Source organism: Melospiza georgiana, chromosome 8 (genome assembly GCF_028018845.1).
Source record: "Melospiza georgiana isolate bMelGeo1 chromosome 8, bMelGeo1.pri, whole genome shotgun sequence".
NCBI classification, from domain to species: domain Eukaryota; kingdom Metazoa; phylum Chordata; class Aves; order Passeriformes; family Passerellidae; genus Melospiza; species Melospiza georgiana.
In genome coordinates, this window is record NC_080437.1 from 20,590,306 (window position 1) to 20,734,484 (window position 144,179).

Sequence of the window (144,179 nt, forward strand, 5' to 3'; positions counted from 1 at the left end):
TGATATTGTCAAACACAACAGCTTGATAAGGCCTAAAACAGACAAGAGGAAGCATTTGACTATGTCTACAGAATAAATTGAGAACTTTTGAGAGGTCTTCAAGAAGCTCTTGAAGGCCACCTAGTTTAAGATGTGTTTATAATGAACACTCTATTACTTATTAAGTACTGAAACAGCCCCCAGAACACTGTGGCCAGCAGGAAAACCATTTGAATTAGGAGAGATGTTAACTAGGAAACCCAACAGCACCACAGACTACAAGAAGCCCCTAGAAGGCCAAGGGAAAGATCCTACTTCCTACATTTGCATTGCACATCTGGGAAATGTGAATCATTACGTCAACATTTAGAAAAATCCAGAAATAGCAGAAAGGAAGGAAACTTTGCATTAAAAAAAGGTGAAAGACAGGAGACTGCTTCCATCTTGAACAAATGCAGAGAAAAATGTCAGCACTGTCCTGCTGAGGACTGAGGATGAGGAGCTGAATTCCCAACTCCAAAAATACTTCCAGGTCCTGTTCAGAAAGGGGGATGCAGGAATTTTGTGGTTGCTTGCTAAAATATCTTCTCTGTTTTGATACTCAAAACCTGCCTCTAAGACCTTCTGCAATAGCTGGGCAACAGCTTTCATTTTTTAAATATCTAAAGAAAACGTTTTCTTCTATTTGTTTTCTAGCAGGCACTTTGCTGCTGACATTGCAACTGAGAACTGAAATTTCTTTTACCATATGTTCATCTGCACTCTCACCTATTGCTTCAAACGAATTTGAGAAAAGATTCAATCATCATTAGGTACACAGTTACCCCAGAAGAAATGGAGTATAAATGGTATATGTAGGCAAGTACACTGGCAGTCTGTGAACAAAAGCTGAGGAATCCCTGAAATTTGGTCAAATCTCTTGCCAAGATATGGCAATAATTTTGATGGTATCCCAGTCACTCACAGATTGCACAAGAAACTTGCAGGGCTAGAAAGAAAAAGGTGGCAAATGGGTTCTCTATAATTTACCCACCAGTAGGTTAAAAGAACAAATATATACATTATAAATAAATATCCACAGATGGTCTAGGGCTTCCCACGTTTATTATTTCTGGACAATTATGACAACCCTCTGGTAGCAACTAATGTATTTACCATTCTAAAAGCATTCAAGGACAGTATTTCCCAGAATCTGAATAGATGCTACTGACAATGAGAACAGTTAAAGAAAATAATGTTTAATGGTAAAAGGAGCCCAGATTATTTCCCATGTCTTGTTTTTACTTTAGTTTTTAATCCTATCCACTTAAATAGCATTACCCAGCTAGCAATTTGATACAGAATGTAAGCCTGATTCCTGGTGCATATAAGCATGGATGCACATCCCTTACACAGACTAGACATACAACACACATTAAAAATACAGTTGCTTCATTTTTCTCTTATTTGCACAATGCTCTGAGACAGCATTCACACCAAAGTCCATGAAATCATGTTACTATAAAATATCAAAAAAAGGAAAAAGACCAACACTTTTTCAGTGCAAACTGGTAATGTTATCTAAAAGCAAACATGAAAGACTCATCATTTAGTGCTTTCTCACTTCATTATCTCATCAAAAAAAACAACAAATACTGATAAATATGACACATAAACCAAATCAGAATAAAAAATGCTGTTCCTTTTTTTAAAGTCAAGTAAAAGCAGCAAGAATATCTTGGTTTGTGGATAACTTGTAGATATCCAACACTGAACTGCAGCTGAGAAACAACTATTCAGTAGCATTTGCATTGCATGCAAAGTAACCAGTAGAGCTTTACTAACTAAATTCATCCCAACTCACAATATATATTGTTGCCTGCCCTCAAGCCAGTTCTACAATTCCCAGCTGCTGCAGGCTCTGGGGAAGAAATCTGCCACAAATTGCTGGCTAATCTTACAAATGAATAGCTCATCTCGGTGCTGAATAGATTACCTGCTGCCCCAGGGGCCTGCACAGTTTGAACTGCTGCAGAGACCCAAGAGATGGATTTTGATCTTACAGCCTAAGGAAAGACAAGTGCTTCCTGGCTATACCTGAGTTCTGTGGGCTCCTCTCTACTGCCACAGTGTGCCAGACAAGTGTCATCTGAGCAGCACCCACCCTCCTGTGCTGAAAAATGCTTCTTCAAAAACAGGGGGATGGAGGACCTGAACACCAAAGATTTCATAGTTAAAAGATCACAGCTTTCCCTGCATGCAGCTATATCCAGCATCCTCCAAGCTGCAGAGGGACAAGGAGCCAATCCAGGAAAAGTCTCCACCAGGGTGTCTTCCCCCAGAGCAGCTGGCTCACTGCCCCACCGGGAACAGCTCTCCCACTTCCCAGCAAGTGCAGAATGCTTCAGAGAGGAAAACAAAACTATCAGTTCAATGAGCTCCACAGGAAGCACCTTCATTTCCAGTGAAGAAAAACAGAGTGATTAGCTTGGACTGCTTCAGTTTTGGTTTTTAAACTGCACCTTTCCAAAAGTCTCCATCCCACAGGCTGGAAGCCACCTCCTGCAGGCAAGCTCAGCTTGCAGTTCTACTGCTCACAGTCACATCAAGGTGTGCCAATTACCACAGGCAACAATACGGCTCATAAAATAGGTCTTTTGCTCTCATAAGGCTGCTGTAAAGAAAACCCTCTTAGGAAAAATTGATAAAATTGAGATTTTTATTTCTTTTAATCTGCTTTTTTAAAATCTACAGGAGACTCTACAAAGATAATCCAGACTGGAGCTGTAGTGACTCACCACAGGACAGAAAAGGTAAGATACTTTTCTTCAATGGCATAAAGTTTCTTGTTTCAGGTTGGAAGGAAAAGGTTATTTTTCTCTGTTGAATAAGGACACTAACAGCATTTAATTTCTCCTTCAAATTCTGTGAGCAGGAACATGTACCATCATCCTCTAAATATGCACTCCTGCTAAATGGGCAATGTGCTGTGTTTTCTTACTGGTTACAATAGGATCACGACAGAGGAAAAAAAGTGTTTAAAGCAGGAACAAAAAGAAGTCCTAAAACATTGCACAAAACTATCAGTGCTTTCCAGACTAAAATAAATGGTAGCAGATTAAGGAAATCTTACATTAAACTGACTTCTTAGTCTCACCATATCAATTTAAGCAGTGCTATTTATCTAATTTCTTCCAACATTTATAATTTAACAGCAGGTCTACACTACATTCAAAAGTATATTGAACAATTTAGGTAAATGTAAAACAGAGTATAGTGCATGCATGTAACAATTATGCTCTCTAGGATTGGAAGCACCCTCTTAGGGGCGATTTAATCTTCCCTTTTAGAGTTTTGGGCATTCACCTATTCCAGCTAAATATAATCTGTTTAATAAAACTCCTACTCTTATGATGTCTAGGTCTATTTTCCAGAAAAGAGAGAATATACTCCAAGAGAGAATAGTATAGGGAATGTATCCTTGAGTTGTACACATGGCTATACATCATGAAAGTGAAATCATCAGGTAAAAGCTCAGTTACAACAGAAACAGAGAATCATATCTTCCCGTACACAGCACGTGCACAACTGCATTAAGATATCTGAGCTACATTTTCCAGGCAACTGCCATAACCACATGTCATCATCCCCCTCTGACCACAGTTTGATAAGCAATTACTTCTTTCAGCAGCCGTGATGCCGGCAGAGGCAGCCCTTACCTCCTGCCCCCTGCCATGTGTTCCTTCCTTTCAAGCCACCTTCTCAGCCCTCGACACAGCAGCCACGCAGTCACACAGATCAGGGTAAAACGTTATGAGTAAAAAAGAAGCAAAGGTGCTTTTGAAGCCAGATGCAGTTCCCCAGGAGCCCCTCACATGGTGGTGCTCGTCCAGCTCAGAGGGTGGCAGGGGGCTGCTGACGCAGGCACGGCTCTCTCAGCACACACACGCCAAATCTCTCCCTCAGGAAGCAATTGTGTTTGCACCAAAGCATTTGAAAAATCTTCCCCCCCTGTGCCCAGCCTGTTGGACCTCGGCCTGGGAACATGGATCCGGAAGGGATCCCTGGGGGTGTCCTCGTCCCCTTCCTCACAGCTGCGGACAAGAACCAGCTCAGCAAATCCCATCAGCAAGGCAGCTGCAGGTGAACGCTGCACAGCTTGAAGCTGAAGTGAATGTGCAAGCTGGGGCAAAAAGAAAGTTCCTGAGTTTCCCCCTGTTTACATATCAGCTCAATCAATTCTGATAAAGCTTTGCAAAATCAAATTACACGCTGTACTATATTGTTTTTCATCATCACTTTCCACCTTCAGGTGAAGGCGAAAGTTAATGATTGAATTTTAAAGGCATTAATGTGGAAACCCCTTAGGGAAGCCCAGAGAAACCTTCCATTAAAATACAGCTTCTGTTACATTGCTGCAAAAAATGGAAAAGTAAACATTAAACACAATGCAACTGAAAAAAATATAAAACAAGAACAAATTATGAGCTACGGAGCACTGAAAACAGAAACACAAAAAGACAGTAACAGCTAATGATTTGAGGTAAGCAATAACATGGCCCTAAATGAGGCATAATAGAATCACTCTGAGGAAAATGCAATCCTGTTGCACTTCATTAAGTTTCATGATATCCTCCAATTTCCCAGCACTAACAGAAACATTTCCTCATTGCCATTGCAGGAGTGGACTGAAAACAACCAACAGACTCAGCTGTCCCAACCAGCTTGTTAACTTAATGAAATCAATTCAGTCAAAATGCTACCACAAAAACCCAAATTCATCCCAAATACCTAATTAACAACTTACCTGTAGAGATATTAAATAGAACAGGTCGATACATGAGCAGCAAATTATCAGAAAGTTCAAAATAAGGATAATACTCACTGTAACTTTTGGCTTCCTTTTTTCATTGAATAGATTCCCTGAATTTAGTCAGCCTGTGAACACACAATTTCCTACATGACCACTTCGCCTGAGTCTATTACTGCACACCTGGTTGTCCTACAAGAGACAAAGAATTCTCCTGGCAATACATTGTGTTAATGCCCCAGAAGTAATATCCAGGCTGTTCAGGATACGGATCGCTGCGATCAGCTACTTCCACAGCTCACTGGCCCTGCGGAAGGCCAGAGGGCAGCCCTGCAGCCTGTGCCTGGGCTTTCGGAGCCCTTTGGGGAGCCGCTCACACACGCACACCCCCACAAGCACAGACACACGAACACACGCACAGACACACAGACACAGAGCCGTGCGCGGGCATCCCGGTGACAGCCGCGCGTCCCCACGCACGGGGCCGGCGGCGGGCGCAGCCCTGCCTCTCACACCTGCCTCCAACATTTGCTCTGCTTATGCAACAGGAATAAAAGATACCTGAGCTTCCTCATGCCATCTCGCAACTTGAAACGCTGTTTATCCTTAAACAGGCTGTTTACCTGACCAGCATCTTACCTAACCAACAGCATATACATATACATATACATATACATATACATATACATATACATATACATATATCTAATCTATATATGTGCATTCCGTCATTAAATACTGGCGTTTACACTCATTTTTATTGAGTTTTCAATGTTTCCGCAGTTCTAAGCCTGCACGACACAGGCAGGGCACGAAAGCGCCTCGGCTGCAGCCGTGCCGCCGGGGAGCCGCGCTGCCCGCCCCGCTGCCACCGCTGTGTCCCCGCTGAGTCCCCGCTGTGTCCCCGCAGTGTGTGTCCCCGCTGTGTCCCCCGGCGGGCCGCAGCCCCAGCCCCTACCTGCAGGCTGCAGCCCCCGCCGCAGGCTGGCCCCGGAGGAGCCCCGGCCGCCGTGCGCTGCCCCCGGGGGCGGTGGCTCGGGGCCCGGGGGCGGTGAGCCCGTCCCGCAGCGCGGCCGTGCCCGCGGGCCCACGCAGGAGGCACCGGGGCGCCTCGGGAAGGGTCGGGTCGGGCTCAGCCCCTCCCCGCGAGGTTTGCCCCTCGCCCACCTGGCCGCTGGCTGCCCCTCCCCGCAGCGGGGCCCTCGCCCGGCTCCGCCGAGCTGTCACCGGAGTCCCTCCTTCGTGGTACCTCCACCAGCTCGAAAAGTGCGTCTCAGCACTGCCACGGGAGCTTCCAGCGCATTAAGAGGGATATTTTTTTTTTCTTCCCATCGAGACAAAGTCAGTACTGGGATTTGGGGATCAGCGCTCTCAGGCTTTTCGTAAGTTATTTTAAACGGTTCCAAAGTCAGGCAACATTCAAGAGAGGAAATAACACCAGAACTTGTGCATATGTATAGTCCTCTCTCACACACACCAGTCCTTCCTGCCCATTAGGAATCATGCTGCTGTTTGGTAGTTTTTAAATTTTCAAACACAGCTCAAAACCCCAGAGCAGGGGAAGGACTCATGCAGATTTGGACCCTAGACTCTTGGAACAAGTTTCAAATTCCAGCAGCCTTCTGTTTATCCAAGAAAGATAAACTAAGTGGCCTGCTGAATACTGCATGTGTTTTTAGGCAAGATCTGGAAAGCAGCAGGCCTTTGCTCAGAAAGGACATTAACATCCTGTGACACTTTCCATGAGTACAAAGATAAAATGGGATCTTTTCTTACCCTTGTTGCCAGACAAGAGCTTCTTGGTCCTTGTCTTTCCCCAGGACCTTTCAGTGCTGCTCTGAAGAGCAAGTGCAAAGCTGCCAGGAGTGTGCAAGCAGAGCCCTGGGAGGGTGGCAGGGAGCTGTTTGCTCTGCTGGTCTTCAGGATAAGTTCAGGCATACATGATGTGGGTAAGCATGGCAGCTTCAGGGCAGATTATTAATTGGAAAAGACTTCCCTTTCTAGGTGACTCTAGAGCTACTTTGTGCACAAGAGAGCCAGGAGAGACTGATCTTTCCCCTCCTTGTGCTCACTGTGGCATGAAGCTGTACACCACGTATGCACATCTTCCCTAGCACCAGTAGACATGCCCCTGTGGCATGTGGCTCACAGAAGTCCAAGAGAGAAGGGGTTAGGTTTACCCCACCATGCATGTGGATGACAAAAACTTGTCCTTTAACAAAAAAAGTGCAGCTCCTCCTTTCTTGTTGAGTTTTTGATTTCCCCCCGCCCCCAGCCCATCTTTTTTATGGTTCTTTAATATTTTGAAAAGATTTTTTTAATCTTACCTATATTAAACTGTGCTTCATGTTGGAAGATTTCCTTTACCAAATACCCTGGTAACATAATTGCAGCAGACTTTATTTGAACTGCTTAACACTGGAAGATAAAATTCTGAACAAGATGCTCTGGGCATTAAGCTGCTGCTCAAGAGGTTGGGGATCTCAGCATTGCAGTGAACTTGCTGCAGGTCAGGTTGGCAGCACCTCTGTGACAGCTCCCATCAGCAGGGGGAACAACAGTGGTTGTCTGTATTGGCTGCTGACATTTTGACATCTGGCTCAACAACAGGTAATGCTTCTCTGTGCTGTGGAAAGGATACTGTCAGAGCACTACACCACACTGTGCATTGGACATGCCAGGGGAACTCGGGCAGAAAAACCACTCACACTCTGCTGACCTGCCCTTGGCGCTACAATAACAACAACATTAAAACACTTCTGTGCTAATTAATTTTTATATAAATTCATTTTAAGCACTGAAGTGTCAGAAGCTAGATGTCACCAAACCAAAATGCATGACTTCATTTGGTTCTTGGATCAAAACTCTGACACTAATAGAAATACCAGGGTTTGGGTTGCACGCATGTTTACACATTCATGACAGGATTCCTTTTGTCACTAATTTTTCTCATGCAAGTTTCAACTGCTGACAGTACACAAATGACCAAGCAACACGAAGCCATGAATAATGGCCTTAATCCTTCCAAAACTGCAATGTTGCTTTCTTTAGAACTGCAATCAAGATAGGAAAGGAGCACATGCCCTCACCTGGAGTGCCTGACCAGCCAAAGAAAACACAACTGGGCAAGGGCTTGTTTTGGTTTGGTTCCTGTGCAAACAAGAATAAATCCCTTACACTCTTTCACACTTTGCCAACCACAAAAATACAGTATAATACTATAGAATTCAACAGGTAAAATAAAAGTTTTTGCAGTTTGGAGAATGGTTAGGTGCCATGGAATAGGGGATGAATGGCCTTCCTACACAATGAATGTTCTTAATTTGAACCTTTTATACAAATACCTGTTGGAAACTGAAAACCTTACTACCCTCCTTCCACTGCCCTCCTCTCCCATCTCCCTGGGAGCCAATCAGCCCTGCCCTAGCAGCCAGCCAGCTGTACAGGGACATGCAGCAGCTCATGTACTCAGAGGAACATCTCCAGATCTGGTCACTAACATCTGGATCTACAACTTTTGGCATTCTATAGTCAAAGGAACCCAGCTTCCCTGGCATCTCTAAAAAATTAAGCCAAGGACTGGGGAAACTGTATGTTTCTATGGTTCTTTCAGCCTCCTCTCTGTGTCTATAGTCCAAATTTTGCCAACTCCAAGGCAAGAAGGTGAAGTACCCACACTTGAAAGCTGTGGCTCCTTCCTGGAGGTGAAAGCAAGCTCTGTTTCTTACTGACAAGATTTTAGCAAAGGATCCAATGACACTGATGCATTCCTAAAAATATGTGGCTGTGTAAGTCATATATGTAGCCTGGGATAGAAAAGGGAGGGTATGTAATGTTTTCCTCACTTTCCATGGACACTGCTAATTCCTGGAACATAAGACCATCATTTGGCATCAGACCAAAAGATGCATTTTAAACCAGGCAGTTTCTAATGACACTCTAAATTAGATGAGGGTATGTCATGCTACCTACAGAGTGCATCATCTTCAGAATATTGGGAAATTTTGGCAGAAGCATCCTCTCTGTCAATACGAAATAAGTATAGGCAGATCAATACTGAATATTAGTTGAACAAGAGGATGATTTATCTCCTTTTACTGATTGCAAACTTCCATATTTCTGCCTTGTTACTCTTTATCCACATGTCATGAAGTCCTTGCTCCAAGCACAAACTGTAAGATTTCTGGACACATTTATATGCACGTATTTTACAAAGATCTGCATTCCAGCTAGCAAGTACAGTAATTTTTCACTGGAAAACAGAGATTCATCACTAAAAATGTCCTAGGGAAACATTATTTAACAAAATTTGGCTGTAGAAATGCAGGAGCTTTAAAAAAACCCTTCTATTTCAAATGACTTGTTTTTGGCAGCCTGCAAGGTTTCCTTGCTAGCAGGCTTAATTTTGGTGGAGAAAGTGAAATGAAATGTAGACATTTGGAAATTTCCCATCAGAAGAAAAACTTAATTAGACATTGGAATTTTTCACAGCATGGGAATAATAAATTTGAATTAGTCTTGGAAGCAGCCTTTGCACAGCTATTCCAGCTTTTCTTACATATTCACCTAACTGTGGACCAGAAGCTTGGGCTACTTCAATCCATACAGGAATCTGACACCAAATATAGGCTGTGATGTCTCCAGTCTGAGGAGACCTAATAATTTCCATCATTCTACAAATTTTCATAGCATTATGGCTTTGTTCTTTTGGGTGGCAAGTATGGCTGGCTGTGCTCTCAGAAGAAATGGTCTTGGCAGCTTGTCCTGCTCATCATCAACAGCCTTGCCTGTAGCAGCCCTCAGGGAAATGCATGAGCGAAAGAAGGGTGAATTGGGGATCAAGGCCTGAAGGTCTTTATCCTGTTCACCAAATCAGCACACAAAACCAAGTAAAAGAAGAGTAAACCACCACCAATTCTTCACACCTCCACAGCACAGAAAATGAGTCCTTTGGCAAGAATTTTCTGCACCTCAGAGAAAACTCTGGCTGGTGTTTGCTGCTGCTGGGGCTTTCAGAGAGATTTCCCACCCAGCCTGGGGTATACTGCGCCTCTGGACAGGTTTTGGCTCCAGCTCACCTGTAAAATACACAGCTTAGCGCCTAGCACTATTTTCAATTCAGTTTTTACTACCTATTTGTTGTATTTGTTGTGTTCACAGGCTGAGGGAGAAGCTTCTGTGGTTTCAACTTTAATACATTACTTCAAATAAAATATTCCCATTGATACCATCTACAGCAAACATTTACAGAGTTAACAAACACAGAAACTATTGTCATTCCACACAGAAAGTTACAAGCATCAAAGATTTCTGTTTTATTTGGAGATGTACCAGATTAGTCCCAGGGGCACTTATGCAACACAGAATCCTGCAGATAATTTTTTTCACCTGTGCTTGGTACAACAATTTTTCCCCCCATTCATTTGCTTTTTTCTCTGTGAGTTATGCATGTACAGACAGAGGCCTAAGCCAGAGCTAACTAAAATAAGCTATCTGCTCTGAGTAGCCCAATATTTTGGTAAATATTACACCATTGATTATCCATGGCCTTGCATTTCAGTATGAGGCACCCCAGCCCTGGCAGCACAGGGCAGCAGCATTCCACACCACCTCACTGCTCTCCTGCCACTGCTGCTGACTTGGGAACTGGTGACACAAACTTCAGCCACAGATTTCTGATTCAAGCCTGAATCATATTTTAGTACAATGTTTTCTTGTTTGTGTTTTAAAACAGTTCTCTGCTGTTCTGCCTATTTTTGTGTGTGTGTGTCCCAAATTCCCCTCTACTGAGTTCCAGTCATACACCACTGCTTTCTAGCACAGCAGGGGAAATGGAATGGTCAGGGACTGAAAGGGAACTGACTCTAAATTACCTTCTCTTCTCCACTGCGTCTGTAAGGCAATAGGCTTGAAAAGCAAGAGCCGGTTCTTACACTTTTGTGAATAAAGATATTTTAATTGTCTAACAATCTCCACACACAGGACAAACTTGTACATTGTCTCACACCCACAGCCAATAGTCTCCAGAGCAGTATCAGGAACAGCTCTTCTGCTCCCAGCCTGATCAGGGGCCTTATAATGCCAGAGTTGGTGTCTTAGAACTTTATATTAACATACATAAAACGAAACTTTAGGCAAATTCCCGTAATACTGGGAACGAGGTGTCACAAAAATCTTATAAAGGCCCTTTTATAATTGCCTTTCAGGTAGGAAAGCTGGAACAGAGATATGGTGCATGGCACTTTCAAAAAATCAAGCTCCAAACTGAGGAGGAAAAGATTAGAAATTGAAAAAAGAAGTCTTCTTGACTAGCTGACCTCTACAATTCGTCCAGTGAATAAAAAGTCAATTAGTCTGCAGGGTTTGGTGCTTTTTCTCCTTAATTTTTTGAAATACAATTTCTTACGTGATGAGAGCAAGCAGTGGAGAGAAATTTAGTTCCTGAATGTTTTCTGCCCTAGGTATAAACGAGCAGGTGTGAAGTGTGTTACAGGTCAGCCTGCAGCCACCACCAGGAAGCAGCTTGAGCTTTCCTTGCACTGCTTTTCTCCCTTCTAAGAGGCAAACCAATGATGCTTGAGGGCTGCTACACTGCACAGGCAAATCTGCTGGAGAGAAGTCTACAAACCTATAATTGAAGAGAACAGAAAATTTATTTTCTAAGCTAAAACAGAAGTGACAAACACTGGGAATTTGGGAGTGTTTTTGGTTTATCTTGTAAATACTTCTGGATTTTTTGTGCACAGCCTTTTGTAGCCAAGTGCAATATGCTGAAAGCTAGCTGGGTAACAGCATGCTCCATGCTTAGGACATAGGAACAGCATGTTTTTGTTTACTTATTCAAATAGCAGTAGGGGTGAGGTTGCTCAAAAAACAAAACGATTCCACTAAAAGGAACTAAATTTTTTTGAAGTACACTCAGCATTTTGTGATTCATTTAGCCAGCCAACTGTGAAAATGCTGAATTAATTTGTTTAGGGGTTTTTCAATTAATATGCATTATTTCACAGGTACTTTTTAAAATATAGAAAGAGTAAGAGCAATTTTCAAAATAAGAGAGTGTTCTCACTGTTCAAATCAATAGCAATAGTAAGGTTTTATCTCCAGGTGAAGCCTATCCAATCTTTTCAGAGAAGCCTCTCACAGCTTCAGTTGCCTTGCCCACATTGCACTAGTGCATTTCACAAAACGTGTGTTCACAGACCACCTTGGCTGTGCTGCCTCCACTGCCTCCTGTGACAGCCAGCCTGTCCGTGGGGCAACGCCAGGGGGAGGACAGAGCAGGGCAGGTACAACAAACACTATCCCAACTCAGTACTACATCTACAGCTTGGTCATGGTTTACTACCTTACATGAAAATATTTCCATCGCAGTCTCCTAACTGATGCAGCTGTTCTAAAACCTTGTAGGAAAGCATTTTGGTCAGCATCCTTCCTATGGGCTTGAGATACTAATTTTTTCATCCTTACTGAAACGCAGGTATTTCCACTTCCACCTAACCTAGCATATGCATTAGAAACTCCTACAAACTGAGACCAGCTGTTTTATTTTTGTGTAATTTGTTAACACATTAATGCAAAACAAATCCCCTGACCAAGTCACAGCACACCAGTGGCCACACCATCTTGTTGCTTGAAGCACTGATTTATCTGGTGACAAAATGCATTATCAAACCAGTGTCTGCCCATGATGAGACTCTCGCTCCAAGCATTGCGCCCTGATGCTTTTAAGGATGCAACAGAAAATGTGCATTCCCTTGCACGGAAAAGTTCATCTCACAAAAGATTTTAAACCCAAAAAAGCATGCCATTTTGGAAAAAAAAATCCTAACATATTATATGAGAAAGTGGTAACATGTTTGGCAGAGACCAGATCTTCATGGATGGGCATAAATGGAAATCTTGATAACTTTGGTAAACTCTACTCTGTACATGCACTGCCAAGGCTGCTTTGGTACGTCAGCATTTGCTAAAGGGCAACTTCTGCTTTGTATTAAATGCCCAGATTCACACAAACTTTTAAGTTTGAAAAGAAATGAATGGGTCACCCACTCAAAAACCTGGAAAATTACAAAGTTGTCAATTTGGAAAGATGCTTCTGAAGGTGGAAGTGAACAGATCATCACAATAAAATAAGCAAAACCACTTAAAACCAGGGAATGATACATTGTTTTAAGTAAAACATGATGCCACTTCCGCTGTTTACCCACCTTCATTCCAGGTACCAAGACACAAAAGAGACCATGGTGTTTTTCATAGCCTGTGTTACATTTAATTCCAAATTCAAAGACACCTTGTGCTTTAAAAACAGAACCCAGTAGAACTCCTCATCCAACTGGAAACAATCATGGATGTTTATTTTGTCATCAATTCAACCCCATATGGTTCTCCCATCTCTAAAGTTCTGCTGTGTCCTGCCAAAAATCACTTGCAAGTATCTTGTGACAGTCTAATGGGAACAGAAGTGCTGATAACAGTGAAACACCAGGACAGCTTTGCTGAGGTTGGAATGAACTGCAAGCACCCCGCTTGTCCTAGAAGTCAGATTCTTGTACTGCCCCCATGTACCCCATGCTAGCCTTCTCTATCCAATCTGATAAAGTAAATACTCTCAGCTGTTTCTTTCTCTTCATCCAGCACTAGGGATTTTCCCCCAATACTTTAGTCAAAAATTTTTACTTTAGAACACAGACCCTTCTTCCTAGGGGATGCAATTAGACTTTTTGTCAAAACCATTTAAAATTGGGCTGTCTTGGTGGTGGTGGGGAGAAAATGAAGAGAGTAGCATGTGGTTTAAGAACAAGCATTCAAGTGCTAAAGAAGAAGAGGCCATGACAATTGTGAGTCTGACTCATTCTGCTCCAACTTACCTGGATAATTACCTTACCATTTTCAGAAACAGAAGCTAGATTTACAAAGCTTGATCTCTTTCAATTTATAGCAAAACAAGTATTTTCAACACATACTAAATCTGCAGACTCACTGATCTCCCTTAGGGAAGTCTGCTTCTTCAACTTCACCGTTTGCAAAACAAAAAAGATCCAATAATCTGGATATTTCTAGGTTCTCAGTAATACTCTTGGATAGTGCTGGAGTTGAACTTTGCTTGCACAAACTTCCAGTTCATACCAGTTGTAGTAGAGGTTTATCTGTATAGTTGAGCAAGAATGTTTTCAGACTCCTTAGATACCTCTGGATGACTGGTGAAGTGGGGCACCTTGGGGAACCCCTTCCAACAAGTGACTGTAGACACCAACTGCACACCAAACACAGGCAGAAAAATTCAAAACAACACCAACGCTCTCAGAAAATGCCCCAAAGTACTCCCCTAAGGCAAAAATATTGTAACAGTGCCAGAAATCAACCACACTGTCATTTATCCAATACTTTAACTACAGAAGGGAGACATGGAGGAGGAAACAAAGAGCTGGGATAAGTGGAGGCAGGCCAAGTCTGAAGGTAAAGAAGCAAGTTACAGCACTAGCAGATTCACATGATAGTACTGATGGGAAAAAAGTAGTCAACTGTAGATTTCAAGGCAACAAAGAAATTGGGTTTTTCTCCCTCAGGAAGGGAAGAATTGAACATACAGTGTCACTTTCCTCTAGTTTTTCCTACTTTGTGATTTTCCACAACTGTCTATTCTAGTTAAGGTCTGCTAATATTTTTCCCAACCAGGAGTACTCATTTATGTAATATACAATTCAGAGTACTTTATCTCATTCTTTTTAATACAGAAATTCACCTGTTAAACACTTTACATTTCAAATCAGCATTTTAAAGGTAAAGTTTTATTTTGTGTTTCTCTTAGAACTATGATCAACTTACCTGACAGTCCCTAGAATCTCAGGGCTAACTTCAGGGCTACCACGATTGTGCTTTTCTTCCTTAACCACACAGCCTCAATTTGTTACATATTTCTCTGAATGGCTTGCTAGGGTTTTTTTCCATGTGTGTGGGTTTTTTTGGTTTTTGGAGGTTTTTTTGGATTTTTTTTTTTTTTTTTTTTTTTTTTTGAGACAGAGAGGATTTCAATCTCAAAAGAACAGCAGGTTTTTCATATTTGTTTACTTAACATTATAGTCTTCCTTCACAATTCCAAATATGAAGAATGCAAGAACACCTAAGTGACATTCCCATGTCAAATTCCCTTCAAAAACAGAAAAAGGAGGGAAGGACAGGATCTTTCTCTGAAACCAGCAGCTACATGGCTGATGTCGTGCTTCCCTCTACTGGTTACTCTAAGAAGAACGGTTACGTCTCAACATTCTGAAGTTTTCCTTAAAAAAACAAAACCGTGTACAAGTGAATCTTTATTTGAAGGCAGAACTTAGCCAATAACCTTAATCAAAGTTTTCTTTTCTTTATTAAAAAAATAGAGGCACTAAGAAGAACCATCTGTACTTATCTCAAGCTCAATATTACAGAAAATATCAACTTCAGTATGTTAATATTATCTCATATTTTTGTTTACAGCCCTTTAAAGTCAATTTCAAGCTGGCAAAAGGCGTCAAAGACTAAAGCCTTGTTATGAAGAGTAAAAACATGTCCAGAACCAAAAGATTATCATGTAAATAAGTAGCCATATATGTCACAAAAAAGTGTTATGTATATCACATCATTGCTTTAAAGAAATGAATTTCACAGATACATTAAAACTGTCAAAACAGTAGTGGTCTTTATTTCCATCACACAAGTTAACACTTCAGTTAATATTACCATCTTTCAACATTTGGGAGATATGTAAGTCAATGACTTAAAGTGAAATACACCCCCTTCCAAAAATATACTGAATTCTATACTGTCCCTCTGATGAGCATTTACTTTATGTGACATCACATACAGTCCTGCAAGACAAAATAATTTATGAATTGTTTTTCAGCCTCTCATTTGTGAGCCCTCAAGGTGTCTAAGGAAACCAAGTTTATACATGCTCTGCAGCAACCTAAGTACATGGATTTCAAAGGGATTTCAATTCAATTTGGGAAAAAAAGATCTAGAGAGGTCCACGAATCCAAAAAGGTAGAAAATACTGTATTGGAATAAACACCCAAATTTTTCATGTCCTGGAGAGGAATTTAACACTAGTTTAAAAGCAGAAAATACTCTACTCAGTATTTTTCTAATTTTAGTAACTGGGCTTTTAATAATGCTGTTATCAGTTGCTTTCAATTAAGAACAAGTTAAAACTTGTAGACTACAGAAAAATAACTGAAGACAATCTCCCTTTACCATCTAATACCAAGTGTGAATAACATCTTTACTACAGAACTCTTCATGTTGATCAGAGGTTTTCATCAGAAACAGATTTTCATTTTAGTGTCAATTCAATAATTAAGATTTTAGTTCACATCTTCTTTAAAATTTTTTATTATAAAGATGAATCAGCCCTGCAAAACCAGTTGGCAGTCTCTTCCTGTTGCAATTCATGACCACTGAAAAATTACAATCTTTAACCCCCTGCTATTACAAAGCTTCCCCACAGTCCTTTGAAGAAATGCATTTAGCCACAGAATGATTTGCAAAATTTTTTTGGGGGTGGGGTTGATAGACAGTGGTTAAAGTATCTCATCTAATGAGGAAAGGAAAGGCAAAAAAGTCAATGACTAGTTTTCACAGTAAAATGCATCAGCTTTGTAGTTTCATTTGAAACCAAGAACAAATCATGAAACGTCATGAAAATAAGATAAAAAAATCTCCTAGAGTGATTACTAAATGAAGTTAAAATTACCACACTAATCAGTAAACCCCAGAAGAAAAGCAGATGCCTCATATCATCGGTCTTACATTAAACAGTATCCATTTTTTAAAATAAATCCATAAAATCTGTATGTTTGGCCACTTTGCACATTTTTCCCCTATAAAATACAGTGTACAGAAAAAAAATCTCGTAATTCCCAGTATGAATTCTGAAGTATAAGGTCAAAACCCAGAAATTAAAGATCAGCTAAAAGGATTTAAAATTATTTACAAATCCAGCAGGTAGAACTACCATAATGGCTTCATTTCCATCCTTGTAGTGGCTTTCACTCTTACCCAGCAGCATCTGCAGTAGGAATCTCTTCAGACAGCTTCATCACTGATCATCTGTCATTTTAAGCATTTCTAGAAGAGCCCCAACAGCTCCGAAATAACCCTTTGAACAAAGGCAAAAGAAAATCAAAACAAATCAAATTCCAAAATAAGACATAACATAAACACAAAGTTTTCAGTTCTGTTAAGGCAACTAAAAGAATGTCAGCCCTGCCAAGTATTTGCTCTATCTAAAATATGATTTAATAAGATCATCCTTAGGTAGAAGAAAGGGCCTGATACTGGGAAGAGTCCTACATAGTTCTCCAAAATTATTAAAAAAAAATATTACGACACCATAATACTGATGCTGTACTGAGGAAGGGCAATTTCCATTATGGACCTGTCCATCTGGTACTCACCTCAAAATTATGCTTACAAAAATGAATTATACTTGAGGTTCTCTTATACCAGCCCACACAAATGAACATTGTTGCTATCAGGGTCAGAAAGCAAATAAGAGAAATGGGCAATGTTTAACAATACATATCACAAGATTAGTGATCAAACCAAGGAGATAACAAGTAGTATTTTCAAATGAATTTGTAAACTAAATAACATTTATGCAGAACTTGGCTTGTGCATTCAATTCAAAGCAATGGCATTTCTCCCCTTTCAAGTTCACCAAAAAAAGAACTACAAGAATTTTGTACTTACAAATGGAAGTTCAACACATTTCCTTACCTCATGTTCCAAAAAGAGAGCTTTTAGCTGTCCCTTGGACCAATAATCCATAGCATATGCTAGCACCTTCATAGAAATCATATTAATTCTGAGAAAGTTGCCAACAAACACCACCTTGTCGATATTCTGTAAAATTGAATTTGAAAAACATATCAGAAAAATTATATTCGGCTACATTATTTGCCTCATTTAATATGTACCTCTGCCTCTAATACCAAGTTAAATGGGAATTTTAGGTTACATTTAAATACTTTAAACTGAAAAGTCAAAAAATAATGCAGTTTGTGACCCCTAAGTAAGAGACATTGCAGGAGCAGGGAGGTGCAGAGTTTTATTCAAAAGAAAGTGAGAAGCTATTATCATAGATGACCAATATTTGTTTAAAATATCGAATAAATGTCACAACCTTCCCAACATGACTCAGATTATGAGCTTTTTGGTGGTGGTGTTTGGTTTTTCTAATTGCATATGGCTGCACTGAAGACATCTTTCTCCCCTTGCATGTTAAATGAAGCAACTTTCCAGAGATCACTATGATTATTAAATCCAGACGGAGAACCTCTGAAGGGTATCTGAGAACGATTACATAGAGATGAGAAGGAGCATCTTTCATAATCTATTATCAGGAGTGTGACTCCATTTTCAAAAAGCAAGTGAAATGGGGACAACATAATAATACTTGATATGTATGGCATTCCTTTGTTTCAAAGCTCATTTGAACTCAGTTTTCACAGGAAATGAAGATTTTTTGAACCATCAGCACTAGGTGGCCAATGAGAAAGCCACAGACCATCTTCACTTGTATGTACACCACTACAGAGAACAGTGGTTCTGTGTGGTGTTTAAACAATGCCCCTATCTTACCAAGCCCAGTTCTGCCTGTTATGCACAAATTTTCACTTGCATTTTGCATTGGAGTAAAAGATGATGTTCACCAGACACTAGAATTGATCTAGAAGATTCAGTGGGAGGCCACATCCTGGAGATAAAAGCTTTTACAGGAGTCCTGAAGAGCCCTAGAAATGCATCTTCAAGAGCCTTCTGTAGAAGTTTGCCAGAAAGGCTGCCAGGGACAGGGACTAGAATTAGCAAGGGTTACCCCTCTGCATTGACCCAGCTTTATAAAGCCCAGCATTGGCTCTGCAGCAATTCCTGTACTGCAGCCACAGCCGTGCCATGCCCAGGACTGTGCCTGTGTCACAGCCCAGGGACATCCCCACTGCAGTGCCTGTGTCACAGCCCAGGGACATCCCCACTGCAGTGCCTGTGTCACAGCCCAGGGCACAGCCTCACTGCAGTGCCTGTGTCACAGCCCCGGGCGCAGCCTCACTGGAGTGGCCAGGGCTGCAGAGCCCATCCCCAGAGAGCAGAGCTCCTTCACTGGTGTGCAGAGCAAGGGCCAGCCCTGACTGCCCTCAAACCAAACACAGCCACACAAACTTTACTGAAACCATTCCCCTGCAGTCATCTTTCTCCTCAGACCCTGCAGCCACATCAGCATGCATTGATACTCAGGAATTTATGAATGAAAAAAAGAACTTCTTAAATTTCAAACTGCTGCTATGGAACATGGCCAAGAGCACCCTGCACCCTTGGCTGAAGCAGTTTTGTCTCTGAAGCAACTTCAGACAAAGGATGGACAAATACACAACGAATTAATTTCCTGTAATGCCATAGCATAAAACTCATTAGAATCTACATTTCAATTTCACATGCATATGATTTTTTCTGAATATAAAAACAAAGCTACTGTTAGCAGAAGCAATACCTAGCACAGAGTATAAAAATTACTGCAAATTTTGAATCTACAAGTACTAGTTGTATCTACTAGAGTAACAGTGTAGACCAACATGCAAATTTCAATTTTGTTTCAAACATTCCTTGAGTTGACAAGGTGAAAACTGTATTAATATAAACTTTCCTAAATTTCTGATCTGAACTAAAAACAAGTTTAGTGTTTTTCAGAAGCTGAAATGCTACTCTTAAGGGAGTCTTGTCAATTTAATTTTAAATTATCCACTGCTGAAACTTTCAAAGCTGAAAGACAGAAATCTTAAACTGCTGAAGAGATGGTAGTGACATGTTTATTTAAGCTAATCAAATTACAGCAACCTGGAAAAGACATGCACTCTTTCACTCTGTGGGGTCTTGTTAAATTGTTCAACTACCCTGCAGCAGAAAGCTGTAGTATAGCATAGCTATAATATAGCTTTAATATAGCATATTCACATTATTTACCAGTATAATTGAATAGGGAAATCTGTATCAATAACACAATTAAAACCTGCACATATTTTTTGCAAGGCAGCTTGTTCAGATGCAAACTTACATGTTCTGCAAGTAAGGAAAGTATAAACCAGGAGATCAGTTTCCTTTATGCAGTTCTGCTGTGCCTAGGACAGGCCATTTCAAAGGGTCTGTGGCCAAATGGTTCCAGACTATGGAATTTTTCTACCCCATTGCCAACTTTGTGCAAGCAAATTTGCTTTGAAGTTTTGCAGACAGAACATTTCATTTATTCCCCAGCCTCATTTTTTTCCTGCACATATGCAAGTCATTTTCAACACAATATTAAAGCTGCAATCATTGGGAAAAACTTATCAGAAGTCATGCTTCAGGGCATAAATTGATTCTGTCAACCTAAAAGTGAGCTTTACCATAACCCTAATCTAATACATACAAGCTCCACAAAAGAATATCATATTCAACTATTTATTTAGTTCTTATTTGAGGATTTGATTCATCAGGCTTGCTGAAAGTAAGAGCCATGTCTCCCAAAGGCAATTTAGGTGCCTAGATTATTTAGCAGAGTGACAGCATTAGGTTTTTTCCCCCAAGAGCAAGCTGTGTGAAGATTAGCTTACTTGAAATGATACTGCATGTTTTTATTTTTAATAGTATGTAAAGCAACTAAATGAAGTTTTCATTCTCTAAAACTACAAAATCATTTACTTCAGGTGTTAGAGAAATTTTGCTTTGACACTGTGAAATGAAGAATATTTAACACATCAATTCACATTCCTCCACCAAATTCTATGGATCACACCAGTTTTTAAGAGGCCTGCCCCCAGAACAAAGATGGTAGGAACTTTTCACAGTGACTCAGAAGCATTAGTTTCATTAGCAGCCTGTCTCCTCCTGTGTGGTTCCCTGCTGCAACTCTCCATGCTTTGATAGCCCTGTACAATGCTGCTTGAACTCCATGCCACAAGGCAACACTGTAAAGAAGCTGAAAGCAAAGAGAACACTCAAAGAGAATCATCCTGACTGAAAGAGTAAAATTGTCAAGAAAGAAAAAGTAAGCCTGTAGCCACTTTTCAGAATGAAGGAAGGTTACCAGTGGCATTTGATAGGGGCATACACTGCAACTTGTGTTGATCAGGTCCTCCAGAGAGGAATATGAGCAAAAAACATAACAATGGCATACAAAATCAAAAGAAAATTAAAAATTAATAGCATAGCAGTGCTGAATAGACTTATATCCCACGATTGAGGGAAAAATGGCAGATGAAGTTTAAATTTAAAGAGTGAAATGACACAACTGAAAGGGGGAAAGATGCTTGATTATGCAGACACAATGATAGGGGCTCCTAATTAGCCACTTTTAAGATGACACCATGGAGGGATTGTTGATTTTTTAGAAATGAGTTCCATGCTCACAAAAATGAAGTATTATGAACTGCTAGCAAAAGAACTCTGAACACAAAATTTATCCATATGCCATCACATAAATTATTGAGCAATGACACTCTGAATATCATATAAAGATCTGATAATTCAACCTTAAAATTACAACCATAAAAAGATTTAAAAGACAAAATGAAGCAATGCATAAAAGAGTGTCTTCTCTTTTATTAGGTAAGGAGACTAAGCATTAGGACCTTTTGTCTTGGAAAGACCAAGAGGGAGAGGAAACAAAGGTTGATTAAAAATCAAATCAAAACCCACACCCACAAAAAGCACTCATGATTAATTATTTACTATTTCTGATAAAGCCATAAGCTAGATGGGACCCAATAAAGTGATTAGATTGCAGTTTGTTGAGTTCCTTGGGTTTGTTTTGATCAATTTTTCTGGCTCTGTGTGTTGTTGGTTAAAAATATAAAAGTGGCAGCAATTTTTTTCTACCAACAGAATGCTGTGCAGCTAAAACATCTACATATTTTAAAAAATTCTATAAATTCATTATCTACTCAGAGCAGATGAAAGGTATTAGTTACCACATAATGGTAAAGGATGAAATCTGCAAATAAAAGCAAGGGTCTGAATGTTTGGATTTGTGGTGGGGTTTGTATTTGGTTTTTTTTAGCTGCTGGAAGCTGTAGTGCATGGATGGAACAATCCATCCCTATTTATCATGCCTAATGAAAAGAACGTAATAAGCATCTGATAGGAGTCTCGGAAGGCAAATGAACTGAATTTTTCCTTTTTCTTACACAATGCAATGGAACTTGCATCTATCCAAACATTTAACACAATACACAATTTCAACCCATCCTGCTATGGAAACAATCCAAGCAAAATAGTATTCAAAATAAATTCTATCTTGCTATAGTAAAACCTGTAAATAGCTACAAAGTAACAGAGTAATAATTAGCATTAAAAACATGGTAATATCTATGCATTACAGCTTGAGAACAAGTGAACACTCCAGGCTGAAACTCAATGCCTTGAAGAGGCATTTACAGACAATTTTTCTCCCCTCTTCTGTAGCTTTGAAGCTTGAACAGCCTTATACTTTACATCAAAGCATGCACATAACGAGCCACAAGAGTTTTAACATGACATTAAATACATGCATATTTACCAAGGCCAGTGACACACCTACTATGTCAGCAATTTGCATTTTTGCATGCTGATAGTCTCACTATGTTGTCTCCAAAGATTTTAAGCTCATGGTAAATAACTTACCTCGTTCAGTGCACACATGCGAGCGATAGAACCGATATTGTTGGTGATGGTGACCAAAGTAGCTCTGGCCAAGTCCTCTTTACTGATGGAATCTCTCTTTTCTTTACTCATCATATGACCAAAGCTGTGTGAGGAAGATCATGCCTTTTAACATGAGATATTCAGGGGTGATAAAAGCCCTTAAAATTTTATCATTTAGCAAGCTTTGCTTGGATTTGATAACCATTCATTTGTGACAGATTTGAAATGTGAGAAGGGATCTCATTAGAAAGGCAGAACAATGAGTAAGGACACTTCTAAAACAACTGTAATTTAAATGGAAGCAAACTATATGAGGCATTACTTACAGCTGTTTAAAAAAAAAAGAGCAAAAAGTAGGTGAGAGATCAAAGGACAAACCCCATGACCCGTGGAGTGACATTTCCACATGGACACGGTGCATAGTCCAGGGATGATGCGCTCAGTGTAGCATGCATAGGAAGTTTCCAAGGGCCTGCTTACAAACAGCCCAGTTAACACACACCTGGAGGCTACAGCAGAGCCCTGAAGGCCAAAGCGCTCGTAGTCCCCTCCGTAGATGTCCTTCACCAGCTTGTCCACATTGGTGCTGTCTCCCTTCGCGGCCATTTCCAGCGCTTCTTCAAACGTCTCGCAGCCAGTGAGCAAACAGCACAGCCCCAGGAACGTTCCTCCTCCAAGGCTGCAAAAGCACAGTCCCTTCAGCCCAGCTCTCACCACAACCCTTCAGAGTGCCACTGACAACATGCTGCACACAGGTGCCAGCTGCATCTCAGAACCCCTCCCTCAAGGAGGGAACACAGACACTCTGCAATGAGTTCCTATTTAACACAAGTGTGGTCTTAGCTGAACTAGCCTTGAGTCTTTAATCCTTGAATAGGAGAATTGTACTAAAGGGTTAGCTAAGAATAAGGTCCAATCCAGTACCTCAGATGCCACTTTGCTATTTGTAGCACTCTAACAAGTTTTCTGCACAAGAATAATTAACCAGCAGAGCACTCAAATGACTGAGGAAAGAATGAACAGTGAACAAAGGTAAATCTATGAGGGCTGGCAGCCAAGACAGACCTTGTTCCCCTAGCCAATGGCAGAAAGCATTCTGGTTGGCACCTTTTCAAAGCAAGCCCAGCATCAGCCCTGAGTGTTCTTTGCCTGAAAGAACTTTGAGCAAGGAGCACTCACTTGAATATTTTGTAAAGGCTCAGTACAATATTTACTGACTACATAAAATTAGCAGGGATTATTTAACTGCATAACATGTTGCTAACCCATTAAAGCTCTACTTTGAACTTTTCAGTCTTACAGACATGAACTTCAACTTAGTAATCTCTGCATCCTTCCTCATTCTTTCTTGGCCACTGACAAAGCTTATTTGCAGCGCCTGCAGTCACAGAGACTGGAGCCACTGAAAACAAGGGGATCAGTGAGACACCACACTTGCACTTCATGAAAAAAGCACAGGAGGTCACAGAGGTCACTGTTTATTCTGTGCTCTTGGATTATTGGGTTTTTCAGAACACAACTCACAGAGCTGTAGTATACTCAGTATTTGAACACAGAAAGCTCTGCACACCAGCCACAGGACAGCACTGATTTCATCACCTATAACAAGTCAACAACACCCTGCAGTCATGTTTTTCCTTCCACAGTGGAAAGGATTAGAAGCATGTCTACCAAAGATACAAAATCTCTGTGCTTGAAAGACCCAGAACTACAAGAAATCCAATGCCTCCCACTGAACTTGTATCCGTCCATCCTGCAGATAGAGAAATGGCTCGTGGCTACCATTGTGGCAAGCATATGCCCTAGGTAAGGCAATAGAAGATATGTAATTACATCATGTGCATTTCACAGGAGAAACTTTGTATCATGCACCAAAAAACAGAATGCAGGGGAGAGAACACTCATTTGGCTGGGACAACTTTATTTTGGCAATTCACAGCAAGAGATAGGAAATAGGTAAGAGCACCAACAAGAGGCTAAGGCAGGTGTAAAGTTGAACAGATCAATGATTTCCCTGACACAGATTCTCTCTCAGATGGTATCCTAGGATATTTTCAGCCTTGCTACTGGTAGACTTTTAAAAGAAATGGGAATACATGCACAATTTGGAGCTGTAGCTACCGATCACATTCTCTAATTCTATCTGTTCAGTTGTGAAGGAAAAAAAAAACAATTAAAAAAACCAAAAGTAAATTTACCTGGATCCTGTAACTCTTTTATAATTGTCCTTAGAATACACAGCTAGGATGCTGACCCCTGAGCCTATGTTAACCAGCAGCATAGGATATGGATTATCAAGGCAGTAAGGCTTTTTCTGGCACTGTTCAGGATCTGTAGGATTTTCAAAATAATAGCACTCTGGTTGGCCATTGAAACCAACAGAATCAACATAAAGGAGGCCCTGGATCAAACAGTCCAATTCATCCAGTTTATAGAGCTGTAGATCAGCCATCTGTAAAAGAATAACAAGAAATTAAGAAACACACATTTCCTAGCATAACACAACACTGAGAAGGACAAAAGGTTCCACTGGAGCACTTTGATCACTTTAATAGTAACACATTATGCTGTTTAAGCAGTACAAAGATCTAAGCATGAAGTCTGAAATAAAAATTCACTATCTGGCTGATGACAGGTACCTCCCAAAACCAAGATGTGCTACACAGTAATGCCATCTAGTTCCTTTGCCTTTGAGACATTCTGGGCTCTGCAAGCAGGAGTATTTCTCCTCCTTCATATTCTGATGCAATAAGTCTTCCCCCTCATTCCCAGCCCAAGAGGAGCTGTGCTCTGCAGCTTTTGAGCAGTATCTGACATATGCCTACACAGCAGCATTCCTCAGGATGCAAAGTGCTTTACCTCATCATCCAACCACATTTCCCAGCAGTTTAATGAAATTTTCAATATAATTAAGACGTTCATATTATGTAAATATGCATTAAATATACAGTAGGGTTTTTTTGTACATATCACTAGTTATTCTGATTAATTTTTAAATTACAATGAGCACTTTAAAATGCCACATGAAAAAGAGAGGCATAACCCCTATGTTTGGTGAAAAAACATATAAAAATCCAAACAAAAAGATTGTCAGGCCCATGCCCCCAGCAGACTATAACTTACAGAGAAGGCAGATAACCAGTAACAAGAGCTGACAAAAGACATTCCCTCTGAGATCTTGCAGGTCACCATGACTGTACTTCAACAGACATGTCTACTTGCCACAGCATTCTATTCACTAGAATTATAAATAACATCCCTTTATCAAAATAGGATACATTGACCAACTGTGGAAACACTCCTTTTCGTTGTCAGGCACAGGAGAGGGCAAAAAAAAACCTGCAAAGATGCCCATCCAAATCCTGAGGTCATTTTCATCCTCATGCATGCAAAGCAGGTTATGACTAACTTACTTTCTAGCAAAAAAAAAAAAAAAAAAAAAAAGCAGCAGAGTACAATGGAGTTATACAGTACACAGCTGGTTCTTCAGTATTTGCACACTGCAGGATGTTTTCCTAACAGCTAATGGAGAAGATTTACATGGGTAGCTATGTGCTATTTTTAATTCTGGAAGCTATATTAAGTCACTATAAAGAGGGAAGATATTTCTGTGGAACAGGCATGGTCAATAGGTTACATTCTTTCAAGCTATTTAAATCTCCCCTGTCATGACTTTGCTCTACTTGTACCCAGCTCTAGCTTGCCCTAAGTGAAAGCCATCCCACTCTTTGGGTCTGTCCTCTTGTTTTACTTGCCACTCCTCAGATCCTGTAACCAGGGAAAAGAAATAAGACCAAAAAGACCCCAAACCAGCAGTCTCAAAGACTCAATATAGATCCAGTTATTCATAAGACAAGTGAGAGAGGTGGAAATAATTTCCTCTTGTTTCTGTCTTTCCTCCTGCAACCCCCCTTTTTTTTTTTTGGTTACGACGTTGCTACATGAATTAAAATTATAGACATGCAGCATAAAAGACTTGAACCATTTAGCTAGCAAATAGAATAAGCATCATTCATGAGAAAAAGTTTTTCAAGAAGTGTTACAAAATTCTTAAGGGTACTTTGCAGATATTTTGGATTTAATGAATTTCTATTAGACCACAAGCTGCTTTTGTCTGATCCAGGCTACACTTTTACACTCAGGTAAGCACTAGCCAGAGACCTTGCAAGACACAAACAAGTAATACAAATCAGAGCAGAACACTTCTGACACCAGTACAAAACCACAGGCAAACCCCTCGATTCTCCAAACTCTCCAGTCACCTCACCAACTCTGTAAGAACAGAACAAGAGAAACTAATCAGCTTCTTTCTCAAGCACTACACATAAAGCTTTTATTAGGTCTAGCCCTCCATGTATAAAAGACACACTAAAATGTGTTCTGCTTTTTATAGCTCTGTGCTACATTTAACAGTTGATATACTGTAAGCAGAGAAGTCCTATTACTGCTTTCTTTTATGTAGGATATTCATAGCAGACTGAAAAACTATTTTCCTGTGTCATTGAACAGTCTGGTTTTGATTTTTGGAATAATCAACACAGGCATCAGTATTCTATGTCAATCCACCTTTCTTCAGAGAATCAAAAGCTCTGCAGCCACCAGACACCCAAGGCTCCAAACAGCTTACTGAGCCAACACTGTTCTTATTTCTAAACAGAAATTAGGGCAAAGTTTCAAGAAATGTAGTAACCCAGTCTTGTACAAGAAGCCACAACTGAGCCATAGTCACAATTCTGTCCCTTTCCCTGCATTCACAACCTGTGTATTTGCTCCCAATGTCTCAAAGCACCAAAAGGGCACTCAGAATAGAGGCACCTGTAACCATTGTAACTAATTTACAAGTAGGCAAATATTTCTTCCTGCTGCCATAACCTGACCTACCACACTCTACTCATCCTCAACTTTCAGCTGTTCAAACCCCTTCTTAGAGGAACCAAAGCTTATGTGCAAATGTGCATAACTTAAATGGAAGATGTGTCTAGAAGCACATTTTAATTGGATGCTTTTCCTACAATGTTTACAAAATGCATTTGCAGGTATTTTCCAGCCCTTTACAATTCCTACCATGAAGGCAGACAGCAAAATGGTCAACTTACCCTACTCTGCACTCCTGTAACTATATTTAGCACAGTGCCTCTCTAGAGGTTATGTCAGAAAGTTGTGCTATGAGAAGAACAACTGCAGAACAAAGTAGTGTACAGAACCCTGGAGGGAAAATTTATGATGATTACAGAGGAACCACACGGACATTTTTTAAAAGAATAATTTTTCTGCATTATAGCCAGACTTCAGATATCTCTCTTCTTTTTAAGACTGCTTTTTAAATACTGGGCTAGGGAACAAAACACTTTAGACCTCAAGAAACTCTTCAGGACCATCAAAAGGAGTGATTTAGGACTTCAACCATGCTTGCAAGCAGGTGCCACACACCAAAAGAAAATAGCCAACATTTCCCCCATGACCTTAGCATCACACTCCTGAAACACAGTTGATTTAGGATACAAAAGGTCTGCTGCTACTGTGTACAGATGCTATTCCAAGAAAAATCAAAGACCATCTCTTGTACTCTTGCAAGAAGTGTTGGGAAATTGTATTACGTGACGAAATTTAGACTTGGATTTCTTTGTTGTTTGCCTTGTTTTTTAAATAGTGTAATAGCATAACATTAAAAAAAATCACCTGTATTCAAGTATCAAGCAGTATAAAAAGAAAAAACATGGTACCAGCTTGTCTGTGCTTTCAAATATGGAAGCACATGTGTCAAAGACTTAGGTCCCATTTGTTTCTTATTATGGGTGAGGAAATACATCCATTTCAGCAAGGTGAACATGAAACAGCCCAGTCCTCTAGAAGTGAGCTGAAGGCAGCCATGACATACTTGCTCTGGGGTTGAAGTCTAATGTATCACCATTGGTGTGCAGACATATTTTCAATGAAGGTCCAGCTCATGAAACATTTCACCCACTTTCACTGTATTCTGGTAAACACAGCAAAAACTGAACCCAGATGCAGTTGCAAGTTCATTTTTTGCTTAGACTTTTAATGAGAAATATGATTTTTTTTCTGTAAAAAACCTGTTAGGAACACAGCATCTGGCAAGTTTTTAATTATCAATTACAACAGCCTCGTTTACTATGTCACTGTGGCTTTTATGTCTGCTGGGCATTGCTCCAGTTTTTATTTCTTAAAATAGCTTACAATCTAGCTTTTCCTTCCATCTCTTCTACTTTCATAAAGACTTTGCTTTCTTTATATTTTGATTATCTTCACTTCAAACCCCAACCATGCTACTTTATGGAGCTGAAAATACATTCAAACAAGACAAAGCCTAATGCAAACAAACTGCAATTCCAACATTCACTGAGGCAGAAGATGCACTCTGTATCAGCTTTGGGCAAAAAAGGCACTCATCGGGAATCCTGTGCAGAGCTCTGCCCCCGGCACAGGAGCCCTAAAGATCTCTCCTCTGTCTTGGCAGAAAGAGATGCACATTGTTTCTCCCATTCCCTCTGAAGAAGTTACTTTACCCATTCTCTGGATGCCTCTTCAACTCCAGCCCAGCCCCTACAGCCTGAGCAGCTGCCTCCAGCCTCCTCAGCAAGAAGATTTTTGAGTCTGATACTAACTGTGAAAGAGTTACACAGCTTACTCATCCTACAACACAGGACAGTGAGTTTATTTATTTGTTTTAAGATTAACATAGTCTATAAGTCATCTTCAGACATTCAGCTCATAGCACAAAGTCAAGCCTTTGAATTAGCTAATAACTGGCACAAGAAAATCACTATCCAACAGCCAAACTCACTTTTAAATAATTTTCCTTTATGGGAAGGTCAAGGCCTGAGTTTGAGTCTGTGTTGGTAAAGAGATTTCCTTCCCCTGTCCCAAATGTTCTTGATTAAGTGATTGGGTGTTTTTAGCACAGATGCTGCTCCCACTGAAGACAGCAATAAAATTTCAATTAAGACAAGTCAGATTCTGCAGGTGTCTGTTCAGGAAAGGAATACAAAGACCCTACCTTTGAGCCACTGCAATCAACAGAAATTTTATAACAGAGCAGGTTTTAATCAAAAGTCTGAATAGTCCTTCCCCTCATCCTGCCCATCCTTTACATTGAGTTGCTTTACAAAACTGACTGGCAGCCTAGAAATTTATTCCTCATTACATTAACAGCAAACTCCTGTGCAAGTCATGTGTCTGTGCTATCATGGAGGAGCCACAGAGCACAGAGAGATTCACCTCACAAGAGTAAGTCTAAGTACTCCTTACTTTCACAGAAGCAGCTATTGAGCATTTACAGAATATGTGAAGTGACACAGCTGGGGAAAGGAGGAAGGATTATCAGAATTAAGCTGCAGATTCATCCATGCCTTAACATCACTGTTACCTGAAAATAAAGACTGCCAGCTATAAAGACCATTCAGAGTCTTTCAGAGAGAAGGTAAAAAAAGAACAAAAATGCAAGAAAAAACCCTCTAGGCTGGAAACAGTCCTTTTGGTGAATTACTTACTGATGCTCTCTTCAATGAACATTAAGTATAACCATATGGTTGGTAAAATTATTTCTGTGGTCTAGTTTAATGAATAGAGTCAATTTTCCTACTTCTAGGGTAAGCACTCAGATGTTCAGAATGAGTCTCATGATTTGCCAAGCTACTGGCTGACAAGAGATCCCACATACTTCCAGCAATCAGCAAGCAGACCATGGAGACCTCCTCAGGTATCCACCTCTCCAACACTGCAGATCACATAAGGGAGGTGAGACAGCTAAACCTAGGTAGCTTTGTAGATTTAGTTGCCTTTTTATAGAAAAACAAACAGTCTTAAGGTGAACAGATTATGTCTCACCATTGTATGTTATTTTTTAATACACAAAAGCAACAGAGATGTCTAGATCAAACCTATTTAACTCATTTAGGGATTCAAAACCAGACAAAGGAACAGAGACAAGTAACAACAGGGTATTTGCCTCTCTATTTTTAAGGAGAAAAAGCTTCTATGACCTTAAAGGCTTCCTTCCTTGGGATTTGAACATTGTTTTGCAATGTATTGGATCTTTTGTCCTAAATCTATGCAATCTTACAGTCACATTGAGAAATACTTCGAAAAGACAAGTAACTTAAAAGCCTATACAAAGGAAAATAAAGGGCCAGAACAAAACCATGTTAGCTAGATAAATGAATTTACTAACATTTAGCCAGGTTTTTAAATTAAAATAACAACATTCACAAACATACCTTAGTTTTTCCACACTGCTTCTAAGTAGCAAATAGCATATAAGGCATTTTACAATACTGAAATCTGCAGTAGCAAGATTTAGACTTGGCACATATTCTCTACTTCTAGAGGTGAATTAGTGGTCAAATACTTGAAACCGTATTCAACCGTATTTCAGAACTTTGACAGAGCAGTCCTGAGCTGTTGTCCAGTGTCAATTTATACACAGCAGAACACACTGATAGCCAGCTGCTGTTACCATGGCTAATGAAGTGTGACAATTTAAGTGCCAGTACCCAGAACATGCTGACCTTTGAGAGAGATTAAGCAAGCAAACCTCCATGTAATGGATAATATTCTGCTTCTGTAATTCTCCAAGGATATTACTGCTTGAGCCAAGAAACACTTGCTGTAAAGGAAGCTGGAACAGGAACTGGATAGCTGGAAGAGGTGTCCAAAGCACTCACTTTAGTCTAAGTGCACTTCACTGATAGCTTTATGCCAGAAAACTCCCCAGCTAGCCTTTATAGGGTTTGTCTTAAACTACCTACAGGTGTTGTAGCACACAGGATGTTAACAATACTGCAGAGGTGTGGAATTTCATGCCTAAGTCAACCAGTTATTTCCTACGTGGCCTCATATTTGTGTTCAATAGTTGGCAAAACAGCCCCAACTCTTCCAGCCATTGCTTCCCCTGCTCTACTGACTATACTGCAGCTGAGATGAGACTGATCCCTCACTGTGGATTCCATATTTACAGCCTGTAAGGCCAAAGCTACAGAGAAATGTTCAGCTCTGCAAGCTATCAGGTAACTTCCAGTTGAGTTCCACAGCTGTGGGAGCAAGGAACATGAACTTCCTTACTAAGCACCTGTAGCTGTTATTACATGATGCAGGAAGAATGAATTTGGAGAGACTGACCATTCCAAGGAGACAGTCAGCCTCTTCAGAAAGTCCTCAAGTGACCTCCCATTGTCACTAAAGAATGTGGCCTGAACCATTCCCAGGAAATAAGATACTCAAACACACCTCAACTGAGGCCACACTGACTAGAACTAAAACTCACCTCCTACTGTGGTGCCAACATCCCTAAACAACACAAGGCAAACACGTTTTTGAGGACTTAATCATCAGTGGACTCTAACTTGTAAGGGATTTGCAGTCAGCCTAAACAAGAAATCTTGCACTAGTAGTGGACTACTACACCAATTCAGAAACTTGATAATCCTTCTTTGGACATGGAAACAGTCAAATATTCACTGAAAGTGACTGCAAAACAGCCTAACAGTTGGAATTCATGTTGAGCTCTTAGAGCATTCTTTATCCCAGTTAGAATCCTGGTCATATGGTATGTGAGGACATTGATGATGAGAGGGTATTTACAGAGAAAAAGCTCTCTTGTACAGCAGGGATGAAGCCTGGGAGGTAAATATGAAGCTCACAGAGCCAAGGACTGCAGTAAAGAGCAGCTGGTGATTCAGTATGAGAGCTCCCTGGATGGAAGCAGAGACAGAAAAGCAGTTGTCACCTGCCATACCCAGTGGCCATCCCTCTCCCTCAAAATCAGGTCAAAAGTTAGGGACACAAGTACCAGATCCACCAGTCAAGTAAATCATTCACATTAGTCTTAGTGACACCGTTCTGGAAAAATCAGATTAGTCTCTTTTTCACAGAAAATAAATGGAGATATGTCCCAATACAGACAGATGCACAACAGACAACTGCCTGAATGCTTTTTCTCTTCAACATGGTTTGTACTACAGCTCTTTGATGCTTCTGCACTACAACCAATTTTTGAAGAGTACTCTTGTGCAAAACTTCACATTTACATCAGCTTCTGGAGTTCCCTGCAAAGGCTGTTTTAAAATCTTTGGGGATCTGAGACCTACTCATCTCATGAATTGCCTTTCTTTAAATGGCATGCTCACAGAATTGAAATCAAAAGCTCACTGGTATTATTATGTTCCCACACACTGTCTCTCCCCCATGCTCCAAGAGTCTTCTGGACTCTTGACTTCAGTCTGTTTGAAGGTTAATACAAAGGGAAGGGAACTGGAATCAAATCTCCAGCCTGTTTGGTTTCATATCTGTTTCCAATAACCAGTTTGCAAGTACCTGTAGTGTCAGGCTTCTAGGCTGTCATAACATACACTCAGTTGATTATGAAGCATCTAATCATCACAGCCATAGTCTAAAACAACTCCTCCTTTACTAAAAACATCCTGCACAGCAACACTTCAGTAGAACAGCCAGCAAGTAGAGTACCCTCCCCACTCCATGTTCTCAGCAATGTCACCAATTAACAAATGTGAATTGAGTCTGTTGCTCCTAATCAGTTAGGATGGACTAAAAAAAGTTATTTTCCCAGCAAGTTTTAATAGATGGGCTCTCACAATGTCTTTCCAAAGTACCTCCCACTGAACCCACGTGAACTGTTCACGTACCGTTCTAAAGTCTTCCTCAAACTTGTAAGCGCCACCTCCCGTGGCACAGAGCGTAGTGTGCAAACTGGAGAAGTTCTTTTCACTGCCCATCTGTATGAACCTGTGCATGGCACAGCTGGGGAAGCGGATGAAGTGCAGGTTTCCTTTGCGTCCACACATAGTCAAATTTTTCAGTTCCAGGTGCACATCGCGAATGCCAGTTTTACCATAGGCTGTGTTGGAGGTCAAGTATTTCCTAATGCTTTTCAGGTTTTCCACCTCCTCCTGCTCCTCCTCTGCAGTAATGTCCTTAGGTTCAAAGTAGACCAGTTTAACCAATGTTCCACCGATATCCATTCCAAACCATGGGAACGCTAAGAAAAAGGGGTTAGGGAGGAAAAAAGAGAATGTCACTAAAAATAGACAGAGTAGACAAATCACTTAAATCATTTGCTGAATGACAATTCAGTGCAGTCACAGTAGCAGTATCTATTCCTGAGAACTGGGAGTCATGCCCAACTCATATGCTTTAAACACATCTCTAGGTTAAGCCTTCATAAAGCCACAGTTAGGAAAAAGAATAAGGAAAACCTCAAAATATTCTTGTCTGAAGAAGCAGGCTTTAAAAAAATGAAAACATTTTTTCCCAGGAAATCATTTTACTCTTCAGTCACCACCTCTTGACAGAGCACATTTACTGCATTTCACCCAATGGGTAAGAAATGAAATGAAATTGTATTTCACCCAATAGGCTCCAATTCTGCTAAGAATTAAGGAGACAAGGAGGAAAAAGAAACAACAAAACAAACAGGAAAAGGAGATTTCTCAAGTCATATTCCCACTGTGTAACATCTACAACTGCCTTTCCAAGCTCAGTCAGAATTTCCACCATCACAAGGCTGTGTCTGGAAAAGAGCAATACAGAGCTCCCATTATGATGGGGGCCTCCAGACCCCAACCCACCAGAACCAGCAGCTCTGTTGGACTGCAACACTTGTATATAGCAGCCAAAAGTGAGCTGGCTTATGTTCAGTGTTTACCACTGACAGACCTGTCCTTTGAGTGCAGACTCCCTTTGCTGGTATATGTGTTAGTCTATCCCATAATTATATAAGAAACACCACTATTTGCTTCTCAGCTTGCCACAGCTGGCCTTGGTCCTCCAAAATCTTCATTTTGGTAATAGCAGAAGAAAATGACTATAGAGAACAGCCAGCAGAAGACAGTAACTGAATCAAGCTGGTCTACCTGTTCCACTTATATATGCATACATTTTAAATAGTAAGCCAGGTAACTTTATGAAACAATAAGAATTGAGAATACAAAATCTATATACAGGCACTGCAGATGGAGGGAGCTAGCAATGTTTCTTAGGAAAATTAAATTAAAAGTACTGAGTATATGATTAACATCTAAGACACACTTCTAAAATAGCAGCCCCACAGTCACCTTCCTGCTTCTCAGGGAGAACCAGACAGACTTGCTAGAAAAATGATTCTACCAACTACGGCATCCCAACTTAGTGTTGTTACAAACTTGAAACCATAAATACCATATGCATAGCTAATTTTTCTGCCAATGAACCTAAAAATAAACAACTTGGGGCAAACACTTTAATAAGCATAGGAAGTACTTCTCACACTGTCCTTCCTCATGTGATCACAGATCACAATTAAGTTACTCATCTTCAGGCTGAAAGAGGCTTAGTCTTTTTTTCTTACTCTAAGTGTCTAAGTGTCTCAGCATCAGCTGGCTGAATAATTTGAAAGTCTAAATTCTCCAATTTTTAATATGCTCTCCCTGTCCAAACCAATCCTTAAATGTCAGACATTTAAAACAGTTATTTCACTTCATTGCTGTATGCCAAGAAATTGAATCATCAGTTTCTCCTCCCAGTTCCCCATGGACAAGGCAGGCAAAATGCATAAACTCCAATGAAGTAGCTGTTATCTGTTGTAAGGTCTAATTTTTTTCCATGCTATGCAAGCTGCACAAAGACAGTGAAATTAAGTCTAATTTGAGGTTTATCATGCTATGCAGATACATGAGAGTTCCCTGAAATGGGAAGAATTCAAAACAAGTGTGTTTAAAATAGGCTTTATTTAAAGAAGAAAAATATGTTATGGACTAACCTGCAACTCAAACACTTGGGAAAGTACAAGGTAAACATTTATGTGAAAGCTGTCTAATCCACACTGCACAACACTGCAATGCAGTGGAGCTCAGGCTGCCAATCCCATTAGTGATTTACACAAATCTTTAATAAAGCTACTGAGAACTTTAATTACCTGTCCCACTGGAACAGCAAGTCTCCTCCTCAGATGTACCTTAACTATGCAAGCAGGAAGTTTCATTTTAAAAGCAGCATGGTTGGACTACGCAATACAGAACCAGCCTGTAGCTAAATATAAGCCATTTTCCATTATTTTGCACTAAGGGCATAAAACCTGCTCCACTCTACCTGCACCAACATTTGTTTGAAAGCCATAGTGTAGATTTCATCTTTAAAAGAGGCAAGAAGTGTTCCATCCTCCTATCAAACACAAGCCCAGCAATAAAAGTGTTAAAGTAAGCACTAACAGCTGAGAGTTATTCATAAATGACTGCCAAGACATTTCACTTTTCATCTTAACATTTTAAAGAGTTATAGCCAAGTAATTCACAAAGTACTGTAGAAAACAGCTATGAAGTTTCTTCAACTCTGCATAATTCTTGGGATAGCTACACATAATGCTTGCATTTATAAAGCGAACAGAAATACCAGGACACTTTTTTTAAAGTTGATTCTCTCTGTGAATCTAAGTTCCTTTCATTTTGTTGTGAGCCAAATGGACTGCTGCAGAAAGAAAGGAACTTTTGCTTTTAGAACACCAGCACTTTTCTTCAGCACAAATAAAGAGCCCAAGATCAGACAACAAAACCAGATATTTCAGTTATGCAGAAAACCAGCTTGGTATTCTTCTCAACTTCTACTACCAGCTCTCTGTTGGAATTACTTGCAAAAATTCAACAACCATCTTGACTGGTTGACCAATCAGAAATTAAAGTTTTAAAGTTTCTAACAAGACACACTGAAATTCATGTAACTTTTGCACAACTGGAGTGAGAGTAGAAACACCTCAGTATTCCAGTGATTATTTTAAAATGTATCCATTGTTACTCTTGTTACTATCAATATGTTCCAAATCAAAATGCACCACTGACCCACCATCAGTTCTCTTCCATATCTATATGAAATTCATATCTCAACAGGTACCTATACACTTCAACCTTCCTGGTTCCACTGAGTGTGGTGCCAATGGAAGTGTGCACACAGACTGAAGGTGCTCCTGGGGTTTGCTGCCTCTGTGAACACAGAGCAAGAGGATTCAGAGGCCACCAAAATTAACAGAGCCTGCCCAGAACTACAACCAGGGGCTACGAAAGAAAAGTGTTTCTGTAGGTAAGTTTTCCATAGACTTGAGGGAAAATGGGGAGAAAATTGTGGACGCTGGGGGGTTTTTTGTTTGTTTTGTTTGTTTTTGTTTTTGGTGGTTTTTTGGTTTTTTTTTTTTTTTTGCTTGGTATGTTTGGGTGTTTTTTTGTTTGTTTGTGGGGTTTTTTGGTGTTTTTTGTTGGGGTTTTTTTTGGGGGAGGGGTGGAGGGAACAGTGTTTGAGGTTTTCTGTTGATTTGTTTTAAACTGGAAGTCCAGCATTTCATTGATGACCTGAATAAGTGTCCCTGAATTACGAAAAGACAGGAAAGCAAGGAGGGGAAAGTAAAATCCATCCCACCCACACCTCAGGCAGTTAGTCAAAACTGTGTAATTTACTAGGAGGAGTAAAGACACCAGATATGTTGTAGAAATGCTCTCACAATGCAAAAAAAATGCACTTTAAATTAAAATTGTCTGATAAAGCCAGTGAGCTGATTTCTCTCTTTTCAGTAGGTATGCAACATACCCATTGCATCAGTTGAATCTATAACTGTGGCAAAACTAGAACTATTCTACTGCATTGCTACACAGCAGTAAGTCAAAAATAACACTGTAAAATCTAGTTTTAGGTCCCACAGAACCAATACAGAAAGCTTCAAGATGCATCACATGTTCTTAAATGTCTAGCATAAATCAAAGACTCTACTTATATATTTTAAAAAATTAATTCTCTTTATGTTAATAAACTGTGCCAACTACTTAGTGGTTTGTTGTCGTGAGATTAAAATCCGTACTAGTCCAAAATTTAACTGCAGAAGCATGTGACAATGCAAACAGAAGGTATCTACAGCATTGCATAAGTAGGTAATCTGATGCACACCAACAGCTGTGTATCTGGGGCAAAGGTTCACTCACGAGAAATTCCATGACACATTTTACCTAGTTTCTGCATTAGCTCTGCACTATCAGGCCATTCCTACAAGGCATTATTATATTCAGATTTCAACACTTTGTATTTTTAAAAGTCTCATGCTTAACACACAATATAATGAGGGCATGTGGAAAGTAAATATCAAAACACAACATTCACCTCACAGACAAGAGCCAGGAGAAGCAAGAATGAGGGGGAACTCCTGGGTCATCAAGTAACGTTTACCCCCACTACAGGAGATAACGAAGAGTAATCCTTTTCATACATTTAACCAACCACCACATAAGGTCAGCTGAATCTTTCTGCTCCTCAACATTCAGAGAGAGATTGTGCTTGAATCCTGCTGGTTAGAACATTCTTTTACCTGAGCCCCGGATTTATTCATGACCAGTTTGCAGCAGTTCCTTCTTTTGCCAAAACTGTTTCAACTTATACATCTCCCTTACAATACCTGTATTTCCTCAAAGACAGACACAGTATTTCAATTTTTTAATCAATAATTTGAATGGTGGTATCAATACTCTGAGATCTTAATCATAAGTATCTCAGATGAAATATCTTAGTTTCAGCTGCTTTTCTTTCTGAAAACACATCTGTTGAAATCCTATTACTTCATTTACATTTCATTTGCATTGTTTGACACTTTGATGATCTAGGAAGTTCCAGTGCTAATTTGGTCCAGAAGAGGTGAGAGCCAAAAACAGTAACAGGTGAAAAAAATCAAAACAAAACACATGACATGACATAGTACTCTTACAGCTTCTGAAAGCTGATTTTTATTAAAAAAATAAAGCTATAATAGCTTACACAAATTTTTCAATTACTTCTTCCTGTTTTACACAGCTATAAAAAATAAAATGGAAGCATCTTTTCTTCTTTGAATGAAACTAGAATATGTAGCTCAAAAATGTATTATATCTGCTTACTAATTAAAGTTTCCTCAAACCTTAAAAAGCTAGAGGTGAATCATGCGCACATATCAGGTGAAGCCTTCCAGTTCATCTTCAGTAGCAGGAGCATATTGAATGCCTTCCTCCTCACAAGAAGAGCAAACAGACAAAACCCAAAAGTTGCAACAACCCCACAAAGAGCTCAAACCCAAAAGCAGAGAGCTTTTTGTTAAAAAGGTGTGACCATCCACACAAATGGTTTATACTACCATAAACTGGTTTGAAAAAGAAAAGTGACACAAGCCTAATATCCCTGACAACCCATCTAGCTAAATGAAGAAAAAAAGAAAGCCAAGGCAGGATTCCCAGCAGAGGCTGCACCAGGAGTCCTCTCTCACTGCAGGCTTATCAGCAAAGCACACTGGAATCATGGGGAATCTTCCCTTCTGAGAGGAGAAAAAGACCTGTGAACATAGAATTCTACCTCACTTTGTCAGAAAGTAAAAACAATTAATGAAATAAGGGTTTAAAGGAATAACTACTGCAGAAAGATAGGTTTCATTTGTTGAAATATTGGGAAATGCCAATTATCTCATTAACTTCACCACCACACAAAGCAAACCCTGCAATCAATACTGTTCTCACATGCCATGTGGCAACAGCACTTCATTTTGCAATCTGTCCTTAAGAAAAGAACAAACATCTGTAAAGGTCAGGATTAAAAGCACCAAACAAACCAGTAAAAATGGTACTGTGTAGTATTCACTAGAGGAGGATGCAGTGGAAAGGCATGCAGGACCAGGACAATTTGAATAATAATGTAATGAATTTTTTAAGATGGTGACAATATGCTATCATTATTGCCTGTATGACTAATACTAAATTTCAAACCTTTTCTTGTACAAAATAAACCATACATATTAAAAAGCTTATCAGCAAGCATTAATGTATTTTAATCAGCAAATAAATTGCCCTCAAAATAGTTCTACAAAGCACTTCCATCAGCTGCTGTTCTCATTAAAGCCTCATTTCACTAAAACTCCACACCTAAAGATTCAATTGTCATACATCTTGGGCAATATAGTCAGTCACCTATGCTTTTTACTTTAATGGGATCTTTTTCCCCTCAAGATAGGATGGAAATTCCAAAGCCCTCATTCTTTCTTAATCAAGTGATTACATGAATCCCTAAAAGCTTGACTCTTTGCTTCAAAATAGTTTTTACTATTATGGAGAGTTTGATATGCAAGTGCTGACTCTCCTTACTTACACCAATCAAAATGTAAGCCAGTCCAAGTTCTGCAGGTTTTGTTCATGAAGAGAACGTGAAGCAGGACAAAGACTACAAAAACAGTTTGTGACAGAGAATGACTTGATCATTGACAGGTTAAATTTGATAAGAGGACTAAATTAACTATCAACAGGTATTGCAACAAGCTATCTTTTGTACTATCAACAAGCACTACACAATTAATCAATCAGAGAACACTCTAAGGGAAAGTGGCACGAGTAGCTCACCAAAAGCATTGTAAAAGTCAGAAAAAGCACTGGCTAATACGCAGTCCTGTGAAAGGTGCAGCTCTTTAAGGCTGTTTCTGAATATTTTGTTCTGCTTAACCAGAAAAGTTTTTCTTTTAATGCTCACTTCAAAACAAAGGAAAAATCCAAAGCCCAGAGTAGCTGAATGGACACTACTTCCTCCTGAGTAGAAACATCTTTGAATTTTGGCAGCAGGCAGCTGTGATCCTGACTATCCCTATTATCCTTTTGGAACATGCTGAACTTGCAACAAAGAACCAAACATTTGTGGGTTTATGTGAAGGGCTAGCAAAGTGAGAGTGAAAAGAAACTTCTTCCCTTAGATTGTCTTACTTGCAGGGTTTACCATGGAATTATTCAATACCTCCAAGTAAGCGAGACTACTAATCAATAAACCATAGAGTGTTAAGGAAATATAGAAGCAACAAATAGGACGTTTGACTCAGCCTTGAAACCTAACCTGAAATAGACACGCAGTTCAAGAACACTTCCTAAATGAGAAGCACATTACAAATTTCAGCTGTTTACAAATATTTTTCCTCGCCAGTCAGAATAACTTGCGCCAGGTTCCCAGATTCACTTTTTCCTTCATTCCAACAGCGTTCCGGAAAGGAGCACACACCAAGCCTGCAGAGCCTTCCCCCGCTCCCGAGCGCCCCGGCGTTACTCACAGTGTTTCTTGGGCACTATGAGCTTCATGCGTGCGGCGGGAGGCGGCGAGCGGGGCAGGACCCTGGGCACCGCCCGACGCGCTGCTCGGCACGGAGCGGCTGCTCGGTGAGGAGCGGCCGCCGCCGCCCGCCCGCGTTTGGGCCGGGCCGCCGCTCCCCGCCCGCCGCCGCCCCATTGGCGCAGGGCGGGCCCGGCCCACGCGAGAGCGGGGCCGTGCCCGGGCGGCGCCGCCGCATTGGCCGGCACGGGGCCCTCGCTCCGCCCGCCCGGCAGCCGGCGCTGGGGGGCGGAACGCCCGCGGCGCGGAGCCGGGGGGCCGTCAGCCCGGGCCGGGCGGCGCTCCGCAGCGAGGGAGGCGGTGCGGGACCGGCGGCCGCCTGACACCGGGCCGGGCTGCGGCAGCGCCGCGCGGCGGGGGCCGGGCCGGCGCCGCTCCCCGGAGCCGCCGCGGTCATCATCACTTACGTGGCCTGTGCCGCCGGCCCGAGTCCACCCTCCGGCGCAGCCTGCATTTCTTGGCCGGGGAGCCGTGGCTGAGCGGCGGCAGCTCCGGGCGCAGCAGCAGCGGGTGCGGCGGCTCCCCGCAGCCGCCGTTGCTGAGCGGCGGGCCCGAGGGGTGGAAGCCGTTCTGCAGCAGCCCGCCGAGCAGCGAGCAGGAGGCGGCGGCGGGCGGCGGCGGCCCCGCCGAGGCGGCGGCCTGGGCGCGGAGCTGCTCGCCCATGGCGGCAGCTTCTCCCCTTTGTCTCCCGGCTCAGGTCGGGCTGGGCGCGGCGAAGCCTCGGCTCATGCCGGCGCCCGCAGCTCCGAGCGCTGGGATGCGGCGCCCGCCCCCCCCCCGCACGGCGCAGGCGTCCTGCCCGCAGCGCGCTGCAGAGGGGCGGCCGCCGCCCTCGCAGGGGACGCGGCGACCCCCCCCGCCCGGGCAACGTGCGCGCTCCCGGCGCCGCGCCCCGCACCTGCGGGCTCCGCCGGCGGCCCCGGGAGCGCGCCCGAGCGGGCGGCGGGGCACGGGCACCGCCAGCTGCCCCCGGTGCCGCTGCGGCGTGGCCCCGCTCCCGCGACCCCGCTCACTGGCGCACGCTGAGCAGGCTGCCCCCGGCACCGGCTGCCGGGTCAGTTTGGCCTCGGCGTACCATGGCGCACACTCAGTGACTCAGGTATCTGTGTCGGAGGCCTCGGTGCGTGCGCTCCCAGGTACGCCTTGCACCTCACACAAAGTTACTTAGGCATCGGTAGGAACGTTCAGGTTTTTGTCTACGAACGCTCAACTTTTTGTCCATATTGTCACGTGTCACTCAACAGCTTATAGGGACTAGTGTGACCTTGAATGTGTTTGACCTCCTGCTTTTTTAGTATCTTGGCTTTCCCTGCACAGCACTGATAATCTTGTGACTGTGATTTATTCTCTGACCGCTGAGATATCCAAGTGCAAAAATGCATTTTCTAAATGGAATATATCAACTATCTGGTTGGAATGGAAACTGGGTGAGCTGTGCTCTAGTGTCATGTGCAGGCTCGAAAAGAAACACTAATTGAATTTTGCTCTGCACGTGAAGGTCATTTCTTTATACAAACTGCCAGTCACGATATGCATATTTGTCCTTAAAGCAAAAACACGTTTCATAGTGACTCCTTCTTACACCTAGAATTAGTACAGGACATGGGGCCTCCATGGTAAAACACGTACTAAGAATTCAGAACTATTATCACTGCCTCCAGGAGCACTGCATTAAGAAACTGCTTTATGAGAGGTAATCTGTCATTCTCTCCACTTCTTGGCTGGGACCAGAACATTTTATTTAGGTAACTGGAAGCAAGCAACAGAAAAACATGCACACCAAGTTGGGAAAATGAAGAAAGAGTGTTTGAGAACAAAGTAAAATTTTCTTCCTAAAAACCTGCAAGTAATATTCTGAAGATTATTTAAATACTTTGGGTTTTCTTAATATTCTTATGCATAAGCGCTGGTAATTACCAGCCCAAAAGTGATTGCCCTGAAGAGGGTAAGAAGGAAGACAGGCTACAAACATTTACTGCTACATGGGGACTTAGTGCTTCCAAAACTGTGGAATTCCTTGACAAGTCCCTAACTTACCTGATTATGTTTAAACTACAAAGCAGAAGGCTGCTGCCTGGACTGGCAGAGACCTTCATGCCATTTGACAGCAGATCTAGGCAGCTGGCTGGGTACACTTTATGAAATTGTCAAGTCTAACCTCTTAGGGCATGAGGAATCCTTGCTGCTACTGTCCCCAGCTGGTAACAGTTGTCCCTTCTCACAGAAACTGCACATACAGCCAGCCCCATATGGAACAGGAGATCAAACCTGTTGATTGTCTCTGCATTTGCTGGGAGCAGACACACCAGCAGTTACTGTATCTCAGCTGAAAGGTGGCAACTTTTTACCTTACTCCAACAAAAGCAAGAGCACCTTCAATAGCACACGTAAATTTCCTTTTGCTAGCAGAATAGTCTTTCCATTGACTCACTGGAATACTGTACTCAAGTACTGTGTCCAGTTTTAGGCTTCTAAAAAACTTCTGGAATAACAAACAGAATGAAATGAAAACATCAAGTTTTACTCTGTGAAATGAAAGATTTGAAGGGGTATGCATTCTGGAACAGGTAGCAGCAAAGGAAATCATCACAGTTGTTGAGAAATAAGAAAAGTCGTAAGTCCAACTGCAGGAAGGGAAATTTACTTTCCACTGGAGGCAGACATTTCCTAGCGTGAACTTAGACAAGGATTAGACTGAACCGGAGGACTTGACTGTTCATTGATGGTTTTAGGAGAAACTAAATATTTGTGGACAAATGGTTTATGTAGAACTGATCCAGACTTGAAGCAAGGAGAAGGCACCTTTCTGAAGTTCCTTCCAATCCTTTATTTCCAAGTAAGTATTTCCCTAACATTTGCTGTTAATTTTGCACTATTATGCCACAGACAGAAGTGGACTGGAACGTATAAAATCTGTCAATGAAGTCATGACATGCATTACAAATGAAATTTCTAAAACCTTGGTGCAACTAAAGTAAATTTTTCCCCTTCCTTTTACCCTAGCTTTCTAAACAAACCCTGTTTGCCAGTTCAGTTTTCAGTTAAACTTGTAAGACAATCTAAATAGAATCTAGGTGCAATATTGACAAACAAAGTCAAGGATGACTTCAGTCCTTGCACAATTAACATTTACTCCAGATTTCAGTCTTTCTTCTTCAACTGAAGCAGGTGGAAGGTCCTAGTTTATATTTTAAAATATTTTCTATATATCTCACTGTAAGTCAGCAATCTGGTAGGAAAAGACTACAAATACATTGTATGCTTAACAATCCAAGATACAAATGACCTTAGATCACTGAACAAGTCTGCTGTACTGACTCACTGCATATTATACATTTGCACAGCGAACACTTCATGGATTATTTCATACCTGCCTGTGCTTTGGACACTCAGCTTTCTCTCACCTCTTTTTATTTGTTTATAAACACAGAGGGCAAGTGTGTAATTCTCTAACTCTGTCAGTTTCAGCAACTACTGACTCCCTTGCAGTTAGGATACTGTGTGCTGTGCTCCAGGTGTGACAGTTTCAAAACCAATGGAACTGGAAAAAACAAACAAACAAACAAAACACACCACACCACCCTTTCAGGCATATTATCATCAGGCAACCTGGCTTCAAATTTTTTAGGAACCTCTGAGGGTTATATCTCCCTCCTTCATTCCATGCGACTCCTATATCTGGGGCCTAAGGCTAAGCTAAAATAAGTATCAAACAGGTGCAGTCCACATGTAAATCTGTTATCCAAAAACAACAACAAAAAAAATCTTACAGAGCACCAGTGGTGTTATTCTAATTCAAACCTAACCAGCTATAAAGGTTTGGCTTTATTTTGGAGAGAAGTGGTAATGAGACACATGAACATAGCTTCTCAAACTACACAGACTGTTTTATGCAATGCAAAGAATGTAAGCAAAGAGACTTCTGCTATAGCTGCCTGAGGATTTATATTCAAGCACTTGCTGGCACTCTGCCATTCCTGTTTATATTTCTATTCAAATTATTTTCATGTTTATCCTGTTTCTGTACTGCAGGCCAGTTATACTAGTTCTTACTCAATTTTTCCTCTTTGAAATAAGCAAATGCAGTAAAGCAGAATAAATTAACTATTTAGAATATTCCTCACAAAAAAAAAAGATACTGTTGATTTGTTTTAGGTATATTCACATATTGTCCATATCAAATAGAAAGTGCCAAGTCTAAGAGTCTGGTATTTCTTCTCAATTTCTCTTCTTAACTGGAAAACACCCATACTGTTTTGGTGTATGCAGGACCTTTGGTAGACACATGTTTTTTTCAATTTCTTTTTCTCATAAATTGCAGGGCTAGAAGACCAATGATCAAACATAACTACGTAATGAAAAGTGATAGATGTGTAAATCAAATGGGACAGAACAGCTCTAAAACTGTGTAAAATTCTTATCTGTAAAGTGCAATGTCAGAGTATTTAAAATGAACATAAGGACCTCTGGAATTATTGGTGTGACTCAGGAAAGCTAAGGAAGTCTTATTAACAACAGCTAGCTCACATGAGAATTCTGCTTCCCCAAACACTAGTGCATCTGAGAGGGGAAACTGCAGATGACAGAGGAAATGAATAGCATAAATTTAGTCACATGCCTAAATCTTTGTCAGATTGAGGCCAAGAAAGATGCTATTGAGACCATCAGTTCCTTCCCTTTTCACCCACCTATTAGTACAGGCTTTTTTCAATTATGCCTTCTGTGGCACTTAAAGAAAACCTGTTGGTGTCATGAAGAAAAGCCCTGCACAAAGGGGAAGCTCATCTCCCCCTCACTTTCATCAGGGGAGAGAAACATGGAAAAAGGCTCCCTGCCTAAGCTGGAATGTTGCTTTGGCAGCCTGAACAGCCCTGAGGAGTAATGTTCTTTCTCTTTGTTGATGACAAATAGGGCATAGATAGATCTCCTAGCCCAAGTGCCAAGCTCAGTGGCCAGGCAAGGCAGCATGGATGCTACCTAGAATGCTGTCTGGACTAAGACATAAAATTGTTTGGGGTGGAAGGGACCTAAAGTACCATTTAGTTCCAAACCCCTGCCATGTAGAGGGATTCCACCCACCAGATCAGGTTGCTCAGGGCCCCATCCAATCTGGCTTGAACGCTCCCACGAGTAGGGCACCCACAACTTGTTTGGACAACCTTTTCCAGTGCCCCACTATCCTCTGAGTAAAGAATTTCTTCCTAACAACATCTAATGTAACTCTCTCCTCTGTCCCCTCTTTTCCAATCACTGTGTGCCTGTGTAATAGATGACTTACACATCTATTAAACAAGCCAAACTAGGGAATAAGGGTCAGAAGGGGACATAGGTGTAGGCTGGTCTTACCATCTTGCCCATCCCTGCAGCCAGACTTTGCAGCAGTCCAAGTGGTTTCTACAGTTCTCCTCTGGCAGTTCTGAGATGAGGTTAGGGATTGTGGTTGCTGTCTTTCATCCCAGCTGAAAAAAAGCATGCTGCAGTCACAAAGCAGTGATAACCTTCTCTCTAAAGCCCTCCCTGCCAATACCTCTGTTTCTATGTCCAACTGGACAATTATAACTTAGTTCACACTTACCCTCTCCAACTTTAACTGATCCCTGGCAGTTAAAGAGCTGTTGGTGCTGTTCTTTTACAGGAAACAGAAAATGTAAGTGCCTTAGTTCAGACATTTCAAATAAAATCCCCCACATAAGTAGCATATAGGGTCCTTGGTTGCTTCTTACTAGCACCAGACAGTGAAGATAAAGCAGCTGTTGGAGGTGAATAATCTTTTTTTTTCCATGCCACAGTTTCTATTCTGCAGAGAACTTTTTAAAAAAGAAAACAAACAGGTAATGGATCCAAACTCTTAGGTATGTAAAATGCTAAAAAACTCACTTCCAGTGCACTCTCCTTTGCCCCATAAAGTCTACCTTGTACACAAGAATTTGGCTCAGTGTACTGCTGCTTATCTTAAACTATCAAACTTAAATATACAAAATGTGATTGGAAAACATTTTGTACACAACCCACTGATTGAGAAATAATGTTCATCATCATCATAAAAAAATAAATTATTGCAACAAGTGGCAGAGCACTTAGTAGAGAAACCAATGGCCTTTGCTCTGATTGCTCCCCCACAGATAATTACCCTCATGTATGTATACATACTGGTTTTGTTCAGCTCAATGACTTCACTTTCTTTTCAACTCAGCATTTTCACGTGGTCCTTCACCATGCAACCAGGAGGTAAGTGATAGTTTCACAACAAGCACTTTGAAAGAATGAATGGCTGTCAAGTACAAAAGACTACCTCATCCTTATTCAGCACTGCCACGTCTAAAGAGGAAGAGAAACTGATTCTCCTATCAACAGTCAGCTGCACAAGGGACTTTACTTGTATTGGTCTCTACTCCCGAAGCTTAAATGCTGAAAATCCATGAAATTTCCATGGATATTCATATCCATAGATATGAATGAAAATGAATCAGGTAACAACAGGGAATCTGACTTCCTATGCCTGTGTTTTGGAAGAGATAAAAAAGGCATCTCTTTAAACTATTCTAGCTGCACACACATACCTCCAATGCAGACAAAACTGGCTTACTCCTCTAACTCAGGAGGGAACACACAGTGTCCAACAGAGCCTAGAAAGGACACAGAGGTTTAATTTTCCTTCTTTTAAACTAACCCAGGGATGGGAATTACTGTAAAATGGAAACACACCACACCATCAGTATTTTTCCAGTAGCAAGGAAGCGTTATGTCTGAAAGAACATTTAAGCACAGGGTTTAAGTCCAAATACCACAACACACCTGGAGCTAAAAATTCAGTAGAATATGTGCTTTCAGACAGATAAACCAAAGATCTGTTTAGGCTAAAAAAACATTTAGTATGTCCTTGTGAGTATAAGCTGCAATCACAGAAAATAATACACAAAATGCTATTATTTTTTAAAATAGCTTTGTAATCTATGTTTACAAAGAATGAGTCTTGTGTAGGAAGGAGCTATGCTACAAATGACAAATTTGTCCTTAAATGCACCAACTACCTGGTAACAAAAAAGGGAAAGAACCTTATGCTAGCATTGAATAGGTCTGCTATAGTTACATCTTCTGAATATTTCTTGAACTACTGACTTGACCTTTAAGTAAGTATGTTCTGTGCTGTGCATTTTATTATGTTTAAGAAGCCAATTTAGAGCTTTTAGGCTTTCACAAGGTCAATACAAACTACGTATACACTAAAAAAAATTACACTGTAATTATAGAACTTATCTTTTATCCATTAGATATATTCAAAGCAACTTCAGGGTCTCTCCTGCATAGGAGGCAATTCGTATTTCATTGCAGGGATCTTAGTGTCACCAAAATATTTGTTTAATTGTAATAAAACATATCTAATACAAACACATGCTTGGTCTAATGGGAATTTAAGACTCAAAGGTACCATATGGGTGATCAGAACAAGTTCTTTGGATCAATTATTAACATGGACATGTCTAAGAAACATATGCCAAGTACCATGTAGCACAAAAGATTTTATATCTTGTAACATACAGCATAATACCCAGGGACGTTACTTTCACACTCACATTTAAAGCTCTGATTATACACATTTATTGTTCTTTTCAACCCAAAAGAGTAAATCAGACTCCTTGTCTCATGAACACTGCTAACCAAATTTATTGCATTTATCCTTCATTTTGACATGGATGCCAAAGATAAAGATAAAGAAGCTCATTTGGTGCCAGTGATCTCACACATGGAATGAGAAAACAAAAGCCTTGTGTATCTCCTGTAGGACAGGAGACAAAGATACTTTTTCTTCAGTTTACTAAACCTTTGTATATCCACTGAAAAGAGAACTGATACAGCAAAGACATCTATCTCTCATTCTTGTTTCCTGACTGCTCTGAAAGTAGTAAGCACCAACTGATTTGCTTTCTCTTAATTTATAAAATTTAATTAATATATCAGAGGGGACATGTATCATATCTTCATTCCATTTCCTCTTAGAAGGAAAGGGGAAACCAAATCAAAAACCAAAACCAATCAAACAAAAATCAACCAAACAAAAACCCAAAACACACACACAAAAAAACCCAAAAAAACAGATTGAGAACAAGCAGACCAAGTAGATCAGGAAGGAAGGTATACATACCACAGCAGATAAAGGTATAAGAAAAATACTGATGCAGTGGTTATGAGGCATCAGTAGTCATGGACTGCACATAACATAATGCCCACAAATATGACATTAGTCTTCATTCACAGGCACAACTGCAACCTGATACAAGCTGAAATTAATATGTGTGACCTAAAATCCTAAACAAAAAATAAAGTTGTCTGATTTATGACCTCCTAATCATCATCAATTTTCAGACCTTAGATACTTCCAGAACATTTACTGACATACATAGACAAAGTCATTTTTAGAACAAATTCATTCCCATATTTTAAAGCAAATGCAAAAAGCACCAGTGATGGACTCATCATGACTATTTTTCATAGGAACAGCAAAGACAAACAATTAATGAAAACACTAAGAAAAAAACACTTATCTTTCCCTTATCTGCAGAGAGAAATCAGGCTGGAACCCTAATTTCAGTGAACTAGAAAGTCTGTGATTAAAACAAAAATCCCCAAAGTCACCACCCCTAATCACCAACCAAGTTTAGATTTGATTATAAGCAGATTGACTTCAGTCACAGACTGACACAAGAAAAAAACATAGTTCTGAATTTAAATAATTTTCACCTACATAGTGCTCTGTGCACACAGATCTTCAAACCCTTTACAAACTGTGAATAACTGCTCTTCTCACCTTCCATCTAAAGAAAAAAAAAAGCCATAGTGCTAAAATAAAAAGTAGCAAGAGAGCTGAGAAAGAACTTGCAGAAAGGTCTCACTTCCAAAATGAAAGCTATATTTGGATTAGTTTGACCCAAACCAGAAATTTCAATGTCCATGCCCCTCAACTGAAAAAATTAGTAGCAGAATTCCAGAGTCATTCTCAGATTTTTAACTCATTTGCCTTGGCAGGGTCAGTGCTGAAATGGAAATCTGAAAGACTTCTATTTGAAAAACATCAGAATATCTTAATTTTCTTTAAAAACAAAAAAAACAGCTTCAGTTCCCCAGAAGCTGAATTCTCAGGAAAATGGGCTATTAATCTAGCAGTGCATTAGGCAGGCTGATTAGCAGTCAAACTTACATTTCATCAGGCAGAGAACACGCTTTCTTCCATTTGGCATGGCAGTGCCCTGGAAATACACCCCCTTCATGCTGCTTATTGGAAACAGGATCCATTTAAGTTTAAATACCAAACAAACAAATCCCCTTGCTTGCAGTTTCAGCAAATTAATTCATCAGTATTAGCTTCCTTTGTTGAAGTTCCTTGAGCATATTAGAAACACACGTTTTCACTTCACTGACATTTCTTGTTCTGCTTGAAAATTCAATGAAAAGCTGCCTATTTATCTTTGCATGTACATCCACCCAAGTTATGTCATCTGGCCATTCACCAGCGTGATCAAAGTTCCAGGCACACAGGTAATTGACCCCAAAGCACGGTGTTTGAAGTCCATTTGACATGATTTGTGTTATTCTCTGCGTCAATAATTATTTCATCTGTTGTCCGCTACACTTACAACCAAACAAGAGAAAGAGAACACAAACTACTATTCAGTGCAGCTTGCTTAAGATATTCTCCTATGTCACTACAGGAATAATTTCAGGTATTCCAAAAAATAGCCTACTTTCTTGAGAATAAAGCTGTATAGGTATCTGCAATAATTATGATTAATTTCTAATGTTACTATAAACTTAAATTCTCAATTGAAAAATCATAGTTGAGAACCATGAACTTTTCACTAGAATATATATGCCTGACTGTCCTTTTCATTGCTTCAGCTGAAAATCATTCAGAACTAGTAAAACAAATTTGTTGTCTATTTTTGTTGCAGGATGAACTCCCACCATGGAGGTAACGTGACTTCTTTAGATTGTATGTACACCCAAATGAAACTGGGTTCCCAGGAAACAGTAACACTGAACTTCAATGGGAGTTAATAATACAGAGGAAGAACAGAAACAAAGGGAACAACGAGCAACAGACTTGACTATTCAGAGGCCAGAAATCCTAAATTTATAGTCTGGGTTCCCTTCCCATCAGAGGCAGGCCAGTGGCATTAGTTGTGGTTTCATCAGATCAGACCTGCACTGTGCTAGTAATTTATAGACTGTAGCCAAGGAGGAGCGGGGAGGGCATGGAAAGAAAAAGAAACAAAACAGAGAGAGGATTACAGCTAACAGCCTGGTACTATATTCATCCTAAGCAAATATGAATCTTCCCATCATCTCCAGATCAATAATTTTCATCAAACAATTTATTAAGAATCTGAAGTGAACAGTTTAATCAGAGAAATGCCCCTGTGATGAGGCTTTACCCATTCCTGGATGGAAAGAAATACATACCAGATTAGATTTTCCTTGTCCAAATATACTCCTGAGATTCCTGGTGTCCATGGCTGCTTCAGACACCCAGAAGCTAGCTACACATCCTACCTCAAAAGGAAAAAAACAGGTCAGATTGAAGAAATCTGCATGCATAATACGCCCTCAACCAGCACTGTGGCATAAATTGCAGGATATAGCTACATTTTATAAACCCAAAATCACGCCTCATGTTTAGTTGTAACAGCAATAACCATAAAACTATAGCATCTATTCCTGAGTCACTTGTCTTGGATAATTAGTTTGCCAAGAGCATGAGTCACCAAGTTAGAAATTAGTTAGAGTATGACTCATTTTTAATTTCATACTAATATTATCCTTAAAAATAAAAAGGACTCCTCTCTTCCCCCCAAATCTTTAAATGCTTTGGTTCTTTTTATAATGTCAAAATGTGCTTTACATAGAATATCTGGATCAAATGTTGAAATAATTATCTCATTTTTGTAATGCCTTTCACCCAGAAGGATCTCACAGTAATTTTTAAATGCATGTGTGTTCTTCAGTGGTCCACACAGACAATGTACTGGGGCAGTGAGACAGTACTTGGCAACACTGTACAAAGCACTTGACTGAAACTGAAGTCAGATCCTATAATTTTTTTAAACAAGACAGGAAAATTCAGATGCACAAAACTGAATTAGCAACAATGGGATTTCACCGTTTACCTCTCCATTTTTGCAAGACAGGGTTTATTCTGACTACCGATGGTCAGATCAGCCAGTGCTTAGTAGCCCTCAACCTTTCAGTTTCTTCAGATTTCAGTTTCACCTTATTGAATAAAGTTTCAGTAAGGAAGCGTGATACATTTCAAAACTCTGCTTATCCTTGGCTGCAGCATGTTGTGACAACATCAAGCAGGGCAGCATCAAATTGAGAACAAGACGTTAAACTACCTTTGGGAAAACTGTCTAACTCTGCAAGTCCGGATATGCTCAAAGGCTGCAATCCAGGCAGGCACCTGCATATTTGAGTCCTTGCTGAAGAATTGCCAAATATGCAACTTTACAAACATTTTAGCCTTGCCAAGACTGCCTAACACAAGAGAAGCAGCCCTGCCCTCCTGTACCACCAGCATTTCTGCCTGCTCTTCTGCTGCCCCACCATCTGTTTGGCCACACAGATGTACTGGCTGATTTGGCTAAAAATAATGGCATAAGAATGTGCCAAAAACCAAGTTAACTGCTCATTAATCCACCCTTTGAGAAGAACTGAGACTTCTTGAGTTTTCATAGCCTTTCATCTGCTAGTCCACTTTGAGTGAAGAAGACTGTGTTTCTCTGCAAGGAGCACTGCAGTCCAGTTGCATGGTACAAATGCAGGCTGTTCTATTCAGGATTGTGGTTTTGTTCTGTGCAGGGCAGATGTCTAGCATGTATTATTCTCTGCCTTCTGTTTGTTTTTCCTCCAGGATGGCCAATGGCCGCTGGTAATTCAGTCAAATGTAAGTCCTGGCCATTTGCTATTGTCAAAGAATCATTATTTTCCAGTCCTTTCAAGGTATGTCACTGGTTAAGAAATTGGTTTTTCTCAATGTTCATTCCTTGCCCTTTTATCATGCTGTAGGATAACCATGTTCCCCAAAATGAGACATTAATTTTGATATCTAAGCTAAGAGGCTAGTGAAGAAAGCAAGGCTCCTCCAAAGGGTAATTTGGGTTACAATTACATAGCTTAGCTGTACCATGTAGGTCAAGAATTTAACCTAGGCCTGAGTCCATTCTGAGCGTCTCTCAGCACAGGCTGTACAGGAAGCTCAAGTTAAAAAAGGTCAGTGGTGTGACCTTCCCACTCCAGTCACATCTTCACGTGAGTAAGAGCAGAAGTCCTGAGTGCCCAGAGCCAGGGTGACATTCCAAGGAAAGGGACATAATGTCAGGGAATGGCACTAATTCCTGAGATCAACACAGATGGTTGACATTTGGCAAGAAGAAAAGAAACTGTCTTGGGTGTCAGAGCCAGCAAGATGAGTAACACTACACTATAACATGGTCTGCTCCTTGGATTTAGCCCATGTTATTTGAGCAGTAAACTTCTTGCTCTTGATCCACTTCTTTTACAGGAACCTTTTATTTCTGAGACACAGAATTGTCCAGTCCTCTGGCTTCTACAGAGAGAACTTACAGATGTTTGTATGCATTCCTTTACTGGAATTCTTTCAGCTTCTTCACCCAAAAGTTATATATCTGATATATATTTAGTGGTATCTTGGCCAGTTTTCCTATTTCAGAATTGCATTACTCTAGTTAAGTATTGAATTCATGTTCCAATTTATTTATCTTGTTAAGCTTTTAGTAAGATGATAGAGTAACAATTGAGAATGTACCTTTTAACAGAATGTCTTTGGTAAAGTTTTCTGGGGCTGTTCTGAAGGTTCTGGGACCATTAGACAGCTATTTAGAGCCTGCATCTTACATAGCACTACAAAAAAATTCCCTAGCAATATTCTTCAAAAAGTAATACTAGGGATTAAAGCTTGAAGAATGCCATGAAGAATTTCCATAAGCAGCTTGGAATTGAAGTAAAATTTCTGAAACCTCAATTGAAATAAAACTCAAACATATGTTTCATTTTAGGGAAAGCCAACCCTGAGATTTTACCTTAAATTATAGTTACCCTTGTTGGTATTTATACAGCTCAGCAGATGATTGAAAAAGAATCAATAACACATGGGGAGAAATAAAGTTTTATTAATAAGATTTGGAATGCATCTCCAGCCCTTAACCTGGAGCTAGCACACTGTCTGCAAATAAAATAGTTAACATCATGTATACAAAAAAGTGGCAACATACCTGGGCTCAGACTTGGACCTGTAAGGTAAAAATACATTATGCAAATCATTGCAGAACTGAGGCATAGCTTTAGAAGAAATAATAATAATAATAATAATAATAATAATAATAATAATAATAATAATAATAATAATAATAATAATAATAGTAGCAGGAGGAGGCATTTAGGCATTTCAAGAAACCAAAGACAAGCTGGATGCACATTTCAAATACCCTTCATGAAATATAAACAACATACATAAAAATAAATTTCCTGAAGTAGTCAGTGTTTCTGGACTGTATCTTCTGTATCAACAATACAACTCAATTTTTATGACAAAAGGTTTTAAGAAATTGAAATCCACAGGAAAACTAAGATGCAAGATCCAGACTATGGGAAAACAGTACCAAAGCTCATCCTGATTTACTCTACGTACAATATTCAATTTATTATTCCACCTGTAGAGCCATTTCTAAGACTATGTCCTGAGGTAACAGTATAATGCTGACTAGGAGGAAAGAATATTAACCAACTATTCAATACCAGCCATCAGTCTTCCTGCTCATGGATTCTCTGGCAAGATTTCCAATGATGTGATTACCAGTAACTCAAAAATGCCTCGTTTACAGGATTCAGCATGATCACAACCCAGCTAGCTGGGCTGGTGCTCATTTATTGGGGCACAACAAATGCCCCACAGGCTACATTTGGCTGTGGAAAAGCCATCTATGCACACTTGCTCCTAAAAATCACACAGCACACAATTTAAGAGTAGTCATATTTTCTCATAAAAATACACAAAATTTCACAGAATAAAATTTTGACAGTATATTTTATTAATTATATTCTTATTTATCATTCTATTACATATTGTTATATTAAAAATAGTTTTATTATTGAATGCACATATCTTAAACCCCTAAAAACTAACTACACCATTTCACCATATGACTATTAGTCAGAAAAAACAGCTGATACATTTACAGGACAAATACCTGTGTCACAATGTGAAAACACTTCTTACCATTTATGACAGGTAGAAGGTTCTGATTTCAAAATACAAGATCTGACCTTCAAAACAATGATTATTTGAATTAAAGCATTACATAGAATTACTGAAAGTTTTTGGCTTAATTACAATTTAAAGGTTGGTTACAGCTGAAATGATCTCTTTGGTTCATCAGAGAATGATGCAATAATTCAAAGAGGGATGGAAGGAATTCCAGAGGGTGGGGGGAGAAACAGGAAGACACAGAAACAGCTTTTTTTATTTCAACTGCACTCTTTCCAAAGATAAAGTCTTGAATTATGCAAAGTGAAAGAAATACATCTCAGAAAACATATTTCAAATCTCCTCCTATCTAAGACAACCCAGCTCTTGCTGAAGGAGCAATACTCTGTTTACCATGCACAGATTTTAATGTGAAGCTTTGAAGATTTAAAAATGGTATGTTGAGCACATGTGGCACGTTTTCATTACATAAAACACCAGCATGGGACCAGGTGGCCTCTCTGCATCTGTGAGAAGCACAAGCATGGCAGTGTCCAGAGGACAAGCTTTAAGGCATAAGCAGCAGGTTTAGGTGCCTCCAGCTGCCCATCAGTGACCTTTCCTTCTTTCCTTTCCAGGCCCTGGCTCTCTCATGTTTGAATACACCCCTGAAGGCCCATTTTTGCAGTGAGCCTATGATTCTTTTTCCAGATAGTATTTTATATTCCTAGAGCACCTCCAAGGAATAGCCTCATGACCATCTGTGAGCTCTTTCCAGAAGGTTTCCTCCTACCCCCCTTGAAACCCCACAAGTACTCAGCTGTAGCCCTGGCTATAAAACAGCAGCAGCATTTGCAGACTGAGGACACAAAGCTCCTGCCTCCCCCAGAGAGGGGGGCCTGATGTCTCAGCCAGCTGCTCCTCTTAGTCCAGCACCAGAGATCTCTGTCCCAGTGCCACCTGTCCCTGGGGCAAAGCCTTCCATGAGACTGAAGAAGTAGCTCATTACTTAAAACAGATAATAAAGGGAAACACACCTACATAGCTAAAGAAAAAAATGTGAATCAACAGCCTGCAATGTTATGAGTCCATAGAATCAGCTGTGTGTGCATTAGAAGCCTGAAGGCAACTGATGAGAGTGGGGCAATGAGGGTGCAGGATCAAATGAAAGTGTGCAATGCATGCACCAGACTGTGCCAGGAACAGGATAAATGACATGCACTGCTCTGAAAGACAGGAATTCAAAAGGGCTGGCAGGCTCCCAGGAGGATTGCACAGTGCACCACTCTCCTCCAAGGTATCTCAGTGACAAGGAACAGGAGTGCTCTTGCAGTCAGCTCCAAATGGCCCCTGCAGAAGAACCTGGCCTGCACCCAGGATGGGAGGCAGCACTGTCAGGGCAGGGGAAGCACAGCAGAACCAAGGGTGATGAGAGAAAACTCAAGCACTTGGCAATTCCCTGGGAAAGGTGAGTTGAGCACCAAGAAACTGAAGCCACCTCTGGTTTGGCTGCCACTCAGATGTGCTGAAGGATGCTGGGGAGTGTTGCTGTGTCTCTAATTACTTCTGACAGCAATGCAAAAGCAAGCTGAGATGTGCTGTCTCATAGGGCATCATCTCACTGTCATGAGCAGACTATCCACAACTTCTGAATCCTGTCTCAAATACAATGAACATAAGTTTCTAACAAGTCCTTTACAAAAATCTTTTCCTCTTGTGAGTGCCAAACGTGCTACACAACTTGTAAAGAATTTGAAAAGAAACATAATCAAATTTCAGGGGTGAATGAGTTACTGAATGCTGTTTTAGCAGCAGGTATTTTTGTTGTAACTGGTGTTCTTGCACAAACCAATTAAGAATATTTTGGTAGAAAGCCATAAAGCTTATTTACATAGATGGAGTTTCACCATCTCCCACTCCAAAGCAGGCTGGATTGGTTATGCTGACCTAATGTTTTCTTCACCATGGCTTGCGTGAGGCTGGGAACACATGTCAGGTTTGGTCTGCCCTTTCAGTATCCTGATGGGAGTCCTTTGAGATTCCAGTTTAACTTAGGCAGTGCATGTAGTATCATAAAAACAGTTTCAGAAATCCAGAATTCAAACAAAATCAAATATTGCCTGTACAAGGAGCCTTGTGATGCCCCAACTTAGCAAAAATGATGTTCTGCAGGTCATAGACCCAATGTTTTTAGGAAATATTCCCAGATCTTTGGTTTTCTTTTCCAACAACCAGAATACAGCAACTTTCATATTTTCTCCCAGAAGCTATTTTTTTACCTTATTTTCAGAGGCATTCTTAGTCCTCTCATGGTATGAAAAAGGTGTTTTGGCATTAGGCAAGTTCAGTAGTTTGTATTCTATTTAAGACAGAAACCAACATTATTTTTAAAACCTTACCTGGACTTTTACAGTATGATTTCAAGAGCTTTTCAGTTTTGCTAGCAAACAATTTCAAATTCAGTATTGCATCATTTTCTGCTGTTAAAACAAACCAACTGTTACAATGTGGCCTACAACCGAACTGAAATCCTTCACTATACCTCTTTTACTGATACGATACAGACTCTATTTAAGGAAAGATAGGATTTAATGTTAAAGACAACCTCATGAAAGCAGCTGATACATAATCGGTGTAGAATTATCCCTTTATAGAATTTCTTGCTTTTGCTGGCTGTCTTTTCTTCAAATGAAAAACAAACATTTAATTTTGGCAGATACTGACTACTTTCAAGTTACTTGTCCTTTTATTTCAATTCAAAACTGGCAGACATTTCTTATTAAAGTTCAAAGAATTTCTGTCTGATTCTAAATAGAAACTCATGTTGATTTTTGTCACCAAATTCTGTACATTTCCATACCCTGACATTGCAGAAACCGATGATCTCACTTGCATTACAACATTGTTTCAAACATAAAGCCAAAGAATTCCTCTCATTGCTGATTAAGAAATGAAATGCCCATCATGCAAACCTGGCACCCAACAACAATTTCTGCCTTGGGAAGCTTTTTAAACAAAGGTACCACACTAAGTGTCTTCCACAGCTTTCATTTGCCAGGACTGGAACCCAGGGCACGGCTCCAGCACATCCTGACCTTACACCGGGAGTTTCCCAATGCGGCTGATCCCTGCTCTGGTACAAGGCATCGAGCAGGTCACCGGCCTCTTCCCTCTCACCACCTGCAAACAATGATTGTCCTGTTCACAAACAAACAGAAGAAGGGCTGGAATCACCCGGAGCCCCGGCAAGCTCCGACTTACACTCGTCCTTCTGCCGCGCCTGACACAGGCCCGGCGGGGCCAGGGCGCCTTCCCGCGGCAGCCGAGGTCCCAGTGGCGCTGGGGGCCGGGCGCTGGCGGCCCCGTGTGGCCGCAGCCTCGGCACAGCCGCCTCGGGCGCTCCGACCCGGCCCCGTGTGGCCGCAGCCTCGGCACAGCCGCCCCGGGCGCCCCGACCCAGCGGGGCGCAGCCGCCGCCCGAGGGCAAACCGGGATAGGCAGCCCCCCCTCCGGGACTACACTTCCCGTCGAGCCCTGCGCCGCGGCAGCGCCGTACGCCCAGGAGGCCGCGCGGCGCCGTGCGCTGCCATTGGTCGGATTCGAAAAGAAGCCGCGGCTGGAGCGGAGCGCGAGTCCAGCGGCGGCCGGGCCGGGCAGGTGAGCGGCGCCGGGGCCGGGCCGTGGGGCCCTCGCTGGCAGAGGGGTCGCGGTGCTTGTGATTCGGGGGTCGTGGGGACCGTGAAGCGGTGTGAGTGGTCTCTGTGGCGGGGGACCCGCTGCCATCCCGGTTACGCGGGAGGGGCTGTGGCGTGTGAGCAGTTTTCAGTAGGGCCTGGGTAACTCCTGCTGTGCTGCTGCCAAAGCCGCCCTGGTTGTGTCCCGTAAGAACAGGCAAATAGCGCAGAGCCTGCAAGTGAAAGGTTGATACCTAAAGAGAAGAAAGTTGGGGTTTTTTTGTTGGTTTTTTTGGGGGTTTTTTTAGGTGTTAGGGCTGTTGCTTTAGCTTTCATGCAAGTTGCCAGCCTCACTGTGTGGTTTGGAGCTCTTTCTGCCGTTTGTCTTGCTGCCTGGCAGCACCACGGGCTGTATGTGAGCTGTGGCTTTGCTGTGTGGGCCCTGGGGGTCCCCTTCTTTGAGGGGGTCTTTTACAGCTCTAAATTCTATTGCCACGGTTAGCAGGCTTGCAATAACACATCCCGGGACACGAGTGCCTTTTGGTGCCTGCAGCTGGGCAGTACAGTTGTTCGCATGTAAATGCCTGCAGTGTTTACAGGGTGACTCAACGTGGAATTCTGCACCTTGGGCTGAGCCACCCTGTAAGGGCTTGAACCTCGCTGTTCTGACCGCTGGGCTCTGTGAACACTTACAGCTCTGGCCTTGTGTACACAGCTTAATGTTTGTCTTGGACTTCTTAAGAAAAAGATACAGAATGAGAGCATAATCTTGACAAATCGCACTTTAAGCTTAGATTTAAAGCAATTAAAATGCCAGTCATCTAATAAATATGTTTCCTGTGAAGGACTGATAAGGGTTTTGCAGCGTGCCTTTGTGTAGCTGATGAATGAGACTTCCAGATCGTGACAGCACAGGTATGTTTCTTTCCAACTGTAGCTTATTCTCAGGTCAGTCTTTTTTCGAGCCATGATGATATTTCAGGCCAAGTTTTTGCTGGTTTTGATACAGATGCTAGGCCAAAAATAAATTAGGTTAGAAGAAACATTAGATTAGAAAGTAAACATTGGTGCTTAGTTTATGTATAGTTTTATCTTGTTTGCAGCCTGGTGGCATTTGTCTAACTGCTTAAAGTTGTGTCTGGCTTTTACATAGGAAAACTGAGCCCTTAAGTGTTTTGACACTGAAATGCAGATACATCTCAGGTTTTATGCTGGGGGAAATGGGACTTCATTATAGGCACGAAACCAACACTTTTCTTGAGAAAAAGGGTTTTGAACCAATCCTACTCTGCCCATTCCTTTAATGAACTGTATGTTCTCCATTAGTATTTAGTAAAAAAATTGATATGCTTTGCTGTAGCCTGGGCATGGCAATGTGTATTATATTTTTAATATATATATATATACATACTATTTTATATATATATATATATATATATATATATATATATATATATATATATATATATGCTATATTATATGTTATATTATCAGGGAGCACAACATAGTTTTATTTTATCTTGCAGAATGGACCCAGTTTTGGATAATGGGAAGTTCTACCGACCATCCTATATTGCCAGCATTGAGCCATCTCCCAGAGCAGGACCAGTACGTTTGGAAGATATTAAAACAGATCTCTCCTCAGAATTTTCTTTGGTTTCTTCGGACTCAGACACAAGCCAGGTAAGAAAACTTTACTGTTTGGATATTTATTTTTTAAAACATAAGTTTAATCATTTCATAAGTAGGAATAGTCAGAATTTTACTGGGAAGATTAAAAGCTTCTTTGTTATTTTTTAGTTTGAAAGATGCTTAGGGTTTAGACTAAGTTGTGTGGCAGTGCATTGATGCCCTATTGGGCACATCAGTTTTCTGTGAATGAGGCTGGTTGCCAGTTTATACAATGTTTTTGTTGGTCTGAATGCAGTGTTTACATAAATGTGCTGCAAGATTAACGTAGAACAGCAAGCTTCTGCTGGGGCTGAAGCACTTGTCCAAGCTAATCTAGTGAAGTAGTTTTGATCCCCATGTTATCAAATAAGTCTGTTAAAAACATCTGGATTCAATAAAACTTGTTTCATGTGCTAACTATCAAGAAAATAACCAAATTTCTAACTGTTGTTTTCTGGTGTTTTCTTTTAAGAGGAGCAGTTTGGATTCTAAGGGACACATACAGGTTTGCCTGCGTATCAGGCCATTTACATCATTGGAAAGAGAAAATGGATCACAGGTGTGACATTTATTTAGTTTAAAAGTACTTAAAATTTGTTTTGTGGGGTTTTTTGCTTGTTTTTCCTGTAAGCTGAGTGCTTTGTGGTCTCTTCATGCCTGTATTGCTTGTTTCCTTTTAATAGGACTGTGTTTCACTTGAAGACTCAACAAATATTGTACTGAAGCCCCCCCAACATTATTTGAGTCGACTAAGTGAAAAAACTTCAGGACCAACGTTACAGAAGTTCACTTTTTCACAAGTAAATAAGTTGCCTTTAAATGTTTGTGAATTCTTTCTAGTACAGATTATTTTAACTTACAATATTGAATACCAAGCAAACTGTATTTTTTGACTTTATAGTCTTCAAGATTATAAACTAACAGAATTTAAAAGATTCTTTAAAAGTCTCCGATAATTGCTCAAAATATAACTATTTCTTGGTAATACTCAGGTGTTTGGACCTGAAACAACCCAAGAAGAATTCTTTGAAGGTACCATGAAGCAACCAGTGCAAGATTTCCTAGATGGATATAATCGTCTAGTTTTTACATATGGTGTAACAAATGCTGGGAAAACTTACACTTTCCAAGGTAAAAGTAGATAATGCAAAATAAATCAAGTCTTTATCAAATGTCTGTTGGTCATGGGTGGTTTTTTTTTGTTTTGTTTTCCCTTAAGGCTAAGCTTGTGTAAAATACTCCAGTAGTTTTTCTTTTTTGTTGTACCTATTACTGATATAGAGCATGAGCTGTTCTTGAAAGCCAAATACTTTTTAAAACTCTTTAATGACATTTCTGTTACCTTGAGAATAAAAAGTAAACTCCACTGCTTCATGCTGTAAGTTGTCTTCAAACTTTTTGTGTATGCCTTGAGATTTATATTATCTTTCTGTCCTCATTTTTCTGTATACCTTGTAATAACTGGATTTTTCTTCTGTATATTCTTTCAGGGACAGAGGATGATGGTGGTATTCTGCCAAGGACTATGGATATGTTGTTTAAAAGTATTCAAGGAAAGCTGTACACAGCAATGGATCTCAAACCCTATCGGTGTAGAGATTATATAAAGCTGACTGAAAACCAAGTGAGAGAAGAAACTGCCATTAAAAATTCATTACTTCGTCTAATAAAAGAGGTAGAGGAGCCCTTCTTTCTATATTGATGAGTACATGCATCTTTAGACAGCTCCATGTTCTTCATTTGCAGTGGGATGAGAATGCTGGCTGTATTTAACCATGGATGTGTCTATTTGCTGGCAGCCAACCATTCAGACTAGCAGTGAAGTGAGCAGTAGAGCTGATGGCCCCTGTTCCTGGGCAGTTTTGTCTTGTGGCTCAGTACTCCTGTACTGTTTTTCCTGTACCTTGGGCACTTAATAATGTATCCTCTGGGATTACTGATCCTTAATAAATAAGGGACTATTTTCATTCAGTTATATCTGTGGGAATGCTAGTAGGTCTGATCCTTTAAACAACATAGGGTCTTTCAGAATACTTGAAAGAAATGAATAATTTTGTGGTTGTTGCCCTTTCAGTTGGACAAATATCCTTAAAGGAAGCATAAATCTGTTTGAAGCAGCAGAGCTATATAAACTGTGGACTTAACAGTTTGAATTAAAGATGGGTTTCTGTTGGGTTTTTTTCTTACAGTTCACTGTTGAGCAGTCCAGAAACACTCCAGTTTTAGAAGCTGACTGCAATTCTAAAGCTATTAAGTCCAGTTACAGTTATGGGGAATTTTTACTTTGTATAACCATACCTTTTTCTTGATGTCCTCTAATCCTGAAGTGAGTGGAATAATGTAAAATAAAACTCAGCATATATGGGGGTTTGGAACTAGAAAAGTATTTTTTTTTTTTTTTACAAAAAGAATTAAGCATTTCCCTTGTGGTATGCTAAGTTATAATAGCTAGTGTTGAAAGGAAAAAAGAATGTGTGTATCTGTTGCCTTGGTTTTTGTCCATTGGGCTCCAGTGTGGCAGGTAGGTGGCAGCAAAATTCTGTCTTCACTTCAGAAGCACAGGACTAAGTTACATCTAGCTCTGTCAGCCTTCAGAAGGGACTTGAGAAAAACCTGTTGAGTGTGTTTGAATCCACCTTCTAGTTTCTGAAACTGTTCATAAGAGCAGCACTTAAACCTACAAATTTGCTGGCAAAGTTTGCATCTGCTGCAACAGAGGTTTGTGTGGGTGTTTATATGTGTAAAACCTAATACCTAAAATTTTTATTTGAAAAAATTTATTATGAAGTATACTCTTGACAGAACACTAAAGAAACCTGAACCAAACCATACCTGTTTTTTATTTCATGTCAATTCTCTTAAGCATACTTATTTCAGTAGATGAAGTGCCTAAAGAAATGAAATCCAATTTGCAGTTCTGTGTCTAAAAAAAACCTAGCTAACCAAAACCAAGACTGGGAAAGGAGTGTATATATGAAACTCCAAAGCTCTAGCTATAATTATTTGGTTTACTTTTTTAATAGCAAAAGAAAATTGTCTTTCTCTTAGTAAAACCTGGGCTTTATTTCAACTCTGTCACTTATTTTGAACATGTATCTTGAAGCAGTGAGTTGCTCATTTCAGATTTTAAGTGAATGAGTGTTCTACATTTACCTCTTACTTCCAGGGGTTAGCCAAGTAAGCTGGAAACATATGGAACCAATTATTGCACTAGACCTGGTGTGTAACCAGGGCCTTGCCATTGGCATACTGCACCCAAGCTGTGTTCCCATCTAGTAATACCATAGAGCTGTTAGAAATAACTTTACTGGCAAAATTAGTGTATTTCAAAGTTTGTTTTCTTTTGCAGGTAGACCACCAGATTAACACTAGGGACACAGCACCTGTGGATTCTAAGGGTATGTTTTATATAAAGTTTTGCAGTTAAATCTGGCAAATAAGCCATTTTAAGGTCAATAACTGACTTGTGGTGTATGCTAATAAAATGACTTCTTGTCAATTTTATATGCCTGTGAATTGGATAGTGAGCAAATAATCTGGGCAGAAAACAAGGATAAAATGGTTAGAAGAGTATCTAAACAGGCCTTAAATGAGCTGAAGTTCTAGCAAAGAAAAGTAGTACCACTTATGCTGTGGGTCCTAGTGGTATCCTGACTGGCTTTTAGAGTACCTCTATGTAATTATATAAACTTAATTCTAGGAATGAAAAAACTACCTAAATACTAGGTTTACTCTAAAAAGTCAAAATGAAGTCTTGTCAGTTCATTTTAAAGATGTTGAAGAGATTTGACTAACCAAGCTTTATGTGGTTGATAGAAGTTGAAAGTGAAAAAGGAAGCAGTAGAGTAGGTGTCTCTTGAAAATATCTGGAACTCATATGCTTAACTTATATATTTAAGAAATGGGGTGGGAACTTAAATGGATTTTTTAAATGAATTTTAGATTTTGAGTGGTTTTTAGAAGGTTTGTTATATCAGTTTTTACTTTTTTTTTTTTAATGAAGCTCACTAGGTTTATATTTGCAATATTTTGTACTTGGCAGATTTGGAAGATAGCTCACAAGACTTGGAACAATCTATCACAACTGCAAGAAGCTACATCAAATTTTCTGTCTGGGTTTCATTTTTTGAGATTTACAACGAATGTTTTTATGATCTACTGATTCCTATGTCAAATGACAAGAAAAGAAAAACACTCCGCCTTGCTCAAGACATCAAGGGATGTTCTTTTGTGAAAGGTGAATAAATACCTTGCAAATTGCCAAATGTAATTTGAAAAGTTGGTCTAAGTGTCATGATGTTTAGATTAGAAAACTCAATCACAAAATTATTACAATCTACATACTTAGAAGTATCCCTGTTTTCAATACTGTTTTATCTTTTCTCTTGACTGAAACTGTTAAAAGCCTCTGCACTTCACTGCCCTGATATTTCTTTGAAATGGGAGAAATATTGGAAACAAATTACAAGTTTTTAGGGGTTTGATTTTTTTCCATTTCCTTAAAAAGAGGTCGTTAGTTCTTAACAGTATTCGTAATTGGCTCAAACATTTTTTAGATTTTTGTTTCTGGGATTTTTTCAGTATTTTCTAGTAGAGAAGCAGACTTTAGACATATGGTCATCATATTGCAGGCAAAATGCTTCTAATTTTTTTCAGTTTAGTTGATGGTCCTGAAAGATATCCATATGATTTCCCCTTCCTCCCTTTCCCCCCCTCAACTGTGGTATGAATTGAAGAAGCTGTTCTTTATTTTAGAATTTAGAAGGTAGAATTCTGTCTTGCTGAATAAGACTACAGGACTTTCTACTCATATTAGACCCTACTTTTTTGACTTGTCTGGACTCAGGCTAAGGTTGCTCACCTAATTTGAATGGAATATATTTAACATGCTAATAGAATGATGAAATTAGGTGATGTACTTGCCCTTCCTTTCCTGTGAGAGAGGAGGCATTTTGATCTGATTTGTCATCATGTAACTTCTGTCTGAAGCAGATGCAGTAAAATGTTTCTATGCCTCAAGTAAATGTAGTGTCCTTGCTGTGCATACATTATCCCCATAATACTTATTTTGGTAATGTTATCTAAAAAATTATCATATTTCTTCTTCCTAAAGATCTACAGTGGGTTCAGATTTCTGACTCTAAAGAAGCTTTTAGACTTCTAAAACTGGGGTTGAAACGCCAGAGTATTGCAAGCACGAAACTAAATAATTCCTCCAGCAGAAGGTAAGAGACATTTTGAGTAGCACTGGGCATAGGACGATGGGTGGGAGGAAGGAGAAACTAGAACATGGCTTATGGTTTCTAGGAAAGGAAGAGGCTTTAACCAGGTCTAGATTTCTAGATTCAGGTTTGGTGTCCTTCAGTAGTGTGTGGCACAATGGCTTAAGCCAAAGGGATTCAATTCTTCAGTAGGGTGAACCTGTATGAAAGCTCACACTATTTTATCAAATACTATACAAAAACACTTATCTACATATCTGAAGAAAAATCAAAATACATGCTGCATAAACATCTCTTTAAAAGTTTGTAACTGATTGTGTATGCTTAGATGTGTTCACAGACCAAACAACATTTTGAACAGATGTTGTGGAGGCTAAAAATACTTTGAAAGTATTGATCTACTTTGTTACTTCTCTGCTGATTTCAATTTCTCCTTTTAGTCACAGCATATTCACAGTTAAACTACTGAAAATTGAAGATTCAGGAATACCAAGGGTGACCCGAGTCAATGAGTAAGTTCAGTCTGTTTCTCATGATGCAGTTGTCAGCTACTCCAGGTTGGTGTGTTGGTGCTGCACCCAGTGCTCACTGGCAGAGCCTCCTGCATGTGTGGTGGCTCCCCACTTCCACCCTCATGCAGTACTTGGCCCTCTCCTCAAGCCAGCAGGTGTCAGTGCTGTTGTCACCTCTGCTCAGCACAAGGTTCTGCCAGACTTCTTTACTCCTGGACTCATGCCAGTCCCCAGAAGGAAGGGGATGAAGAGGTGGTGGGTAGGGTGAAATAGGAAGCGTGTTGGGCAAATAAATATTTAGCAGAAAACAGTGGGAAACTTTTTAGGGAAGCAAACTTGAGAAGGATGAGGAAAAGTGATCATTTTTAAAAGTGAATAATTAGTGCATCTTTAAGGTAAATACAGTGAGTTTTTCTTTGTCTGCTTGCAGATTGTCATTGTGTGATCTTGCTGGTTCTGAAAGATATACCAAGACCCGCAATGAGGGTGACAGATTGAAGGAGAGTGGAAATATAAATACCTCTCTCCTGACTCTGGGCAAGTGTATTAATGCTCTCAAGAACTGTCAACAGTCAAAGTAAGTCCTTTCATGAATTGCCAGCTGGTTGTGGTTTTTAGGTGTTGCCTGCATTGTTTAAAAGCTATTGTTTAAAATATACAATAGTAGCACTTAAATTTTTGGTAGAAAAAATGTATAGATTTCTGACATCTATACTGGAGTCTTGTTGATATACAAAAGTTATCTTTAAACTTGCCTTGTTTTGCTTTTTAGTTAAATAACTTAAATTGTAACATCCTTTAAACATGCTATCATAGAGGTTAGTGATTTTACTTACTTGTTCTGAGCTTGGCTTATCAAACAAACTTTGGAATAAATATAAATTTAAAACTTATATTTAAAACACCTTTGTTACTAGTGCCATAGTAAGAGTAAAACTGTGAAGTCTTCAGGCTGGATAGTTCTTACAGTGACTGGAATTTACACAGTTTCTGATCACCTGTTCATTTGTCTTTGAAAGGTTGCAGCAGCACATACCCTTTCGGGAAAGTAAGTTAACTCATTTCCTTCAAGGATTTTTCAGTGGAAAGGGGAAGGTGTACATGATAGTAAACATCAGCAAATGTGCATCAGCCTATGAGGAAACACTCAATGTGCTGAAGTTCTCTGCCATTGCACAAGAAGTAAGTGTGTTGTAGTCGATCTTGATGATCAGTAACTTTGATTTGCTTTAAAGAGCAGGTTTTCTCACTTTAGGAATATGAATTTAGTTACTAGTGTTGTCTTGTACTGCAGTCATACACTGGGTTGAGCTTTATCTCCTGTAGATTTTAAAAAGACTTTATTGGGATTTTTTATTCCTTTGGAGCATGGGGGTGGAAGCATCTATTGAAAATTTGGAACTCCCATGAAACATGGGAGCCTAATAAGAAACTTATTGTATTTGGAAGAATTTTCCTGAGATCTGGGTAAATTTCTCCTGCAGATACAATATGCTCTCACTTCTAGGTGTCCTATATACTATTGCTATCTTAACTTGGAATATTGCTCATCTGAAGGACTGATAAAATAGATTGAGCACCAAAGAATGTGAAAGGTCATCTTTATGTTCATAGAGGCTTCAGTGGGAAAGTGGAATCAGAGTCAGTAAGGAGTAAGTGCAGTGATGTAACTTTGGCAAAGTTGGAGGATGTAAGTGTGGAGGATCAGTGCTGTAACTTTAATGAAAGCCATGCAAAGGTTTTGTTAACAGTTAAGTCCATGTCTTTGGAATTTGGGCAGGTTAAGTACAATACCAGAAGGAGCAGACTGTAGTGGTTATAGAGCTGTGAAAGAAATAGATTTTTGTGGGATGGTGTTGATGTAATGCAACTGGAAACTCAACGTGCAGGAAATGGACAGTCTGTTGCTGCCTCTTGTAGGTTATCCAGTGAGTGAGACTTGGTGTTCCTGGAACCCAGAGAGGGGTTAGACTATAATGTGACAACTTTGTGCTCTAACTGGAAACTGGTCTAAGAGTGACTCTGAACAGAGGATAGATAACTGGGAGAGTACAGCAGGTCTTTACAGTACCAATGAAGCTTTAAAAAATACCAATAACTTTGTTCTTGATTTTTTCTGGGTAGGTTTTAGTTATGGACACATCTATTCTTCCCCAAGATCAGTCATTTGGCCAGAAATTGGCAGGAGAATCATCACTGCTTAACGTCACTAGAATGCCAATCCCAAGGAAAAGAGCTACAATCCTATGGGACAGAACCTTGGAAGATGTGTTTGAAGATGATGATGATGAGATGGAGGAACAGCCCAGTGTCTCAAGAGAAGAAGCAGAGCAGGAAAATGAAGGAAATCAGATTGTTATTGCCAAAGAAAAATATACAGTATGTGCCGGGGCTGCTTTAAGAATAATTATAGTATGGAGTCTTTAAGCAATGTATCCTTCTGGTTTCCTCCATCTCACCCTTTTTTTTTTTTTATTTTTATTTTTTTTTTCCTACCCCCCTCATTACCTAATTCTACCTAAATCCAGTGTTTGGAACTACAGATGGGATTACTTGGTGCTTATTGTGGGGAAAATATGAAATTTGTCGAAGTGCAAACTGAGCAGTAAAAGTTGAAGATTTGACTTTCTCTTCTTTTGGTATCCTGTGGGCAATACACAGAAGATATTACCTATTTTTGAGCAACACAAAATTGTTCCTTTGTTACTTTATACACAAGAAAACTTCGGACACTCTTCTTCAAGAAACAGCAATTTTAGCTATTTCTGGGCAAGACAAGGAGCAGGGGAACAGAGGACTAGAGACCATTTTGTGGAGGTTTCATTAATACCCAAAAAGGGGCATCTGGAAAAATGAAGGCCAAGTTCTGTGGATCTTAAGTCTATCTTAAAGATAACTTGAATTTTTGTTATAAACTTGGTGTTCTTTGGAAATACCCCCTCTGTGCTAACCTAAATTGCTGTGTTAGTACCAAACAGGTAGTGCAATCTACTCATAAATCCTTCTGTTTATGAATAAGCTAATAAAAGAATCAGAAAAACTATTCCCAGCTGCAGAGTAAAGTGTTGTAGTGTTTGAGGAATGTGGGAAATCTCACTTGTGGTAAAGGATTTCTTTATGAAAAGCATAATGCTACTTGTAATTCTAGATGCTGATGAATCTGGTAGAAGAGCTGAAGAACAGACTTATTACTGAAAAGCAAGATCAGTTACTGCTGGAAATGAAAATTCGTGAAGAAGTGGCACAAGAATTTACGAATTATTTTGCTCAACGGGAATTAAATTTCAAGTAAGCTGGCTTTAAGGGGTTTTAAAGCTACTTGTTAACAAAGTGAAAGTAAACTTGCTTATTTCATAAATCTCTTTGTTGTAAGAGACCACAATCTTCTCCTAGATCTGATCTTCTACTGCATCAGTCAATGTGTTGGTTTCGGTTTGGATTATGAGCTCAGGCAAAATGCTCTTTAGAAAAGGCTTTGATTTTTCTGTGGGATGGGTAGGAATGTGTTTGTGTATAATTTTTAAATAGTGTTTTTTTCCTGTAGAACTCTTTCTAAGGAAAGAGCTGCTTTGGCAAGTTTTAGTAAGAGGGGCATTTACAAATTCTTTGGTTCCCTTTTGTTTTAGTGGTACTCCAAACATTGCTGTCTCAAGCAGCTCAGAAAAATGCTTTTTCTTAAGTGCTGTCCCTAATCTGTGTATTTGTATCTCTCTTAGTCTTCTGGTGTATATGAAAAATACTTCTGGTTTAGGGTAGCAGCATTGTTTTGTGTATTGTTTTTTGTGCCAAAATAAAGAAAGCATCTTTGTTCGTAGGCAACTGTGCTAATAACTTTTTAGCCTCTCTCATTGCCAGCTTTTATCTGACTTGTTTTTTTGTCTACTCTAGTAAGTGCCTTGCTAATGAACGAGAGCAGCTTGAAGAAAATGCTGAAAAACGCCTGGAAATCTTCAAGGAACTTGTAAATAGTTGTAGTAAAAATGCAGATGAAAAATGTGAATTACAAGATCGGCCTTGCAGTGAGCAAGCTGGACTTCTGGTATTTTTATCTGTCTGCCCCAAATGTCCCTTCTACTAACTACCTGTTATGGTCATGGTATTTCTCAAGAAATACCAGGGATGGTTTCAAGGAATTGCACACAATATGATTGTGTCCTCAGCAAGATATATTTATCTTACTTAATAGATGAGACTGCTGAGCCTTGGAATTCAGGAATTTTAGGGGTTTTCTGCATTTCTCCAGCACAAAAGTGACAATTATTCTGTACAAAGAAATTGGGAGAAAAGCTGCAAAATTTTTATGCTATAAAATCCATTGCATTTTAGTGCCTATTTAAAATCTGAGTCTGACTTTGTCCCACATATGGACTGTGGTGGAGTAGCCACAGAGGCTTCTCTTAGGGCAGTAGTAGCTACAACTCGAGCAATGAGACTTGTTCATCCACTTAAACCATATCTAGACTCTGAGCTTGAGTCTGTCTCTTGAGAGTTTGAAACCCTTTTAAAAAAAAAGAGAGGCAAGATGCAAAGTCAGTCTTTTGGGTATCATTTACTGTGATAAGTTACTGTGATAAGTTACTGTTACTTGACCTCACAAACTTTTCCTGTCGTGTGAAAATTTCAGATGTGTTCTTTCTAAAAGAGTTTGCCTGCTCTGTTCATTCAATATTCTCATTGGTTTAAAATACACTAACTTTTGTAGTAAATTTGTAGGGGATGTTTATGTGGAAATACAAGGGGAAATGTAATGGTAGGTAATGATATGAAAATAAAGTAGCTCTAGCTTGGTACTGGAAACTGGTGTGTGAAGGTAGACAAACTGGCAGTCAGTGCATATGAACCCACAAGATGGTTTGGAAGTCAGAATTCTAACTGTACTTATATATTAGAATTCCTAACAACGTTCCATATTTTCTGTAGAAAAAATGGCTTTTGTATAATTATTTGCCATTTCTAAATGAATCTAAATTCTTTCAGAATGAAGAAACCTGCACAGACACAGCTGCCCGCATTGATTTTGGGGGTGTTATTGATTCTCTGCAAAATGATATCACAGATATCAAAAATCAGGCAGAAGCAGCACACCAGTACATTGTGTCCTTAGAGGACCCACAGGAAACAATAGGTTGTCTTGAAAAACAGCTGGCAAAAATAACTACTGAACTGGTTGAGACCAAGGAGGAGCTGGAAAAGAAAACCAAAGGTAGGCTGGGTCTAAGTGTGATATGAAAGACACAAAAAAAGAAATTAAGTACAGTAAAATAGAAATATTAATCTCATTGTATGGGATTGTGTAAACAAATCATAGGTATAATGGTGCTTATCCATTGTTTTGTGTAAGTTCAGGTTAAACAATTCTATAGGCCTTGCTTATTTCATTTTTAAGATGAAACTTAAAATTGTTAACTGCAGACTTAAGAATTGTGGGGTAAACATTAAGGGTATTCATTTCCTTGTTGTATTGTAATCCCTGTACTTCATGTTTTGCTGATGCAGTGTATTCAGGCATCATGTGGAACTTTGGAGGAAAAACTAGCAGCACCTCATAATGATCTCTGCAGAGATCTTGGGACGTGATCTGTATTTTGAATGGGTTGCAAGTCTCAGTTGTCCAGTTCAGAAAATGTAAAGAATTTTTGAAAAGTCCTAGCAGAAGTCACCTTGAAAATAAATGTATTCAAAAACTTCTGAAGTACCACAAGGACATGGATTACTGAGTCAACTGTGATGGCTGATTATGTTAAGCAGGCTTTTTTCCTGTTACAGGTTTTGAAGCACAGAGGGTTAAATTGGATGAATCTGCTGAACAACTTAAAGAAGCAACTGAGGTAACTTTCTCAAAAAAAAACTTGTGCAGAATTGTTTTCTTTAATACAAAATTCAAATGACTTAAAATGCTATTACACTATGCTTCTAGCCCTTTTTTAAATATCAAGCATAGTTTAAGTGATCTTGCTTCTAAAAACCATGGTAGAGTTCAATTTAACGCTGGACTTGTTTTTCTTTTTCAAGAAAATGAATATACAAAATGAAAGGATTCAAGAACTGATTGACATTGTGAAGCAAAAAGATGAAATGATTATGAAACTACAAGGTCAGATATCTCGTTCAGAAGAAACCATCAAAGACTATGTAAGTCTTAGACATCTTAATTGATACAAAAAAATCTTAACATGTGTTTACAATTGACTTGACTTTGGAAAATTGGCATTTCTTTAAATAATTGCTATTTATTTCAAATGATAGCAGGTCAGTTGGCATTGAAACTAAAGCCACAGTGAAATGTTAGCAGGAGTGTGTGTAAATAATGAGACTTTCAGAAGTACTGATCTGGATTTATTATTGGAGGACTCTAGATGAGACTCTGCAGAGCCTTTCAAAAAACATAAAAAGACCTGAAACTGTGAGGACTTAAAACAGTGGGAGTAGAGAAAGTGCATCACTGTCTGAATAAAAGAGGAAGAAAATGAAATTTTGGTACAACAAAAGGTCAATTTTAGTTTAAGTTAGAATTTAATAATGTAACAAAAGACAATAATTATGTAAATTAGGGTGGGGGGGAAATCAGTGCATTCCACCCACCCCCAAGGTGCTTGCACACTTTCAGGGGAAGGGTGTTAATGTGAATATTTTAAGCAGAGTTTGAATTAAGAAGGTATGACATGGATATCTCTGTTTTTGATGTGATTCATAAAACTTGAAATTGTATGGTCTAATGATATCTGCTGAATGCTGGAAGCTAGCTTGGCTAAATGTATACAGGTTAAAAAAAAAAAAAAACAAAACAGTAAGAAGTTTTTTGGGATTTTTTAATTTGAGCCTGATGTCCAGCAACCTGAAGTAGTTTTGAGAACACTTTTAAGTGAAACTTAGTCAGCACTCTGATCCATTTCTCTTACACTGTAAACTCAAAGCTTTGGCTATAGTTTATCTTGTGTTGTCTCTGCCTCACAGCTGCTTAAGTTGTCAATAGTATGGAATGCTGCAGGAGTGAGTGGAGTGTGATGGCTTACCATTACTGCTCCTTCCAAGGGCAAGGCTTTAACTGTCCAGTGGTTCCAGGAGACTGTGTGGCATGAAATTTTAACATGACCACAAACCTCAACTCTATAGTCTATTGTGTCTACTTATAGATGACTAATTGGACCTTGACAACCACATGGCTTGTCACTTGTCATCTTGAAAGTAACCAACTTTTTTCTTAGTCAAATAAATATCTGAAGCATGTATAGCAGAACTGCCTAAGCTTTAAAGTTGCATCAAACATGTCATGACAAAAATGATTTTTTGCTTTGCTGAAGGCTATTAAAGCTCTCAACTCTACCAACCGATCAGAATGTGATAAATTTATTTGAATTGACTGTGTACCCTTTTAACAAATTGGAAATTTCATCAACTCTTTTGACACTGGAAATAGTTTTTGGATGATAAATTAAGTCATTTTAATGAAAGTTGTGCATTTTGTAGTTGTCTAGTCTCTTGCTCTGATTCCTATACAATGCAAAGTATTGTTTCTTAGTATCTGAATCTGCAGGAGCTCTTGGTCTAACTAACTGATCCGTCAGTGACTTTTCCTCTGATAACCCCTATGCACCTTACCCATAAAGGTTCTGTAAAAATATTTGTATAGAAAAAGCTACTAAGCCTTTTAAGTGTTCAATTTGTACAACTTTTAAGCAATTGATCATATTTTAACACAGGAGAACACTTTGACTACCAGTAAGAGAAAATTAGCAGAAAAGAACTCTAACCAAGTGATTGAAAGCAGCCACTTCAAGGATTGTGAGGAAACTGTGTTGGAAGTGGGAAGAAAACGTTGCTTGGAAAATAAGCCTACTGCAGAAGAAGAACCACCTACAAAGAAAGGTACAATTTCTTCCATCACTCAACAGGGGGTCTTCAAAAAAAGCTTGGTTACTATTCCAGAACAGAAGAAAAAAGCTGGGAAGTGTAAACATTATGCTTTGAGGAGATCTGCTCTGTTACGCTGTAAAAGGAAGTAACTGTTCTCTAAATGTAATCCCTTTTGCAGAGGACTGGCCCTATATCATTTACTCCTAAATGATTGAAATAAAATTTTAGCTTTTAGACTTTCCTTTCTGTTGCTTTTTCTTATCTGTGTATGTACCTCTGTACCCAGCTGTAGTTCTTGGGCAATTGCTTAACAGTTGTAGTACTAAATTTTCTGTTGCTGGACTTCTGAGAAAGTAACATCTCCTGCTCAAGTGTTTGAAAATTTCCTAAGCAACCATCAAAGGTGTCAATGACTTACTGATTGTTCAGTCATACAGTATGTGCTGTGAGCCTTGACATTTTGTTCTGTGTGTGTGCTGTGAACACACCAGCTCTGCTCAAGGTGATGGTGCTGGCAAAGGAGAAAAATTAATTTTGCTCCCATTCAAGTGGAAAGCTGAAGTCCACAAATGGTGTATTTTGTACAGCTCTTGTGCTTGCACTTTCAGTCTTTTTGCTGTTCTTGCTTTATCTGTGAGCTTATCAGGTGAATAAAATATTAATAAGTGAGACTGAGCTATATGGGACTTGTGCAAAATGGTATTTGCAAGAGCTCTCTGCCTCTAACTTGACTTCAGGACCCAGCTTAGCTTTAATTTCTTGTAGAACTATGGAAAGCATATGCAAAAGGAAGGTGAGAGGCCTTTCCTTTCTGTTAAAGGAGAATTATCAAATTCACATGATCACAGAAAAATAAGGATACAGTGAATAAACTGAATATTAAACTATCATTCATTACATTGGGCAGTTAAAGAACAAGGCAGCATTCACTGGGGTAGATCAGTTTTAAGTTTATGGTGCAAAGAGTTCTTGTAAAGGGGGTAACATTAGGCTGGCATTCAGGCCCTGCTGTGGGGCTTCCCAGAGCTCCATAATGGGCCCAGTTCTCTTCAACATTTTCATAAATAACTTTGATGCAGGACACAAAACTCTTTTTTAAGTTTGCCAATGATAGCTGTTGACTCCCTCAAAGGGTGGGAATCCCTGCAGAGAGATCTAGACAAATTACAGAGCTGGGCAATCCCCAACCCCATGAAGTTAACAAAGACATTTCTGACTCTTCACCTGGGGCAGCAAGCCCTGGCTCTAAGTACAGATTAAGGAGTGAGAGGCTGGAGAGCAACCCTGCTCTTGATGATCCTTGAGGGTCCCTTTGAACTAAGATCTACTATGATTCCATTAACAAAGCACTTCATGAAGAGAATATTGAATTTGTGATGTTTGCTGTCCCAGAAGATGGGAGAGGCATAGGTATTCAAATTCTCAGATTGCAGGCCTAGATAAGCTAACAGCCAACAGGTGCATGTATGGATACTGAAAGACTTCAGCAGGATTGTATTGTCTCAATTCTTCAGTGTCAAGAAAGGCCTGTAGAAAGTGGCTGGGCCTGCCAGTAGTAGCAAAAGGAGGTGAAATTATTAGGCTAGGTCAGCTGAGGCTGTGACATCCAGTAGGGCATTTCTGGTTTTGTAAAATTTCAAGTGTCAATTGAAACCAAGACCAGGAACTTTAACAAACCCTGTGTTAAGGTACCTCAGTACCTCTTGCTTTTAGTGAGCTTGCAAAACTGTCCAGGGAGAGGAATGTGTTGTATTTTTCTTAGGACTACACAACTGGGCTTTCAGCAAAAACCATTTCCAAATACAAAATTTTTAATCTTGTAGGATTTAAAGGTATGACCTTATATGCTACAGTAAGGCTGCTGTTGTGGTTGAGCTAGCAGAAGCACTTGATGTATCTTATAATAGAAAAACTATGGACAAGCAGGAGAAAAGCGTCCTGTTGACTTTCAAAAACCACAACACTGTTGCCAATGCTTCAGAATGGCCATTTGTTAGTGACTCAAATTGTCTGTACAGCTTGTTGGCTCTGTTCAGAGGATGTTCCCATGCAGTACCCCTGTGCTTAGTGGTCCAGTGTGAGACTGCCTAACTCTACCTTACTGTAGTTACAGTACTCATTAGAATCCATAGTATCTCCCTGCAGTGCATAGTTGAGATAATCTAATCCTTGGAGATAGTCAGGCTTAATTTAATAGTGAAATATAGCATGCATTTTACTACAGAAATACAATTGGATTGTAAAACAATTGTGTGAAATACAGCTGGAGTTGGTTTTGAAGGTGATGAAATATGTGTAATTTTAGTTAAAATGGCTCATTAATTCAGGGAAAGAGTCTTAAGTTAATAAAACATGGAAATTTTGGGTTGGAATGACATGTTTGTAACTCTTTCTTGGAGAACTTTACATGTAACATATTAGGTGTGGGCATTAATATATCCTTTTATCTAGTTTAGAAATGTGTTGAATACAGAAGAGAGGAAGGTTCCAGACACAAAGCAAAAAAAAAACCCCAAAAAAAAAAAAAAAAAAAAAACCCAAAAAACCCCAAAACAACAACAAAAAAAAACCCAAAAAAAATAAACAAACCAAAAACTTGTGCTGGTCTTTTAGCTTTTTTTAAAAGTAAGGTGATATAGAGCATGCATGAAACTTCTCAGAAAGGTTCCCTAAATGGAGGATGGCTAATTGCTGGCTGTATTTAAAGGGATTGCTGAATCAGTGGAGATAGAAACTGGTTATCTCTGTGAATGTTACCTAGCTTATAGGTGTTGCAAATACTAGTGAAATTAGCTTGATTTTTCTGCTAGTGGGGCAGAATAGCAGGCTGGAATAGAATTGTAGCAAACTTTTTTTTAATTCTTCTGAACACCTCTTTCTGCAAATTATGCCTAGAAGGCCAAGAGGCATTTAGTGCATATAAAATGTCTCAGAAAGTTCTAACAACTTGAAGACTCTAAAATGCAATGAAAGTGAGGCTTTCGGGTGTTGCTAATTTTCCACACAGCAATTACAGTTTGGTGTTGCTAGTGACTTGTGTATTTTAATTACCTGAGCTGTATAGGGATTTATTTGTTCTTAATGTTGTTTTGGTTTTGTTTTTAGGAGATAAGAGAGAGAGTTGGGAAAACTACTGTCTTGATCAAAAGAGAACTGATAGTTCTGAGACCTACGTGGAGATGCTAGCACTAAAGCAAAGAATTGAAACCTTGGAAGGTCAGATAGCTGTGCTTGAAGAACAGTGCCAAAGAGAAAAAACTGAAAAAGAAGAGTTAAATCAGCAGATAGCAAACTTGCACCTGAAACTCTCTGCTTCCAAAGAAAAGGCTTCTAGCTTAAGTGGAGAACTTCAACAATGTCAAGCTGAATATCAGGAGACTGTTTCTGAATTGGACAAACAGAAAATTATAAATAAGGAACAAGAAGAAAAGATTATTCAGCTAAATAATGAAGTAGCAGATGCTAAACAAAATATAATTGACAAAGTGTCACAAATTAAAACAATGCAGTCCCAGGTGGATGAATTGTATAAATGTCACTCAGAATCTTATGCTGTGGATATTGATTTAGTTGATGTGAAGGATTCCTTAGACCCAAAAAAAGATGAACCAGAGACAGTTCAAATGAGTCCTCCATCCATGCAGTTCCAAACTGCTTCTACAGCAGGTCTGAGACAGGAGAGCTCCTTTCATTGCAGCATTGAAAGCATTTGGGAGCAATGCAAAATTATGATTAAGGCTTCCTCACAAAAAAGTCATCAGATCCAACAACTACGTCAGCAAGTTGCAGACGTAGAGAAGAGACTTCATGATAGTGACAATTACAATAATCAACTAAAAATAAAATTAAATGAAATTACAAATCAAGAGCATCAATCTGTAAAGGAAAAAGATCTTCTGAATCAGTTACAAGAGCAAATCCAGAAGAAAACCCAGGATTTTGAAAAACAGGCTGCAGAAAATCAGAGAGTAATTTCACAGTTTCAGGAGAAAGTTGCCAGCTATGAGGGAGAAATAAGAGATCTTACATCCCTATTGGAGGCTTCTAGGACTAAAGATGACAGGATGAAAGAGTTAGAAGGAGAACTGAAAGAAAAAGAATCTACTATTTTAAATCTAGAAAGTAATACAGTAGCTCTGCAAGAAAAATGTGCCCGTGTAGACAAAAAACTGAAAGAACTCGGTGATCGAGAAGCAGATTTGAAGGATGAAGTTGTGCAGTTGAAGAGCAGTCTGGAGACCATGAAACATGTTCTTCAGGAAAAGGAGAAAAATGAGTGTGAGCAAATGCAGTCTATAGAACTGTAAGTAAATAATGAGATTATTCCTAACCCTGTGAGAATAAAATTAAGTTAAAACTGCCTTATATGAACATCACTTTGACATACCACATTTGCATGTTTATGAATTTGTTAACCAAACTGCTTCTTTATGAAATTTCTATACACTGCTTGAATTTTGCATTTGCATAGTCTGCAGTCTAAGTTTTCCTCACCTGTTTGTATATTCTTTCAAAAATATATATCTAAATTATGTGGAACTATTGCACAGGAAAATAGGAGCATACAATAAAATTAATTATTTGGGGATTTCGAATAAATTTGTTGCAGACACTTTCTGAAAGAAATTACACAGTGCAATATTATCCTGTAATTGTATAAAAACCTTCCTTTAGTTAGTTTAAAAGTCTGAAATGTGCTACTGGAAACTCTTCGAAAAAATGTGATCACTTTAACCCATTAAACTTATTTACTTTGCAGAACTTGTGATGGCAGGGTTTATGGCAGTGTTATTGGGTTTCTTTCCACTTTTTATTCATCTTTATACTTACAAGCACTGGAATGTAATTATGAACTTTAAACTTACTTGCTTTTAACCTGGGGCTTTTCTAATTTATAAGGTCACCTAATGATAAAAGTGATGCCTCTACTGTGCTTAAAAAGATAATATTTTTAAAAATTGAGTGTTCAGAAGTGAATCTGAGCAGTTTGTTACTTCAGGCTCATACAGTAAGACATTGAAATGCAAATGCAAAATTCTAAAGCTTGTTATTGATCTGATAGAACTGAGATTCTATTTGCTAATAAAACCAGCAAAGAGCCTGAGCTAACATGTAAGACTAATGTTATTTATGTCTCTTAATTTCTAACCCAAGGCTGCGTAAAGATCTTTCTGAAAGCTCTGCCCTTGTACAAAGTTTGAAAAAAGATTTGCAGAGGAAAGAGGAAGAATACACAGATTTGAAAGAGAAGTTTTCTGATGCCAAGAAACAAATTCAGCAAGTACAAAAAGAGGTTAGTAACCATAGGCAAAATGTTTCTTGTGCAAGTTTGAGCTTGTGTTATTAAAACCTGTTTTCACAAACCTCAATCTATGGATGTTAAAAGCGATTCATAAAAAGGCTATTTTTGAGTGATACATTTCAATTATCTTCCCTTGTGCCACTACCAGCCCCTGAAATTTAATGAAGATGTTTGCAAAAATTCAATTTAAGTAGTTAATTATCTAGATAACTTACAGAGTTTGTAAAGGGCTTATAAAGAAATGTAATTTTTGCTTTCTCTCTTGTTGCAGGTGTGTGCAATGCAAACTCAGGAGAAATCCTTGAGGAAACAAGTTGATGAACTTGAGAAAATTAAAAAGCAGTTTAGTGACGAATTAGAGTTCAAACAGCGCACAATCTTGCAACTTAAAAAGGTATTTTTAGAATAAAATTTTACTTGCTCTTAATCTTTTTTTAACTCATCTACTAATGAGACAAGTTTTCAAAGCAGCTGGAGAAAGCTTGCAAAAGGTGGGGTAAAAATAGGAGTAGCCAGCTGAAATAAGTTCTAACAGGTGAATGAAAAATGTTTAAAGAAATTCTTACGCAGGACTTATTTAAAACAATTTGACAATTGGTCCAGTAAATAAATAGTTAATGCCTGCTGAGTGTCTGATTAGTGACACTTAGATATGTTAGTACTAATGTCTCTATTTTTAAACAGCTGGAGTCCTACTTTATATGAAGAACTTATTCATTGCCACTATTTGTCTTAAATGCCTTATTTATTATTTATTAATTTCAAAATGAAAAGCTATTAATTTCTAGCATATGTATTTGTTTCTTTCAGCGTGTTCTAATTTCTATAATTTGCTTTCAATGTGATATTCAGGAGCAGTTGGACAAAGAAAAGCTGGAAGAAATCTCCAGACAGTATGAGAAAACACATAAAGGTCAGAAACACACAAAAAATTGGAACAATTTTAGTTCTATGTGCAATGACAACATAATGAGTGATCATGTCAATAACAAATTTGAAAAGTCTTATGTATTTGTATTTTAGAGCAGAGGCACTCCAACTTGGATGTTAAAATCTCAGAGTCAGAAAATAATTTTCTTTGAATTGTTACTAGATATATTTGTAAGGAAATAAACAGTCTCAGATTAAGAAACGTAAGCAGAGAAAATCTTAGTGTTCATTTAGTCAATGCTGGGATTTATTTGGTTTTATTCTAGTTGTCCATTTTAGCAAAAGCATGAACTGGCACACTAATGTGTATGGTAGCACAAAGTTTCTGCAGATTTGATAAATATTTAGGGGTTGAACAGTAGTTAGTTTCTCATCGCCATACAAGCCATGTTTTGGTGTTTTAACACCAAAACACACACCTAAGTTAAAGTGAGAATAGTATCACTTAAGAATTTGGGATCTGGAAATTTCTGTATAGATGTTCTATTTCCTGGTAATAGAGCTTTTGATCTCAGGGAGTGGAGAAATGACTTGTAACTGAGCCAGTTTGGGAGAATGGTGGGAACTAGGAGGAGGCTCATCTGTAAATTAATTTTCATATTTTCAGATCTGTGTGCAAAGGAAAAAATAATTGAAGATATGCGGATGACATTAGAAGAACAAGAACAGACTCAGACTGAACAAGATAAAGTGCTTGAAGCCAAATTAGAAGAGACCAACAGATTGGTTTTGGGTAATCTCTCCATGGAAGGGAACAGGGAAGGAAAATGGCTTTGAATGTGTACTGTGATAGCTGCTTTACATTTCTGGTTTTACTTAGCAATTGCTATTTAGGTGTTACTTTTTCCAAAACAAACAGTAATTTCCTAAAAGGCTTCTGTTGTCTGTAATCATAGCTGATAAATCCAAGCAACTTTAGTAAAAGGATGGAAACGTGTTCAAGTACATGTTTAAAATAATACATTATGTAAACTCATTTTGTGTTCTTCCTAGAACTGGAAGCCTGGAAGCAGAAATATAGAGAGCTGAATAACCAGTGCAACAGTGACTGGCAGCAAAAGATGAGCAAAAATGAGGAGAAAACCATAAATGAAGATGAGGAATTCACAAAGCTCCAAAAAGAACTGGAGGTAAAACATAATGATATAATTCATACTTAAATCTAAGGCCATAACACCCATTTAAGGAGTCTAAGTTTCTTTGGTTTCACTGTCTTCAAGAGGCCAGGGCATGATATGGCAAGTGATTACACTGGTAAATGAAACCTCCTTGCAAGCATCTTTTCCATACAGCATCACTGATGCCCCACGGAGTGCACCCTGCCCTGTGTTATGCTGCTGCTGTGCACAGGGCTTCTGTAGCTGCTTTCTCCTTACAGCCGTCTTAATCCAACTCCTGATATCAGTTCCAGGGATCTCTCCTGTCAGTTGCTAAATCAAACTCTCTCAAGATTTTGTGCTGGCTGCATGGCTTGTAAGCCCTTCCTGTAAGGCTGAGGCCTTTCCTCTAACTCTCCTTGGATTAGAAAGGAGACTTATTTTCTAAGCAACTTTTCAGGTGCTTCCTGTCTTATGTGGTAAAATGTCTGACAAGAGGTTTGATTGTGATAGAAAAGGAGACTAAGTTGCTGTGGATTGAGGTGACATTCGTAGGTAGATGCTGTCTCTGCCTACCATTCAAACTGTCCTGCATTGTTTCCCTTTCAGTCTTGAAGCAGAGATTAGTTTTCTAGCATGTCCTTTCAGGCAGCATAAAAGCTTGGGGATTTGTAAGGTAGAAGTGTCTGTTTACCATTACTTTTGACATATGTGTCTGTGATTGACCCAAAATGCTTTGAGGAAAAACATTCTATTCCATGAAGGTGTGTCAGTCTGAATAAGAAATGCTGAAAATTGATGATTTTTTGCAATACAGAAGAGCAACTATTATACACTGAGTATACTACGTGTACCTGGGAGTATGCTAGAGTAAATTGTGCTGCTGTATCTGTTATGTTTTTTAAATTAATCCATTCAATGGAATTCTGAATTTTAAGTCTTTTTTTCTGTCTACTTATGGTTTTATTTCTGGTTTCATCAAATTAGGAAAATGAGGCAAAGTATCAAACTGATCGGAAGAAGTGGCTTGAGGAAAAAATGGGACTCATAAATCAAGTAAAAGAAGCTGAGAACCATCGCAATAGGGAAATGAGAAAGTTTGTGGAGGATAGAGAGCATCATGTGAAGCAACAAGCAGAAATTGTAAGTGACTTTGTCTCAGCAGTGTCCTGTAGTGTCTTTTGTGCAGAGTAAATGACTTGGCAAGTGTTGAACAGTAGGGGCACTTGAGAGTAGCTGGCCTTTATCTGTTCCCTTACTTTCTCACATGACAAAACCTGGATGAGATGTTCTAAATATGAAAAAGGAAGACTAGGAGGCACATGAAATGAAAAATCTTAACACGTTATGGAAATTAACATGCCTGTTCCTTCCCATTCCATCACGTTATGAAGTCTTCAAAGTTCATACTATGTGTAAAACACCAATAAATAACCCACACTTAAATGAATGGCTCCTTAAAAGCTTAGAAAGCTTACTTTGGAAAACACTTAGTCAGTATGCTGTGGTAGTATGTGCTAACACTGGTGAGACCAATAGTTACTGACTAAGGCACCTTGTTCACTGGACTGCAGCAAGGTTGCAAATTTTTAATCAGTTGAAATTATTATATTAACTTCTGCAATCTAAAACTACATTTGCATGTAGAAGTAGTTAGTAATGCCTTTGTGGACCTGCAATCAGTACAGGAGGATGTTAGGAGTTTACAAGTAATTTTACTTTATCTGTCACTTTTCTTGTCTGATAATTGTAATTTATAAAATCTTCAAGTGAGCAAACAGGAGCTGTGGTTTTCAAAAAGAAAATCCTCTCACAAGGAGTATAAATACAGATTTTCTAGTTAAAACGTGGCTTACTTTTCCATATTTGTACTGAAACTAGTTCTGTGTGAGCTTTAGAAGATCTGCATAGTCTCTTAAATTTACTAAAGCCATAAAATAGTAGTAACTGTGCAAAACAAAACCAGCAGAAGAGTTCAGATACTGTGTAGAAGTGGTGTTCTATTCTAAGCTACCTTTTTTAATGTTTAGGAAAGACTTGCTGCACAACTTGTAGAGAAGGACAGCAATCTTCAAAAGTGGCGTGAGGAAAGAGATGAGCTAGTAGAAGCTTTGGAAGTACAGCTCAAGGCTTTGGCTTCTAGCACCATAGAAAAAGATAAAGAAATAGAAAGGCTGAAACAGGCTGCACTAATGGCTTCAGAAAAGGTCAGTTTTCTCTTTTTGCTGCGTGAATTTTTGAGAGTTTTTTGTTACCCATTGATTCTGCAAAATATTATAGTTGCGCTTTGCATTTTGGCTCTGTTTTTTGTTCTTAAACACTACCATATTGAAACCATTTGCAGCTAATTTAAAAAGAAAAGCTTTACGTTTGTTTGCAACTGAATTTGTAAGGGTAATTGGAGTTTGAAAGTATTTAGTAGTTCAAGTAAACACTCTTGTGAATTTGGACTGGATATCTGTAATTCTCCCATTTGTTGTCTTTTTCACAGCACCAAGAGCTTCATGAGCAAATGGGTGGTAAACTTAGAATTCTAAAAAAGCATAGTAAAATTGCAAGTTTTGTTATGTTTCCTTAGACTCTTACAAGGCTTTTCTTCACTTTACATAAAGGCATTAAATTATTGGCTGTGTGTTGGATATAAAACCTGACTGGTTTAGCCTGCAGTTATAAAACTGTCATTACCAAGTAATCATTAGATGCTCGTGATATTACTTTCTCTTGACAGTCCTGAAATTTGTGGCAATTTTTGCTATGTTTATTAGGATAAGGAAACTGACATAGAAGATCTAAAAAAACAGCTGGCAGAGAAAGATGACTTTATAAAGGAAATGAAACAGCAGATTAACCATGAAAATCCTCAGTCTTTGGCAGAAATACCTTTACTTGAAGAAGGACAAGATAAAATTGATCAGTCTGTAAACAAAGAGGTCTGTTTATGTATTAATGATATGTTAATAATTCTGTTGTTTTTTTCAGTATATATTTCTGTATATAGTTCTGAAAATTCCTGGGAATGCAGTGCTGCTGGGATTCTGGGTGGGATTCCCTCTCCAGAAGTAGAAGGAGAACTACCTTCTGGCTTTCCATGAGCTTTGATCATTTTCTTTAAGGGGAAGGTTTCACCTTCAGGGTGAACCAATGTAAGAAGGAACAGCTGGAATTCTCTAGAAGGGAAAGAAAGCTCCTTAAAGATCAGCTACAGAAATATTATCCTATTCTCACAAAAGCTGCTGTTTTATTACTGCCTAGTTCCTGAGGAGCAGCAGAGTTGAGATGGAGACCATCACTAAGGGCTTCTGTCCTTGAGGAAAAAATACTTTGAAACAAAGTATCAGGCTAAGGAAAATTCTGTGATCATAGATACAAATAAGTTAAAATTTAATAAAAAAGGTTTTAGATAATAAGGCTTCAACTCTGCTGTAGTTGGTTTCTTCACTTCTGTTGTAATTGTTCTGAAAGCTAACAACTGGAAAATAGAACACCTACTTTGCAATCCACTGGGAGGTGGGGGCGTGATATGTATTATATAGTATTTAACTCATAATTAGTTAAAATCTTGTTTTCATCTGTTTTCCACATACCTGCAGGACCATTCTGAAATTGTCCTTGATTCTACTGAAGTGTCCACAGAGGATGGAAAATCGAGTCGGTTCCCAGAACCAGAGATGGAAATCCAGTTCACACCTCTGCAACCCCATAAGATGGAGGTGAAGCACCAGGGCAGCCCCTCACCAGTTACAGTGAAAATGCTCAAGCCAAGAAGGAAAAGGAAGAGTGTAGAGATGAATGAGGTGTGAACTCAACCAACTGACAAAATCTGTTGTGCAGCTTACTGTGATCATTTATTAAAACTCTAACTTCTCATTTTCTGCTGAGATCCCAGGGATATACATAGGGTATTATTTAAACCCCATGTCTCCCAAGTGCTGGATCTCTGGCCTGTGTTGAATAAGGTCACAGACTTCAGCTGATCCAGACTCTGTCTCCTTGTGCCTGATTTGCACTTTCTCTTTACCTTTTTGCATTTTTCTCTCCTGGATAGTGCCATTTCTTGCTGTCTCCAGCTCTGATCTGTGGGATTGCAGATCAGTTCTGTAAATAGTTTATTTTGGTTTAGGTGGTCATTGGTATCAATTATAATTTCTTCTAATTTTCTTTAGGATTTTGTGAAGAGTGAGAACAAGAGAAATGCAAAACCTGCTATGGCTGACTCACCTTCTGCAAGCAACAAAAAAATGGTATGATTTTGTTCCATTTTTGAAGTCAGTTTAGCCTTTTTTGTAAAGGTAGGCTTGTGAAGAGCAAATATTTTGCCAAAGTATCTTATTCTTATCCATGTATTTCAGCAGGATTCTTCAATGTTTATGGTGTCTTTCTACTAAACTCTATAAGCTAAAGGGTCTGTATTTGCCAAGAGTGTGTAGTGTCCCAGCTGCAGTGTGCAGTGATTCAAAGGGGAAGGATGTCGTATATTGAATAGTTAAAAAGACTAGTTTGAGCTTGTTTGAGTGTGATGTTATAGGCAATGCCTTTGAAGTAAAACTAAAGTTTTTCCACATATATGGCAACTATAAAAAGATTCTTTTAGGCCATAGTAGTAATCTGGGCAGGTTCAGAAGGTGAGACTTTTATTTGCCCCATCAGATTCTTTTATTTCTAATTAATACAATAGAATTATAATTAGCTGTCAAGTAAAATACAAGTTTTAATCTGCCTTTGAAAAAAGAAAACTCCTCTGTTTACTGTATGATTCATGCTCTTAAGTGTATTCTGTGAAACTTGGGTGATTTTCTTTCTTCTGGGTGTAAAATGAGGTTGTCTACATTACTTGCTGTAGTGATATCATTACTAAATTGAACAAAGGTGTCAGTAGCAAAGCTCAATGTGTCAGCTTGAAAATGACATTGAAGTAAAATGAAATGAAACTTGAGGATTAAGGCAATTTTCAGCTTAAACAATGATCCTGTCTTACTGTACAGATGTCTACTGCACAATCTCTTAGAAAAGAATACTCCTTAAGAAGGCAAGAATCCACTCTAAATAAAAAGTCATCTAGGAAGAAAGATGGAACGCTACAGAAAATTGGTGATTTTTTCCAAAGCTCTCCTACTATTATTCACTCTAAAGGTTTGTACAGTATAAATAAGGCTTATTTCCTATTCTCTGGCTGCTGTAGAATAGCAGAGAAGAAAAGATTGTCTTGGTTGTGAGGACCACATAATTCTAAAACTTAGGTTAAGTGTGAAATATAAACCAGGTGGGATGAAAGATGCAGTGTGAAATATGTGCATATTTATCATGAAATCAATGATAACTTTTGGGGCCAAAATGTTGGAGTTACTCTTCACTTATTTACATGTAAAGGCAGTTTTAGAAACTTGCTCAGCTGCTGTGAAAAAATCAAGGACTGAATCCAAACTCCAAATCTTACCTCATTCTATAAGCAGTCTCTTGTTGCTGTGAAAACTTTATTAATGTTTTTTGATGTATGTTAATTTTATGAAATCTGAAAGCCAGTGACTCATGAAAATATTTGGAAGGTTTCATTAAACTGAATATAGAGCAATTAATGGATTTTGTTAAGTTTAGGTATAGCCTTGGGAAGATAAATGGCTTGGACTTTCTGTTGAAGGGTATGTTTTTACTCTTTCCTACAGTAAGAATGATCTCTGAGTAAAAGAGTGCTTGTAAAAGAAATTAAAAGTAACAGGGGCCACAAGGAATCACCAGTGTTTAATTCTAAAATACACTATTATTTATTTGAAACAAAGTTGGTAATTTTTTTAATGTGGACAGTTAAAATAAACTCCTGTACCAACGTGAAAGCTTGTCCTGCTACAGAGTACATCTTAAATCATCTGACATAATACAGTCTGGATAATAACTGTGTGAAATTTTTTAAAATTTCTGTTTGTCATATTGGTTCCAGGAGCACAGTATGTATTATTATAAATGGAAGCCAAACTCAGACTACTAAAAATTTCATTCTTAATTTGAATACTCAATTTGAGCAAATGAGTTCTGTTTTGTAAACTTTATTACTGTGTTCTGTATGGTTTCCCTCTTTTTATAACAGTATTGCATATTTCTTATTTTTCTCTTTTTTTCTAGTACATATACTCCTCTCTTGATAGAGCTAGTACTTGTTTGATTAAACTGTAAAAAGGTATAGAAGAAATTGACTGTACACTGTGCTTGTGTCAGCACAAAAGTTAAGCCTGTTGTTCAACTTAGTAGTCTTTAAGTGAGGTCTGAATCCTAATTGATTTTTAATGTGCTATTTAAATGTGTCCTTTAAGCTTTTGCACCCGAAGCTACAGAAAATGACTTCCAGCTACAGAAAACTGGTAGTCAAATACCAGTTCTGAATTTTTATACTTCAACTTTGGTGTACACTGGTTTAATTTTTAAACTGTTTTAATAAAGCCTACTTTATTTATTAATTTTGAGGCTCACAAAACCATGACATGTATTTATGATAAAATTTGTTTTCTAGCAAAGAAGCTTATTGAGACAATAAGCTCTCCCAAGTCTGCAGAACAAGAAAATGTCAAAGAAAATGAGCTCAAGCCAAAACGAGCTAAGAGAAAGCTGTATACAACTGACATTTCTTGCCCTCTGGATATCCCTAGTTCTTCAGTAAGTGATTAAGATTCCTATTTTCCTCACTGTAGTGTTTTTCCGTAATCTTAAATTAAAACTAACTATTAGGAGAAAAAGACAAATCTGAAGGTCTAATCAAGTTGCAGAAGACGTTTGAAAATACCAACCTAGATATTTTTTGTACCTAACCATTCCTTTGGGTCTTTTCTGTCTGCTGTTTTACTAATTTTTTTCTGTTTTCTCACCTGTCTTTGACTGCTGACTGACTGTGTAGGTGATACAGCAATGACAGAGATACCTTCACATCTGAATTCACAGATACCTTGTAGTATGTGCAGGATTACTTTTTCTCTGCTACAGCAGTGAAGTCTTAAATTGTTTTTCCAGTAGTTGCAGTTCATCTAAGTGTGTAATAAAATATATATATTTGTGTATATAAATATTTTATATATAAATAAGTAGCATAGAGGGAGAACAGAAATAGGGACTAGGAAGGCATCCACAGATTTGGAATGACATGATTGAAACACAATAAAGGTCTGCATGTACAAATAACTTCACAGGTGAGCACCAAAAATATTTTTCAATTCCATTTATGCCCAGGTGATATTTGGGCATAGCATGTGGATACATCCATGCTTTTCAAAGCACAGTCTAAATAGCCTTCTGGATGTGTTTTAATTTTGTGGCTCTAAACCAGTCTGAGTCTTGAAGGCCAGAGTTTGATGTGTTGTTTCAGAAATCCAACTTTATGGTTTATACAGTAACTGTAGTGCTGAGCATTCTTCTCTCTGCTGGAAGTACATCTCTTCATTCTGTTCCTTCCTTTCTTCCCTATGCTATGGTAAGCAATTGCCCATTGATTTTTCTGTAAATTGTATGAATGGATGCAGCAGAACCCACAATGCTGTCCATAGGAGGAAGAAGTGCTGAGCAAAATGAGCTGAGAAGCTTGGAAGTGAAATAAAAGGTGCAAGACTGAATCCTGGGGAAGTCAGAGAAATTTAAGTTTAAAATTTTAGCTTTCTGGACGCTTCCTGTATCAGAAAATGAATATTAACCCAGCACACTGGGTTAACTCCACAAAACCATATTCTCAAGGGCTGCATCTACACAATTTTTGAACACTTCCAGGAATGGTGTTTACACCACTTCCCTGGCCAGCCTGTTCTACTGACTGACCACCCTCTCACTGAATGGGTAAATTTCACCAGAGTGACTCAGGCAAAACTCTGGAAACAAATTCTGGGAAAAACTATTCTGTTGGGCTCACAAGTCTAGAAGGTGAATGTCATTTGTCTCTGAAGAATGCTGAATAACAATCCTTTAATCCATCTTTTTCAGATCCTTATAGAACAGAAAGAGAAGGAAAGTGATCATCTAATCATCAAGCGACGGCTGCGATCAAGAATAGCAAAATAACCTTGCAAAAGTGTGTTTATATTTCTTAGCTAGGGCCTGTTCCCATTGTATTATTCCAGCTTGTCCTGTGTAGGAAGCAATAGAAATTTAGTCATGCTTCAAAATCTGTATATAGTTGTATAGAATTGTTCTGACTCCATTAAAATGACGAAGTTCAAAAAACCTTGTGTGTAAAACTTTTTTTGTTTGCTTGAAACAGCATCTTTGGAAGTGTTCATAACTTACTCATAATGCAGTAAGAGCTGTGCCTGTGTGGAATGGTGTAAATTGCTTTTTTTTAAGGCAGCCTATCTACCTTGACTTTGAGGGGAAAGAAATGAGTACACATTGATACTTGTATAGCCTTAAATTCTTCTAAAATATTGAAAAACTTGCTTGCCTCAACTTCAGCTCCTTTTTGGTGAAATTGTTTTTTATTCATCCTTATGCTACTCCAGTTACAAAGTGAAAGCTTCTGGAAGGAAAATGTGAAGACACTACTTCATAGAGGTCAAGCCTTTATCTTTGGCTAAAGAAAACAAGGAGGAACAGTGGCACCATTTGATCAGAGAGGGGGTGACTTTCTTGAGTTAAAGTGTGAAAGAGGGAGCAGAATATTTTTGGGGTGTTCGTTCAGTGACGGGACAGCTTTCCATAGATAATGCAAGTATTTGAGCAGGGTTGTTGCCTGGCCGGTGCTGCGGGAGAGGAAGCCCTGAAGCGCTCCAGGGCTCGGTGCCCGGGAGGTGGCGCCAGGACCCCGCGCACGGGCAGCGGGGCCGGCTTTGCCCTGCGCTGAAACCCCTCTGAGCCCGTGCAGCCGCTGGCATCAGGGAGCTAGCTACTGGAGAGTGCCTGACGGGAGCCCTGAAAGCGGAAATAGAATACAGTTTTATTTTATGAAGAAAAGAAAATTACAGTTGCTATACAAATTAGTTTTTTCTTTGCTTGTAGACTTATGATATCGAGGTTTGTGTTCCAAGGGAAAAAAATTGGTGGAGGAAAAGAGAAGTTATAAATTTATATTTAAATACCTCATTAAGTTTAACTGCTTGGTGTTAATCAGATACTTCTGCATGCAGATGCCAATGTGGAAGCTAGTACTGATCTCAAGAGGGATCACAGAATCAATCATGTTCCTAGGAGAGACAAGCAGCTACTACACAAGTACCAAACCAAGGAATTTATAGAAGTAGATGCATTTGAAATTACCCATTCTGGAGGGGTTTTTTTAACCTGTTCCACGTATAAGAGTTACAATATAACACTGTTTGAACTTTGTGAGAAACAGATTTCAGAAGTCTGAATACTGTAAGAGGGTGCATCAATGTTTTATTCCACTGTGAAAAGTGTGTGCTGCATCTATCCTATATTGCTTATTTTGATTTGGGTTTTAGGACAGTGCTGAAAAGGGGGGGAAAAGTACTAACATGGGAGGCAAAAGTACCTAGAAAAAAAAGAATCTGATGAGATAAAAGCTGCTGTCTCCTTCCAGAGTTAATGAGACGTGGACGAATGCTTCTAGGAGACAGCAGTGTGACTCAGGGCCAGATTGCAAAATCAAACACTGCAACTTGAAGTGATCACAAGGCCATTGAAACTGACTCTGATTAACTGCACTCTGTGAATTACTTAAGCTGATTTTTCCATTCCAGAAATCTGAAAGTTATTGACTATGTGACATTGGAGGCAGGGGCATAGTAGTGAACAATCTAGAACAAGACATGCTAGTTGGGTTTCACCTATATCTAATATTTATTTGTGATTATATCACAGAAGAGCTTTTTTTTTTTTTTTGTAACTCCATTTTCATAATGAAAACAGCCTCTTTTCCACTCTAACGCCTCTCCTTCCCCCCAGTAGTGTATTTATTTATGCTCTGCTGCTACAAAATTGACCTTTTAAAAAGGTCAGTGTTTGGTGATTATCAGACTTATTTGTGTGCATTTTCATAATGCACAATTGGCAGGGAAGATAAGTTCCTTCACTTAAAAGAGTAATTGAACATTTAACATAGCAGTTTTACCAGTCTGACACCTTCTGACACTTAACTGATGTGACAATAGGGTATCATCCAAAGTTATTGGCAATTTTGTAAAACAAAATTGTGTTCAGTGAGTTCCATCGAGGCTGACTCTTTGTGAGGTGATGAGAGCAAGAGACATTATCACTACACAAATTCATTTCAGCACTGCTCTTTCGGTAGCAGGAGTCCCTAGCAAACAACAGTGCTGGCTCCTCTCTCTCTCCATTCCTGTGGGCTGCTGCAGTGCTCTCAGCCAGAGCCAGGCTGTGGGCACTGCAGAGCACTTGGCCAAGGATCAGATAAACTGGCTGGCTTGTCATTTCTACAAAGTCTCTGAGATCTCTATTGCCCTGTGATAAGTGGAATAAAATTACCCACATTTATTCCCAGATACATCAGCCTTTTAACATTTAACATGTTACTTTTCAGGTTTTGATGAATTATTTAGACCATGATTTCATTGGAACTGAGATTTTGCATCTAAATGCAAGAAGTTTTTGGAGGTCTCAGGCTTTGCTTAACACATTTGAGGTCCCAACTTCCTTCTCTAAAAGAAATATCACAATCACAGTCCAAGTCTTTCCTTATTGGAAGAAACTTTTTATGATCATCTGTGGGAAATGAGGTTTCAGTGACTGAGATGCTGCTGCACATGTTGACATTCTCCCTTCCTCCCCCAAGAAGTTCTGGCTTTATCACCATGATGATTTGGACATGTTTTATCTCTGTCTTTGTATCTGGAATTTAAGATCTTCATGAGGAAGAGATAAAAAGGACCATGCCTTTACTTTCTACAGAAGGAGCATGCTGCTTCTGTAATAGGAAAGTCTTTGAAAAGTGGCTTTGAAGAAATCTTATGCTTTGAGCATTTCTGGGTTTTGAAATAGAGGCAGTGACCGAATTCCTGAGGAAAGTGGTTTTACAGAGACACCTCTGTGCTCGCAGGTATTTGGAAAAGTCACCTGTTCCTCTTTTGGCAGGAAAGAATGTCACTGGGCCTGATCTGATAGCATTGAATGTGACGCTCATGTGGGTACTTGAACAAGATGTGTTCCTCTCTGGAAAAGCACAGAGCTGTGCCTGTTGGATGTCCCAGGAAATGCTTCACTTGTTAAAGTGTTTTTGTCTTTCCCTGTGCTGAGAGGTCAAGAGAAAAACTCTCTCCTTTAGTCACCCATTTAAGATTTCCTGTTCTGAAGTGTGAATCACCCAGGACTCAGACTGCAGAGCACTGAGCACCAAGAAACAGTCTGGGGCTGCTTGCTTTGGGTGGTTCAAAGAAGAATTTTGAAATTAGGGAAGTGAAGGCTTTGTGGAAACTCGGTGAGAGAGATGTTCTGGATGTCTTTCTTTACAAGTGGTCTATCCAGCTAAAACCCCTTATCCAAATAATAAATTTGAATGATCCTTGCTTTCCAAACAACAATTTCAACTGTTTAGAAAAGAAATGGAGATTATGCTTTGAACATAATTTATTTCATCTTTTTAAGTATTTAATGTCCATGTGTGAAATAGCACATGGTATTTATTTCCACTAGCATCTCTTGGTAATGTCAAGATGATCAGTAGATGTTCTCATCACTAATATTGACTGTTAAACTTCTTGCTTATGAAGAAACACCCAGTGAAATGCTGACTCCTGCAGACATTGCTTATACAAAGCTGGAACACTGATTTCCCAGCAGGAAATCATTGGGACAATCTCACACGAAGTTTTCTCTTCCTTGTAGATTAAATTTCATAGTCAGACTCTAGTGATGCAAATAAGTAATAAAAAATTAAATAGCAAGTACAGTCAGTCTCTTTGATTCTCATGACAGCTTTTGAAAGAAAAATCCTGGAGTTGAATTTCCCTTAAGGAGTAACTCTTGTTTACTAATGCAGTAAACATAACTGATGAAAGAAATATCTGTTATACAGATATTGCCAAAATACAAAGTTCTTCGTAACTTAAACATTTCAGTCTTGTGGGAGGTAGAAATCTCTGTTCCAGTAAAAGACAGGCAAGCCATACTTCATGGAAGCTGTATTTGCTTATAATTTGCAATTTACAGACATTAAATGTCCTGCTTGATTCAAACACATTCACAATATTTAATCCTCAAAGATTGTCACCCTTATTTTTTAAGTTTTTCTAAGCCTTCTCATGTTTACATTCTTGTAATGAACTTTCTCACACACTTTATATAAATAACTCATTGTTTTGCATTCTTTTATGGAGGAGAAATTTGATGGACTGTTGGTTTGTCCAGTGTCATTGGAGAGGTGGCACTGTCATCCTCCAATCCACTGTCACTGTTGGAGATCTATGAATGTTGGAGTCAGAAAAATAAAGGTCCCTTTTTTACCTTGGAGATTCCAGTGTCCACGTCATTTTATTTCATGTCCTAGACTGACAAAAGATGCTGGAATTTCATTTTTAGTTACAAAGAAATTTTCAAAAACCTGATTAAAATGACCTTTCTCACCTCTTCATTGCTTAGCATCATAGCTATAGGGAAAGTGCAAATTAAATCTGCTACAGCATGGTCAGCAGCTGAAGTTCTGCCAGGTGAACCTTTGGTTTGTGAGATCACAGAGCTGATTTTGGAGCATCAGAGGGGCAGTTCCATTCAGCCAGGCTATGGCTGCAATGCTGAGCTGAGCCTCTGAGCAGTTCTGCTGTGGGTGGAAGCAACTCCTGGAGCCCTGAGCCTGGCTGATCTCAATAACGCCATGGCTGGGCTGGGCTGGGCTGGGCTGGGCTGGGCTGGGCTGGGCCTCTGTCCCAGGCTCAGGTGCAGGTGTGTCACCAACACAGACTCCAGCCCGGGCTGGTGTTTCCTGACTGGCCCCTGAACTGCTGCAGAGGCTGGCTCGCTCCGTGCTGAGGCTCTCCTGCTCTTCAGGTGCCTGTAGAGCGCTGAAGTGGTGCCATCCTCAGAGCACACAAGGCTCAGTGCACATCTTCTCTACCCTTCCTCCTCCTCCTCTCTTGCTCGTTTTCTGTCACAGCGTTTGAAATAGAGGCAATGTTATCCTGCTGTTTATCTGTTCTCTTAGGAAGATTTGTGTTCTTTATCAGTATTTTGGTTTTACAGTTCAATAATGTATCATCTACGGTAAAACAGCACTTGAGGGTCCATTTTACTATGGTTGGAATGGGCTGAATATTCTCAGTTCCCTTTTGATCTAACATTATTTCACTTCACTCCTTTTCTCCCAGCCTACGTGTAGAATCAAAATATCAATCTTGGTTTTGTTTTTTAACTTTACTGAGAGAGATGTTATTGCTAAAGCATAATAACACCTCTCACTTTTTCTTAACATCTAATGTTTAAGATTTTGAAGATTCTGTTAGTTAACGAAATGATCTTATTGTTTAATTCAAAAACTGGGTTCCAGATCCAATGAACCCTTAAACAGTATTTTTTAATGTCAACACGCAAATGACTGAAAACTGATTAGTTTATTACCACATGCACAGCACTGAATTGAATTAAAAGAGTACACAGTGAACTTCAAAACTACCTTTTTCGTTCTTTAGACATATTTTTCTCTTGGTTGCTGTCAGGTGGTTTTTTGCATTAACTAAAGGCACAGGAAATACTAAAACTAAGCACAATTGGTTGAGAACAGGTCATGATAGATGCAGTGTTGGACAACCCACTAAAATTACATTCAGGACTGAGATTCTGGAGACCACCAGTTATGACAGAATCACAGAATGGATCAGGATGGAAAGGACTACACAGGGCCACCCCTGTGTCCAAGCAGGGTCATTCCAGAGCACACAGCACAGGATTTCGGGATTTTGTCAGATGGTTCTTGAATATCTCCAGGAAGGGAGACTCCACACCCTTTCTGGGCAACCTGTCACCTGCACAGTAAAAAAGTTCTTTTTCCTATTCAGGTGGAACAGCCTGAACATCAATTTCTGCCTTTGCCTCTTGTTCTGTGTACTTGGATATCCCAGGTACTTGGATGTCAGCCAAGCACCCAGGGTTGGCAGAGAATATTGATATGAGAATGTAGCAGTTGTAAAACCTTAGATAAAGGAGTCATTATTTCATACTCACAACTTTGCTTTCCACTGCTGCCAGTCATTTATGCACACACTGAGGACTAAAGCAGAGAGAGGAGACCACATGTGTTGGGAACATATATCCATCCCTTCTTGTTAGAAAATCCTATCCCAGCCTGGAAATTGATTTAATTTGTAAATCAAATTGGAACAATTTGCCTGTGTGGTAAATAAAATGTCTGTGTTAGCTGCTGTATTATTCCAGCTGTCCTGACTGACTTCTCACAGTGCCAAAATCTGTCCTCCCGTGCAAGTTTATGTGGTCGGGTTGGCTTCCATGGACATTTGCCTGCAAGCAGAATTTATCCCTGTGGTTTCATAAGGGATTGTAGTAAGAAGAAAATACTTTAGGAGACACAGACTATGAGTTCTGAATGAAAAGTAAAAGACGTGTGGCTTGGAGTATGCCAAAATAACAAAAAGTTACAGTTTCATGGATGCTGATCAAAAAATGGTCCTCAAGTACTGAATTCCTTGCTGGTGTTATCAGAGATTCATTGACAGGCAAGCGCTGACAAAGTGATTTTACTTAAACAGGGAGCTGGAGAAGCTGTTGGCAGCTGCTATGAAGAGCAGAGCCTCAAACCAGCAGAAGCACAAAGCTTAGACTCTCCCAAATATTTTAAATAGTTTTTCATTGATGATGCTTAGTCTCTGCAGTGCTTCCTTGTAGAACTCCAAACAATGAAGGGATAAAAACCAAACAAATAAAGCAAAACTGCCACATTTCCATCCTTCTGCCCTTAGTGAACACCACAAACCTTTGACAAAAAGCAGTTCTGCAAGACTGTCTCCATAATTTAGCATCAACCTTCTCTTGCATATAGTTATGGTGTCAGTGAAACCTCACAGAGCTCCGTCAGTAGCCAGTGAGAACAAAAACCATCATGGCAGAAATCTGAATTTCCACTTCTCCCCAGTTTGATCTGTATTCTGTCAAAAACATTCCCTGAAAGCTGGAAATTTACCCATGAAGATAGGAAAGATAAAAATGTGAGGCTATACATCTGAGATGGTATTTATCTAAATTGCCCATCAGCAAAAAGACTTTCTAGAGTCAGTGATGTAATTTTCCTGCAATAGAGATTAGCAGTGTCTGCAGGCTGTCAGGTGCTGTCTCTGGTAGAGGGGTACAACAAAAGCACAAAATAATAACATATCTTTGTAAAGGAGAGAGATAATTCTTAATTTCAACAGTATCTGCAGTCAAGTTTTGTGGGAAACAATCCTCAAAAAATGCCCTACATTGCATATCCCTGTGAGATTTATTTTTCCCTTTTAAATGATATAAACTTCAGAAAATATTCAGGCATAAACATTTCACATTTGTTTTGATCTTGCTGACTTCAAATGCCTTTTATGTAGTTTTTTTTAATTTTGATTGTTTCAGTAAGATTTGCAACCAAAAATTAAGGGGAGAATAGGGTGGATTACCTCCACAAAAAGTTAGGGAAAGGATTAGTGAAAGGAATCAAAAGGTCTTGAATAAAGGAGACAAAAAATAAAAAAGCTATAGGAATAAGAGACTGGAATAGGGTTGGATCAGATGGGCTTATCATGAATCAGGTTTCTCTGCATAACAGACAGTAGTCCAGTTTGATATCAAAGCCTTTCAAAACTGGAGTCCAGACCCTTCTGGAAATCTAGCCCAAGAACTCTTTACCCTCAGTTTTCCCTGCCCTCTGGATCTCTGCTGCAATATCAGTTCATTATTCCTTGTTCTGTCCTCCCAGGATACAAACCCTTTGTAACTACTTCAGTGCATTTAGAGATTATCTTCTGTGCTCTGGGATGTTCAGGCTTTCTTGAAAGGCCACATACCCTAGATGTCTGCTCATTCCCTGCTCTCTCCTTTTGTTGTCCCCATTGTGGGGATTCTCCTGGTCACCCTCCTGCCCCACCAGCTGCTGCCTGGCTCTGGCTGGGGGTGATTTGGAGGTGGCTGCCAGCAGGTTTCTCCCCAGAAACCCTGTGTAACCCCGACCTGCTGGGCTAGAAGGGGTCAGGAGGGTCAGGCTCTATGGCCCTGGGGCTGTCACTGTGACACAGGGGACACTGCTGAAACCTGGAGGGCATCTCAAGAATTGGCCACTTCACAGGGGACTGGGGTGGATGTCATTTAGCTTAGATGTCATTTTGGCTCTGTGCAGCTTCTTGCATTAGCGGAGCTTTTATAATCTCAGGGGTAGTTTAAATCTGTTTTCTCTAGAGACAAATATTTGCTATATGTAATGAGATTTATGTGCTTGTAAGGAAAAAGCTAACAAAGTAATTTTCATCTGCTTTTAACTATGAGGCTTCAGGCTCTCCGGGGATAAATAACAGTAAATAAAATACATAAATGAACATAAAAATTCTCTCTATCAAGAGATGGATTTTTACTTTGTGCAGACTGGACCATAATTTTGCCCTGTAGAGAGAATAAAAAATTGTTGCAAGATGTGCTCCACCTGTAGTTTTCCCGTGTTGACACATAAAACTTAAGGCAAATTTTTCCATCAGAAAAAAAGATCAATTGTCAGGAAATGCTGTCATCAGACTCCTCTAGGACAGAGCAAGGTTATTCTATTAATTATAGTTCTGGTCACTTGTCTTACTAATGTCAGTCTTTATCCTCAATATTCCACCTCAATGAGCAGCTGAAGACAAGTGGTGGAGCAGCATTACAAGATTCTTGTTTCTGCTTTCAAACACAGAGTGAGCACTGTGGATGTGTCCCAGCAGCTGCAGGGTGTCCTCCAGAGCCAATCCTGGTTTGTCCTGAGGTCCAGGAGGTTTCATTCAGGGTACTGTGGGCACTGCTGCAGGATGGGGGTCCTGCTGAGTTAGGGAGGAGGCTCAGGTGGTGCAGGGCCCACGGGGGATTTGAGAACACAGGGACACAACAGGGGGTGCAGGGATGGATGGATGGATGGATGGATGGATGGATGGATGGATGGATGGATGGATGGATGGATGGATGGATGGAAGATGGATGGATGGATGGATGGATGGATGGATGGATGGATGGATGGATGGATGGATGGATGGATGGCCTTCTAGTGTCTGGTACTAATGTGCTCTGCTTTTTGAACAAGGCTGGGGTTTTACAGAGACCACTGTAGTCAGAGGCACATCCAGCCAAACACATCCAGTCTGTTGGGGGAGCACGTGGTGTGAAATGCAAAGGGGATGAAAAAGCCAGAAGTGAGGAGGAATGTGGGGGTCACCCTGTACCAGTCATGTTTTCAGTAAAAACTAACTTGCCTCTCTAATGTCACCAGAGTTTTCTTAGCGTGGTGTATCAAACATAGTGGGAAGAATATTGCCCTGAAAAGCTATTACAAGGCTGTCCCATTATGCCTTCCCTTTCACCTTTTGCTTAGCTTGATTTAAATTCCTGGATTTATTTTTCTATGTCTCTATCTCGATATCTAATTGACTCACACTAGAATTTCAGTACCAGTTTCACATAAAAAGGGCAATAAAAGTTTTTGCTCTTAATTTCCAGGTGGTAGATGGCTAATTGTGCCCTTGGCGCCTCAGATGTTATGGGAGGAGCTGGAACTGTGGAAAAGAATCCTAACAGGAAACATTTAATAATTTAATGTTTCTGAAGAGCTAATATGCTTGTGGTGTACTTGGAACTGTGATACTCTTTTGGAAGTGGAGGTGCACAACAGCATGTGTGCTCACAGTCTTCAGGTAAACACTGATATATTGATAGGTAATAGGAACACTAGTAAGATAGGAATGTAATTATGAAACAATGAGAATTAGATTTGTGGTAAAGAATACCTCTGAATAGCTTCAGACAGTTTATTATGTGAGTAGAGTTTGCGCTGCCCTTTATAACTCTGTTTTTGGGAGAGGTCTCACTGAATTTCTGAACCTGTGGTTTTCTCAGTTCCTGCAGAATGCTGGAATCTCAGAATTCACGCAGCTTGAGCTTCTGTCCCTCTCAGCCTCCCTATGGAGATAATCTGAGCAGTTCTGTGAAAACACAGCAAGCAGCCAGCAGCTGACAGTCTCTGAGCATTTATCAGTGCTGAAGGCACATTCTTGTCTCTGGGGTGAGTGAGAACTGCTGATCTCCCAGTGTTTAGCAAACTCTTCTGGGACTCCCAGACAAATCAGTTTCTGGGCAGCCCATCATTGGTCCCTTCATGGATTTACACTGGCCATAAATCAAGAGTTTCTCTTGTGCTTCCTTCACCACAGCTATGCAAAAAGAGCGAGAAATGGCACTAAATTCTGCAATGAAAAGCCTTTCCTTCAAATGCAGTTTTTGCTTTAGATGAAGTATCTACAAAGCAAGGAAACCCTTGCTGATACTGCCTGATATCTCTGGGCTGAGGAGTTGCTTTCTTACAGTGTTTGGGGATTGGATAGACACCCCTTTTTCCTCCTGGTTCCAGATTTTGCTTCTCCTTTGTTGCACCAGCTGCTGGCTGTAGAAAGGACAACTGAAGAGCCTGTGTGGCCCTGCTCAGAGGTCCCCTCTCCCCAGCCATTGATGGCTGCTGGTTTGCTGGGGCTGAGGACAGGAAAGGCAAATATCCTAGTGCCTGTGGAGCAGTGCTGACCACAGAAAATCACATAAATATGAAAAAGTCCCTTTCATGTCACAATTTTCTAGGAGGAAATATGAGAGCTAGGGTCTACTACTACTTGTTGATTCTCAGCAGAATTATTTACTGAGGTAAATTGATTCAAGGTGTGAGAGCTCAGCTGCATTATTTACTGAGGTAAATTGATTCAAGGTGTGAGGGCTCACAGGGATCCCTGCAGGGGTAATTTGCTGCCTGAGGAGTTGATCAGGCATTGGTGATCATGAGGTGTATTAAGGACAGCTGGAGGGAAGGGATATGTGCTGAGGGAGTACATGGGACTGGAGGGTAGAAAAGGAGGACTTGGAGGAGCAGGTGCTGGTTTGCTCCACTGAGCACAAGTTTGGAGCTTTGCCTGCTGAAGAAGTGGAGCAAAATCCTGTAGCTTCAGTTCTCTGATAGGTAAGAGCTGGATGTTTATGTTCTTCTTTCCATCTTTTATCAAATCTAAAGAGGGTAATGCTTTTCCCCATCTGCAAAGTGTTTCTGCTCTTTGAGAGGTTATTGAGGAAGACTTCTGATGTTGGCTTTATCTTCTGTGGTGCAGAAAGAGATAAAAATACTGAAGGTGTTTCAGATTCTCTGATCTTGATTTAGCCTGTGTTTTGTAATACTATATTTCCCTTCTAAGAGTGCTGTTGTGCTTACATAAGAACTGAAGTAAATGTTTTAAAGAATAGTTATTTCTGAGCAGTTCAAAAGATTGTGCTTTTTCTGGTGTGTTGGGCTGTGTGCTGAGCGCTGGGGAAGTCAATACTTGACTAAGAGTTGCATTAAGATTGTGATAATCTTTGAGCTTTCAAAAGTGCACTATGTTGGTTTTTTCTGTATTTCAGCTAGCAGATTTTTAAATAATGTGTAGGTAAATGTTATGGTGCTGTTAAGGCATAAAGCATTTGACTGTAACTAAATATTAAGCAGAAATGTTTGTTTTGCTTTTTGTCACTTAGTTGTGAGTGGAAACCCTGAGTTTTGCTGACCAACCTTGTGGTGAGTTTGAGCAGACAAATCACTTCATGTCTTTACTTGCATGAACACTGCCTCAGAAATACAAATTGTAGTAACAGACCTGAAGCAAATGTTCCCCTAAAGAAGTGGGCTGGAAACAAGTGCATGATGTTTGACTGATTTGAGGGTTTGAGGTTTCATAGCTGACTTTGTGGTTTTCTGTTAAGAGTTCTGTCAAACCTGCTTGATTTTGTAATTCCTTCGACTCTCATTGTAAGTAGCGCAGGCTGGGAGTAACAATAGGCTTTCTTGGAATGTGACAATACCAAGTTGTTAGCCAGAACATGGAGGTTTTTCATGAAGAGTATGATTCCTCTTACAATTCTTCATTAATTGTCATAAGAACTCAATTGCAAATGAATAAACAGTAAAGAACTGCAATTGAAGCCCTTGGTGGGTGGGGAGGGAAGGACAACTCCACTGAAGTCAGCTGTGTTCAATAAGCCATGATTGCTTTCTGCAGGTCTGGTTTATGTCAGTTTGGGCCCTGCCAATACAAAATCAGGTGTTTCTATTTGGATTCTGATCTGGTTCAGCTGTGTTTCATTTGTGACACCTGTGGATGGTACATTCAGCAGGTAGCTGAAGCAAAACCTGTCTGAGATGTTAAGTGGTACCAAGAGGAGGAAGTACAGCCACAAGCAGGGGTATTTTCCTGAAATCCCTGCCTCCCTGTGCAAGGACAGAACTGACTCTGGCAGAAGGGTGTTATTTCTATCTACAGCTTGGTACGAAAGGTTCTGTTGTTTGCTTAGATCCATTTTAATTCTGTAATTAAATGCAGTAATGGTTTGGTAAAAGCTTAAATTTATTCACAATACCGGTTTCATCAAGAATCAAACATCTGAAAATGCAAACATAGGCAGGGATTTGCACAACTTTACCTACACTCTGAAGGTGGTGGTAGCCAAAGAGGATGGCTGTAAGTCATTCTGGGTGCATTGGGTGTAACTGTGCTGTCAGGTTAGCTGGGGCTGTGTCAAGTGCTGTGAGACTTGCAGAAAATGAGGTACTTTAGGGGGGGTCTCAGCTTACTGGGTTTGTGCTACTGTGCTTTGCCCCTGAGAAGACCCAGTTGGCTTTGCTGCAGCAGCAGCTGCAGCTCCTCTCTGCAGAGGTGTGGAGGTGAGCCTCCTGTAGAACTTCCTCAGGTGGGAAAGTGGGGATCAGTGGGACTCCAGAGGTAATGACAGGTAATTACTGCAAAGTGGGCTGATGGCACTGTGGGAACCAACAGAACTTTGGAGCTTTTTGTACAGAGGCTTCTTTCTGTGGGTGGGGGACGTGGGTACTAGAAATGTCAGATGTTGCTTGGAGAGACCAGAGTTCAGAGAGGGAAATGTGGTTTTTCTACTCACATACTGCTTAACTTGCCATCCTGGAGCAGTTCTAAAAATCATTTGGCGCTCTTAATTTTTATTTAGTAAAGCTGTTTAGATACCTTTTAAAGTACTTTTATTTTTTTGCCCCGAAAAGTGTAAGATCTTAAGCTTTGCTAAGAAAGTACATCCAGTAGATCATGCTCTGTGTGAGTTTAAAATGCAAAGGTTATAATGTGGGTATTATGTGATTCATAAATATCCCACCTTGCTCATGCACATTTTCCTCTCTAACTGCAGAGACTGACACCATCTCCCCTCTGTGGGGACAATTGCACATTCTCATTTAATGGCTACACTGCCCTGCAATGTGAACTGTGCCTGCTGGTCCTGGAGGCTGCCTGCTTTGCTCTCAAGGGCCAAAGAATTTTCTGTGTAAGCACAAAGCATTTTAGATGCAGCTGCAATTTGAGAGCTGCTGTTTGGTCTGTATAGACATAATTTGTGTCTCTGAAATGTTAACAGTTTTCCCAAGTTGGAGCACGGAGTTTTCTGTGGAAATCACCATGGGGGCTGGCAGGACAGAACTTTTGAAGGCGAGGGAGCAAAGCAGAGTAGCAAGGAGGGTTAGGAAAGGCACCAAGTGTCTGTCTTCAGCCACAGCTGTGTTTGGGAGGGGTGGTTGTGCTGTCAGCTCTGACCCCTTCCCCACCTGGCTCAGCTTTCCTTGGACACAGGAGTTTGGTCACTTGGGACAATTGTCCCTCTCTGCCTCCACTCTCCAGCCCACTGTTAAAGCCACCAGTTTCTGCTCATGCAGAACTCACTGCTGTGGCTAGGAGTGACAGCATCACCAGACGGAAATTCTTAACAAAAGGTCTCCATTTGAAAAACAGACCTGGTGAGAAAAGGCTACCCAAGTGCTCCCAAAAAAGGCAACAAGAAAAATCATTCAGTGTTCAGCAAGCTGGAACAGGACTCCTGGAAAATGATTATAAGCCATTTTTAAAGCCAGAATGTACATTTGGGTAGTAACAAACTAGGTAGCTCCTGAAAGAGTAAAAAAAGATAGGTGTGTCCTCCATTTGTAATGGGAAAATAAAACCAGTTCATAGTGATAGGGGGAAGATGTTAATAGGCTTTAATTTGAATGTTCTAAATAACTAAGGTTTAGGCAGAGAGCCAGAAAATGAAATGGATTATCTGGAATTTAGCTTAAGTGCAATGATCATTCAAATAAATTGATATGACCAGGCTGATACCAAGGCATGACAAATAGATATGAGACAAGTTTTTCTTTATTTTTAATATCAGTGGAATTACCTGCTTCCATTTTTCACATAATTAGGGAGACTTTTCTAGAAGTTTAAGTATTCAAACCTTTCTCTCACCTGGCTCCAAAATCCTATACACTGTCCCATTCATATTCTCTTCAGTGTCACAACATGTTGCTTAAGACCAGGTTACAAGTAAAAAAGGCAGAATTAACAGGTGACAAAAACCTTCTGATTTTTATTTTCATTGCTTGTCCATGGCAAGTCAGCTGTCCTTACTGAACCTCACTGACTAACTCACCAAACTTAGTGAAGAATTATGTCCTCAGTGTGTTACATGATCCAATTAGCTCAGTCACTCTCATTTCTTGAGAAAATGATAGTCTGACTAATTCCTTTGTTTTTCTTGAAATTTTTACAAGTAATTTAACATCTTGTAAAGATTAATGTCTCAGAAATGTCATTTTGTTCTGTTCTCCAATCTGATAACTTCTACTTTCATTTTGCAGCGAGAGCAAATTAGCAAATTTCAGTTAATGCAGCAATTTATCTTCCTGGATACAGATTTGCCTTTGAGGATTTTCTTTTTAGGCTGAAGGATTTTAACAGTAGTAAATATTAGTGTTGAAGGAATCCAAATTCAATCATATTATTTCTCTGCCTGGAGTACTCCATTACACAAGTTGCAAGAGGTGATTGATTTAACTCTTCCATTAACTCTGAAATATTTCAGTGCACACACTCCATTGGGTTTTTAAGCTGAATAGTTCCCATCAATTTGACAAGCTCCTCAATGCTCTTAACAGGTCTTCATGATGTGGGATTTTTATTTCTTGTTTTGCGTTTTCTTTGTTTTCAGAGAAATCTAAAGTGCTGACATGAATAAAACTCATTCACTAACTGGCTTTAGGCATAAAAGACATAAATCATTCAAATGTTATTCACTGTATTGAAATAATTACGATGCCTATTTTGGCCCAGGCATTAATTTCAGATGCCTTAAATATTTTATCATTCTTAATACATGAAATATTGTTTGAGGTTTTTAAAATCATATTTTCATGTATAAAATCTGACATTTTCCCCTTAAGACAACATCTTACTCATAGACATGTAGTCACATTTATATTATGGCTTTAATTAAAGGGACCTGAATAATTTCTAAAAACTCTCATTTGTTTTTCCTGTCCCTGTACATGGATAAAATCCTAAATAGAAGAAGCAGCAGATGTTGCCTTGGTAACTGCAGCACTCACAGCTCTGATTCTAAAGGATACTTGACCTTACTGTTGCTACTTAACTTTAGGAGTCAATGACAACTATAAATGATAATGTTTCTCGTTTGGCTTGGGATGGATTTTTTTTTTTTTAACATGGCAGTTGGCCTGAGCTCTCTGTGTGTCCTTTCCTCTTCACCTGGATACCCATAAGCATCTAAATGTGTGTGACAGGAGTGCTAAAGTGATTGATGGGCTAAAGAAAGGTGTCTTCAAGTGTGCTGGTGGGCTTGAAGGCACAGAACTTTAACTTTCTGGCTGTCACAATGTGTGTATTTAATGTTGGTATGGTTTTGCTGGGGATTTGTAGTGAGAATTAAGCAGGTGCACTTTAAAAATATTACTACTAAACACAAAATTAATCTAATTAAGTTTAGGAAATGGAATCATATTGATTGCATTTCCTCTTGGGATGGAGTTGCTCACATCCATATCAGTAACCCCTTTCTTGCCTCTTTCTGTCTGTAAATTAGCACTGTGTGAGAGCACTCATTTTTCATCACTAGCACTATTTGCAATAACGCTGGAGAAAAAGCCACAAAGTTTATCATCTGTGTGAGGTACAGGGAGCTGGAATGCCAGGCAGCTGGTAGTGGCCAGGTGGTAAAAATCTAAAATGGAGCAAGTCTGAAACTTGCCAAATTAGGAAGAGCAAGGCAGAGGGGAAGAGGGGGTTGCTTTCTTTCTCCTGCTCATGCCTTGCCATAATCTCCTCAAAGATGACAGCATATGTGCATTAGTCTGTGGAAGAACTTGTAGGTGTCCCACCACTGGGCTTCTGCCCCTGCTCCCCCTGCACCTTTCTGCTGAGAGCCTTGGTCTGCCAGCTTTGAGGTGTACAGCTCTGTTCTGCCCTGGAAAATTCTTCATTGGGCATTCGTTCTTCCCTGAAATGGATCTCTCAAAACTCAGTTTCATCAGCTTGATATATTTCTGTCTAGAGGTCAGGATAAACCTCCAGTTGTTTTTTGTGTTCTCTAAGTACTCTTATGTTCCCTAATGGATCTGGTGCAAGCAGCACTGCTTACATTACATTAATAAAGTGTAATATAAAATAAAACTATGTGTAATAATTTAACTGGTGTTATGAAAAAAGTAATAATTTGGGGTGTGCCAGAAAAAATGCTGAAGTAAAAAATAAAAGCTCCCAATGAAATTTGGAGCCTAGCTGGCAGTTTTGCACAAGAGTAGTTTATGCAGTGAATACTCCAGCATTAAACTCAATCACCACAGATTTTCAGCTGGGTTTTACTCAATTAGTTTCTTATTAATTTTTATTAAACAGAGTGGAATTTTGGTCTTATTAAAGCGAATGATGAAATAAGACACTTCCTTTTTGTTTCATGCCAGGAATAGCTTTACCCCATATCCTTAGGGACTTCTGCTTAAGATCCTGTGCAAATCAGGAGAAAGTGATGGGGTGGTGGAAAGGGAAGCAGCTGAAGGGCTGAGGCTGTAGAGTCAGGTAAAATGATGACCCCATGTCCCCTGTCAGTGCTCAGAGCTCACTCCCTTGGATGTTTGTCTCACCAACATTCTGCTCTGCTATTTCCAGGCATTCTTAAATTTAGGACCCTGCATGTGTGAGGAAGTGCTGCTTTGACAGCCAGTACCAAGTGCTTTCTTATAATCCTTGGGCTGCAGACATGTCCTACCAGGGGATTCTGCAGTGATATTCATCTCCCCTTCCTCTGAAGGGTGCTCTGTATAACTGTGTAAGATATTAACTTAACTCATGTCAAGCTTTCAATTAAGTAATTTCCTATCATAGCTCTGGATTTTAGCCCTGTTGAGTAAGAGCAGGTCTGTCAGCCAAGTAATACCAATTTATAACGTGGTGCTTCAATTTCTTTGGCCTGGAATTTCTACTCTGTCTTCCCCCATTTATACCCAGTCTTTGCTGTATTGAACATTACTCACAATCCTGTGTTTATCAGTCTGAAACTCACCTTTAAATCCATTGCTCCAATGCCATGGCAAGGGTGGGAATGTTAGCCCAGCCAGGAGACTGTAAATGATGAGTTACTCCTATTCTATGTAAATTTCATGCTATTCAGATAGCAAATGCAACAATTTGCATTTGTAAGACGAAGCCCTGAGTCCTGTTTGGGTGTTTTTTTCCTTAGCCCTGTAATGACTCGTGCCTTTGTCATGCCAATAGAATTATTGCTGTTTACTTTACTCTGCAAGACCCACAGGCTGGAAAAGTAACGCTGCAAACACAGCTCTGACTCAGCTGGGCTTTGTGGCCATTTCCCAGCAGGCTGGTAGGTTTGTACATTTCTTGCTGAGCTTTGTCTCCAACTTCTCGGAGAAAGAAAGGAACGGGGGGGGGGGGGGGGGGGGGGGGGGAATAGCCTAAAAATATCCTTTTCAAAGCTCTTTTACTCAGGTAATTGATCCACCACAGTTGCCCCGCTTGAATGGGCATGCTGCTCCTGTGCTGCCAATGCCCTGTCAAGAGACTGTGGGGATGTGACGTTGTTGGCGCCAAGATGTGACACTCAGCATGCAGAAATTTCAACATTTTGCCACTTTGTCAATGTTTTCCATTCTTAACCTTAACAGAAATTTCCAACACCTCTGCTTCATCTTTGTGTAGGAGATAATAGCACAAAGAGCCAACTTGCATAATTACCATTAAATGTGAATACTCATTTATTTTGTTCTTTCAGCTTGTTCTGAAGCAGTTATTAGAGGGGCTCTGTGACTCAATAAATAAGTCATAAAATCATAACCCAAAAACTTCCATTTTTGTATGCACCTAAAAAAAGTAAAAATGAAAATAACTTGTTGTGTTACCTATTTTTAATAATTTTAAAGTATCAATTGCACTAAGATGTTCTAAAGCATTTGTCATATTGCTGTTCCAGACTCCCTTTTTTTCAGGTTCCTCCTACACATCTCATTATTTTAAGTCTGAAATCCTGGCAGTGAGTGTTAACTCTTTGGTACAGCTCTATCACTTCAAGGACAAACAGACCACATCCATGAAAATGGGAAAACGAGTGCAAAATAATTAGGTAGAAGCATACTATCAAAGATGAGTAAAGTAATAGGGCCAAAACTTGTGTGAGTAATCACTCTGAGATAATAGGAAGCTACTACATAATTTTTTCTGCTATAGACAAGTCCAGAGCTAGCTGGCTGTGTCTGGTAGAATTGTAATGTAAATAGGTATGAACCAGAATACTAATAGTAAAGGGAAAAAAGCTTTCTGGTGTAGTGGTCAAACCTCTAAACTCTGATTTCCCTGAGAAATTACAGGGAATGGTACCTCTCTGTGCTGCTTGAGCTCAGGGCAGTAGTGTCTCTGTTGTGGGGAAAATGGACCCTTTTTCCCAAGCATATGGCACAGATATTAGGGCTGAGCTTTTATTAAGTTTTCTAGTTACAGAGACTATTTTTTTAAAAAACTACATGATGAATAGAAAAGTTAAACATGAGACAGAAAACAATCAATGGACCTCCATATACAACAGGCAGTATTGGATGTCTCAGTATTCCATCTTAAAATAGAGGGTCTGCTGATGTTCTCCTGCCTGCCTTCAGCAAATTTGTGGAGCTCCAGTAAGGTGGAAATGGGCATACAATTGCCTTTTGGGATCAGTCTTATTGCTTCACCTCTGTGCCAGCCCTATTTTCACATTATGGCATTGTCTTTGCCTTCTCAGTTGTTGGGCTCTGTCATCTGTTCTTCCACCTCTCTCCTCCTGTTCTCCTCCCTTTGTCTCTAGGTGAGGCTTGTCTCCCACCCAGAATATTCTGAGATTCTATGAAACAAGCTGCTTTTATTTTTGCCATTGCTAACTCTCCCTTGTTGCATTTTGGTAGTTCTCAGACACTATTTACCTGGACAGTTAGCTTTATGTTTCCTTGGAAACAATAGCTGAAAGCACAGAAGAATGTGACAAATGTACTAGTTTCACTTTTTCAGTATTTATATTTGAAGTAGGGCTGGAAATACACCTTTCCAGGAGGCAGTGAAAGTAAAATTATTTCTGCTCTAATCTCCTGATTTTGGTTGGCTGTATTAAGAACACAATAACAGAACCTTTCCAAGAGAACCTACTCAGAATGAGTGTTAAAACCTGAAAGTTTAAGCCTTGCCTTAAATCTTTCTGCCTTCATCCTCTGAACGGTATAATAAGAGATCTCTGAAGTTATTGTGCATGAAAAATTATAGAGAAGGTTGTGACTGCTGTTATAGGTTGCCTACAATGAACTTCTCTTTTAATAACAATGAAAAAAGTATATCTTTCTACCTGAGTTGTGGCGGTGTGAGCTTTTTGTGGTGAATTTTGGTTTAGCATTTTTATTGTTGGCTTTCTCTTCCATCAGTCATTCAGGAACAGAGTGTGATGCCAACTGTATTCCATGGGGTGTAGCAAACTGGGCCTGCTGTCAGTGGGCTGGTGTCTGTAGTTTATAGTCTAAGGTGAGATGTCAGTCGTTCTGAGGTCTCTGGGCAGTGAATAAATGTGTGCACTGCTGTGGATGGCAGCAGTAAAGTCACCTCTGAGTCTCTTCTTACCTCCTTCACAGTGGATCCTGTGGCTGTTGGAGAGCAGGCTCTCAATGCTGTAAGGGAAAACATATGAATATAGAAAACTGTAATCTATTGCCCACTGAAATAATTTTCAAAGCTACTGTGATGTTATCCTGCTTATTATAGCTGTTTTGATATAGGTATCACTTTTGTCTTTAACTCTGCATTTTCTAAACAATTTGTGCAGAAATATTATGTCACATTTACTTCAGGTAGCCTAGTGTCAGATTACTACAGTCACCTGGAAAGTGTCAGGATGTACCCTCTGGTTAGTTAAACTTGATGGCTCAGAATGTTTTAGCAAATGAAGTTTTTCCTCTGGAAGTAAATGGGAAATACACTCAAGACTTTCATTATCTGTGATATCTGATGAAGGCTTAATGCTCAAGTGTTGGGAGGTGGAAAAAGGTCGTGCTGTGCTTGTCATCATCTTGACAAATATTCTTTGCCAAACACTTCCCCTAGCCTCTTATCTGGAGGTATGAAGACAAACACAGAATATTTCTGTTGCTGAAAATGAAATGAAATACAATAGATTTGCACACAGCTGAGCTGAACAAATGGTTTCACAATTATATCCCTTCCAACAATGCAGGAGAAAGTGCTTTGGAAACACATTGGGAAAATGAGTCAAATCTGTATAAAGAATTTGAAGAAAAGAAAAATAAGGGGGATTATAACCTATAGAGCATTTTTTTCTGGGACCTGATTCATTGATGAACAGAAATCTTAGTTCCCTGTCAGGGTGTATTTTATACCTTTGAAATACTAATTATGTATTTATCCTAGGTAGACTTTTACAGTCAGCTTTAGAATTATTTTGTTGGCTTTTCTGGTTAGTGTGTGTGTTTTCATGTGGTGGTCTTATTTTGCTTCACTTTGTCTTTATTTAACAAAAAAGGAGTCTACAATTGTGCTTCCCAATGTAAATGCAAAGACTTTGTGGGGCTGGATGTGGCCTTTGCTTTTACCCTGCTTGAGGACAAAAGCTGCCCTTGTATACAAGGCTTTGTAATTTGCAAAATGAATATATAAAAAGTAGATGTTCATCAAGAAGAAATTATTTTAAGGAAAGCTTTGGGTTTGAACACTAGACCATCTAAATATATATATAATCAGTAGTAATACTGTTTAAAAAACAAACAAAACAATTAATTTGAATTTATTATATCATAATTATTATATACTATAATTTGAGAATATTATCAGCTTTTAAACACTTTCTAAGTAATTGTTCTGTGGCAAGGCAAGAGTATGACAAACTGTAAAATGGCTGACTATAAACTTCCATAAAATCCTCAAAAAAACCCTCAAAAAACCTCAAAAAATATTACAAAACTAAAAAATAGAATGAGAAGTTTTAACTTTGTAATCAACATTTTCAGTCATACAGTCCTGGAAGAATCTGACATGAAGTATTTCACCTTGATTTATAATAAGCCTTTCATTTGTTCAAGTGAAAAATCATAAATGATGATGGATTATCAATTCATGGACCAGAAGAAGGAAGGCTCTTGGGGATTAATTAGTAGTTAAAGTTAACTTATTCTAAGTGAATCTTATTTAGGCAACACAGGTTATTTTCTGCTCTATTGGGATTGTCTCTGAGGAGATGGGATTGTAATAGCAAATATCACTTGCTATCATGCCTGGCTGTCTGGTCAGGATATGCACTATTCTACACAACTCACTGGAAAATTAGTCTTCCTTTTCTGGTTCAAGTTTTATACTGAGTCTCAGGGTGAAATTAATTAATAATCTCAAACTCTATTACGTAGGGCTGTTACTGAGTGAGTTTTTTGATTAAGTCAGGTTCAGCTGAGGCATTGGAACACCATTTGTTCACACTTTTGATTGTGAAGAAATTGACTTTTTGTACTGGTACACTTAGAGGATTTCAACATGGATATATATCTTTGGTATTTCAATGATACATAAATAATGCATATGTAAAAACAACAGCAACAATAAAACCGAAACAACCCAATGCCAAAGCAAACAGCAGAACAGTAACTCTGAAGGCTTCAGCTGAGTTTGTGCACCTTAGCAAGGTAAGCCTGGGCAAGTCTAGTTTGTTAAAAGCAAGAGAAACAAGCTTCAGAGTTAGCTGCTGCAAGTCTGGTCTTTCAAATTATTCCTTTGGTTCAAAAAGTAGCTTGTTTCTTTGCTTTCTCTTTTGCTTCCTTGATTTATATACCAGCTTTAGTGTGTTCTGCATGAGAATGATCTGGCCTTTTCCTCTTACTCATTTTTGTGCACGTGTGTGAAGAGCAGTTAACCCTGATAAGTTACAAAACTTCCCTCCTTTAAAAGGTGGACAGTAACTTCATGTAGATGGCATTCATCTGAAATAGGAAGCACCAAACAGAATAAATTATGTACCAGGAAGGCAGAGCAAAACTTATGTCCTTGGATGACTTTTTCCTGCCTTGTCTGATAAGTGTTATTTCTGAGGAAAGGCTAATGCAGGCAAGCAGGTCTTGCTCACAGATGTGAAACTGGTTGGATTATTCCAGCCCCTCCACTGGGAGCTGTAGAATAGCAGGTTGATTGCAGGAAGAATTTTTTACCATTCTCATTCAAGCTTTAAAATTGGCATAGAAAATACTTTAATCACCATTTCTATTCTCTAGCTCTTGTGCGTGTGTAGGGTTTTAAATTTTCATTCTCCATTTTATTTTGTGTCTTTCTCAGCAAAGACAGCAGAACAATGTTTGGGGTTTCAGAATTTAGGCACAAATGATTCTTTGTCTGTATTTAGTACTACAGGCCATAACCTGTTTACAGTTCCACAGCTGTAACACTGAGAGGCCAGCAGTTCACTTCAGATAACAAAACAGTCTTCACAAAGGAAAAATCTGTGGAAGCTCTAGCAAAAATAATTGCTAGATTGCTTTTTAAATTGGTTCTCAAAGATTCCTAGTCTGAACAAATTTACCAAACAGTCACAGATGCTGTGAATAAACACATCAGTGGACTCTCAGTGGCAGCTCAGCAGAGGTGGGCTCACATAGATGTGGAGTGAGGTGAGATTAATGTGAACTCTGGATCAGCTGAGATTTAGCTTCTGTATGCAATCAAGTTTTATAGCCACTATTTGCAGTTTTACAGCCTGTGTGTTTATGAGCTGAGGAACTGCCAGGAGTTGAACATCTCACCTTGGCTTCTCTTTGTGCTTCCCTGGCTCCCCATTTCCACCCAGTTGGGTTCATTTCCCATGACTATTATACCTCTCAGCCACATCTAGCCCCTAGCAAACTCCAGTCTTGCATGTGTCATTTTTCATGGTATTTGTTGCTCTGAGTTCCTTTCTTTCAATCCTATTCCTCCCAAATGCTTGTACTGAGAGCACTTAAATATTTACCTGCTGCTCTGTCTGTGATGCCTTGCACAATGGAGCTCTGTTTGTGGTTGATGCCTTGCCCCTCTTGGAGTAGAAATGAAAAGTAGCAGTAAGAGGCAGGAAAAATGTAGTTGGGCTTGAATAGAATTTTACCTTTAAAGAGAACTACAGAGATAATGTAATTAAGGGGATGTGAGAGGGGAAAAATGAGCTAAAATGTGTATCTTCACTGTGCTGACCCCAATCATGCCCTTTCTCTCTAAACAAGATACACTAGACTCTTCCAAAATACTTTCCCTTTCTCAGTTCTAAGTTTTTAAACTACTTTTCATAGCTATACTTTATCAGATAAATGTTTTTCTATGAGCTTTTTAGTTTTCTAAAGTTTTTGTTACTTTTCTGAGAATGTATTTTCTATGGTACTGTTCAAATACTTCTGTTGAGTCTGCAAAAATAAAGATTCTCTTGCTGCTTTTCCATTTTGAACTTTGGCCTGACATAACTGCAGATTATTTCTACTTGTGTTGCTGGGAGATCTGTTTGTTTTCCTACCCCAACTGCACAATGCTTCACACCTCTGCAAGGCTGCAGCTCTAAAATGTGCAGGTTCAAGCTGGAGAAAATTTTATAAGAGCAAGAGCAGCCTCAGATGTGAACAAAACAAATGGGCACACAAAATCAGAGATGCTCAAGCATTTATGTACACTTTGCCTGTGTTTGTGTTTTAAGCAGCAGTGGCCCCAGTTACTCAGGGCACTGTTTGCTGAGTGAGTGTTGGTCTGTTCCAGTCACACTGATCTCAATTTTTTTGTAATTCACTGCTTTGGAGGGAAGCAAAGGCAAGATACTTGATTAGAATGAGTGTGCCTCTGTTTGTTTTTTATTTATCCCAGTCTGTGAAGGGGAGCTGCAAAGGGAAGCACAACAATAGGCAAGGGAGATTGCCAGCTGGCTTTCACCAGTGCCCCAGACAGATCCAGCCTGGCCTTGAAGCCTGAAATAACCTGCCTGCCTATGCCACTAGACTGGAACGTGAATATTTGTACTCAAAGTAGGTCAAGACCTCAGTGAGGACACGAGAGCAGCTCTGCTGGCTCTGTAAATCTAATAAGTAGGCTTATATTTCTGCCTAAATAATTTTGAAATTCTAAATTATTCATGGATATTCTGGATATTTGTTGATGAAATTTTGCCTTCTTCCTCCTGCTGTTTCTGACATCAGTTATGGAATCCCAGATGAGTGTCTGGACCCTTTTCTGGGAGCAGACACAGGAGCTGCAGACAAGTTGTGACAGAGCTAATGGCTTCTCACACAGGTGACTTTCCCCAAGGGCCATTTCAATATGCTCTGTTTGACTCTGATAACAAGTCAGGGTTTCCAGCCTAGACAGATGAACCCCAAATTTCTTCTACTCTTTTCTCTTCACCTGCATTTTCAGGGCTCAGATTGATTTACTGTGGAACCTTTGTTTGCTTGGTCCATCCATCCCCTGGGGGATTCTGCCATAAATTGTTGTGGTACAGAAGGTGGGCTGTTCTTGGCTGCAATGCTTTGGCCCTGTGCCCACCAGAGTCCCCACCACTGACCATGGTGCATTTTAAGACAGAATTAGGCTGTCATAGAATGGGAATCATGCACTGGGAGATGTGAAAACACATCCATTGAATTGAAAAGAAAATAAATTTTAAAAGTGTATCTCCTTTATCATGCTTAACTAGATCCAATGCTGAATAAACCTTCTTGGTAATTATTCTGGAGCAGTCATTTTGGTTTCAATCAGAGCTGTTCTTCTGGGGTAACTATTCTGATAAGGTTCCAAGGGTAGACAAGTGTTAATAAATACAAGTCTGTCATTTTGTTCACACAAGTTACACTTCCACAATCAGTGTTCTGTTTGCCTTCTTGGCTGCTTTGTTCCATGTCATTATTGGTGTTATCCAAAAAGGCTTTTTGTACTTAATTTGCTGTGGTCTTTTGCAGATCTATTGTGTAAGTGTTATGAGAACTCGCCTCAATTTTTGGAAGGGAAAAGATTTAAATGTTAATAGTGAAACTACAAGCAAAGGAAAAAAGCAAACTCAAACACAAATGAGTTCAGAGACATCTTCATTCCTGTTAGAATCCAGATATTCTATCAAAATTAAAATACCATCTAGAATTTAATTTCCATGTAGCAAAACTATTCTACAAGTGTTTTCTACAGCTTAAGTGATCACATAATGACAACAGATGGTTGAGATAGTTTGTAAAAGGTCTTTTGAAACAAAAAATGTCATTTTAATTCTGTGACTAATTTTTTCAGTATCATGTGTAATATTTCAAATTGCTGAGAATGGATCATTTTTCTGTTTCCCCAGTTTTCCCTTAACTGGTCTTTCCTTACGTGTGTGTATTTTCCCCTTTTGAATTGTCTCCTAGAATGTAACTTTCTAACTTTTGTCTTTCTACATCAAGTGTCGTGTGGCTGTGATGCAGAAAATGAAGTATTTATAATGTGACTTTAAACAGGTGACACAGGGAGAATTAATCTGAGTATATACATATTTTTGGTAATGATCCATATTTTTTTATATATTTGCCTGTGTTTGTCAGTATTTCCCACCAAAAAGGGAGCGGGGGGAACCCTGAAATTTCTGCCTTGTTAGCTTTGCCTGCTTTTCAAGAAGGAGAGAAAGGAATTTGAAAACTAGCAGTTCTTGTAGATTAACACTTTCTTCCTTCTGAGAAGAGCTGAGCCAAAAAGCCTCAGCTGAGCTTCAGAATCAGGCTGTGAGCAGAAGCAAGCAGGGAGTGAAAATTTACTCTTCTTAAATAAAATCTTTCAGATGCTTTCCAAACTGTGAATGTGTTGCAGGAGTTGTCAGTCTCAATATGACCATGTTTCTTTTTAAACACAATCACATAAAAGTTTTACTGATCTTGGACAACATTTGGGGTTTTTTTTAAACTGAGTTTAAAGGAAGGAAAATCACAGCAATCAGGACAAAAGAAAAAGCTCCAGTATCTTTGTTAATGAAGATAAATGTATGGATTTGCTAAAATAGGGGAGGTTGGCAAAGCTGAATTCCAATCAAGACAGTAATCATGGCATATAGAGGGCTCTTTTTCAGGAAGCTGATTAGTCAATCAAAATGCAAGTAATTTGCAATCTGCATAATATTTTGAAGTATTCGGTTTATGGATACTTCCAGCAAAGTTCCCCTAAAACATTGACTGTTTGCATTTGAGAGCTGTGGTTTGTAAAAGGATCAGTGAACCAGAGCGGTGTGATGTGGTTAGTCTGGTAGAGGGCGAGTGTTTCTGTGAGCCTTTGTGCAGCCTCTCTGCAGACAGAACTTTTCAGCTCACAGGCTTGTGCCTGTTCTTTCACATAGAATTGTGTTCACTGTGCTTGGAGTCCTTGGCTCACAGCACTCCTGTGAGACCTCAGCAGACCCAGCTGGGAAATCTCTGCAGGTCCTGTGAGCGTGTCCATGGGAATAAATTCATTTATTTTCCAGTCTTATCACCACCCCTAGGTCTGTTGTGGGGTGAAGAAGAAGGAATCAAAGGCAGTCACTCAAAATAGATTTTAATCAATCTATGCATGTGTCCAGAGCAGGTGTGAAAAAACACATTTTATAACATGTGGGACAATTTATGTTGTTGCATTTGCAAGAAAAGACAACTGAAATCTGTGGTTGTTATGCTGGAGGATCGGGATGCTCTGTTTTATAATAATCTGGTAGCGAAGGTGACTACCTGACAAGTGGGAGATTTGAAATCGTGTTCTTCCACTGCCTGGGAGGATGCCCTACCTTCCTGTTAGACCTGTCCTATCTTGTACAAAAATCTAAATATGCAGTCAGATGGAAGAAGAAAAGAACAGTTTTCCAGCCTGGCGGCAAGGATGTGCTCTGCAGCTAGGACACAGAGCTTTTATTCTCTGCTCCAGTAATTTTATTACTTATTTCATTCTTTCTCTGCAGACCTTGGCTTGTGTACAGGAGAAATATTTCTCATTAAACTATATTGTGTATGTTTGGAGAAGGTAAGGAAGCATAAAGGCAAAGCATTGATACTGAAAGGATACTTTGGTAGGACACCTCACTGCGTTCCTGCACTCCGGGCTTGCTAGGATAAGCAAGGTGTGGGACAAAATCCAGCCAAATGCAGGAAGGAGCTGAGCTTGTACCTCCATCAATAATGCATGACTGCCTCACTCAATGGACCTCCATGTACCTGGGGACAGCACTGTTCCTGGGAAAAGCAGCCCCATGTGTTTGGGGCTTGCCCCTGGCAGTCATCAGTGCAGGGTTACGGTGAGCAAGGGCTGCCTGCTCAAAATTGACCACCATTTGTCTGCGGAGCAAATGAATTTATCATGCAATTATAACAGTGCCAGTATAACCCCTTGTGTGTCCATCCCTGCTTGCTTTATCTCACCGAGTTAGGAGCCCTTTGTCCCCCTGTTCTCCTGCAAGGGTAGTGACTGTGTGCAATGGGCACATCTCTGCTGCTGCAGGGGTTTCTGCCTGTGCCCGATTCAGGGCTGCCAGCAAAGCCCACTTGTTTGTCTCTTATTCTGGGAACCTGCTTTGTGCACCTCTGCAGAGCCTTGTGGCAGGAGATGAAGTTAAGCAAGCAACACGGACTGGATCAAGGCCATTATTTACCTGTACAGGCTTTGTGCTGTTTTTTTTTTTTTAATGTTTAAACTGGAGTTAAACATTTTCAACATGTCAGTAGTTGTAATACATGAGACAAGTTATCTCATGTGCATTTTGTGGTTTTAAGCACGTAAGCTGGGAGCTAATAAAGGGTATAAGTTGCCAGTTTAACAGGATGGACACCAAACAAGCCAGCCAGCCTCTGAGGAGCACCAGCTACTCTTGAATGCTCTCCCAAATCCTGTGTGTAGGCACCAAATGCTCTCCTCTATATCAGCTGTGTTACTCACTAGACAATAACTGAAATGATGCATAAGAGCATATGTATATAAAACAGAAGCAAAGCATGAAAAATAATAGAAGATCCTTCTTCAAAAATGCCTCTAACATGAGCTAACTTCAGTCTTTTCAGAAGTGCCAGCTTTTCTTTATTCCATCCCATTGTACAGATCACTGCTTGGAGGCTTTTGAACAGTGACTCTGGTGGTCCATTCATTATGTTATCTTCTCTCTCACTAACAATCAGTTTCCATAATGCTGGGAATCACTGCCAGTAAAGTACCTGAACCCCTTGCCTACTTCTTGTGGAAAGAGAACATGATCAGACACCCCTGTGTTGTGGGCAATATCAATAATTTCCTCGCTCTGCATATTATAATTATTTGTGTTAGTGTGGTGGAGAGAGGCACTAAAAGAAGCCAGAGTTTGAGGGAACTTATATAATCCCACTAATGAATGCTGGCATCATGAGTCAAACCCCACATTTTCCTGAGTCACCTGGGAATTTTGCCATTGAGTTCTGTCAGGCTGGGATTTCTGTCAATACTTGAAATTAGAGAAAATTTGTTTGAGGCTTTGTTTTAGCAAAGGATCTCTTTTACAAAAAGCAAACCCTATTTTAAATTCTTCTTGTGAAGATTGGCAATTGTTATTCTAAATATAACTAATTGCTTAAACAGAAAACTCAGTCTAACGAGCAGATAAATGAGCATGAACAGAACAGTTTATTTGGACAGTGCCATCTAGTTGTTGTAAAATGTAGCATGTTTTTCTTTAAAATTTAATTACTATTGCAAATCACAGCTCTATAAAAAAACCTTCAGTGTAATTTAAGGCTGTTCTTATCCATTATCCAAGTGCTTATTTCTCTGAAAAAAGACTGCTAATGCAAAGTAATGACTGTCTTAATTAATGGAATTTGTGGACCTGGCTGTAATGTGATTTTCCTGCCGTACTCTGTATTGGAAAGACTTTATTTACAATGTAAAAGGTAATCCATGCAAAGATCTAATGGCTTCCTGTGTTTTTCAGAGCATCTCCCCACTTCTTTCTGAATTTCCCCAGTAATCTCTCCTCAGCACTGTTGTCAGTGATAAAAATTGACCAAACCTAACTTGTGGGGATATTCTTAATCTATCTGTGTCCAGACCAGTCAAGGTTAATGACAAATTTAGATTTTTTTCAGTTACACAGTAAGAGGCCAGATATCAAGGACTTCTAAGGATTTTTTTTTTTAAACTTCATTGGTGTTTCATGCTTCTTTGACACTTGTCTTGTTATATCTTATTCTTGATTTGAATACTGAGCAAATGTTTAATATAGTGATTATTGCTGCCAAAGACTGCAGTCCTCTCTGTTTATAACAACTGACCACTCTAGCTTGTCTGAATATGATGCCAGGGAAAGATTAGGAACAAAACAGCTCTTTATTGGGAAAGTGAGCCCTGTGCTGGTGGAACAAATACTATGGAAAATGTAAATATTAGTGAATATATTGGAAGACTGAGGTCTCTAAATTTTACTCACTGTTTATTTCCCATCACACTGTAACTGGGTGCTTTCTGAACGTTGCCTTATGGCTGAGACTCTTACACAGAGTAAGTCTGCAATCAAGAGGCTGGTATTTGGCAACATCATTAGATCATCTTTACGTTCCCTACTTTCTGAAGTATCTATGTCACACCTCTATAAACCTTTTTAAATAAATAAAAAAGGAGCAAAGAATAATCACCGTCTCTTCATCCATTATAGTGGTCCTTTTCCCCCCTACATTATAGATTGAACAATTTTTCTTGGAGTGAAAACTTCAGGTTAAAAAGTTTCAGCTAGCACCTCCAGTATGCAAGGGAGTAATTGAGCAGAAAGAGTTTTGGGATAATAACTGCTTAAATGAAAACTTCTTGCTGTTAAAATGAGCTCTTGATGTACCTCTGTGGGCTTGGAGCAGAGGAGCTTGCAGTTCCCCAAGGCTGTCCCAGGAGCAGCGAGCCATGGATGTGCCAGGCAGAGTGTACTGCAGCCATCAGCTCACTCCCAGCGGGTTGTAAAAGCTATTATTTGAATATATGATAGAAGGCAGACTGAAAAATCGGGCTGGTGGTGAGGTTAATCCAATCCTGAGTTGGAAGGAGCAGCAGAGATCACAGAAGTCCAGCTCCTGGCCCTGCACAGGACAGCCCCCAGAATCACACCATACGCCTGAGTGCACACTTGGCGCTGCTCTTCCCTGGGCACCCTGTTCCAGTGTCCAGCCACCCTCTGGGAAAATAAATTTGTTAGAGCATCTAATCTAAACCTCCCTCGACACAGCTCATTGCTTTTATGTAATGTGGGTTTGTTTGTTTGGATTTTATGGGGGTGGTGCTTTTTTGTTGGGTTTTTAAAAGGAACTTGAATCACAGTATTGTGCTGGGAAAGGAAATCCATATGCTAAGAAATTAAGTCATTTTGCAGAAACTTTATTCACACAGCTTTGTAAAGGTTGAAATATTCTTCCTTGAAAACAGTGCAAGCTCTGTTTTTCAGGGCTGTTGTGTATAAGAGATACAGACTTCATCTCTTGCTTGGCCTTGGGGTCTTAGAGCTCAGGGCTGAAAAAGTTGTTCTTAGGACATCTCACTGAGACTCAGAGGGAAGAGCAAGAGGTCAGCATGAAACTGCTGCTGTGAGTTCTGCAGCAACAGCTATCCCTTCAGCCAAGAGAGCTCTCTGCACATGTGAATGACACTGGGAGAGCAGTGGTGCTCTGATCTTGAATTTCTGCTCCCTAGGAGAAACACCACATCATGAGCAATATTGTGGTGCTCACAGAACTCCTAATGAAGCTGCAAGTATGCAGACAAAACTGTTATTACATAGCTTGGCTTCTTCTTGGTGGTTTATTTGTACTAAGCAAGCCTCTGCCACTTCCTTTATATTCACCTCAGTTTAATATTGCACTATTCCTGTCCCAGTATAGAATTCTCTCTGTAATGCAATTCCAACCTTCCTGGTTCTGAAATATTGCTTTTACAAGCACTTAATTTGTAGTGATAGTTCCTGGTGTTTGTTTAAGCTACACAGTCAGAATTGAGAAGTTTTGCAGGCTTTTAGAAGAGCCCAGAACTTACTGGGATGAATAAAATAATTAGTCTGCAGTAAAGCTTGAAAAGTAAGAGTAGTTTTACTAATGTTAATCAGTTGGAAGAGCTCTGGGACAAAGAATCACTGTGCACAACTATTTTATAAGTACAGACAGTACTTCTTCAGTACAGATAGAAATTGTAAAGGTATAGGAGCAGTTATGGTTTGAACTAAGTCACTTTGATGGCTCCAAGATGAATTTATTACAGTATTCAGCCTTCAGTGTTTAAGAAGGTGATTGTTCCTATGCTGTAATGGCTTTTAGATAAAGCATAAATCTCCAGTGGCATTGCCCAAGAGTGTCACAGCAGATTTCTCAGCTTGCTCTGATGAGATGCAGTCATAGCATCATTTTAAAAAAATCTGAAGTATAATTTTTGTTGTGAACTAGGGGCAACCTAAGGTTGAACAATGTTTTCTTCACACATCAGAGAATTTGCCAGCTGAAAGCTATTCACAGTGTAATTTTTTTTTTAGTCTTATTCAGAACTTGTATAGGAGGACATAAAAAAGAAGCTATGTTGTCAGCTGAAGCATATGCAGAGAAATCTAGTTGCTTTACCAGAACATGCATAATAACAGCTGATGCTGCAGAGTGTGTGGGTTCCACAGAGGCATCAGTTGATAAATTCTGAATCTGATTTTGTATTTTTAGTTACTAATTAATTTATCCTACTGGGAAGTAGCTATGATGACAATTTTTCTTGCAGTTATTAAAAAATACAGAAATGTCAAACTATCTTACAGCAGGATCCAAAATTTCTCAGTACGTTAATTTTTGGTTATTGACATGAAAATTGCCAAGTTGGGGAGGGATTCAAGGTAGGGCATAACTTTTTTTGATGCATTATTCTTTCCCAGAACTGTTTTTGACAAGGAACATAAAAACCCAGAGTATATAATTGTTCCAGGCTCTGCGTGCCTATTTCAATTTCAAATGTGGTTTCTGTTCCTAAATCACGCTGGTGATTTCAAAAATCTTATTTTCCATGAGGAATACCAAAAGAATAACTCCATACAAGGCCGTGTTTCACTTGGGAGTTGAGGCTGCTTCGAACCATTCGAGATGAGAAGAGACTGGAAAAAGTGTCTGGAAAAAGGAACGTTCGAAGCACGAATAATTAATTTCTTGCTTTAAATGAATGAGCATTCATCGTTCTATTTTAATTGGCACAATTAGTTTTCAATGCAAGGCTCTAAGAAAGGCTTGGCAGCATCTGCTGTTGGTTTCTCTGTGTGGTGCACGAGTCACGCGGTTGGGGCTCGGTCCCATCGCTCCCAGGTGTGGCCCTGCTCTGTCCCAGGGACCCTGCTGTCAGCTGGCCCTGCCTGGTCCCAGGTGTGGCCCTGCCAGTCCCAGGTGACCCCGCTCTGTCCCAGGTGACCCTGCTGTCAGCTGGCCCTGCAGATGGCACGGGGCTCCAGACGATGACAGGCTGCCTTGTGAAGTGGAAAGCGCAATTGCTGTGTTAACAATGCATCATGTTGGATTTACTCATGGTACTAAAGCAGGGGAAGTGGAATTGTACTTGGCTAAAATCTCTCTCAAGGAAAGGCAAGTTTTTAATGCAGGGAGAATGGCTTTGCTGCCATCCTTAAAAACTTTAGAGGGTTTCCAGAAGTGTATTTTTGTCTTACTTCCTATCCATCAGCACAAGCAATTATGCCCAATGAACAGAAGCAGATTCTCATCCATTCTCCAACATTTTTATTACCGGTTTTAAGTGTCAGTTTTGCACACAGCCATCTGAATGGCTGCTGAAGGAATAGAGGTGACAGGGGAATGTGAAGCATGGTTCCAACAGAGACACATCCAAAACCACTTTAAACCATTCTGAGGTACTGACAAAATGACCCAAGACTGATCAATGACTGCTACTAGCTTAGGTTGCCCAAGGAATTTCTAAATTCTTTTCTAATCTCCTCAGCAATTTTTGAAGTCTTTGCATGTTATGAAGCAATGCATTGCAAAGATAGTGCAGTATTTTATAACTATTTAATTTATATATAATATATAAACTATATAACTTATTTATTACTGCAATTTCTATCTTATATGTGTGTATGATGAACACACATATATAAATACATATAAATTTCAAAATCTCATGGAGCTGTTTCATAAAAAACCTAAATGTTCCTCTGAGACAATTTTCAAATCATTGTGTTATTAAAAGTATCCTCACTGGAAAAGTTTAGCAAGGTTTCTGAAACTAAGAACTACCTTTAGAATGCTTTGATTTTGAAGTCTTAAAAATTTTAATGAAGTGCATATTGTGCTTATGGAAAAACAAATGTATTTGGGGAAGCCTCTTGGTTTATGAAATCATGTCTACATATTTTGATATTTAGGGCTTAAATAGGATAAATTTTGGAAATAATAATAATCTGTCTAAGGCAGCAGTGACTATAGCTTAGTGAAGACAATATTGAACAGACCCTCAGATGGCAACATCTCCTCAGGGCTAATGGCAATGTGTAGGACAATCTATTCTTGGTTATAAATTTGCTACCACTTGTTGCCTATTAGAACAGCTGAATGCATTTTTATATTCCTCCTCTCCAGAAAAAGGCAGGCAGGTGCCTTTGAATTTACTGAAGTAGAAGGAAGATGGGCAGTAATTTAAATTTCATCTAGGTACTGAAGCCTCTTAACTAATGCAAATGTATGCTAAGTTAATATGGCATGTTTACTACATTGATAATGGCTGTGATGATGAACATGGTTATGGAGATGGGTTTCAATAGTCAGGACTCAGCCCAGTTCATGTCTTCATATTTGCATTTGCTTGTTTTTCTGCACACAGCAATGAGAAGTGGCTGCACAGCTGGGAGCAGGGCCAGTTGTGTGCCTACAGGTGTGTGCAGGACTGATCCTGAGAGCCAGCCCCAAAATGTGCTATCACTGAAGTTACATTTCCAAATATATGGTGATAGTGCAAACTTTGTGGACTTGTTCTTCCAAGTTGTGGTCCTTCTTGGACTACCTGTCCTAGAGCCCAGAAGACACAGATTTTGAAAATGACTGAACCATATGAATTACCAGGGTCAAAGGGATGCTTCTCTTGTTTTGCCTTCAGGCAGCTGAAATTGGCTGCACTGTTTTGTTCCTAAAGTACTACTTGGTGTAAATTATAAGTAAAGAATCCTTGCCATGGGTGTATTTTCAAGTACATAAATTCCTTACATTGACTTATGGGAGCTATTCCTCTCATGGTTATGAACCTGTCTTCAACTAGACCCTGTTGGTCAGACATGTTTGTCTTTTAGTGTGCGGTGTGTGCTGGTGGTGAAATGCAGAGCAGAAAGCGGCTCATTTTCAGAATTATCCTTAAGATTCTCTTCTTACAGTTCTTCAGTTTTATTGATTTGTGTTTGCTGTCTGCATTTTTTTCTCACTGCAGCACCTTCCAAAACTGTCACTATTCAGTGTGCAGGGTAAACTGAGTGGACAGAAGTAAAATTCTGGGCAGGAGGGGATGAACACAATTGACCTTCAGCTTATCAGACATTTTTACAGCACTTTACTTTTTTATGCGGGTTTTGGAAATGCTTTTGGGGACAATTTTCAAGTAGAAATGGCAGAATAAGTAAAACCATAAAACAATTCTGAATATTTTATGTCTGGGAGAGTTTTGTGGCTGATTTTGAACAGTAGCTGCTCAGTGCCAGGAGCTCTATGCCTCAGCATATTGTCTATTATCTGAACTTGCCATTGCCTGTAGATGCATAAAAAACAGTGAGCTGTAAAGCAACCCAGTGGATATTCATGAATCATTAACAATGTGTGTATGAAGAGGATGCTTCTTTAAAATTATTACTTTGAATTGCAATGAGTGTGAACTTGGCACATCCAGGGTAAGCTAATATGGGCAGCCTGATGTATCCCTGTTGGGGAAACACTGATTAGTTTCAACTTTGAACATGCTTGGTATGTGAAAACATTTCCTCCTTTTGTCATTACTCTCTTCTTCCTCTTAGTGGCCTTTCAAACAGACTATAATCCTAAATACATCCACAAAAAAAAAGAAAACTAAAATTAGAGAGTTTGTATAGAAGTTTCTAAGTAACTACCTTGAAGTATCTAAGCTTTGATATGAAAGGGCTAGCTTATGTTGCAGAAAAAAAATATCAAAAATCATGGAAATATTTAATAATCGGTGTGGTTAAAAACACTTTATAATCCTTTTTAGTTGATCAAACAGATAAATTTGAATTGATATACATAAAAATATTTTCCTTTTTCTTCTCTCAGAAGAAAAAATATCAGGGGCTGCACTTAGGAGGTTTGAAGATGACATACTTGTGCTTTAAGTAGGAATGGAATTGCAATTTCCAGCCAGGCTATAAGTCTTGAAACCTCAATATAAAAGCATTTATGGTGTATCCATGGGGCAGAACAGATGTTGAGTTCTGCAGCATGTATTGAATATCTCTGGCAGAGGCAGCATCACTCAGGCAAATGCTGCACAGCCTCAGGAGTCAATAACTGCTATCAGTGCAAAGCTGAAACCCTGTACAAAGGGGGGTTTAACTTTTACCTAATTTTCAGCAGTTTCTAGCACAATATGAGAATGTAGAGGATAAATTGCCAAAGCCTGGCTCACTGATATGTATCTCAAGGTAATTCAGTGTTTGACTAAACAAAAGGCTACAGGCATTAGTGATTTTCCTCTTGCTCTTCTCTCCTCTGGGTGACATCTGACAGGCTTGGGCATCATTTGCTTTTAACATAGCTTCTGCAGTTGACTGAAAAAGAAAATTTAAAAGAATGCCTGTGCTAGTTAGTGCAATACATTTAAACCATGCTGTGTTTCCTTAGCTCTACTACACTTGACCACATTCATTTAGGATGCTTGTTTGTCAAGATCTATCCTGACTGTGTGCCTATAAAATAAGAATAAATAAACATCATTGTTTTCTTTGGCTAGAAAAATAATCTCTTAAGAATGTTTCTCCCTTATGTCCTTGAGCTGCATGTATTAAGACCTGCAAAAATAATTGTTGCGTTTTGCTTAATTATACTGAGGTACTTCTGTAGACTCACCTCAATACATTTAATTCAGTATTTTCAGTATTTCTAATTTCCACAAAACTCCTATTCAGATCAACTCAATAGAAACTCCTGCTGATCAGTTCAATACAAATCAGCATTTCCTTACTCATGAGGGAACCACCTATTTTTTATTTGGAATTGAATATCTGTGTGTTTATGTATATGCATTTTCCCCAGCTGCTGCTTTGCTACTAAATCCTCTGATTTATGACAGTCTCATAATGGCTCTGTTTCCCTACATAAAATAGAAAATGCTGTTTACTTTCATCCTTGATGACTCTTATTGAAATAAACACATATAGACATTGCCAGAGACAAGGGAAATGATGTTCTGCAAACAGCAGTGACCCCAATAGTTGCCCTGGTAGCTGACAGGCAGCCACAGCCATGGCAGGCACAGTGTGCAGGGAGCAGAATGTGCCCTTGAATGCAATAATAGCTTATGTTGCTAGTATATTCTGAGGTCTAGAGCCAGTCAATCTCCAACTTTCCACTGGCTCCCATGCTGAATAGAACAGTGCTGCCAAAACAGCACAAATGTAATAATATTCCATGTCCTTTTTGTAGAATAGGTCCTGTCCCACCTTGCATATTTGGAGAGTTCAATCATGACAGACTGTGAGCTTAGTGAGAAGCAGGACTTCCATCAGATGCTGCTGCAAGCTGTGGGGTTTCAGAGAAAGCTGAATGTGCACTCCATTTCAAAGGCTAAGAAGGGCATCAACTGTGAAAGTGCAGACTTAAAGCTCCAGAAAAATCTTTGCCCTTTGCAGGCCTTGGAAAAAGAAAAACTTTCCATCTTGAAGTAAAGATCCTTTTTTTTTCCCCTCAACCAGTGAATTTTTCATTAAGCGGGGTTTTCATGTGAGAATACTAAGAAATTATTGATTTCAGTAACACGAAGCACAGATATGTTCTTAGAAACTGTTCTTCGTCAGACTTAATGGAAACTATGATTCAGTGTGCTGTCAGATAAGAAGTTAAAAATGTTTTTTTCCGGGCTGTATCTTCTAGAAATGCTGGTTGGCCAAACTTATCTAGAGTTACATTTTTCCAGATGCTTAATGTCTGTTAAAACTGTGCATGCTCTTTTCCAAGATCTTCATTATTTAGCATTTTATAAGGAAGCAGAGTTCTCTGGATTTCAGATCTGGTTAAATTCTAAACTGATCTGTGAAGTTCTCCATGCATTTTTGATGAGTTGCTTCATCCCACTCTTTTGACTGTGGATAAGGAAGTGATACATGTTTCATTTAGAAAGTCTAGATGCCATCACAGACATTGACAGAGAAGCTGCAGTTGTATTTTTATTCCACAGGTCAAATCATCTTGTAGTCAGGGACTCTGAAGATTTCAGTCTCTCTAATTAATATCAACAAGGGCATTACCCTTTAGTCTGTTTCTGAAATCATACTTACAACATGCATGTTCCAAAACAAAATTGTTTATTACTACATGTTCCGTTCTAAGGCAAAATATCTCAATGCTTTCTGTTTTTCACTTCAACATTGTTGACTTTTTTGGTGTGTGTACAAAGTGTACTGCATATTGCTGAGAACACCCACCTGTCTTTGCAGTCTGTAGATGTGTCCTTTGACTACCCCATACTGTTGATACCTTAAAATGAAGCTGTGTCTCCTGGAGAATGCTGAGTACAAACTGGCTAAGCAGAGCTGTGCTAAGAGCAGGGTCAGGAGAAGTCACCAAATGTTCTGTAAAAATCCATACATGTGCAGCTGTTTTGACAGGAAAGTGATTTCATAAATGGTTCTGCTCAACCACTTCAGTTTCACTTCCCTCAGCTGAAGCAGGGGATATCTGGCTGATGGGACTTGTGCAGAGAGACAGAGATTTACAGTGGAGGAAGGGCTGAAGAGGAACCTACAATGTTGTGCTGTTGAGAAAGGAAAAGGCTACAGAGAACTTCTAGAAAATGTCTTATGAAGAAAGGTTGCAGGAATTGATGCTGAATTTGTCCAGAGACGAAAAGACAATTTTGGTCTATGGCACTGCAGTTTTCAGACAAGTGAAAGGTAAGAAGGGATTAAACCTCTCTCTCTTTCTGTACAAATAATGAGCAGGTGCTCGAATTAAATCAGGAGTAATTTTATTAGGCCCTGAGAAAAGCTGTAAGGAACCAAAGCAAAGTGCTTCATTTACCAGCCCAGGGAGGCTGTTAAATCCTGATGTCTGACACGTTCCTGAAGATCATCATCGTGCATCCATCTGGAATGGCATGGTACTACTGGTTTCTGCTTTATGACAGAGAGACACTTATCTTCTCTCTCCTGTGGAGGTGGAAAAAACCAGGCAGGTTAAAATTTCAAAGTGCAAATAGATGTAGCATGGTGAAAGTGGAAGAAAGCCGTTATAAAGAAATGGGCAAATCTGCAAATGTGATGTGCTAAATCAGTAAGCACTTGTAGCATCTGTTCTTTGTAAACCATGCATCAGATCTGATACTGAGGCGACAGAGCAGTGAACAGAGTATTCCTGTGGACGTGCACAATGAAACCAGGTCCAAGTCCCCCAGATGTTGCAGTTATGGCAAGAATAGCACACACCCTGGATTTGTATTACAGAAAAAAACCCTGCAGAGTTCCATCAGATGCCTGAAAACTGGAAAGCTGAAAAGGTAGCAGCTTGATAATCTGGTGCAGAAAGGCATTAATTCATGTCTTAGCACCAGAGCTTTGGGGGGAAAAGGCTCAGACAGCTGGACCCTGGTGCAGCAGTGGGAGCAGCACTGGCTGAGGATGGACACCGAGCATTGGTGAGACAGTGACTGCAGCAGGCTGGGCAGCAAAGTGTCACTGTGCTGAGAATCCACACTGCCCAGGGAGCTGGGCCAGTCACTGTGTGCTGCATTTACTGCTACAGTGATGGGCATCAACAAGGATATCCTCTGCACACAGGCTCTTCCCTAAACACAAAAGGAAACCAGCCCCACTTTCAGGATATCATTTCACTATTATTCAAAAGGCAAATGAATTCTCAACTTTCAATGGCTAAATTCTTCTAAGAAAGATCAACTGCTTTGGCAAAAATGGGCCTTAAAATTGGCTCAGATTTTAGTGTTCTCCCCATTGATTAAATCCTGCACATGCTGTTGAAAAGGGACTTCCTAGCAAAACTCTGTAGCTGCATCTTGAGTTAAATACAGAATCTGTTCATCTATATAAGAGTACAGGATGAATATCAAAAAAGAATCTTTCTCCAAATCCTCTGCTCAAAAATGCTCAACAGGTTTAAACATTCTAACAAGGATTTCATGCTGTCAGTAACAAAATCCACAGATGTAGATTTTGGAAAAGGACAGCCTTTCATAAGGGACCCTACTTGGTGCTGGAGCTGTTTCTGGAATTGGTGGGGAAGAACTGAGCAGCAGAGTCTGCAGAATTTCAGATATTAAAAGGCCAAAATACAGATTAGGCTAGGAAAGCTGCTAATGATTTTACTTTGCTCCAGGTGATATTTTCACAGTTGTTTCTCTGGAATTATTGTACTTCTGTGCAAGTATTATGCAAGCTAAACATACAATGTTCACAAGACAGAATTAAGAATGTCCCAACGAATCTTTAAGTCCTTACTTAAAACAGACAGTGTACAATGGTACATCTCTATAGTTGCCATCATCAGTAGTTAATTTTTTTCACACTTTCACTACTCATTTCCTATGATAAATCAGGAGGAAATGCACTCAAGTAACCCCCTGATGTTAATAATTGCAATGCCAGTGACAAGTTTTTATATTTGGAAAAAATTGCGGCAAGAAGAAAATGGTAATTGCTGCAGAAAATCCAGAAATGCTTATACTTGATGGGCACTCTGATTTGTGAGATAACTAATTTGCTAACCACACACAATACAGCTACAGCAACTTTCTAAAATTGTTTTGTCATTGTAATTATACCTCGTGCCAGCAGTTCTAAGCAAAACTTGCTATTAGCTTAATTGAGGAAAGAAATGAAGTGAAAAAATATCTGATTTAGTGGTCCAAAAGCTGCTGCAGGTGCACAGCAAACCCAGGAAATGGGTCCCTGGAGAACACAGGTGTCAAGTCTTGATCCTGGAGCACTAAAGATAAATACTGCCAATTACTGCAAAGGTGCTTCAGGAATAGATGTACTCAATGGGTTTGCCTACTTTTGCAACAGTGGAGTGAATTGAACTATACGTTGTGTTTCTGAATCTTTTACCAAGCGTGTGTCCTCGTGCTGGCTTAGCTGGGAGTTGTGAAGTGCCTTTACTTGCTTGTCCAGCAGAAGAGCAGCCTGAGGGGCTGAATGAGGAGCCCGTGAAGCACAGGAGGACAGGGCTGTGGGCTCCCATCGTGTGTGGAGCACTCTCTGCCAGCTTCCCTGCTAGCCCTGCCAGTCAGAGCTGGGGTTTGCTGGCAGAGAGCAGCAGTGCTGATGATAACCTGCTCCTTCCCATCCTGAATCCCTCCTGCAGGAAAGGCCAGGACCTGAATTTGGTGACATTATTCCTGGCAGGGTAGCTGCTGTCACGCAGAATGTGACAGGACCATACTGGCTTTATAGAGCACAAGAAATGGAAAAAGCTTTTATTTTCTTTTGATTGTAAGATCTGGCCAGTGAGCAGAACCGCACATGATTTTACAGCAGTGCCTTCTGCACGAAATACTTCTGTCAGACTCTACCAGCAGAATCTTCTAAAGCAGCACAGTTACAGTGCTGAAGGTCCTCTTGCCTTCTCAGCAAGGCTTGTCTGGCTTGCTTTTGGCAAAAATAATTCCTGCCCATCATTGAGTAATATTTATAAGCTGGGGTGGGGGCAAAAGAGACTCTGCTTTATTTTAACAGCATAACCTCTGGGGGTTTTATTTAATTACTTTGCTGCTTATTCTTCAGTGTCTGGGGTAAAGCTGATTCTCTTGGCTTCCAATCTGCCTGCTTATCTACTCTCACTTTAAGAAAATTAATGGGAGGCATCTTTGAAGCTGTGTGAAGTGATCTGAGAGTCAGCAACTCGAATCCAAAATATTTGCTTTGTCTTGAAAGTCATTAATTTCTCCTAGGATGCTGTCAGGACTTTTAAGCTAGTGAAAGGTATTCTACTGTCTTGGTAAATACTGTTTTGTGTATTGAGGGAAGCAAGTGGTGATTTTTTCCCAATTTGATTGGGGTTTTGTTATTAATTTACACTGTTAATCAGTTTTATTAGCAAACTACAGAATAAAAGGTGCATGTCCACACAGGATGAGACCTTCATATCACTGGAAATGCTCAGATGCATCTGCAGTCCTTGTTCCAGGAATTTATCAGTAGTTATCAAAATATGAAAAATGTAAAGCCTTATATATGCCTGAGGGAAAGTAATTTAATCATAAACATGTGGATTTAAGCTGATATCTGTGACCAGGTTAAAATTAATGATTTAATCTGGTCTCAGGTAATCTACATTTTAAATAGCTTGCTGAAAAAAAATTTCCAAGGTCAAAGATGTAATGCCAGTTTCACTCACATGATATGTCATTACAGTGCTACTAGAGTGAGGCTTAAAATGCTTATTAACAGTCATCACTCAGTGTGTTTCACAAGTTAGCCACGAGTGTGTTCACCATTTGTAGCTGTAGTATAAATGTCCCAATATTTATATTTACAGACAGTTTTGGCTATCATTCCCAGTGGCTCTCAGAAAGCCATGTCTCTTATTTTAGTAGTGGTAATAGCAAGGACCATTTCTAACAAAATGCTTTGAGCTAAATTAAAACAGCTGCATATCTCAAATTATGCGTTCAGGGAGAATTTTGACATGATACTCTTCAAAACACAATTAATTTTAATCTTTCTCATGCAATTTTCTGTCAAAAAAAGATTGATGGAGCTTTGTTTTTCCTCTTTTCACTATAATTTTGACAGTGAAATATCAGAGTATATTAAGGAGTCCATTAGACATCTGATTTGAAAGCATGTAATTCTTATTCAGACTATGACCAGGAGTATGTAGCCTATCAATTTCACATTCAGTGTTTCACGAAGCAAATCCAAAATGTGACAATGTGACAGATACAGCTAAAAGAAAGAAAAGGAGCCCCAATATGCTGCCATGATACATTTCTTTAAACAGAAAAGTCCTTAAGTATCTGTACACTATTACAATACAGTTTGTAAGGCACCAACAGCTTAATTTAGACCTTTAAGTGATATTTCTACAGGCTTTCTTATTTGGACCTCTGCAGATAAACTCTGGAGCAGAGGTAGGGCTCACCAGCAGTGCTGAGTGCCTGAGGTGTGTGCAGCAAAGTGTGTGGCCAAGAGCCATCATTGCAGCAAATCCTCAGCATTTATTAATATCAACAGGGATACTGGGATACTGATAAATCAAATGGAGAAATACTTGAACAGCAGTTGTTGTGAATGCATTGCTTTCCCTTCTCTTTTTTCATAATGCAGTGTTTGAAACCCACCAAGACCATTTGTTTAAGCTCCTCTGCAGATGTTGTGTGTTCTTCCCACTTTGCTCCTTACCTGAATACGAGTGTATCAGCAGCAAAATTTTCTGTTTACTGTTGCAGTTAGCAACCTTAGAGATTTGCAAAGCCTTGTTTTCCTGGTGCCTGCTCAGGCACTACAGCAAAAACCCCAAGGATGTTTTTAGCTGTGGGGATGACTGCATAATCCCTGACATGGCAAAAGATGTAGGATGCCTATGCTATTGAACAGCCCTGACCCATCTATGAATATTGGTATCTTAATTATTACCAAGTAATTAACACAGGGTTTTGTCATGATCTGTGAAAATTGTCATTCTTGCTCAAACCTGCCAAAAAACACATGTTGGGGGGAGTTTTCTCAAAATTGAAATTTCCTGTTAATAAGAGGAGGGGTTCCATCCTGCTAGTATTTCCTTTAGTAGAAGGAAGTTCTTGCTTGCACTGCTTCCCAGGCTAAGGGCTAAGATCCATCAATTCAGAGGGGAAAATGCAGCTCATTTTCACAGTGGGGACAGAGTGCCCTGAGCCCCTTTGTTGGCTTTGTGTTGGCCCTGGAGGCCCAGGGGAGCTCCCAGCTGGGACTGGGGGGCTGCAGCCTGGAGCTGCTGCTCGGGAGGGGAACTGGGAGGGGGCTTGCAAACAGCTGGAGCACAGTAATCAATGAGATAGGAGAGGCTTCTCGCTCTTGGAAAGGTGCACAAAGGACATCTCCAGCTCTTGAAATCTGGAAGTGGTTCTTAGGCAGAAGGGTTGCACCGTAGTAGAAAAAGTCACTCTTAATTCAGTGTGCATCTTTAAAGCCAGATGTGTGTTTCTAAACTGTAATTTTACTTCCACTTATTAAACACAATAAAAGTCTGGTTTGATTTCTAATGATAATGAATTTTAAATCTGCTAAAATCCTACATGAATTTTCAAAATTAAACTTGGGGTTCCTTTTCCTTTGATTGTGAGATTCAGACGTTCTTCCCATACATCTTGTAAATTCTGTAAAGTTACTTTTAATCATTGAGTTTTGCAGCTATTTTCTACTAGATTTGCCCTCTTGATTTTTTTTCATTATGATAAGGGAGTGGCTTGCATTAAAGAAAAACTTAAACATTTTAATGGTACCAAGTAAAAAAAAAATCAATAAAATTGTTATAGCCTAACAATATTTCTGCTGTTTTTCAAACTGTTCAGCATTTCTGAGCTAGATATTCTTCTTAATTTAAAATTATATAGACTTATAAAATGTGTCTTCTCTGCATATTATTGGAATAATGTGAAATGTGCTCATGGAAAAATTAAATGGAAAAAAATAAATCATTTTCCTCAAAAATTACCCAGCCAGTGATCCAGTGGCATTTATGGGGATTTCAAACATAAGGTGTCTGATGGGGTACAGTGAAACAATGTCAGACAGTATGCATCTTGAACAGGATTTATGAAAGCCTGAGAGAGTTTGTAAGAGATATATGAAACTTAATAAATGATTCTTCCCTCTGGGCCCAGTATCATCTGTGCTGGCATCCTATTATTATTCAGAATTGCTTGCAGTAATACCTCTGGCAAATAGATTTCCTGATGCAGCTGCAGCCTGTGTTATGTGGATAAATGGCTTTTTTTTTTGTTTGCAAACCCCCAGGTCATTTAACACAGTTCCTGAAATTTTAACAGGCAGTTGAGCAGTGATAATAGAATAATGTTTACAAATTCAGTAAATAAACATTGTCTCTCATTCCATTTGATCTGTTCCTCTGTCCCAGCTCAATATTCAGTGACATTGTGACTGGAAAGCAAAGAGCCTGGCACAGAGAATGCTGCATGGCCCCTGAGCCTTGCTTCAAAATCACTGTTTGGTTTGCACCTAAAGCATCTGTTGGACAGGAATGATTGTTGCATTTGTTCTATCTCATGTAACCAACACAATGCTTTCTTATTCCTTTTAGAAACCTTTGTTTTGTCTAGAAAGTGTTCTTGCAAATTTCCAGTAACTTGCCAAAAATGGCTGAAGTGCTTCCCTTATATAAACTGTGCTCAATGTGGAAGAGACAAATTTCAAGAGACTAACTTGACACTTATCAAAATTGTAATTATACCAGATAACATGATATTAGCAGTTCTGGGACTCACAGGAAGTTTCATCTGACTACAAAAAGCAAAGTTCTTTGAAACATCCTCTGCCCATTTCATCACTAATTCCATCTTATTTTTCTTACGATTCTGCCTATACTGTCAGGAACTGAGTTTTTCTGGTTTTGCCTGGTACATGTTTGGTTTTTCTTTCAGTTTTTACCTTCACCCAAATTTCCAGTGTGTGCATTTCATTTAATGCTTAGCAAACTGAGAAACTGCACGAGCTGTATTTGTAGAAAGAGAAACCAGTTGAACCCAAGTTAAAGGATTCCTCTCTCAATGTTTTAAAAGCAAGAATATTTTTTTTTAACATATGCTTTAATTTCAATGGAGTTTTCTGTTTACTCCTATAGGATTTAGCATATTTGCAATTTATCTTATTCTTCTGATTGCATCCTGATTTTGCCTCAAACATTGGCTGGCACTGAAAGTCTCTCTGCAGACTTTGGCACCAAAGCTGAGGTTTGTGTTTGGTCTGTTGAGAGAGCAGCACCCTGTGGGTCCCCTCTGTGTTTCTACCAAATCCTGAATGATGCCATTTTACACTGTAAAGGTTGATAGCAAGAGATAATCACAGATTTCTGAGGTTTCTTATTTTCTGGTATTTTCACCTAGAAATAGGGTGTTGCATGGAAGACTATGGGGTTTTGAGAAAATTTCTGATGGATAAATTTTCTATTAGAGCTAAATAGTGCTGCTACTGTGCTAATGTTGCTCTGTTAATAAAATGCAGGAAAAAATGCTATAAGCTATTTAATGAAAGTCTTTTTCCTTCACTTTTTGCTGTTAGCATTTTTAAAGTAATATGTCCACAAGAAAATGGCTTTGTGCAGTCTTATGACTGATTTACCACAAAATGCATATTACATAGACTGGCATTCATATCAGTGCCTTCATGTAGCACAGGAGTGCAGGGAGCAATTGTTGAAGGAAAGGTAATCAAAAACCAGGCCACTGTTCTTGTTACTGACTCATGATAATACAATATAATAAACAGAGAGTAACATTAAATATTTATAGTATTTAAAAATTATTATCAAAAGCAAACTAGTTTTGATAGAAACATTAAATTTTCCATCTACTTGGGCTGCAGTGACATTCTGTGACACTGCTATGAGCTGTAGAGTGATATGGAAATACCTAAAGCAAGCTGAACTCCCAGGAGGAGTCTAATTGCAGCAGGGTGGCAGTTCAGCAATTCAGGCTGTTTCTCCACCAAAGGAGTTCTTTCAACATGAATCCAAGCTGTGAGCTATGAAGATTGCCTGTGGAGTAGATCAAATTTCTGTCACACATCTTAGAACATTTCTGCTCTTTTCTATTTTTACTCTAGAAATAGGAATATTTTACATGATGGGTCTCCCTGCAAAGCTAAAAGGAGAGGGAGGAATTTTCTGAATATCCTATTTGCTCCCTAGGATGTGTAACCTTGCTGCACTGTGACTGAAGGCTCTGTTGCCTTTGTTTGTTGGAGTTGCTGAGCTGGCCCAGAGGTTGTGTGCCAAGTTTAATGGGTAAGAGCAGTAGAGAATTCCCCCTTCTCTTCCCATGTGCAGTTCTCTGTCCTACTGCCATCAAACCTACTCAGTAGATTTCCAAAGGCAACCAGAGACAGATTTCAGTACAAGTTATTAGATCTCTTTCAGATAGAAGGCCAGGAAAAGAAGCTGCTGAAGCTGCAGCAGAGGAATTATAGCTTGCTTAGGGAAAAACAGGTTTCCGGGCGAAAAAATTAACATAACTGAACTCTACAAGAGAAGCCTGGGATAAATGCCTGGATTGGCAGTGTAGAAACAATGAAAGAACCAACTCCTAACAGGAGTCAGTGGAGAAGGAAGGTTTTGTGCATGTTTGGTCCCAAGACCAACCTTTTCTCATCTGAAATCAGCAGGAACAACTCTGAAAAGGATGCTGATTCTTCTGTGTTGCAGTGTGTGAGTCCTACCCCCAGGCTTACCACAGCACTCTGATGTGAGATGCTGAAATCAGAGGGAAGGTTCTCTGAGGCACTGCCTCATAGCTGGGCATCTTTTTTAGCTATCAGGTACTATAATTGCATCAGAGTTGAATTTCTGTGCACATAATAATAAAAAAATCCAAAGCATCTAAAGCTGACAGTTTCTATATTTTTGGTGGTTTCCGTGGTTATAAATACTGTTTTGGAAAATATTGTTGGGAACATGAGTGACTAATCCTGAAATGAGTTATTCTACCAATGTGGCATTTGTTCTGGTCTTTTCTGGAGAAATCTGTGTATAAAACTAAAAGAGAAAAAGGCTGTAGAAAGGGAAAAGGAGATGAAAATTAATTTGAAATGTAGATGAAGCTGACCCTGTGGAATAAAAAAGCAAGCAGTAAGTAAAATGTTTAGGCAAGATTTTCAGAGCTCATTACTTGCATACAGACACTCAAGCACCTGAAAATCCCCCTAGTTAGCTGTCTACATCTTCAGGCAGATAATAACCCTTCAAAGGCAAAGCTTTCCCACCCATACTTCTGAAAGAAACACTAGAGCAGTCAGCATGTGCAAAGTGTGTGTGGAAAATAAGAAGTGAGATGGTTGAATTTTTCTCAGAGTAAGTTGTGATTGACTGCGATCCCTAGCAAGCAAACTTAGCATGACATTCTACTCAAGATCTTATTTAAGACCATGTTTTAGTGATAGATATTTGGTTCAGTGTGGTTACTGAGGAGAACCAATTCATTGCACTGTGCATAACTTTAGAAGCAAATGCTTGTTAAAACCACATTTAGGAAATAGTTAAATAATCTGTCTCTTGTGGAACTTTTTGAACAGTGGTGAGGTAATAAACTCCTGTTTGCTGCCCATAAGTTCCTGCTGTCGTAACATCATGGTAGCTGCTTTGTAGCATTCTTTCTTGTGTTTCAGCATCTCTAACACTCAAATTTATTCATAATTAAGTAATTTTTCCCCACGGAGCTTGCATTCTGCAGTAAGAGTAGCTCTATATCTAGGCTTTGCCAGAATGATCTGCTTTTAATTCATCCCTCTGTCATTTTCAGTAGTTTAATTCATATTTTAAAAATATGAACAGGCTTTGAATTCTGATTTAAATAGAAAGGCTTTTCTACTTTGATAGAGGAAAAAAATAAACCAAACATTACAATACCCACAGAAATACTATTGCTATATAAACCAGGAATATCCCTCTACAATATACCATGACTTTTTCCAGAAAGAAAATATACTATGCTAGCTATTGGTGCTGTTACTCCCAGTTTCCACTTTTCTGGTTTTCAGGCAGTTATGGAACAGCAAAAACATGGAGAATTCGGGCACAATGGACATTTCTGCTGCCTCTGTTTCAGCACATGCAAAACATTACTGAACTGAATGTGCCACTACAGAATAACTGACATCAGAAATGCAGCAACAAGCCTCGGTTTCTCTGTAGAGTTTGTGTTTACAAGAAAATGCAGTAAATGCCCAGAGGCTTCTGTCAAATGTTATTAAGCACCTTTTATTTACCCCATTTTTCCATGCTTGGTCTTTTCTGGAGCAGTTGGCAAATGATTGATGTCTGTGCATTGCTCATTTAGTTCAGGAGATCCAGATTCACCAAAGCTCCTTCAAGTCTCATTCAAAGTTTTAGAAAGCAAAACTCTCCAATATGAGCTTTTTAAGTAGCTGCTTTTTCCCCCCACATCATTAGTTTTAAAAGTTGTTTATGTGCCATTTTCTCTCTTTATTGCAAATTCTCATGTTGGGACCAGTCCTCAGCTTAGCAAATACCAGTCAGCCATGGCACCTGACATCTCTCAGAACATCTTCTGATAAAAGGTAATTCTGAATGTCCTCACTCACCAAAGCTGCCCTTTCTGCTGTCCAAAGGATTGTCCTGCTCAGCCTCAGTCAGTGATGGAACCCTCAGTGCAGCTTTTCTGCATGGCCACAGCTTAACCCAGGGTTTCTACAGGTATAAACCTGAGCTATGGCTGGAAGTTTTTAAACAGGCAGCACTCCCAATTTCTTGGGAAGCTGCAGGCAGAAATGGAGCACGGAAATAGCTGAAATGAGCTGAAGAAATGACTGTTAAGGTTTGCTGGGCAGGACGTTTAGCCAATGTTACAGCCTTTCTGATTTGTGTTCACTGGTGTTTCTTGCATGTAAATTTAGAGTATTCAGAAAAGCCATGTGTCTGAGACCTCTAAGTTTTACATGCAATAAATCTTACCAAGCAAGATATTAATGTTTCTCAGTATATCATACAAAACCAACTTTTTAAACTGTATTTAATATCAGATAGGTAACAACAGTTTCTAGGGGCAGTGGATTACTTGCTGTTGTGGAACTGTGTTAGTGATATAAATATTTAACACAATTTCTTAGAAGGTATTCTCTAAAACAAAAAAATTTCTGAATAATTATTTTTATACTTTAGCTGCTAAATAAAAAGCTCAGATATAATTTATAACTTGAGGGGGGAAATAAAGCTAAATTTATGGAAGACATCCTTTCCTTTTTTTTTTTAAGAAATCATAGGTTGGAATAAATCAGGACCATGGACCATCCCATGACTTACAGTAGGTAATACCTGTAGTCTAAATGTTAGATTTTTGCCCAGAGTACAGTTAGAATTCAGTAGTCAAAGTTCCTGTTTGTTTAGAGATATTAACCTGCTCTTGCCAGTTTCCCAGTAAAGAAATGTCTGTGCCTCAAAATGACTTGTGGTCAATTCACGTCAGGAGATTGTCATGAGTATATGAAGGGGACTGAAAATCTGTAGTACATTTTTAAATTTTATGCTATTCTAAGACTGTTTCTACAGACAATGTGATAAGATCAGAAATTTGATCTCACCTGTAAAACCAGTACTTCTGGAGAGCATATCCTGGATACTGAACTGAGGGACAGGCAATACTTGCTTATTTGAAAACTTGTGTTGTTTTACAAGTAAATGAATACTGACACTGTTCAATATCTGCTTCATCTAGGGCAATGATGCAGTAAAGATTTCTAATTGGTAGGGAGAGAAATTTTAACTTCATTTTGGAATCTAGGCATCTTTTCTTTTTTGATCAACACTTAGACAATTTTCCAACTGATCAATATTTTGGCCAAGTATTTCCAGTAGGAATTGGGAACATGACACAAAGAGGTAGATTAGAAAGGAAGGGTGCATTAGCAGATCCAATGCTATCTGCCACAGTGGACTGATATAATCTCCAATTCAATTCCTTTAAAAGATTTGCTGTTTTAATATAACTGCTGAAGGAATAATCTGAGTGAGATGTTGAGATGTTCTAAATCAATGTGTACTTCTGAGCTTGAGTGAATTCTCTTACCTTGGAGTTCTGTTTAATTATGCATTTCCTTGATTTATGCTCTTGACTTCTGTAAATACCTGCTAGATAGCTACTCTGCTATTTAGCAACTTGCACATCTTATAAACCCCAGCTTGTTTGCAGTCAGTTTGTTTTTGCAAATTATGATGTGTAATGGTAAAAATTACCACTTTTGTAATAGGAGAGGTTTTGGCTCTTAGGAGAGAAACAAACTGATTACCTGAATTTTTGGGATCGGATTCTTTGTAGTAACTTTCACCTTTTTAAATAGCTGATGAAGGGAAGCAGACAGAAATGACAATGTAAACATAACCTGTTGTTTCTATAGCTCTGGGTGCAATTAGGCATAGGGATACCTTGCCTAAGAAAGAGAAACCTCATAATTTGGGGCTTTAAAAAACAAGATGAACAAAAATCTGTCAGGAGCAAGGCAAATAGAATTAATGCAACAGTTTCTTACTGTTGCCTGTAATTCTGTGATTAAATGACTAATAGATCAATGGGAGTAACTGAAAACCTAGCTCTTCAATAAAAGTTTTTACTTTGCTTAAAGACAAGGATACATTCTTTCCTATAAATTATAGTGAAATAAACTATACTTTTCTTGCAATATTAGTAATTACATTTTTTTCTTCATATGCCAAGAGTACCGTAGTTCTTCATTTCTTCAAATGCTGAGCCCTAGGTTTTATGCTCTAACCAGAAGTAATACGGGCATTTGCAATTTCCTGTGAAGAGAAATCTCTTCTGTAATAGTCTGTTCTGCTGACATTTTGGTGGAAAATGTTCTGGCTTCATCAGATTTGTAATGCATGAAAGACATGAATTGATGCACCTCATAACAGAGAGCACAGAAAGCTGCAGGAGAGAGCAGTGTCTGATACAGTTAATTGAGAGCCTTTTTGGGAGGGTGCCCTCCAGGGATTGCTTTTTCCCCTCCCTTTTGGCACCATGCAGAACTGTCCTGGTGTTCTGGTTTGTTTTAAACCAGCTCACTCGGGAGGATCTGTGGATTAGTGGCTGCTCCACTGTGCCCCACTGCCTGGAACTGCTGTGAAAAGCAGGAACGTGTCATGAGAGGATGAGAAGATGTGAGTAATGTGCTTTTTTAGCAGTTGAATTCTGCCCCAGTGTCCCTGAGCTGTGCAGTGCTAAATGCTGTGACTCCTGCTATGCAAAACCTAGGAGAAACGGTCAGTCAGAAATGGCCTCTTTCAGTGGGTTTCTTAGGTGAGGAAATTACAATTTCTACTTGTTAGGGCACTGAACCACTCATTCAGAACAGCATTTACTGAAAATCTATTTGAGTCATACCTTAATACTCTTTAATTAATGTATGTAACCAAAGGTATTGTTAGCAGCCATATAAAAATGCACAGCTCAGTTATGTAGGAATTGAGAAGAACTGAACCAATATAGGAACCTTATATATTATAACTTTATTGTAATCCAGAGGTGACAGGGAGATACATATCTCTCTATTATATGTAATATGAACTCCATGGAGGAAGGAAGGAAATGGCTGCTACTGTCTTTTAAAATACAATAGGCAGTAAACCTGGATGCTGGGAATGATTCAGTGCATGTGTTAGAGTGTGTGTGGGAAGTCTGAAATTATGAGCAGATTGACAGTTGTATGCATAGTAATTCCCTTCTGACAGATAGCCAGAATGCTAATAGTGGCAGGCATGCACGAAGAAATACATCAAGAATGGGCCAAGAAAATGTTCTTTTCCTGGATCTGATCCCTGTAACTAGGCAAGCTTTGTGAGTTGCTTCCTATAATTAAAGCATCCACTAATTCAAGTTTTTCTCCAATGGCTCTGGAATATTTTCATTTCTTTTAAAATTAGTCTTTTTCAACATCAATTTATGATTAATTTTTAATATATACCCTATAAAATATATCTGGGTATGAACTTTCAAGGCTCGTGAATTGCCGGGCCAGAATTGGCAACACTGAAATAATGTTCTTTCATTTGGCCACAAAATCTTTATATCCTAGTTGTCACCAGTTTAAAGAGATGATTTAAAAGCAGTCAATTGGCCTTTAAATGCCTTCAGAGATCCCACATAATTATATAGATGCCAAGCTCTACCCACAGGCAATCTGCAAAATTTCCTAGCACTCATAAATTGCCTTCATCTAGACTAAAAAAGAAACTATTATCCTTGTTAATAGATCTGATTTCATAATGACCTGTATCTCATGATAAATAAGTATTAACTTCCCTTCTTTGCTAATATTTAAAGTGAGAATTTTTTTTGAATATTTAAGATCTTAATAGAATTTATCTGTTAAGGTAATTTATTTGAAATGGATTCCAACTTTACATTATAAATGGCTCTTTATCATTTGAGAAGGAATTCTTGGGCAATGAGGAGGGCAGTAAAGACACATGATGCCAAGTGATTTCATTAGCTTTGTATGGAGCAGATGGGCTTTTCTATTACAGGAATATCTGTGGAGAATGTTTTGAAACCTCCTGCAAGAACACTTGCTTTAAATTTCCTATTTCTTCTTGCTTGCTTTTTTGGATCAATGGGTGAGATGTAGCCAGATTTACTGTTATTTTAGAAATCTCTTATCTGAGGGCTGAATGAATGATGGTTATCACCAACAGTTTAAAGGATGCAAGTCTTTTGCTGATTAGTGAAGAGTAAAGCTCAGTCCTCATCCCCAAAGTGAGCAGGACTGAAAGATGGAGCAAAGAAGATATTTGGCACAGTGCCTAAGATGTGCAGAGAAGTCTTCTGCACTAGTTTGTTAATATAAAGGCACTTAAGCATATGTGCATTTGCAAAACCTAAATATTTTAAATAATGGCTATGGAAGGAAAGACTTCATCTAAGACCCCTATAGGTACTTTTTCCACATGTTAGTGTCTCTGGCTTGCTTGGACATTGTGTTGTATAGAATAAGCACAAATCATACCACACCTCTCTGATTTGTCATTGCTAAACAAAAGTATTAGAGGACTGCATATGGCCAACTGTGCCTCAGGGTTTGAGTTTTTGTTCCCAAATGATGTGGGGACTCTGGGTGGTTGGTTGGGTATTTTTACTAAAAAAACCCTAAGAAAACAGAAAGGGAGAACAGTCACAATGTGTTTGTTTAGCTGAAAGTTTCAAGTTATTGAAAGGAATGATACAGCTAGTATATCCTTTCATAAAGGTAAACCAGGATAAGATTTTTTTTCAGCCCCTCAGTATTTTTAAAATATCCTTTCCTAATAACTTTTAAACATTCTCTTGTAATACTTCCACATTGTGGGAATTATTTAGTCAGCTATTTATATATAAAGGTTAAAGACCTATGAATTATATACCCAAGATAACACTCAGTAATCCCTGGATTATGACTTTTTTTGTGAATTTTTTCCCAAGAGCTGGATTCCCTTTGGATGTAGAGCTGTCCAACAGGGACTTCAGATTCATCAGCATATTGTGGTTGGTTCTCAAGAGCTGTGTTAGGGCTCTGCTGATTCACTGGTCTTTGAGGAGTTCAGAACTTGGGAAAAGCCAGAGCAGCTCCTTGGACTTCAGGGGTTTGATTTGCTTTGCTGCTCTTTTGGTTTTTATGACTCTGTGCTTTTTCCTTCCCAATAAGCAGAAAGCAATATCCAATTCAACCACGTGGCACATTCCAGAGCAAGACTTTATTCTCCTTGGTCACCTCAAGTTTACCAAACTGATCTTGGCATTAAGCTAAAGGAGTTTTCTCTGGTTTTATCTTTCACATAAGACCAAGATTTGAGATTCATGATTAACCATGATTTCAGCTATGAATCTCAATGTCCTGTGTTACCAGGCCAAAAAAGAAACATTTTATTTTCTTATTGGCTATCTGCATAAGCCTTTGTTTGGGACTGGCATAACTTGTGGTTTTGGAGGAAATAAGAATAACTTAATTGCATCATTTCTATAGTTTGTAGGAAGTAAAGCTTAGGTGTGTAACCTACTTTCTGCATCCCTAAACACACATCCCCAGCCCCAGAATAAATAGAGACAATAAAGCATATTGTGTTTTCTGAAACTCAAGGCTACTAATCTCCATTCCTCCAGAATCAGAGACATACAGGGCACACAAATCAACTCCACCACTTCCTGAGGTCTCTGAGTTCCTGTTATAGAACAGTGCACATGGAATTCAAGCAGGTTAAGTTGTCTCCTCCTGGAGCAGCTCTGCTCCTTTCCCTGGGTTGCTGTGGCACGGGGGCACCCCTGTTTGTTGATCCTCTGGGTGCTGAAATGTCACCCACTGACTGGTGCTACCTGCAGGCTCCCTGCAGCACAGGAGAGCTGAGACAGCTTCTGAGAGTTTTGGGTGAGTTAACAGAGAAAACAGAGGGAATTGTGTGGTTTAGGATTGTTTTGAAGGACTTGCATGGGGATGATGTGTGATACCATTACAGTTCAGCTTTTCTGCAGTTGTCTCCCATGTGGATTGATTGCCTGAGCTTATTCTTGTAAATAGTTAAGTTCAGCTTAAAATAACACTTTTGTAATTTCTTACATAAATCTATAGTTTTCTCTTTGGTTGCTCCCCCAAGAACATCTGATTCCCAGTGTTCCCTGCAATCTCTGTGGGAATAAAATCACAGCCAGC

The 144,179-nt window shown here is 39.4% G+C and overlaps 2 protein-coding genes across 3 annotated transcripts; one reads left to right on the forward strand and one right to left on the reverse strand.

Moving 5' to 3' along the window:
- Positions 1-15,420: 15,420 nt before the first annotated feature.
- Positions 15,421-41,266, reverse strand: PANK1 (pantothenate kinase 1). Of its 2 annotated transcripts, none has more exons than XM_058029473.1 (7): positions 41,011-41,266; positions 33,118-33,470; positions 24,655-24,908; positions 22,959-23,135; positions 22,436-22,559; positions 17,525-17,650; positions 15,421-16,904 (listed from the first exon to the last, which is right to left on the reverse strand). In XM_058029473.1, the coding sequence occupies exons 1-7, from the start codon at positions 41,264-41,266 to the stop codon at positions 16,845-16,847; spliced, it is 1,350 nt and encodes a 449-aa protein (XP_057885456.1). In that variant the 3' UTR covers positions 15,421-16,844. The 2 variants fall into 2 exon arrangements, with proteins under 2 accessions (XP_057885456.1, XP_057885457.1); XM_058029474.1 differs by lacking the exon at positions 41,011-41,266 and adding an exon at positions 40,545-40,625.
- Positions 41,267-60,061: 18,795 nt separating this feature from the next.
- KIF20B (kinesin family member 20B) lies at positions 60,062-89,205 on the forward strand. Its single transcript, XM_058029257.1, has 32 exons — positions 60,062-60,217; positions 60,678-60,764; positions 60,889-61,005; positions 61,198-61,336; positions 61,696-61,880; positions 63,555-63,603; positions 64,248-64,442; positions 65,319-65,430; positions 65,868-65,939; positions 66,370-66,516; positions 66,959-67,121; positions 68,064-68,318; positions 69,088-69,227; positions 69,828-69,978; positions 70,917-71,142; positions 71,706-71,767; positions 71,952-72,071; positions 73,640-73,805; positions 76,899-78,096; positions 78,948-79,086; positions 79,367-79,489; positions 79,948-80,008; positions 80,633-80,758; positions 81,019-81,155; positions 82,110-82,265; positions 83,153-83,329; positions 83,888-84,052; positions 84,713-84,916; positions 85,286-85,363; positions 86,105-86,252; positions 87,622-87,764; positions 89,073-89,205. Exons 1-32 carry the CDS (start codon positions 60,062-60,064, stop codon positions 89,148-89,150), a joined length of 5,475 nt encoding a protein of 1,824 aa, XP_057885240.1. The 3' UTR covers positions 89,151-89,205.
- Positions 89,206-144,179: the final 54,974 nt, after the last annotated feature.

What these genes read in the sequence shown, in the direction of transcription:
- PANK1 (XM_058029473.1), bottom strand. Translation starts at nt 41,266, where the DNA reads ATGGGCGAGCAGCTCCGCGCCCAGGCCGCCGCCTCGGCGGGGCCGCCG. An exon ending in GGCTCTGCTGTAGCCTCCAG is followed by an intron (nt 22,560 to 22,958) that starts GTGTGTGTTAAC and finishes TTCCTCACACAG; the next exon opens with CTTTGGTCATATGATGAGTA. An exon ending in CTCTCTTTTTGGAACATGAG is followed by an intron (nt 16,905 to 17,524) that starts GTAAGGAAATGT and finishes CTTTGTTCAAAG; the next exon opens with GGTTATTTCGGAGCTGTTGG.
- KIF20B (XM_058029257.1), top strand. Translation starts at nt 60,062, where the DNA reads ATGGACCCAGTTTTGGATAATGGGAAGTTCTACCGACCATCCTATATT. An exon ending in TCTCTGCCATTGCACAAGAA is followed by an intron (nt 67,122 to 68,063) that starts GTAAGTGTGTTG and finishes TTTTCTGGGTAG; the next exon opens with GTTTTAGTTATGGACACATC. An exon ending in CAATCTTGCAACTTAAAAAG is followed by an intron (nt 79,490 to 79,947) that starts GTATTTTTAGAA and finishes TGTGATATTCAG; the next exon opens with GAGCAGTTGGACAAAGAAAA.